The following is a 137,001-nucleotide window of genomic DNA, read 5'->3' on the forward strand; positions in this document are numbered from 1 at the left end:
GGGCTGAGAGCTGAGTTTGTTACGAATATTTGTTATGAAATTCCTTTCATTCAACAGGCCAAGCCTCAGCTCTGAAGAAACGCGGCTGGGAGTTGAGAATTCCTTGCTTTGTTTTTGATCATGTTGAAGCAGCTCTGCCTCTCCGGCCACGCTCTTCTGGAGCTGTGGCCATCGCCGTCCTCTTGAGCTGTCTCACGCTTACAATGCATCCTTGTGCTCCTCCAGTGCAAGCAGCACAATCCCTTGAGACAGGCTAATACGTAGCTCGTGACTGGGGTTCCAGTTCACATAGTTCAATTAAATCCCTGTTAATCTTGTTCAGACCTAATTTACTTTCATTCTCATACACACACTTCCCTCAGCTTCAGAGAGATTCTGGTGAGGTTCCCTACTGACAGGAACTGAAGAGCCCGAGGCCATCTTTGAAGAGGACTGATGTTTGCAGAGCAGCCCCCTTGTCGAGTCAATAAGCTATGATTATTTCCCAGCCTGTCATGAAGAATGTGAAAATATTCCTTGAGCATTTGGATTTCAGGGAGGGTCAAGGCTGCATGTGATGGTGCTCGAGGAGAAAATGAGGAAGCTGTAGGAGGGGAGGACCTGCTCAGTATCTCTGTTTCCCAGGGCACTGCTGAACTGTTCCCCTGTGTATGTGTGTGAATTTTTGGACAGCTGAGAGCTGGGGTGCTGGACTTCTCTCTTGGGAGCCTCTCTTACACACTGATACTTCTTTCAGGCAGAAGTTATGTTGTTCACAGTCTGTGGCCTGCAGGGATCGAGATGACTGTATTGATTTAGTTGTTTGTTTATTAATCTCATGAGGCATCAGAGACTGACTACAGCGAGAAAATGGGATGATGAATGGAGAGTGCTGGAGTACAGAGCATGGCTGCTTGTTTGATGATTAGGTTGATTGCCAGCTTTGGCACTGGGAAGGGATCTGACCCTCCTCCTCTTCCTCATCCAACCAGAAGGGATGATTCGGTTGGGGAGCATACTCTTTCTCTCTGGCAAGAGACATGGGCTGTAATCAATGTTTGTATTTCTTCTTAAATTGGCAGTTGCTGCAGGTCCAAGGTCCTGCTCTTCTCCTCTGGTAGTTTGTGGCTTTTGAGCGGTTGTTTGTGGGGGCATTTTCTGGCTTTTGGTACTCAGGCCAGTGTGCAGTCGCTGGTCTAAATGTCTCTTGCTTGGCAATTGCAGAGCAATGAACTTATCTTCCTAACTCTCCCTTGAAATTCAGCTGATTTTCCCATTTCATGTTGATTCTTACCAATTCACCCACTGTGATTCACCCCCATGCCCCCTCTTGTTGCTTCCACCCTGTCATGTCTGTTGCAGTTCTTCTGTCCTTGCAGCCAGATTTTACCTGTCAGTGAAAGACTGTAGGTATCACCTGCTGTTACAAGGACTGATACAGAAAAAGAATACGGAGAGAACTATCCAGGATGGGTGTCCCCTTGTGATCAGCCCCATCAGCATGTTTCTCTTCCCTGATGATTTTTTCAACCAGCAGATGTAGCTGCTGGGGAAGGACAGCTCTCCACCTTGGGAGCCCCAGGTATACCCAGGAAGCTGTGCCATCCACATCAGCCTACCCCTGAGCCATGAGGAGTTAAAACGATCAAATATTACACTTCTGAGCTCTTGTGATAAATGAGCACTACAGTGCTGTGCATGCTCCACACCACCCGTTCAGATCTTGCTCCTCACCAGCACACACAGATTTGTCTTGTGCAATCCCCAACCTCTCACAGTGCTCGCTTCCCTCCTCCCAGCTTCCTTGGTTTCATTTAGTGCCTGGAGGCGCCGGTGTGGCTTTGATGCTCCGTGCACCCTGCTTTGCTGGAGTCATGAGCAGCCACGCACCGGGAAACCGCAGTCCCACCGAGGACCACAGCGACGCAGAGCGGGTGGTTGGAACAGAGAGGCTGACAGGTTCCTCCGTGGCTCGAGTCCAGCATTTTTGGCTGGTAGGTACAAGGTAAACCTGCTTTGGATCACATCTTTGCTTTTTAAAAACAGCTGTTGCCTGGCTGATGTCTCTCATCGTGCTTGAAGAACTCGGCTCCCAAATGGGGGATGCTGTGGGTGGAGGGGGTTGATTCTTCCTGTCTTCAGTTCTAGACAAGGACCTGTGTCCCTAGCACCATGGAGTCCTAGTCACATGCTAAATGCAGCATTCCTTATTTGTGAAAATGGCACTCTGGATATCCCCATGTTTCTTGCCAGAAGGCTGTCCGAGCATCTGAGGTGCCATCCTTGAAAGCGTCAAGTTCAGCCACTCCCAGTTCATGGACTGGGGCCATGGAAGACATCAGCTCTGGCCTGAGACGTCTTATATTTTCCCCAAGCTGAGGCTACAACCCAGGTGTCCCTGGCTCCAAGGCTAGTTCCTACTGCCTTCCCTTTGGCCACTGCTTCTGCAAAAGCCATCCCAAGCTTGCAAATTGACCTTGTCAGAAGGCAAAGTCCAGAGTACGACAGGCACCCGTGAGCTCTCACACAGCAAAGCCGCTCCCTCCGCTTAGGGAACCAGCTCCAGACGCTTCCTGCTGTTATTTGTGCCTCCGCTCTGGCAGCACAGGCAGGAGCTGTGCTGGAGCCGTGCTGCTGGCATGGGGCTTGTAGGGTTATGTCCCTCTGGCTCCCTGAGGGCAGCTCTTGCACATCGGCGTGTGCTGGGTGGCCCCATGCTGTAGTGGATGGCTGGACCGTGGCTGCTGGGGTCTGTGTGGGAGAGGGTCCTCGTGGCTGTGGTCCCCACGGAGCACTACTTGCGATGCCGCGGTGGCTCCTTGGGGTGGCTGAAGCAGATGTTCCCAAGCGTCGGACCTCTGTGGTGAAGAGAATGGCAGGGGGAGCAGTTTTTGAGAGAAGGGCAGAAGCTGCAACCATTTCTGCTCCCTACCTCCCCCCTTACTTAGCTCACTTCAAACTGAGCATGGATCCAAATGTCATATGGTTTAAATTTTTCAGATTCAGACTTTGGCCTCCTTAGCCCATCCCTCGCTCGAAGGACCAAGACTGGATGATTAAGGGGAAACACCCTTGTGTCTGCTCCGGCTCCACTTGGCGCAGGCTGCAGCCGCTTGCGGGCCGGTAAGCAGCCGGGTGCTGGCAGGGAGGCTGCCTGGGACTCCTCTGCTGCTGAGGGAACGCCACAGCCCCCAGGGCAGGGTTCCCTGGATGTGGCTACCAGAGCTTTGCACTAGCCAGCCATCCCTCTGCTGCTCTGTTAGCAAAGCAGGCCAGAACAAGGGGTATAAATCTCATCTGGACAAGTTTCCTTGGGCTTTTCTGAACCGCTCTTTTCTATTGATACTGGGACTGGCCAAAAAGCAGAATTTCCACCGCTGGGAAATGCTAGCATTTTGCGTGCGGCTTTTCTGCTGAGCTGAGGCAAGAAGCAGAGGTGTCGGATTTTTGCCCGAATGAGCTATTCCAAGATATGTAATTCAGATTGTATCAAAACATCGTATTTTATCAGTCAGAAACCTGACGGAAATGTTGTGCCTCTATTGAACATGCAGATAATTTCCCCCCACAGCTGTTGAACTTGGTGCCTCCTTATCAAACATTAGCACATCACTGACTCAGTGGTTTCCCCCCCTCCAATCTCCCTCCCCCCCTATGGTCCTTTCCCCCAGTGAATTTTGCAGTGACACTTCCTGGCTGGGGCCACCTCGGTACTGGGGTTAAGGGCCCCTTTGGCACAGCAGACTGTCACCGCGCTGAGGGACACGACCGGGGCCTGAGCTGTCCTGAGCCCTCCTGGTGACTTCTCAGCTGGCCCTTTCTATTCTACAACCTGCGGGACGCTGGCGTTTGCCACTCAGCTCCTGCAGCCCTGTTGCCGAGTGAGGGAGCGAATGGCCAGAATTAGCATTTCTGCCATGAAATATGGCCGAATGGCTCGTACTGCAGGAATTATTCTGGTCAATCCCCCTTAGTAAATCAGCTCGTGAGCTCATAACTGCAGCTTCCCTGACGGGGCTGGTGGTGCCAATCATTTGCCATCACACGCTTGCTATTTGTAGGGCTGTAAAGCTCAATGATCGTAAAATCTCAGGGCAAGAGCCATGGCTGCTTCTGCATCTGTCCAGCATCTCAAACACAACCATTATATTATTAATAGTAATAATTTGTGCAAATATATTTGGAATTTGCAGTGAACAAAATGCAACTGGCCTCAGGAACAGAATCCATTAGACAAAACTTATTCACGCTTGCCAAGGGGATGCTTAAAAATAAATCTGGCTGGAGATGAATGGATGTTTTGTTGTAAAACCACAGCTACGTTGGAGAGGTCAGGATTCGGATCAATTACTGGACCCAAAAAGCACCCTTTTACTTTGCAGGAAGATTTCAGGACCCCCTGGAGCAGTTTGATCTGCACACCTGGAGGGGGAAGGAGCCACATACGTACTTACTCATGAGCGTGACAGTGCTCTGGCCGTCATAACTCTCATTCTTCTTTTTCCTGATGAAGCTCATGTAAAGGTCAGCAAGAAAGCACAGAAATACCTGAGCACGTCTTGATTTCTTGTTAGAATATAATTTCAAGATGTGAATAACTGAACTACCATAAATATTCCGTGCTACTTTTTTTTAATTTGAAAGTACCTGGTTTGAAAGTTTCTGTAACCCTCTTCCTCTTCCCAAGGTGGGTTTTATCAGTGCTATTTAAAAGTGAAGAGAAAGAATCATCTCAAGAAAATAAGTTTCAGGGAAGAGACTGAAATCCCTAGTTGGGTAAAAAAAAACAAGTATGTGGATTAGACTGTTTAAAGATAGATACTTGGAGTGGGGCAGGAGTGAAGGGGAAGCGGGCGGCTGGGGGGTGTCCGTCAGGCTCAGGAGCTCACGGCTGAGCCAGGGACGCACTGAGGTGTGCTGGGTTGCTTAAACTTAAATGGTCTTAAATCGCATTATCGCCAGCACTGCATGTTTAATGTCAGAGTCCTGTGAGGGCACATTCCTGAATCTGAGCCCAAAAGATAAGAGGCTGGTTTTAGAGAGTATCTATTTGCCATTTTAAATTTGCACATTGGCATCTTCTTCGAAGAAGAGATTATGTCGTGAAGTTGGTCTGGCGTGTAAAAAGGCACAGTGCCTTTGCTGTTTGCCTTCCAGCAACAGGCCAGCACCGCCAGAGATGAATACGATTGTAGGACAGCCTGTAGAAATGGAGTTGATTGCAAAAGAGGAAAACAAAATTCAAATATTTATAAGTCATAATTGCATCTTAGATTTGGGTCTGGATCCAGTAGAGGCTGAGTCATCCTAACCAGCTCACCCGGGGCTGGGGCCGGGTCCCTGCTCCCCCTGGGCATTCTCCCCTCCAGCAGCTGCTCACGCCTGCTAGGGGACTGCAGGAGCGTGTGCTCCTGGGATCAGGAAGGAAAGGGGAGCGTCCCCGTGTCCCTGTGCAGGCACAGTGGGGTGAAGGCGTGGGGGACCCCAGGCATCGACGTGCCCCACTCTTTGCCCTACAGTATGACCCAAGTATTAACGTGTAAGTGAGCAGAGCGGTACCCCGGGGCTGCCCCACGCCACGCAGTTAATTCCTTAATCCCACATCGAGGTTAGGTCGAGGAATCCCTCCCTACACATCCCCACGCCAGCCGGATAGCGGATAGGGGTGGTGGCTATGAATTAACACCCCAAATAAGCCTCAGTACAAACCGGGCTGAGGTTTGATGCTCCGGCAAGGAGCAAGCAGGGCCCCTACCACCAACCCAGCTGCTCTCCAGCACCAGCCACCCCACTGGTGTGCGGGGAGCCCGGCTACCCTCTCCCAGCCCTGGGAGGGAGCTGAGAGGCAGGAGGGAAAGCCACAGCCCTGCGGGGCTCAGCCCGGCTGCAGGGACCTTATCAGCAGGCGGCTCCTCCCAGGGAAGGGCCCCTCTACGATGTGCTGGCCAGGGGTGATGGATCGGTGTGTGCGTGACTCCTTGTTCCTGGTGACTCATGGATTCGCTGGCCTTTGCCAGTGTCATGGGAAATATTTTTTTAATAACTCAAAAGAACAAGGCGGGGGGGGGTGTTAGGAAACAGAAAGAAAAACTCCACCACATAGTTCTCTGAAACTTCTTAACTTCCCAAATTGTTTCTGAAGTGTCAGGTCTTTCTTAGAGTAATGGAGTTTTCAGAAATTCCTGCGGAGTGGCTGCAAGGGTTGGAGAGAGGGGTGGGCAGGGAATGATGGAGGCAGTGCTGGCTGTGGAAATACAGCCCAGGGGTCACCGGAGCCGGCCAGCAGCTAAGCGTGCCTCATAAACCAGCTAAATGGGGGGTTAAAGGAGCGGGCTGCTTCACTCCAGTTCTTCCTGAGGATAAAGTGACAGGGAACACCGTAGTGGATCGCTAACGGGGGAGGTGGGAGGGCTGCCAGCGCCGCTGAGCTGGTCGGGCAGCCCCGACGGGCCCAGGGCAGGCGTCGGTGTGCCCGGCTGAGCCCTGAGCCCCGGCACTGCTCTGCACCGGGGCAAAGCTGGGCATTTTCCACCTCCTCCCGGCGCTGGAAGGGGAAGGTGCTGAGAAGCAAGGGGAGGGACGGCTGGAACACTCCCCGTGTGCCCACCTGCCCGAGCGGGACTCGGGGGGACCCGCGCCTCACCTGGCCCTGCACAGGGTGATGCTGCCAGCCGGGGACTGGGCACCCCAGGAACACCCACAGCTCCGTGCCGTCTCGTTTCGGAGCCTGGCACCGGCTGCAGGGGCGACCTGGGGGTGTATTAACCCAAAGCCAGGGCAGATGCCCCAGCGGGGCACAGCCACCTTTGCGTGCCAGCGCTGCCTCCAAAGGGCCTCACAGCTACCCCGGGTTCCCCGGGGAGGTCCAGAACGTGGTTTATCTTTCTCTGTTTTTCTCAACGCTGAAGTTTTGCCTCCTTCTGACTTCCGAGATGGGGCAACGTGGATTGCAGCCCCCTGGGACGGCAAGGTGTCCCTCCTGGGGATGGAGATGCACAGATTCAAGTGCAGAATCTGACAAAAGAGCGTTTCTCCCTGCCGTCCGCCGTGTGTTAGAACCGTTCAATAAAGCAAACCCCAACCCAGCCGGGTTTTAACCCTCTGCAAATCACTCCTCGCGTCTGTTCCCAGCTCTGGCTTCCAGGTAAACACAACAACGCAGCCCGCCGGGGCGAGGAGCGCCGGGCTCGGGTGGGAGAACCGCAGCGCCGCGGGGAGCCCAGAGCCCCCCCCCGGCCCCCCAGCCCCTCACTCGCGGGGCCGCGCAGGGCGACGCGCACAGAGGACCCAGGCCGCCGCTCCCACGCGTGTCCCCGGCGCGACCAGGCGGTTCCCTCCGCCGCGGGCCGGGGTGCGGCGGCAGAGCCCGCGGCGAGGGCGGCCCCTCGTCCGCTGCGCGCCCCGCGGAGCCCGGCTGGCCGGAGCCTTCTCCCTTAAAAAAAAAAAAAAAAAAAAATCAACAAACCCCACGGAGGGGAGGGGCTGCTGCTTTTTTCCCCCATCCGCCGTTTCCGGTTTGCTGCCATATTCCTCTTTTTTTTTTTTTTTTTTTTTTTTTTTCTCCTTTTTCCCCTCCCCTGGGTTGCCCCCCCCCCCCCGCCCCGGAGAAGGGGTGAGCGGGGGCGGGCGAGGCAGCAGCGCGCCGGATCCGCGGCGCTGCGCGATGCTGCTGCTGCTGCTGCCGGCGGCGCAGCCCTGAGCGCCCGGCGCGGCTCGGCCCGGTGCGGGCACCCAGCGCGGCGGCGGCGGCGGCGGCGGCGGCGGCGGGGGCGGCGGGGGGCGGCGGCCGCGCCCCCGGCGCGGAGACAAAGCCGGGGCCGAGCGCTGGAGGCGAGCGGCGGGGCCGGCCCCGCTGCGCGCACAGGCGGGAGGTGAGCGGGCGGCGGCGGCTGTGGGGGTCCGGCGGGGGGATGGCCGGGGTCCGGGTGCGGGGGGTCCGGCGGCGGGGGGGGGGGGGGTGGCCGGGATCCGGGTGCGGGGGGTCCGGCGCGGCGATGCCCGCGGTCGGGTAGAGCTGGTTGTGGGTCCGATGGGGGGATGCCGGCAGTTTGGGTCCAGCCGAGGATGCCCGGGCTCCGGTGGGGCGGCTGTGGGTCCGGCAGCGGGAGATGCCCGCAGTCCAGTGAGCTGGCTATGGGTCCCGGCGGGGGATGGTGGCGGTCTGGCTGTGGGTTTCGGTGGGGCGGCTGTGGGTCCAGCGGCGGATGCACATGCTCTCGTGGGTCAGCTGTGGGTCTGGCTGGGGATGCCACTGTCTAGCGGGGAAGATACGGCCCCAGCCGGGGATGCTGAGGGTCCGGCGGGGCGGCCGTGGGGTCCGGCGGGGCGGCAGTGCCTGCCCGCAACTCCCCTTTGTTGTGATCGGGGGCTGTGGGGGACCCCCGGGAGCACAGGGCGGGGAGAGCCGGGCTGTATGTAGGCCAGGACATGAAATATTCATCGCCCCCCTGCTTTGATGTCTCCTGATCCGCTTCCCTCGTCGTGTTTGCTCACCGGTAATTCTGGGGCTTGTGTCCAGCCCCGGTGGGCCTGGGGAGCTGTGGCCGGCCGGGCTTCTTTCTCACTGTGCCCCTCGCCGGGGCTGGCTGGCTCCAGCCTGCCGGGGGGCTGCAGAGCCCCGGGTTGCCTGATGAATGGCTTGATCCAGCCGGGAAGTTCGTTCCCCCGTCGCAGCCTGGGCGATCCAACCCCCGTGTATGGCTGCGAGCGGTGGCACTGGCCTGTCCCCACCGTCCCCGTCACGGCCCCCAGTGCCACGGAAGAGCATCGTGGGTTTCACCCTGAACCACACTGGGGTGGGGATGGTCTTTTATCCCTGCTCGCTGTCCGGGGGACTGTGCGGGAGCTCGGGCAGACTGTGCTGCATCCTGGTGCCGTTTGGGACGGGGACGGGGGGGGCGGCCTGCGGGGATGGGGCCCACCGCACAGGACTGTGTGCGCTGGGGACAGGGGCTGGAGCGGGGGTGGCATCTCGTGGCGCTGAGCCTGGCGCGGTCCAGGCTGGTACCGAGCATCACCTCGGGGAGCTGCGCAGCCTCCTGCGAGACTCGCTGGAAATAAGTGGGGATCTGCTGCATCTCCCCGCGTTTTGCTGGCCCTGCACAGCGCACTCCTCCCCCGGCCCTTCCTCACCCCGGCGGCTGCTGTGGTGTGCCAGGGCTCAGCCCCCTGGACTTGGGGCCAGGAGGTGACTGTGGTCCCGGTTCCAGTCCCAGTCCTGGTCCTGGTCACAGTGCTGGTGAGCAGCAGTAAAGGTCGTAGGTGACCGGCTTGTGCTATCCTGTGTGTGCCACTGGCTCACTCGTCCTCTTGGGTCCCCAGGAGCAATGCAAAGGAAGGGACATGATGTGGCTGCTCAGTGCAGCCGGGGGGCCCCCCAGGACAGGTCCCACTGCCTGTGGCATTAGGAGCTGGGGGCAGTGGAGGGTGCAGAGCCTGGGGGGTTCCTGGGGCGAGCTCCTGCCTGGGGCCGGCACTGCCTGTGCAGCGGGGACAGGGACAGCACAGCACATACCCAGCAGTGCTGTATGCAAACTGAGCTGTGGGAAGGTGGCAACAAAATACTTGATTTTTTTTTTAATTTTTTTTTTCCTTCCCCCTGCCTGGCTGGTGCTCCCCAGAGGAGGAGGTGTATGGCAGAAGGCAGCTGGAGGGCTTTGTCCCTCTCCTCTCAGCCGAGGAGATGCCCGCTGCCAGCAGTGACCAGTGCACGGGTAGGAGAACCGAGTCATGACAAACCCTCCTGAGGTCCAGCCGTTAATGATGGAAGCTGTCCGTCCCTGCCGGACTTGGAGACCCCCCTCAGCACCCGGTGGCTCAACATGCGCCTGGGGCCCCCGTGCATCATGTGTTGGTCAAACAAGGGTGAGGGGCTGGCAGGGCTCTCTGGGGAGGTGTGAGGATGGGGACATGCAGGGGGACATCAGAAATGTTGCACTTTAAAGCAATATCCTTTTTGTTATTTCCACCGTGGGACTGGTCCCAGCGCCTTTGCAGCCGGAGAGGCTGATCCTGGGCTGCCTTGCACTAAGCCAGCTGTTCTGCGCCACTTCGTGCTGGCTCAGGATCTGGCCCATAGCAAAACCTTGGCCATTCGGTGCGTCTGAGAGGAGGCTTGTATGCTGGCTCCCCGGGGAGCCGCATCTCTGTAATCATTAGCCAGTTAATGCTCGTTTGTCAGAGAAGGGCACCTTTGCTTGAAAGATCGAGGGTTGGTTCCCGGTTCCAAGCTTTGACCCGGGAGCAGCAGGGCAGAGGCTCTTCCAAACACCTTGCCTCAGTGGCTTTGCCAAAACGCAACCCAGTGATTTTCTTTTTTTTTTTTTTTTTTTTTTGGAGACGGGGTTATTTATGGGCTGGCGCAGCAGCAGCTAAGGGAAGTCCAATGTTCCCTGTCTCGATCGTTAGTGGCCTTGCAGTGCTCCCTGTGTGATGGAGATGCCCTAACGATAGCTCTGCCCTTTAATGACTTTGTGCCTGAGTGATGGAAAATCATAGAGGTACCGTGGGGAGGCAGAAAGGGCCATCCCAGTCCCCGGCCAGGGAGCTGGGGGGTGAGATGAAGAGAGGGCTGCAGTTCATGGTGACTGACCTACGCAGAGGCTCTGCTGCGGAGACAACAGGCTCCTTTGCTGCCTTGGTGGCACAGAGGGGACATCAGCAGTCCTGAGGCGGGGATGGCCTTTAGCAGTGTGAGCAGCTCCCGGGAAGCAGAGCTGTTTCGCTGGGCTCACCGAGGTGAGGAGGGGGTGAACCATGGGGCTGCTGTGCCTCCAAAATCCTGTCTGCCTCTCCCTGCTACTGGTGCCAGGATCACGCCTGGCCTTTGAAGTCATCACAGAGCTAAAACTCTTATCTAATGAGACCTGAAGGACTTGGTCTGTAACCTCTCTCATTTTAAGGACCAGCAAATGCCTGTAACATCTTTGAAAGAGAAAAGGTAGGAGTGAACAAACAGTCTGCGCCTCCTCCCACCGTGTCTAAGGGGGAAAAAACCCCTGAGCATCGCTGGGACAAAGCGCCGTACTCCTGGCATCGCTGGGGGAAATTTGAAAGCCTATCTGAAGCGCTATTGTTTCCTGTACTGTCTATTTTACAGCTCGGTTTCCAACTTGTTCCTTTATCTCTCGGCACAATTTCCCATCTGAGCTCGCTTCCGCAGCACTCCACATCTCACCCCGGAGTCCGCCTGGAGACACGTCCAGCGTGCATCCCATCAGCCACGGGAAACGGCCTCGGCAGACAGCGGCATGTCCCCGTGGCCCGTGCTGCTCCGTGCAGGAGAGATCCCTTTAATCTGATGCCCAGAGAGCAGCTTGAACCTCTGGATGGAAATAACCATCCTTGCATGGCTGTTACTGGGACAGGAGTGGGGACTGTAGCTGTTTCCAGTCCAAACTCCTCTTTTTGACTGCCTGTAGCTGTGGGTGGTGCAGACTAACTCCCCTGGGCTCGCATCTTGCTGAAGTTTCCGCCCATCAGCAAAAAATGTGCAGTGTATCGTGGGGCTATTTTAAAGTGGGCCTCAGAAAAATAATAATGCCTTTGGTCCTTCATCTTTTAAATGGGTGGCAAGCTTTGAGATAGTCCCGTATATTGTGTGCTTAGGAGGGGGGAAAGAAAAAATAATTAATTGGCTGAGCATGGCTATGTCAGTGTGGGCTGCAGTCGGTGCTCGGGTGCACCCAGGCCCCCGACTTGGCCCCGTGTTGGCACAGGCGACCTCGGCGCCGGCTGCAGCGGGAACCAGTGCTGCTTTGCACATGCCTCTGCACACGCATGCTTTGAAAATAAAGCCCTGAAACAGATTTCAGGAACAAATGTGGTTTGAACCTGGGCCAGGAACCAGGACCTGCAAATCTGCGTCTTGCACTGACTTCCCTGCAGGCTACGGATCTCCTGGCTGCCCTCGCTGCGGAGCGGGGAGGTGTTTGTGAGGGCTGGGGGCTGGCAGGGCTGCCACGGGGTATTGGCCGCTGGGCAGAGGGTGGGCCGGTTGTTGATTTTAATTCAGACCTTAAAGAGATTTGCCCAAGCCCCTTGGCTCCAGGTGGTCTCGGTGGAGATGCAGCATCCGAAATATCTGTAGGCTGGTGTGCGGGATCCGCGGGCTTGTCTGGAGGAATTTGAGGAACAGAAGCCCCTGGTTGTTTAAGGCAAAAATATAAGAAATGGGGCACGTGTGTAGTGAGCCTGCCCTCGCCTCGCAGCCAGGGAACCGGTGGAGGTTTGGACAAGGCGTGCAGCCTGGCACGTGTGGGCCCCCACGCCAGGAGGGCACCAGGATGGCTTTGGGGTCCGCAGCAGAGGGCGAGCAGCCTTGCTGGGTCGGTGCCTCTGCCCACGCGTGACACGGGGACACTTGTGACTCAGGCCGTGCTGCGCTTCCTTCCCCACACTGCAAGTCTCAGAGGCTGCCCCTGAGTTTCCCAGCCCCGTCCCATGCTTGACCTGTTTTGGTCTCGCTCCCGTGACCGTGAGGTTTCAGCTGGCCTTGAGCCTGCTGCGTTAGGGCTGGATGGATGGAGGAAAACCTGACTGCGTGCTGCAAAAATAGCTTCCGCCTGGTGTGGCTGCTCCCATCCTTCCCGACCGTGTTTGGCAATCTCGGCCAGCAAAAACCTGGGCAATGAAGGTAAAAGCCCAGTGCTGCCATTGCCCCCTCCACCTTGAGGTTAACAAGTCCAGCCTATCTGGAGGCATGTGCCCCCTTTCCCACGCAGTGTCCCCCTTCCCAGGCCGTGCCCCAGTTTGGGGGCAGCGTGATGGGGTTGGGTCAGTGCTAAATTGATCCTAAAAACGTCTCACCTTGGGGCACACTTTAGCAGGAGTTTGGGGTTGCAGCACTGTGTCTGGGTTTCAGTGCTTCTGCACCTGGCAAGGAGCATTGTGTGCCTCAGTTTCCCCCAGGAGCGCCTGGGAAGCTGCCGTCGGAGGTTGGTGAGGCTTTACAGCCGGTGCGTGCCTCAGTTTCCCCCTCTCCCGCCCCTCCCTCACCTCAGCTGCACTGCCCTGCACCATGCCTGCACCATGGGCAAATCTCTTCCTTAGGCAGGGCAGATATAATTTGATCTACATGAAGCACCATCACCTTCCTCACCCACTCAGTTACAGCCTCTCAGATAGTGTTTTTGAAGACTTCCTCCCCAGACTGTGGCCCAGCTGGGCACCAACTTCCCCGGCTGAAACCTGCCCTCACAGCTTGGTGGTTTTGGGGTGCCGCCAGGCTGCAGCCGGTGCTGGCGGCAGCGGGATCGGGCAGTGCCATCCTGGGCTCTGGATGCTCCAGGGACGGAAGTGTGCGCTTGGCGACTTCTGCAAAAAATAAAAACCAACACAAAAAGGCTGTCAGAGTTGCTCCCTGCTTGGCCGGGCCCTTTCCTTCCCTCCCCCATCAGGCAAGTGTTGGCGGGGCCCTGCTGTGCCAGGGAAAGGATCGGGAAGCCTTGGCATGGCTGAGGGGGAGCTGCCGGTGAGCACCCTGCTGCGCCGGGCGAGGAGTGTGTCATGGGATGAGGAAGGGTGCGTACGTAGCTGCAAAAGTCACCGCGACCACAATGAGTTTAATGCTCCAACATTACGGGCAGTTGAGTTTGGAAGTGCGTGGGGTGGAAAGGCTTATGGTGCTGGGACCGGCGTGTGTGGCTGGGACCGGGCAAGAAGAGCTGCAGGGAGCTGCCTGCCCACTCCGGCTGCCTGCTCATGTGCACAGCCGTGTGTGGATGTGCATGCATGTGTGTGTACATACACTAATCTGAGCCCTTCTTGGTACTTTGGGGACGGGGATAGCTCTCGTGCCATGGTCTGGGTGGGCTGTGCTGAAGCCACCGTGAGCCACAGGTTATGGAAAGCAGAGGAGATGCACTTCGTCCCTTCATCCCTTCATCCCATCCCCGCAGGCTCTGCCCGAGGGCAGGGAAGGGGGCAGCTCCAGCTCGGGGTGGTTATTTTGGGTAGGAAGAGCAGCACGAGCGAGGGCTGGAGAGATGCCATGGGAGGGTGCAATGTCCACGAGCAGCTCGTCCCACACCACTGGCTGGTGTCGGCAGCTCAGGGCTGGTCCCATCCACCTCGCCTGTAGCCCATCTCAGATCCCCACCACCGCTGCAGTGAGCGGTGCAGGGCCAGGAGGTGTGCGGAGCCCGGCTCTCCCCTCCAGGAGAGGCAGGGATAAAAGACACCAGCTCAGCGTTTTTCTTTGTTTTTCATCTGCTCGGGCTGTTTAGAGCGAGCACCATAGCTGCACCTCCCAGCAAGCTCCTCTCCCGGCAGCTCCAGTGGAGCTGCTGAGCATCGTGCTCACCCCAGGAGCGGCTGGGGAATCTGACGCGGCTTTTTGGCTATGGAAATGCTGTCCGGCGCTGGCTGATCTTCTCCTTTTGCTCCTCGAGACCCTCCCTCGTTGCTTCCTCTGACGCATCCTGAGCGAGTTGCTTTGTTTTGGTGGTGCAGATGGGAGTGGCTGTGGGGACCAGCATCTCTCGGGGCTCTGCCACCAGCAACATCCAGGCTCTCTGGGCACGCTTTCGTGTGGGGTCTGACGGTGCTGAGACCAGAGCCACGGTCCTGGGCTGTGACCATTGCTGCGGGAGCTGCTCCCGGTCCCATCCATGCCCGCGGAGGTGAAAGCAGGAGTTGAGCGCGCATTGCTGGAGGCTGATCCTGATCACCCAGCCTTGACCTGCAGCCGCCCGCTGCGCCTGTAGCATGTGTGCATTAGGGCTGGTGGCCCCGTGGTTCCCCAGAGCACATAGCTTGTGTCAGGTGAATGCCCCAGAGTCCCAAAGTAACCCGGGAAAATAAGCCAATAATCAGCATAAATTCGCTGTGTGAGATCCTGCTTATTTGTTTGGAACTGCTCAGGGGTCTGCAAAGTGGGAAGTGTTGGAAATTGGTGATGGAGGACCCTTGGTCTCTGCTTGGCTTCTCCTTCACACCCTCCTGTTGCCGTGAACCCTGCGTGTGTCCTGCCAAGCCCCTGTGGCTCCCAGCCGGGAGCGGGGCGATGCCTGGCCCCACAGGGTTTGTGTTGAGGGTGCAAATACCCTCCCTGCATTTGCCCGTTTTCACCAGCAAGTGTTTCAGTTCCTATTCCATGTCAGGAGGGTTGCTAGAAGGTTTCCTGCCATGGGGGTCCCGCAGGACCCCTTTGCAGGGCTGGTGGGGCTGCAGCTCCAGCCCCAGAGGGCCAGTGGAGCCCCAGGGAGCTCCTCTCCTCACTGGACTGGATGGGCTGGTTTCTCTGAAAGTGGAAATGTTTTAGCAGTGACGCCAGCCTGGCCAGGGGTGGTTGTAACTTGCTCAGATCCGGAGCTTTTCTGCCTCCTGCGTGTTCCTTGCCCCCTTCCCTCCCCCTGCCCTGGGGATTTGCCGCCTGCCTGCTCTGCCATCCTTGCCCGGGGGTGAAATGGCTGCCGCGCTGTTGGGTGCTGTCGGGTGCGGCAGTCCTCGAGCCCAGGCACGCGCAGGTGGCGGCACCGTTTTGGCCGGATCTGAGCCACCCGTGAGTCACATCAGCCTCTCGCTGCCACCTGCCCCTTCCCCAGGAGCTGGCCAGAGGGTGGGCTGGGTGCTGCGGCACGGCCATCCCCAGAGAGCACCCGGGGCAGATGTCCCCTTCCAGAAAGCAGAAGCAAACTCTTGTTTCCCGAAGCCTGAGGCTGGCCACGCTGGGAGAGGCGCTGCAGAAATGGGGAACAGAAATCTTCCCTCCTCCTCAAGAGGCTAGCTTGTGTCACCGCATCTCCGTCACCCTCTGCAGTGGGGCTGCCCGGTCCCTCGTCCTGGTGCTTCACCTGGAGGAGGATGGGAACGGCGTTGATGTGATGGGGGCATGGGAAACTGGGGAATTAGGTGGCGGGTGGTAGGAGTACGCGGATGCCGGCATGCCTGAGGGCTAATATTTAAAATGTACATTTTGGGGGGCATTGAACCCCCAGTGCTGAGCTAGAGGGCTGTTTTGGGGAAGCATAACCCCATGGCTGCAGAAAGTCCCAGTGGATGGGAGCTCCAGCTCCTAGTGCTGGCCTGGCTTGACATCCGCGCTCCCTGGCCCCACAGGCGCTCCCGCCCTTGGAAGCATTTCCTTTCTGTTTTCTTTTCCTGGTCTTGGCAGGAGAGTGGTGCCCTCATCACCTGCCTCGAAGAAGCCAGCTTCAGGTTAATGTAGGCCAAAGGTTTTGTGTGCCTTTGGAAAGCATTTACTGGGGCTGGTTGGGCAATTCCTGGCTTTGGCTGGTGTCCTGGTGGGAATGCTGGGAAGCACAGGCTGAGTCGGGCTGGGAGGCACCGGTAGGCATCCCTGCTCTGGCCCAGATCAGTGCCAGTGAGGTCAGGCTGCACAGCACCCAGCCAGCTTTGAGCATCTCCTGCTGGAGATCCCACTGCCTCTCCAGCCCCTGTTCCTGTGCTGGACCACCCCTTGTGGTGTGACAGCTTTTTTTTCCCGTCTCTCATTGCCAGGATGCCCTTGCAGAAAGGGACGGGGGATGTGTGCTGGCCAGGAAGCGAGGTGCTCCTCACTCCCCCCGTGGCTCCCCTTTCCTGTGTGTGTGCAAGAGCAGGCTCAGGCTGGGTTTGCAGCACCTGTGTGTTTGTTCTCCGCCTGTCCCAGAGCTCTTCCAGAGCGCTCATGCATGGATAGCAGGAGGCAGTGGGGGCTCCGGGAGCCTTGAATCGACTTTCATTTCGTTCCTGACCCCGAACACTTCCTAGCAGCGCCCTGAACCCAGGGGTTCTCCTTTGGACCAGGGCATGGGGCTGGCAGAGCTGTGGGAGCCCTGATTTTTGGGGTGGCTTTGTTGCTGCACAGAGGTGGAAAGGGGTGGCGGGGCACCGCTGGCTGCTCACACTCCCTTGTCATAGCAGCGGCTTGCCGTGCAGCTCCCAGCACCCACCGCACAGCACGGCTGTGTGTGATGCTGAGGAGTGGTGTGCCAGGAGCTCCCACAAGCTTTGCTCGGTGGCGTGCCAGTCAGGAAAGGCACTCTGCCAGCTCCCTCTGGAGCCCTCCGCGCCACTCCGTGATGGACATTAAAAACCTGCTGCCTTGGAGGAAGCTTTGAGTGTGCACAGCTTTGCCGGCTCCCAGGGACCTGGTGCGTGGGGCCATAGGTGAGCATCGTGGTGGGTCAGCCCAGGCTGCCCGCATCCGCGTGCTGGGGGATCTGAAGACGTGGCCCCATCGGTACCCAGGTCTGCTGCAGTGCAGTGACGGCGATAGCAATGGCCACCTTCTCTTCTCCCACCCGTTGGGGGAGGAAAAGGCTTAAAACCAAGCACTTGGCAGCTCAGCACCAGCAAGCATAACTTGCCACACATCCCGCTCACTCCAGGCAGCTGGTTGCATTATTTCGGGGAGATAAGGCTTGTGACTTTTTCTTGCCAGCCTTACGCAAGATGGTGCTTGCTCTGCCCACTGTCGGGCTGCCCCTGCCCTCGCCCGGTTTAGAGGTGCTGCAGGGGTAGCGAGGGGGCACTGCCTGCAGCTGTGTGCAGCCGCTGGTGTTGGCAGATCCTCTGCCCATCGCCCTGGCAAGCCAAAATCTGCGTGTCGAGGGGCCGGCCCTGTGACCGGGATGAGCTAGTGGGGAGAGCTCGAGCTCCCTGCACGGCTCCCTGTGTGTGTATTTGGTGTTTCCCAGTTTCTTGGCCAGGTAAACATCTAGAACCTGCTTTTGTGCTTCTCAGGGCTTTGTTTTGGTCTTTTAAACTCCCTGTTTTGACATGTCTTTTGGAGGCATTTTGCATTGCTCCTGACTGTGACTCTCACCCATGCTTGAGGGGGGGTGAATTTGGATGGTTGATTTAATTATCCTTTCCCCTTTTGTGACCCACTGGCCCCTGCTAGCTTGGGCTGTGGAGCTTTAATTAAGATGGTTTTAAATTTAACGGGAGTTGACAGGGTCAGATGGGAGGGGCTGGGACTTACATATGTGGGGAGTGTGTAGCTGGGCCCCCGCACAGCAGCCGTGCTGCCCTCCCCTCTCTTCCACCAGCGAGTCCTTTCATCTGGGCGAGTTTTCCATCAGCCAGAGGAAGCAAGGGAGGGCTGGGGTGCCTTAACTCAGCTGCCTTCAACATAAAGTTGCTGGGCAAAGTGGGGGTCCTGGGGGAGCATCGGGGGCACCTGCCCACGGCTTCCCTGGTCCCCAAATTGGGGCCGAGAGATGAAGTGAGCATCTCTGCATCTCTCCTTCTGCTTTAGGAATCAGTGTAGGGGAGAAACAAGTGTCCTTGTGGAGGAGAAGGGCTGGAGGCACAATCCAGGCGTGCCCTCGCTGCGTCAGCCGGGCAGGGAGAGGATCTACAGCATCAAACTCTGTTATGCAGGGCTGGGGGAGCAGCTCCCCCTCTTCACCAGCCCTTCAGACTCATTGCAGCAGGGCTGGTCCCAGCCGGGCAGAGGTGTGCCCCTGTGTTGCCTCTTTGTACCGAGTAAAGCCCAATGGCATGGGACAGGGGACAGGAATTGCTTTTTCTACGGGGGACATGGTGACCTGCTGTATTCAGGTGGCAGGAGGGGATGGTGGGCTGAGCTGGGACAGCAAGGCTTTCCCCAAAGCACTGGGGGCTGTGCTGCTGTTCGCTGGCCCCCAGCCTTGATGCTTGCCATGGGAGAAGGCAAAACTTCAGTAGCATCCCCTGGGACCAAAGGGGAAAACGCTGTGAGAGTGTGTCCGGGGCTGCGTTTCTAACCAAAATGCAGGGAGGGAGCAGGGGGTGATGCAGGGAGGGGAACAGGGTGCCGGGGCGCTGGCTGTTCGGGTACCACCCTCGCAGCGGTTACGGCAGCGCCGGCCAAGCAGCAATTCATTGTCCCTGGCGCAGCGGCCACCGTCTCCCCGCGGCGCGGTGCTGCGGCACTGACCTCCCGTCTGGGTGCCGCGATTGGAGCGGGCAGCCCTGCCGCCTCTTCGTGCTGCCTGCGCAGGGGGACGGCGAAGCGCCCTTTGGCTCTTGGCTGCCTGCCGGCCTCCAACCTGGGATCTGTTTTTAACGGCACGCCTCGTAGGCGGCTTCTGTTTTGGCCTGAGTGGGTCTGGCCCGGCTGGACCCCGGTCCTGCTGGGAGAGGGTCGGTTGTGTACAAAGGGGGGGTGGAGCGGGTCGGGGTGGGTTTGGGATTGCTGCTCTCTGCTCCTTCCCATCCCCGCTGCCTGCTGCCGTGGGCTGGGTGCCGCCAGGCTGCTTTGTCTCGCCCGCCGTCCCGCGTGCTTCATTTTTCAGTCTGGCGTGAGACAGTTGCCATTATTAATCTCGCTGGGGCTTTGCGAGCCGGGGACACGGCTCGGCTTGCTCAGGCAGCGGGTGGGCACTGGTGTCCCTGGCCCCTCGCCCACCTCTCCCCCAGCACCCGCCCCATCCCGTCTGCCAGCGGTGCTGCTCAGCACCCACCCGGCTCCTTAGCAGCCCCAAGGACGGAGCCTGTTTTGCCGGAGATGTCTCCCTCCCCAAGGCTCGGTGTCTGGTGTTGGGCCCCAGCCTGTCGCGGCGTTTCCCAAGGTTTCTGCTTCTGCCTCGCAGAAGCCGTGCTGCTGTGTTTTGTCTGCTCCCAATCAGTGTCTTTTGTTAGTGTCTTTGAAAAGAAGATAAGATCGCTTCCCCCTCCGCCGCCAACCCGCTATCAGCCTGGCGTTACCACGGCCATTGTATCCTTGAGCGATCCGGACACAAGAGAAAACAGCCAGAGCGGGACCTCCGGAGAGCCGTGGTTCCCCTCGCTGTTCTCCTTCCAAGGGCATCTCTGCTGTGGGGAGGTAGGGCAGGGGATCGAGCCTTTTCCTGCATCCCAACTTGCCAGTCAGTTTGGGGGTGGGGGGGAGAGAAGCCCTGGGGATGCGGGTGTCAGAGGAGCGGGGATGCTGGGCAGGTCAGGCGGCATTTCCAGCGCCGGCGGCGGAGGATGGGGACGCCGCTGTCTCGTGTGCCGTGATCTGATCCGAGCTGAGTTGTGCAGCTGAGTGTGCTTCATTTATAATTGCTTTTGGAGAGGGGGGTGGGGGGGTGGCCTCTTGCTGGGGCTCTCTCCTTGCTGCGGCCTCTGCCCCGGGCAGGGTGTGTGGCTGGGCTCAGCCCTGGCACTCTCTCCTCCGGCTGCGGCTCAGCCCAGCTGTGGCCTGGGGGGTGGAATGGGGGGCCGGGAAGACCCTGAATGCAGAACCTGGCAGCACACAGAGACGTGTGGGGATGGCAGTGCTGGCAGGTTGCCTGAGCCTGGCCGTGGTCGGGCCAGCCATACGCTGGTTAGGCACGCAGCCCCACTGCTGAACGGGTGGCAGGGCTGTGCTGGGCCGTGCAGGGCTGCTGCCACGGCAGCTGCTTTCAGCCACCGAATACCCAAACCTGGGAGCGTGAGGGATGCAAGTGCATCCATCCGCCTGGCAGCTGTGCAGGGACCTGCCCCTTCCCCTTCGGAGGACCTTGCACCTCACCACCCCAGCGCGTGGCTGACCCCAGGCTGAGGCGTGTTTGGGTTTCCCTGGTGGCTTTTTTGGTCCTATTTTGCCTAAACACAGCCATGGCCTCCACAGCATGTGCCCGGGAGCCCAAGCAGCACAGCGTGCACGGGCGGCGGGGACACGGGCACCACGTGTGTACGTGGCGCAGCCTTATTTGTATGTGCTGCAGCTTGGAGTTGAGACTGCAGCTTCCCCCACCTTCCATCCCGCTGTGCAATTATTGCTAGTGAATATTAGTCAAGCACAAATTACAAACCATTCAAAGTCTTAAAGAGCTGTCAATCAGCTGCTGCTTATTATCCTAATCAAATGCACTAAAAATAGTGACAAAACTTATTAGCAGGGGGAAGGGGCAGACCATCAAAATAAAGCTGTGGTGTGGCACATCCTCTACCTGACAGCCACTGCCTCAGGCGCCCACCCAGCTAGAGGGACACGGGGTGGCTGCCTGGCACTACGCTGACCCCACGGAGGTTTGCTCAGTGGTTTCCACTATCACGCCGTGGCATTTTCAACGTAACAAGCCTGGTGTGCGTACTCTGGGGCCGCATGCCATAATCCAGGTAATGCACAGGCTGAGTGGATCGGGGCAGCTGGGGCAGCAGAGGCTGTGATGGCAGCCGGCAGTGCTGGGGGAAGAGCAGTGATTTCTTCTTTGCTGCCGTCTCTGTGTGGGCCCTCTCCTCGCTACGCCTTTGTGGCTCATGGTCCTTGCTTAAAGGCAGGAGGCTGCGGCTGGTCTCTCTTCCAGCCTTGCTCCCAGCAACTAGATGGCAGGGCAGCAAAAACCTGCCCGCCCTGTCCCCGTCAGTCTGGGGTGTTCCCCCTGGATGAGATGTGAAACCTGGGCTCCAGCCTTGGAGCAAGACAGGATCTCATTGGGATGCTGCTTAGGGCCATGAAGCTGGGGGTGCTGCGGGGGCTCAATCCCCTCTGCGCTAGGCAAGCCGAAACCCCTCGGGGGTAGCTGAAGCCTCTGCCTGGCACCGGGTGGGCAGGGCTGGCTGGAGAGAGATTTCCTTTTCAGTATGAGAGGGGGGGAGAAGGGGCAATTCCTGCAGGATCTGGGGGCTGGAAGGGGGTGGCAGAGCCAGGTGAGTGACTGCCCCAGCTCTGCGGGGCCTTGCCCTGCCCTGCTTTTGACCTGAAGCTCTGCCTTGAGCCACTGCTGCTGACAAATGTCCCCCCACCACACACACTTGTGACAGGAAACTGTCCCTTTTGAAAAATTTGGCCGAACTCTGCTTTTCTGGCTGAGTCAGGGCTTGAGCAGCACAAGGTGCTCCCAGACCTTGTGCGTGGTTCATGCTGTAGCACATCTGTGCTGTTGGGGATGGAGAAGGTGACTCTCATCCCTGGGGACAAGGTCCCGGGTTGGTGGCCAACCCTCCCTGCCACTGGTCCCAGCTGTCCAGGGATGGAGCGGCAGGGCTGGAAACGCTGGTGTATCCAGAGGAACCAGCTTCACTTCCCCCCTGAAAAATCCCTCAGCAGGCTGGGGGTGCCTTGCACTCCCCTCTCACCCCGGGACATCACTCGGGGTGGCTCCAGCCACCTCCTCTCCCATCCCTGGGTGGGTTTGATGAAGTGGAGCAGAGAATTGTCCCCTCTTCACACATGAGAGATCAGAGCGAGCGAGTGTGAGCTGCCGGCCCTGCGCTGCAGGGATGGCGAGGAGGAGGAGGAAGGCAGCCGCAGCCCTGGGCACCGGACCGTGGCACGGGGGGGAGAGGGTGGCGGGGTGCGGGGACGGCGGCGGCGGCTGCTGCGGGTGCTGACGTCCCTTCTGTCTCGCAGGCTGCGGCGGGAGCTGAGCTGACTTCGCCGGCGGCCCCTCCCCACCCCGCAGCGAGGCCGTAGCCGGAAAGCGCTGGTAAGGCATCTCCGACAACCCTGGATAGGGGGGACCAGACTGCTTTGCTGATTGAACCTGCCTGGGAGAAAGGAAAACCTCCCAGCCCCCTGGGGGGAGCTCAGATCTGGGGTACCGGGTGCTCTGCAACAGCTGGATTTGTTCCTTGAGCATCCGTGGGTGGGTAGGGTGCTGGGTGCAAGAGCAAAAGGCAGAACATTTCCTTCGTCCTTCCCACCCCTTCGTGCTCCCCACGGCGTGGCCGGCCCACGGGGGCAGACCTGAGGCCTCGCAACTCGGAACCGCGGTGGTTTGCGATTTGCCGCCGGCGCTGACCCCCCGAGCGGAAAGCAGGGGAGTTCCTGCAGGCTGCAACGTGCCCGGGGTGCTAATCCCCGCCGCAGGAAAGCTGCCTCCGTACGCCGCCTCGCATCAGTCGGAGGCGAGCACCGGGGATGCTGGCCGCACTCCAGCCTGCCGCTGCCGCACAAGCCTTGAGGGGGGGAAGCCCTGCCAAAAGCTGAGGCACCGGCAGGGACGGGGAGTGGTGCTGAGCCCCCCCCCACCCCATCCCAGTGCTGTCAGCTGGGAAAAGCAGAGGAACGGGGAAATATCTCACCGGACATCAGCTGGGCTGCCCTGGCTGGACGCTGGCAGCTCTGAGCAGAAATACCGTCCATTAGAGATAAATACAGCGTAGCTGCTGGCAGTGGGTATTTTTTGTCATGTGGCCACTGTGATGCTATCCCACAGCTCCCAGCAATGCTGCTGGGGTGTGCTGGGTGCTGTCATGGCCAGGCAGTGGGTTCACCCACTTCCTTCTCTGCCCCTTGCCTCCGGGGGGGTTTTGTTGCCGGCTCTGCCGGAGGCAGGGGGGTCTCTCCGTGTCGGCAGGGCTGGTGCGTGGCCCCTCTTCTCCTGGAGACCCGAGTGCACAGCACATTCCTGCCATCATTAATAACTCCTCTGCCTGGCTCTTGCACAGCCCCCTGCATCCTCCTGGGGGAATCTGCACCCTTTCCTCACCGGCTGCCGAGGCAGTGATGTGGGGTGGCAGGGGATTTCTCGGGCTTCCCTTTCCTCTCTGGGGGCAGGTGGGGAACGTCCCCCCCAGGGTGGCCACAGAGCTAAAGCCACATGGTCATGTTGGCTGAGTTACCTGGGGCTTGGAGTGGGGATAGTGCGAGGCTGCCCGTGCCTCTGGGTGTGTTTTGGGGTTGCCAGCTTACATTTTGCACTAGCCATATCGAAGTAAACGTGTGCAGGTGTTTAGGTGCAAAGCTGTTTGCAACAGGAGAGCTTGGAGTGGGCCTCACTGCTCTGCAGCCCCTTCCTCAGCGGACCATGGGCTTGTGCCTCCTCCTCCTCCTCCTCCTTCTCTCCCATCTTCAGCTTCTGCAGCCAAAGCCCCGATGGCTGGATTGGGCTCCATCAGAGCAGTGCAGACCCAGCAAAGCCCTTGCCAAAGAGGGTTAGTACCCAGGCGCAAGCTGGGAGCTCGTGATGTGTGTTTGGAGTGTTCTCCCTCCCCAAAAGCACCATGCAGGGAGCAGTGAACTCATGGTCCATGGCGTCCCTGGCTGGAACATGCCTGGAAGACACATGTCCTGTGCCCGCGGGCTAACGGGTGTGAAGGCAAGGACCCCTCCTGCTTTGGGGACATCGGGGAAGTGCCTGGGGGTTCCAGCCTCCCCTTTCTATGCTCTGCTCCCGGCTAATCTCTAGGCATATTGACTATTTTACACTCTGATTTTTCTCAGCACACTGATACATCAGTTGCCGACCCGGGCTGGCAGCCCCACAGGGTGCGCTCGGGAGATGCTCGTCTCCCCAAAGTGCTGCTAAATCCACCGCCCCGGCTGGGGTGTTTTCCTGCCTGGGGAAGTGCTGCTTCCAGGGGAAACTCTGAGCGGCTGCGGCCCTGGCTCACGGTCGCGTGGGCAGTCACAAGCTGCGTGGTCACAGCCCTGCCGTGCCCCCACTTTCCTCCCCGCGCTGCCGCTGCCACCCCGGGACCGCCAGCGGGTGCCGGACCCCCGGGCAGAGGTGAGCAAAGGGCTGGCTGAGGGTCGGGGAGGTTCGCTTTCCTTAGCGGTGGGGGCTTTTTCTCATCATTCCTAAGGTCCTCCTTTCCCCTGCAGTTCTGCTTTAGCATCTTCTGCACCAGGCTTTTAGAAGTGCATTTCTTTACGGGACAGACCCCCTCCCCTTTGCTGCGGGATCTGCCTCTGCATCGCCGACGGTGATGATTTGCATGTGCAAAGCTTATATTTGACCTTCCTTTGCGCCAAGGTCCCCAACGTCTGGTGCACACATGTGTGGGCCGAGTCCCATGGCAGATAGAGGCATTGGTCCCTCCTCATCGCCTGCCTATGTAGGAGGAAGGACAGCTCCACTCCCCACCGGAGTGGCTGCTGTAGCCATACCCAGCCTGAAAAATTAGTTTATTCTGACTCCCAAACCCTGGCAGGGTCTGATCCCACCAGCACAGTTGCAGCTGAAGCAAACATGCATGGAAGCGAGACAGGGGATGCTGCTGGTCCTCTGTGCAATTTGGGAGCTGGAAAACAGTAGGTGGAGGCTGGGTCTTCTGGAAAATAAGCTCTGATCGTCAGGCAAAGCCCCCGCCGTGGGGAGGGGAGCTGGGAGGAGAGCAGAGCTTGTGCCTGGCACCCCTAAACGTCCCTGCAGCAGGAGCCAGGGGGCTCTGCCCTACTGACACCGGGGCTGTGCAGGCTGCTGGCGCTGCCCTGTGGCTCTGGCCCTGCTCGTGGAGGCCTGGCCTGAGCCTCTCTCGAAAGGTTTAGAAAAAACACCTGCTGGGTGAGGCTGAGCCTTCGGCAAAGCCTTGTGGGTGGCTGCATCCAGGTCCACGCCCCGCAGGCAGCGGCTGCCTCCTCTGCTCCTTCCCTGCCTGTTTTTTCTTATCAGAGATATTCTCCCTGGTTGTCTCCACCTCCCTTTTCCCTCCTGCCATGCGTGATCTAGCCTAAATATTTCCTTCCATAGCTTCAGGACACTGCGGGGTATCCTGCCATCTTTGGAGACTGCAAATAATTCCCTTCCTTCATTTATATCATTACCTTGAAGGTATTTATAGAGCACGATCTTGAGTGGAAAGGAAGGCATGACTATATATAAAGCGGAGATCCCTTGGTCCTTAGCTGCTAACTGCCTGAAACAGCTCTTGACTGAAACTTTTCTCCTGTTTGCTGCATGTTTTGGACTTCACAGGAACATCCTCAGCATTTAAATCCCCATCCTGAGCACGCAGAGTGATGCAGCTATGAGTTCTCCAAATTTCTGCTGTCAGAGTAATGCAAATTTGTGAATATTTGTCTGGGTCTTGTCTTCTCCTGTCCACGCCCTGGTAGAAACCCTCATGTAGAAGGAAACGTAGCTGTATGGGGTGCTGAGCTACAGCCCACAGCGGGTGCCTGGCCCTGGGGCATCCACAGCCACGCTTCTAAGCACCAGTCCAGGCTCTGCACTCAGCATCCTCACCCTGCAATCCTGCAGCTAAGCGTGCTTCCCTCTGCTCCCAAAGCGTGCCCTAGCAGCTTCGTTCCCGGTGTTCTGCTGGCTGCTGCAGCCATGCGGGAGGTGGCTCGGTGTTAATGAGGGGCAATGCTATCCTAGGGCAAGGGTAAGATGGCCAGACTTTCCAGCAGCTGATGCTTGAACAGACTCCAGAGGTTGTTTCATTTCCTAGTGGGCAGGCATCTGTTGTGCAAGCCTTGGGAATAATAATAATAATATAATAGTAATAATAATAATAATAATAGAAGCCCTCTGCATGTCTCTCTGTCTCCTCCAGCCCAGGACCATGGGGAGCAGCAAGAGCAAGCCCAAAGACCCCAGCCAGCGCCGGCGCAGCCTGGAGCCCACCGACAACGCCCACCACGGGGGCTACCCGGCCTCGCAGACGCCCAGCAAGGCAGCAGCTCCCGATGCCCATCGCACTCCCAGCCGCTCCTTTGGGACCATGGCCGCTGAGTCCAAGCTCTTTGGAGGCTTCAACACCTCCGACACGGTCACCTCGCCACAGCGTGCTGGGGCACTGGCTGGTCAGTGTGGGCTGGGGCTCGGTGGGGCGGGGAGGGTCTCGGTTGGGTCCTTGTGGGTTTGGTTCCAGCTTCTTCTTGTGATGATGGGGGTCTCCTGCTTTTGAGGGACTCTGAGCTGGAGGGGGAGCAGATCTGTGTCTTATCGGTGGGTGGGAGGGTGGTGGGAGAGAAGGGCGAGGGGCACCCAGTGCCGTGCCGCGGCAGCGCCGGTGGCAGTGCCCGACCTGAGTGCTCTCTGTCGCAGGTGGAGTCACCACCTTCGTGGCTCTCTACGACTATGAGTCCCGGACCGAAACAGACTTGTCCTTCAAGAAAGGAGAGCGCCTGCAAATTGTCAACAACACGTGAGTGTCCCTGTCCCTGCAGCCAAGCCCACGTGGGTGAGCTGCCACCTTCAGCTCTCCTGCGGAGCCCCTGAGCCCAGCCCTGGCAGGGCCAGCTCTCCCCAGGGATGGGTGCTCCAAGAGGGATGTGCCAAAACTCACACGGACACAGGGACTTGTCCAAAGACACCGGGGCTGGAGGTGATCATTCGCCCGCTCCCGCGTCCTCCTGGTCCCGCTGCTGGGCACCGTTGCCTTGCAGCCTTGTCACCAAGCCATGTCCTCTGCTTGCCGGCCAGTCCATGCCCTCCAACGCAGGGCTGTGTCCCCTCCGGTCCCCTGTCCCCATGAGTGCTCAGCTCCCTCTTGTTTGCCTGGACACATCTTCTCAACTCCATGGGTGCTTTCCCCTGTGCTTGCACGGTGTCTCTGATCTCAGCTTCTCTCCTGACTCTATTTTTCTCTCCTCTGTGCCACGCTGTCATTTAGGAGAAAAGTGGACGTCAGGTGTGTATTGCAGATTATTACTATTATTATTGTTAACAATCTTAAATGATAAAAGCCCGTCTGCTGCCCACATTAGGGTGAGGTTGCATGGAACGGGGCTGGGAGAAGATGGTTGCCCGATGGTTCTGTGGTCAGTTGGGTTTGTCCACCCTGAGTGACTGGGGCAGAGTGGGGAGCCCCTTCCCATGCTGGGGAACTGTTCCATCCAGAGCTGTGTCTGCACCCAGGAGCTCTGAACCTGGCCCACTTTCCTTGTCTGCGCCTGGCACCCCTCTGTAGTCCCATTTCAGTTGGCTCTCTCCTCCCTCCTGGCCTTTTTTGCATTTATTTTTGCATTTTTAAATTTTATTTTTATTTTTTGTGAGTGGCTCAGGGTACTCAAATACTTCTTTAGGTGTCTGGCTCTGGCTTGTTTGCCCTCCAACCTGGTCATAGCAGCATACCCATCGCTTGCTGCGTAGCGCTGGGCAGTATGACCAGCTGGAAGATGCTTCTAAACATGATCCTGTATTAAACCCACGTGTGTTCTGTCCTGACACATGGCACACACGGTCTGGAGCTTGGCTGGTGAAGCCAATGTCCCTAGCCGTGGGGCTGCCATGGGGTCCCTAGGGTCTACAGCTCCTGCTGACCCCTCTGCTGCTGCCTTCCAACCTGGGCACCCAAAACAGCTTTGCAAAGTCAAAGGGTGGAAAGTCAAGGGAACGTCGCGGGGCTGATATTTCTCCTGCAGTGTTCAGGTGGTGTTGCACAAATGCATTTTCAAATTGATCCTTGTTCTCCTTGTTCCAACACTGTTTATTAACGGTGATTCATTTAATCCATGAAGTCCAGGATGTGCAGGAATTCAATGCTGCAGGAAAAGCCTGAACCTGGGGGTTTTGATGCTTCTTGTTTTCACAGCCTCAGCAGCGTACTAGCCCCAGGCTTGGGTTCTGGTTTGGGCTGTTACAAAGTGAGCTCTGCCCATTGGGGGTCCAGATTGGGCCCATATATGAGAGTTTTTTCTTTATGGCTTCTTTCACTCTGGGGTTTCCATACTTTTTTTCCTCTGCTGCTGTTTATCAAAGGCTTGGTCAGAGGGAAGGGTCAGGTTGTGATGGGCTCTGCAGCACCCAGGGGAGCAAAGGGGCTCTTTTTCCGTGATGCAGCCCATCAGGCTGGACTGTGCAGGATCTAGCTGCTGACCTTCCCGGTGTCTGCTGCGGCTGCATGGGTGGGATGTCCACAGGGAGAGAGGCGGTGGAGAAAGCTGTGCAGTTTGTGCGGTGCTCAGCGGGTAAATCTCTCTTCTCTCTGAGTGCCCAGAGATGCTCAGACGGTCCAGGAGCAGCTCAGGCTGCCACGCTTTGGGGACAGCAAAAGGCAGGTATGCGATGTCCCCTTCCTCTGGGCTCCCTGGGAGGGCACAGTAGTGCCCTGGGGCACCAAGAGGGTGCCTGGGGTCAGCCCAGGAAGGGCTGGCAGGTCCTGGGCACAGCAGGAGCCCACGGCCATGGGGATGACTGGCCACCAGCGGCTTTGCAGGGTGGCTGCAGGTTTTGGCTGCTCTAACAGAGCTGGGGTTGCGCAGGGCGAGAGGAGAAGCCTGCATGTCCCTCGCCTCCCTGCTCCTGTGTCCTTGCAAAGCCCAGGCTGTTTGCAGTGACCCTCAGCCTCCCAGACGGGCCAAATCCATCCACCCCAGTGCCAAAAGGCTCTCGTGGTACCATTTCCAGTGGGAGGAGGTCTCGTCTCAGCCAGCTGGCAGCCAGCAGGGATGTGGTGGGGTATTTTGGGTAAGATTGTGCAGGGAATTGTTGAAATGCTTTGTTTTGATGATGATGATTATTATTATTTTTTTTTTTCCCCACTGAGACATTTTTGGAATAGTTTGTTTTTGCCGAATTCCCAGCTTGCAGCCTTGCAGCCCAAGCTGGAATAAAGCCACAAGTCAAAAGCTGGGCATTTCTCAAGCAGATGTTTTCTCTGGTCCCGTGGGAAAGGAGCCCAACCAGCCTCCTGTCCCCTTCGGACCCACCTCAGTAAAGGTGACTGGGGCAGCAGCTCTGGCTGGGGAGCCCAAGGTACCGGCCATGAGATGTGCTGGGACCAGGAGAAGTTAAAATACTGGCTGGGGCTGCTGTGAGGCTGGAGGTGGGCTCCGGGTGGACAGCAGAGCCTAGCTGTGTGGTTGGGAGGAGATGCCCCGAGGGTCCCCACTTTCCCTGGCCCTGCTGGCACCAGTGTGGGGAGCCAGGGGCCATGTCCGGCTTCTCCTGGCCATTTCAAAGTATCGCTGGTTTAGCTGGGACAAGCAAAAGTCACAAGCTGCTGGTGTGTCTGGAGCGAGGATGGAGGTTTACATGTCTGCAGGGGTCAGGGATGGGTCTGGATATGGTCTGATGGGTCTTTTAGTGGTGATTGAGGTTATAAAGGTTTTTCTGTAAAGTGTTTGTGGAGGTCATCCTGCCAAGTTCTTGCATCCTTGCGGCGCTGTTCCCACGAATCTGCAGTTTTCCCGTAGCCTCATCTCCCTCGTGGTCAGGATAAATTAGGTGTACTCCGTCTTTGATGGGCGAGAAGATGCAGGTGGTGGGAGGAAGCCCTGCTGTCTGTGGGGAAGGGGAAGCCGCCTCCCGCCGTCCTGTTGTTCGTCTCTATTTATTGTCCTTTCCTGCCCCATCCCGTGCAGGAGCCTGCGGGGAGGAGGGCAGAGCAGTGAGAAAGCTCCTGCACCCTGCCAGCTCCTGGGGACGTGCTGAGGGCCACTGTGCCTGGGGCAGGAGGAGCAGCGGGTCAGCCCTGGGTTTTTGGGGACAGCGTGGGGGCAGGGCTCCTGCAGGGCAGAGCCGTGCTCGGGGTGATGGGGCCAGCACCGTGGGGGTGTGTGGCTCTGTGTGAGCTGCATTCGTGGTTGTGCAGGCACAGCTCTTGCTGGGGCTGCGGGGAAGCTTGTGGTCAGGGGCTGCAGCTGTACAGGGTGCCTGTCCTGCGGCTGCAAGCGGGGCACCCGAGCTGGATGGAGCCCGCTGCATCCAGGCTGGGCATCACTGCGGGGCAGGACTCCCCCCCCGCCCCCCCCCTCCCCGCCCAAACCTCAGCTCTGTTCCATTGCTTTTCTGCAGCCTGTGTTTAACAAACTCTCTTGGGTTTTCCTGGTGCTTTTTTTAATCACTGCCATAAATCTGTCGCTTTTTCCCATTTCCCCTCCCTCCCCCTCGCCTGTCGCTCCCCGCTGCCCTGCTGCCTTGGATCCCCAATGCCTCTCAACCTCCAGCCAGACCCCTTTGGCATTCAGGTGGCTCCAATGGTATTTTGGCTCACTGGCTACCCTGCCCGATTTAAGTGTAAAGCATCCCGTACACGGATGGGTGGCCCCAATACCAAGAGTTTGCCCAAAAGGAGCCACAGGCAGGGGCTGGCAGCAGGAGCCCTCCTGGCTGGGGTCTGGCTGCAGGGCTGGGGGCTGCGGGGGCTGCACTCCTTCCCGGCGGGGCTCTGCGCTTCATTGCCCCCCACCCCGGCCCCGGCACCTGCGAGCAGGAGAGGGGCCGACCCGGGGGTTCCTGGCTTCACACTGAGTGTGTTTTGGTTCTCTTGCAGGGAAGGTGACTGGTGGCTGGCTCATTCCCTCACTACAGGACAGACGGGCTACATCCCCAGTAACTATGTCGCGCCCTCAGACTCCATCCAGGCTGAAGAGTAATTGCCATCTTTGAGACAGTTTAAAGACGAGTGATAGCAAATGCACCCTGAGCGCTCCTTCCTCCCCCTGCCCCTCTCCTGGGCAAAGCCTGCAAGGCCTCCGGGTTTTTCCTTTTTGTTATTTTTCCCCTTTGAATTTGCAAACCCCTTAAATATTTTCCAGCCTTTCTTTAAGGCCCATCAAGTGCAGATGTGCGGCGTGCTTGTGTGGTGGAGGGATGAGCGGTGGCATAGCAGGGACAGTGGTGGACCTGATGCTTTTGGTCTGGTTTTTACTTTTCTGCATGGACACGCATCCGTGTGTGAGGATGCTGCCGGCTCTGCCTGTGCCGATCAAGCTGAGTGCAGAGGTGACCATCACACGGGGACAACAGGCAGGGTCAAAGTTGGCCATAAGTCCAAGAGCAGGAGGTGCCAGCTACGTCCCTGCAGCCCGTCCCCAGCCAGTGGCACGGCATCCTCCCCAGTAAGAGCTTAGGGGGCTTCAGGGGTCCCCGGAGCCGCTCATCTGGGGAGGCTTTTGGAGTGAAGGCGTTTCATGGCTCGTGGTGCAGGGTTGCTCCTCAGGTGATGCCCAGCCTGGGCTGCACGCAGGCACAGTACACCCTGACGTGCCTCAGCCCAGAGACGCAGCCCGTGGTCTCTGAAGTCTGCAGCGGGGGGGCCAGGACTGAGCCCACTGCTTGGACAGGCAATGGAGGGGGCAGGTGAATGCTGGGTACTGAGCCACTGCCTTGCTCTTGCAGGTGGTATTTTGGGAAGATCACTCGCCGGGAGTCTGAGCGGCTGCTGCTGAACCCCGAAAACCCCCGAGGGACCTTCTTGGTCCGGGAGAGTGAGACTACGAAAGGTGAGTGGGGCTGGGGGGGGGGGGGGCAGCCTGGGGGATCCCCTCTCTGGGGGGCAGGGGGTCATCCACAGGAGGACCCTAGTCCCCTCGGTCACTCTCTGTGGTCCCGGTTCCCCCAGCTGAGGCTCACGGGGAGGGAGAAGGAGAAAAGAGTTGTACCTTGTAGACAGGAGCCAATGTTCAGGGTTGCTGAGCAATGCCCCTCAGCACAGGCAGCCTCCTGGGGTCTCCCCTGCTGGTGTGGGTCCCCAGGGAGCAGGTGCTGATGTTAAATCACTGGTGACATTTATATGCTGAATGTGCCGTTACACCATCGAGCCTGCAGGGCTGGAGGGACACAGACACTTCTCTCCCACTGCTGCCTGCCCAGTGGTCACCCTTCAAAGAGATGATTCAGCTCATGGCAGGGTAGGAGCTGGTTGCCTCACCAGCTCCGGCAGGACCACCAAGCAGGATGCTCTATTTTTCTGTTGTTTTTTTTTTGTTTTTTTTTTTTTTTTTTTTTTACCACCCAATTAGATGATTATTTTTTTTTCCTGGTCCCTATATAGTGGCAAAATCTTGAATATGTGCTTCCTGGGCAACCAGGCAGAGGCAGTGATGAATTTTTAGGTCCTTCTTTCAAGTCTAACAACTCTTTATACTTGTTTTGTGCCTCCTGAAAGCGCAAGTTGTGATCTTCGAAGTTCGGCTGCCTGAGGATGCTGTTTCTTACCTGGAAACGTTTAGTTTGGCTCCAAATGCACCTTTGGGAAAAGCTCCTTGATGTTGCTTTCTGTTTTGATGCCTTGAACTTGCCACTATTTATTTTATTCTGGTGGAAACAGCTCATTCAAGCAGCAGCATAAATCTTCCTTTCTGTTATTTGTGGCTCCAGCAGCACAGTGTTGCTCTCGTGTGGGTGGACCAGAGACAGGCATCCAGAGCGATGCCCACAGTGGGATTTGTGGAGGAGGGAATCGGGCCCACCAGCCCCTTGGCTCCTCTCTGAGATGCCGAGGTGTTGGGGTTGTGGGTCAGCAGCTCTCCCCAGCCTGCCTCCTGTCCAGTCCTCTCCCCTGCTTCAGCATCCCCCCTTTGCTGCCAGAGCTGGGTTCATCCCTGCACCCCGGGGGGCTACTTGCCCTCCTGCCCACTGGGCCCTCCCACACCCAATGGGGTCTCTTCCTCAGTGCCAGCCTGGGGGGGCACAGTCCATCCCCATGGTGCCAGCTCCTCTGAGCCGTGGTGGCCGCTGTGTCCCCCGGCCAAAAGCGGCATTCGTTGCAGAGGAAGCAGCAGCAGTGCTGCATGCTGCGTGTTGCCAGAGAGAAGGACCTGGTGGGGCTGGGGGGGCTGGAGGGGGTGGTGCCCCTTGTTAGCACATCCTGTGGGGATGCTGAGCCTGCTCTCGGCTGCCGGGGCTGGAGGAGCAGCAGGGATCACCCATGCCCAGATGACAGACCTGACAGCCACCTCCTTTCGCCTCCTCTGCTTTTGGGTGAAAGCAGCAGCCTGCATGCCCAATCCTGCTCCCCCACCACCACCCCTCAGCGGGACCCCATGGGGAGCACCCGTCTGCGGCGCATCTCCCCCCCCAGCCCCTCGGTCCTGCCCACAGGTGCCTACTGCCTCTCCGTCTCTGACTTTGACAACGCCAAGGGGCTCAACGTGAAGCACTACAAGATCCGCAAGCTGGACAGTGGCGGCTTCTACATCACCTCCCGCACCCAGTTCAACAGCCTGCAGCAGCTGGTGGCCTATTACTCCAGTGAGTAGCCACTTGGGGTCCCCTTGGGGTCTGGGTGACACCCTGGGTGCTGTGCCTGCCCTCGCTGCAGGACAGGGGCTGCTGGGAAGCCAGTGCTGTGGGACCCCAAACCAGCTGGGGGGGGAACCCTGGTGAAAAGCTGCTTGGGTTTTGGGGAAGAGCGTGAGGGTCTGGGTGCGGGTCCCCGAGGTGTTTTGCGGGGAAGATGCGGGGTAAAGACATCACATGCCTAAATGCCCAAGCGTCACCCTGGTGTTGTCCCCTCCTGTGCTAGAACACGCCGACGGCTTGTGCCACCGTCTCACCAACGTCTGCCCCACGTCCAAGCCCCAGACCCAAGGCCTCGCCAAGGATGCCTGGGAAATCCCCCGGGAATCGCTGCGGCTGGAGGTCAAGCTGGGACAGGGCTGCTTCGGAGAGGTGTGGATGGGTAAGGACCATTCCCACCCCACTGTCCCCCCCATGTCACCACCTGTCTCCTCTCCCCAGCCGTCTGCAGGTGCCCAGAGCCTGCAGTGGGGTGGGGGAGCAGGCGAGGGACACAGCCCCCTGCCCCGTAAATGTGTCCTGAGCAGCGTGTCCTGTGCCACAGGGACCTGGAACGGCACCACCCGGGTGGCGATCAAGACGCTGAAGCCTGGCACCATGTCCCCGGAGGCCTTCCTGCAGGAAGCCCAGGTCATGAAGAAGCTCCGGCACGAGAAGCTTGTTCAGCTCTACGCGGTGGTTTCGGAGGAGCCCATTTACATTGTCACTGAGTACATGAGCAAGGGTAAGCGTGAGAGGGATGCCAGGGGGCTGGCCAAGGGGCTCTGCTCCTCTGGATTGCTGTGACCATGGTCTTCCTTGCAGGCAGCCTCCTGGACTTCCTGAAGGGTGAGATGGGCAAGTACCTGCGGCTGCCCCAGCTCGTGGATATGGCGGCTCAGGTGGGTTTGTGTATCCCGGGGACTCCCACATCCCCTTCTGAGGGCACTGGCTGCCCAAGCACCTTGCTGGGCTGTTGTGGCTGTCGCCTGTTGGGGTGCTCCGCAGCCTCACTCAGGTGGGTGCCACCAGCCCCGCTGGGTGCGCTTTCCAGAGCTGGGTTGCAGTCAGGGACCGTCATTTTGCCCATTCCCATTGCTGCTGGCTCCCTCTGGCCAGCAAACCTGCGTCTGTGTGGGTTTTCTTGAGCAACCGGCTGTTCCCGCACGCTGGGTAGGATCCTGCTGCAGAGCTGTTCCCCTCGGCAGTGCCAGGCACTCCCTGGGGACCCTCGTGTCACCCCGTCAGCCTCGGTGCCCCATGTGCTGGTCCCCACAGATCGCATCTGGCATGGCCTACGTGGAGAGGATGAACTATGTCCACCGAGACCTCCGGGCGGCCAACATCCTCGTGGGAGAGAACCTGGTGTGCAAAGTGGCCGACTTTGGTTTGGCACGCCTCATCGAGGACAATGAGTACACCGCTCGGCAAGGTGCGTGCCCGGCGCTTCCCGGGGCTGCCGGCACCATGCCCAGGCAGGCGGCACCGGAGCACTGGCCACTGGTCCCTGGTCCCCAGGGGTGTGCATTGCATCTGGAGCTGGCCTGTGGCCCTGCTTGCATGGGGGTCCTGGAGGCACTCACAGCCCCATGCACCCCCTGGATAGCACGAGGCCGGGATCAGCCTCTCATCCTGCCTTTCCATCCAGGTGCAAAGTTCCCCATCAAGTGGACAGCCCCTGAAGCTGCTCTGTACGGCAGGTTTACCATCAAGTCAGACGTCTGGTCCTTTGGCATCCTCTTGACCGAGCTGACCACTAAGGGCAGAGTGCCGTACCCAGGTGAGGGGTGGCACCCGCCAGCAGAAGCCCCGTCCCCCATTGCAGTGCCACAACGCTGGCTGCCTGTGCCCAGCGCTTGCCCCGGCACTCCATGGCCGCCAGAGCCATCTCGTTGCAGAGGAGCAAACTGATGCAAATTTTCTCCTGCAATTTGGGCAGGGAGGGTGAGCTCAGGGATGAGCTACCCTTGCCCAGGTCGGATCCTGCCCCGCCAGGGTAGGGTGAGCAGAGCCCAGCCGGGATGCAGGGTCACAGCCACCCTGTCCTGCTCTAGTCACCAAGCAAGGTGATGGGCTGGCAGGGACAAGCGCTGTTGGGCTTGGGGGGTCCCTCTCTCCCTGGGTCATGGGGGTTGCCCGTAAGGCTCGTCCCAGCATAATGCCCTTGGTGTCCACTCCGGAAAAGGCATGGTGCAGGATCTGGCCCAGCTCTAATCAACGCCATGTCTCCTCTGGCTGCACGCAGGAATGGTGAACCGGGAGGTGCTGGACCAGGTGGAGCGGGGGTACCGCATGCCCTGCCCGCCCGAGTGCCCCGAGTCCCTGCATGACCTCATGTGCCAGTGCTGGCGAAAGGACCCAGAGGAGCGACCCACCTTCGAGTACCTGCAGGCTTTCCTGGAGGACTACTTCACCTCGACAGAGCCCCAGTACCAGCCTGGCGAAAACCTATAGACCCGGAGCTCCTCCTGGCACCAGGGACACTGCCGTCCTCGCCGCGGGGCGCCGAGGGCTGGCCTCCCCACCAAGGGGCCGTTTTTTGTGGAGCAGCCCCAGAGTGGGACGGGGCATCATCTCCGGATGCGGCCAGGGGAGGTGCTGGGTCCCCTCATCACTCATTAAGACTTCTGGCCCATGTTTAATGAAGCGGCGCCGTCCTGCTGGCGAGAGGAGCCTGTGGGCACTGGCGGAGCTGTCTTGGGAGGGTGAGCAGAGCATCTCCCACTGAGAGACTTGGCTTTCAGGAGACCTTTCCCCCCCAGCAGCTCTGGAGTGAGCCTGGAGGAACTGGGGGACAGCATCACCCCATGTCGGACACACGGCCCCGGTCTCCTTCACCCCCTTTCTAAATCAGCACAAATTTCCCTGAGCCTTCACCCTGCCCCCCTTGGCTCCAGTTCTCCTGAGTGTGCTGGCAGAGATGTTTCACCATGGGGAAGGCACAATCACTGGCTGGTTCAGACAGGCTAGCAGGTGCTGGGAGCATGAAATGTGGCTGCTTGTGGCTCCAGTGACCGACACCATCCCATGGGAGCACCGAGGCACGTGTTCGAGTCTTCCAGCTGCATCCGTCCCCCCACAAGGGACCCATCTCGTCTCTCCTGGGAGCAGCACCCGGGGATTGCCGGCAGAGCCCTCCTCCTGCCTGCAGCCAGCCCTGCCACCCTGGCTGTGCTTTCTCCCACTGAGGACTCCTGGTCTTCCAGCTGGCCCCCTGGGAAGTGCACTACAGCCCCCGCAGCCGCCTTCCCTGGCTCCACTGCCAGCTCTCCCACTGGCAGATTCCCCCAGGCTGCCCCACCACCAAACCCGGTGCCACCACAGGGCTTGAGTGCATAGCACATGCTGCTGTTCAGGGTGTGGGAGTATTTTGGGGGAAATACTAATCTTTCACAGATGCTTTTGTCCACCCAGTACGTTTTATCTGTCTTCCCCACACCACTCACGTCTCGACTGCTAGGCTGCCGTCTCCATGCAGTGGGAGCATCCCCGGCCATGGGCCACCATCCTGGAGAATAGTCCTGGGAAGCGCTGTGCTGCAGAGGAGACATTCGCATCCTCCTCTCCCCCGCTGCTTGCTCCCAAATGCCTCAGCCATGTTTTGGCAGTGGGTGGCTATCCATGCCCAGTTTTGCCCCCGCACACATCCCATGGGGCTGAACGGTGGGGTGGCACCCAGCCCCTGCGCTCTCCCGCCCAGCATCTGCTTGTACATAGCCCTCAAGTGGTCCTTTCACCTTCCCAAACATTGACTTAGTTGCATGTGTTGGTTTTCCCCCCCTCCTGCAGCTGTACCCAGCTGGAAACCCTTTGCTGTGGTGGCTTGCGAGGTTTTGCTCCCTCACCTCTTGGGTCCCGGGCACCCTTACTCAGAAAGACCTGGAGGCTCTTTGGATGCTTTCCTGGAGGAGGGGTGGGATGGGGGCTCGAGGGGGTGCTGTGGGGCAGGGGTGCTGGCATGCACCAGTGGGAAGGACCTGGAGAGGGGAGCCAGTAGCTTTGCCCACCTCTTGGTCCTCGGGCGGTGGGCTTGCTTTGCTTCCCCGCACTTGTGGGATGCGATTTCCCTCCAGCACAGCCTCTGTGCAGCCAGCAGACCCAAACCACCTCTTCCAGCCCCTGCTGTGGTGCCAGTGTCCCATGAAAGCCAGGTGGGAGCTGAGCATGGGCGGGGGGGGTGGCCAAAACCCCCTACCCAAACCTCTGCCAGAGCAGGGCCTGGGCACGCCGCTGCTTTCTGCTTGCTCTTGCAGCTCCCTGGCCGCTTATTTATGAACCAAGTGCTCGCTTGGTTGGCTGGTGGCTCCTTTTTAATGAGTAAAACCTTCAAAATCAGCTTGAAAACCTTCAAAATCGGCTCTTCAGTACAGAGGGATCCTGCTGGCTTGGAGAACAGTGACTGGTTTAATGGATTTTTTTTTAAAATCTTTTTGGGACTTGGAGCCTTTGATCCCCCTTCCTAGCAGATTTGCTGTGCCTGCATTTCTGTGTTTGGCCAGGGACCCTCCAAAGCAAAATGTTCTGGGTCTTTCTCTGTTTGCATCCCTGGGACAGGTGGCTGCTGCATCCCCATCGGCCCTGCCAGAGAAGCCCCGTCCCGCAGCAGCCGGTCCAAGGGGTGGCCTGTGCCATAGCTCTGCCTAAATTATACAAAATCCCCATCCCCAGGAGAAACCTCTTAAAACTGTAATGTGCGGAAGCCAGATTTGATCTGAAAGCTGGGGAGAGAGAAGGCAAGCACACATGTTAAGGTTTGGCCTTCGGTTGTCTGCAGCACGTAGAGGGTCTTGAGCGAGCGCAGCGGCATGGGAAGCGCTTTCATTTTCTGGCTCTTTCTGGCAAGCAGCAGAGCGGGAACACAGCTTTGGCGCAAGGAACGCCCCGGGCTGGCTTAATTCCCCATGGCTTTTGGCAAGCTCTGACGAAGGAGATGTGCTGGGGACATTTCAGGGCAGAAGACAGTAGAGCAATCCCGGAGGAGCCCTCCTGCACGGGGCTGGGGCTGTGTGTCTGCATGTCCGTGTGTCCATCCGTGTTCCTGTGCAGCAGTTTTGGTTGGACTCAGCATCTCCAGACTCGCCATTGCAGCCAGCACGACCCAGAGGCCCTGCAGATCGAGAGCCTCTCGTCCATCACCACTGTTGTCTGCCACTTTATTTTTTAAGCCAATAAACTCTAGAGGGGAAGCCCCACCTAAGGATGCTCTTTGGCTTCCCAAGGTCAATAATGCCCTACAAGTTATGCTCCTCTGCTGTCATCATTTTTTTAAACAGTGTTTTGTAAGATCTCCAACCAACTATGCAGAGAACATGTGGATCTGTGTCTCTCTCTCCCCAGCTCCCCTCTCCCCCCACCTGCCTTTTTCAGTGTTGAAGTAAAATATTTAGCTTTTTTTTTTTTTTTTGGATAATAATAAAACTTTGGAAAAAAAAACCTGAAAAGGTCCAGCTTTGTGGGTGGTGGGGGGTGGAGATGCTTTGAAACTCTAATGTTGATGTAAATACTTTGCAATTTGATAATTAAATACAAACAGACCTCACAAAAAAAAAAAAAAAAAAAAGTGTAGCTCATGTATGAGAGGACTCCTTTGCATCCCTATTACAGGAGTTGGTGGTTCCTGGAGCATGTGCAATGCTCATGGGTGGCTCCAGGTGCTTCAGACGCTTTTTCTGGCCAATGCTTCTGGGATCTTGGGCTACTTCTGTGCTGCTGAAGCTATTCCTGTGTCCCCATGTGGGCTTGTGGTCCAGCACAGCCCCAGCGCCTGCTCCTGCAAGAGGAGCCTCATCCACCGTGTCCCTCCTGCTCCGAGGGCCAGGGACAGCCTTCTGGCGGTGGCAGGCAATCTCCCCATGCCCGGATCGCTCTGGTAGGGAAGCACTGCCATGGTGGGTGCAGAATCCGGCCAGCGTGCTCTGAGCTGAGCTGGGATGCAGCCTGCATCGCTGGTGGGATCCCAGCTGCAGCAGCTGATGCCGAGCAGAGGGCTGTGACACTTGCCACCGGCACACGGTGTTAGCCACGAGGGACCCCACGGGCTCCTCCGCTGCGTCCATCACTGCTTCCCAGCCTTTGTGTGCGGAGACACCGGGGTCTCTGCCCACACACAGGGAGCACTAGCCCCCACGGGGCTGCAAGCGACACAGTGACCCTCGTGCACATGATCTTGCCAAAGCCAGGGCCAGCAGAGCTGCCCCAAGCCCAGCAGGCAGGAGACCTGACTGCCAACCCCCATGTGCTGGGCTGGGGGGGACAGGGTGGGGGGCAGCCCTCGCTTCAGCAGAATCTGCTTCATCAGCAAGCTGACAAGAAGCAGGCCTGCTTTGTTGGGATAATCAGTGGGTGCTGATTGGGATCCCTCACTCAGTGATTAAGTAATTGATATATAGCACAGCACTGGGGGGAGCAGGCCGTCTGAAAGCAGGGTGGCTGCTGCTGGTGGTCCTTCACCACTGCTATGGTCTGGGGTGGCTTTAGTGCTCCTGAGCCCCCTGGGTCTGGCTGCTCCGTGCTGACGTGTGGCTGCTCCTTCCTCCTCAGGGTGGCAAGTGACTCGGTCTTATCACCTTAAATGTTTAATGCTTTATGTTTTGCTTCTCTTTAAAGCAATTAAGTGATTGAGGGATTATCTCTCGGCAAGTCCGTTGGTCTGTGTGCAATGTGTGGGTTGGGGGTAGGTCAGTGGGGTCATCCCTGGGAGGGGGGATCTGGGGCCAGGGCTCTTCCAGCCCTCAGCTTTGCCCCTTCGGCATCGCTACTCCAGAGCAGGGTGGCCAAGGGGATGGCATACAGAGAAAGAGGTGCTGCAGGGTGCTGCACTCCAGCCTGAGCCCTGGGACGGTGAGGGTGTCTGCAGTGGATTGTGCCCAGGGGATAAGGGGGCTAGATTCGGTACTTCCAAGCACTGCCTATGGCACTGCTCGCTTCCTCCTCTGCCTGTCCGCTTCACTCTGTGTATGGTCATCAGCTTTGGAGGCAGCTGAAGCATCTTAAAAAGATGGTTGGGGGACTCGGCAGTACCCACAGCCCTCCCTGGCTGTGCTCCGTGCCTGTTTTGCCACGGAGTCACTCCCCTCAGTTCACTCAGACCAGCAGGAGCCCCTGCCAGCCAGGCGTCCCCAGCCTGAGCTGGGCAGATGTGCCTGGGGATTACACCACATGCCTCCTTTACTGGACTTAATCTTGCTGTTTGCTTCACACTCATGTTTTGTCCTGTAAGCCCGAGAGAGGATTTGGTTGTTAGGGTGGGGGCTGTGGCTGCCCCCACAGCAGGTCTGGTGAGGAGGTGGGAGTCCTGTGCTGGGCAGTTTGTGTTGGTAATGGGTTTCTAAAACAGCAAGGATGAGTTGTTTGGCCTGAACACACCCTTCACTGTCCCCAAAACTCAGTGGTAGCACCCCCAAAGCACATCAATTCCTGGCTCTTGATGCAGGCTCCCAAGGGATAAAGGGGAAAAACACTTGCGAGCAGGTGGGGGGCAGCCCTGAACTGCTCCGTGTGCTGAGGATCCCCCGGAGCAAATCCTGGACTGTGCTGCGGGTCTGGGGTCTCTCCTATAGCCCAGATGCAGCAGAAGGGCTCTTGGGGCAGGAGCAGGGTGTTTGTTAAAGGACTGGCTCATGGCGGGGCTGTGCCCCAGTGCTAGGTGCTTGGGTCTCACTGGCTGTGCCATTCCAGCCCCCACTGTGCCTGCTGCTCACTGGTAGCAAGATGTGAATGGGAAGCTGCTGGCACATGTCAAGTCAGATGACAAAGCCTGTCTCTGTCCTCTGTGGACTCTGCCACTCAGCTCTCATCCCTTCCAGCAGCAGGTCTGGGTGGCACCTGAGCCATCTGTCCTCCCTTGCCCTGCTACCAGCAGATTTGCCTTTGCTTGGAGGAGTAGTAAAACTCTCTTGCCACAGGTTAATCTCCAGGCTCCCGAGGGAAGGGCTAAAGTCCTTACCTGAGGAGCAGCTTGCCTCCGTCAGTGGCTGAGGGCTAGGAAACTGCTCTGGTGCAAGGAGCAAGAGACAGGAGAGACCAAAGAGCACTAGCAGGGCAGGGCTTTCTGGCCCTGAGTGATGTTTGTGGCTTCCCTGGCTCAGGGGGTTTGGCTGGACCAGCCCCAGGGTAACACCATGAGGGGACAAGGTTGGAAGCTGTGGGAGCCCGGTGCTATCAGCAGTGGGGCTGCACTTCTGGACTTAGCTGCCTCTCTGAGCTGGCCAGTGGGTGCTTTCAGCCCAAACAGCTCCTCAGTGGGATCAACCTCTCTCCTCTGCCTGCTGCTAAGTTAGTAAGGCCATGTTACAGGCTTGTCTCTGGGTAAGCAGGGAGAGCATTCAGGCAGGAGGCACTAATTACTGGGCAAGATCTAGGGATGGACAGGCAGATGCTGGGAGAGAGGGCTGGTAGCCATGGTGGCCCCAGAGAGCTGGTTCCCTATCTGCACTGCAAGTGGTGCCAGGAAGCTCAACTGCCAAACATCAGCCCTGGAGATGAGATGCACCAACATGGATGTCCAGCAGATCTAGGGTTCAAAAAGCCATACCAGCCTGATAGTCACGGCCAAACCTTCTCCATGGGAAATCTTGTGGTGTCCCAGTTGCTCTTCCTGGGAATGCTGCCTCTCCCTGATGAGTGGTGAGGAGGGGAGTGATAAGTCCCCAGACCCTGAGGCTGCAATGAGGAGCCTGAGGACTGCCTGAGCTAAGCTGCATCTCTGTTTCTAGGGTTCTGAGCCTGGGTTTGGGTTGTGGGTTTTTTTCTTTCCTGACCCTGCTGTGTCACTGATCTGTTACGTGACCTAGAAAACAAAATGATCTCTCCTTCAAATGGAAAGACAAAGGAACAGCTTAAGGCTCCTGCTCCCTGTATCTAGGGAGCACCAGGCAGATGGACACTTTATAATACAGCAAGGTGATGAGACTCACTCTGTGCCAAAGCCCTTGCGGGCAGTGTCCAGGCTCAACGGGACCTGGCACAACACAGTGGTTGTGTTTTAAACCCTACTGCTTTCAGAGTCACTAGTGTAGCTACCCCCTGCAGTGCCTGCCATTGGTGTGGTCCCCGTGCAGAGACCCCCTTCGGTGCCTCCAGGATACCAGGGGACAGAGCCACCCCACTGCTTTTCTGGCAGAGAAGCTCCTTGAGACCAGGGCAAAACACCTCCTCTGAGCTTTCTTCCACGTAGGCAGCAAATGCCTGCCCAAGAGCACAGGTGCTTTGTCTGTACGGGCTCAGTCCAATTTGCGGTGCACAAACAGGGAAGCTGTGATGATGCTTTTCAAAAGCCATCGGGTTCGACTTGTTCTGCAGTCACAGGCTGGTTTTTCATGGTCTCTTTATAGAGAAGGATGAGCAGGGCATTAACATGGGATGTGAGACCTAGTTGGGTTCCTCACTCTGCCTGAGGCTTTGTGTCTGACCATGATAAAGTTGCTTTAATTTTCTATCTTTAAAATGAAGATAGTATCTTAGTGCCCTAAAGAGGGTAAGACAATGTGCTGAGGAGGGCTGCGTATATATCAAAGAGTGCTCTTTATCTACATTTGGGGTGGGAGTGCTGCAAAAAGTAGGTTTCATCCCCATCAGTCTGCTGAGAACTCTCCTGTCGCTACAGTGGCAGCCTCCCTCTTTTGAAGTGCTTTTTTCTCCAAATTGGGTCTCGCAGAAGTGAAAGCCTGCAGCTGCACCTTGTCTTGGACCCCATGTACAAAGCTAGGGCTTGCTCTTGTCCAAAGGACTGTCTGGCTTTGTGGCTAGGATTCATTTAAATTGCTGTAGAGTGCAACTTGGCTCGTTAGCAACAAAAATGTACTCTTAAAAGAACTGACTGCATTAGCTTAAATAGATTTAAACTCTAAAAGGTGCTCAGAGCGCAGACAACAGTCTTGCCACAGCTTGCAAATGAGATGCCCTCCCCTCTCCTTTCTGTTTTGTTATTTATGTTGTGGCTGATATGACAGCTATTGGGATTTCCCTCGGCTTGACAGGTGACAGAGCTGTCACATCTATTCTTGGTGATGCAGCACATGCTTTTTTTTTAAAAAAAAAACCATGTAAACACTGATATGCCCTGAAGCCTTTCCAACTTGGACTTGGTCTTCAGGGCTTGGAGCAAGGATAGAGGAAGCTGATTTCAGCTCCAGCAGCATGCAGCTCCTGCACCCTTTAACTCTCAGAGGGGTTCCTGGGTGCTGTCGGAATCAATAGTCCTATGTCTGGCTGCACCGTGTGTGGCCCCCCCCCCGCCGAGTACTACACAGCATCATGCCCAAAGCTGCAGAAGGGCCAACACAACCAAAACCTCTGCCTGGATGGCTCATGGCAGCTGAGTTGCAGCCTGGTCTCTGCCCGCAGCAGGGGTACAGGGGACAGGTTAGGCAGATGTGGTGTCGTGGGATGGGCTTGCATGGCGTAGGTGCCCAGCAGATAACACTTTTACTGCTGGCATTGGGGATTACCAGCTTTCAGGACACCACTCTGTGGTTTAATTTCGTAAGTGGTAAGGAAAGGGGGAATCTGTCATGTGAGTGCAGAGATATGACCAGAAGTAACTTCCTGTGTTGTGTGTAAAACGAGTCTGTTTAGGAATCACCAGTATGGTTCTCAGTCTGCTCATGGTCAAGCTAAACAGTTAATGAGAAGAGTGAGTACAGGGCAAACAGGCTCTGCCTCTTGCTGGAGACTCTCTCGGGTTACTGTGCTGAGAACAGAACAATACAGAGACACATGATTGCTGGGCTAAGGCATCTGCAATGAGCAGCCAATGCATCATGCTGGGCAGGAGGCCATAGACCAAAGTTTATAAAGCTTTATTAAACATTTTGAACAGCTGTGCAATGAACAAACAATACTCTGGAAGTTTCACAACCTCATAGCTTGAACTTCCTTGGGACAGCAACAGCCACTTCTGCTGCTCTCCACTATGAGACTGAAGTAAAGACAATCTGACGGCAAAGGGAAGGGAAACCTTTAAAGTTTAGAGACGGTATTTTGTGTTAACCTCTAAGGCTTCTCACAAACAAACCTCTGCCCCAGGTTGGGGGCCTCAAGAGCCATGGCTGCACAGAGTAATGTATGCAGCATGGTGCTCTGCACAGCTGTGGCTGTAGGACTGAACCACCACCACCACGGCTTCTTGACATCCTTCTGCCAGGGGAGGTGGAGACACCAGGCACTCCTCTAGCCTTGTCCCTTCTCCAGTCAGTAGCACCAGCACCTTCTGTCACCCCTGGCCCAAAAACATTATCACTGAAAATGGCTGAAGCATTTACTGCTTCAAGACATGCCTCCACCTCAGGATCCTCTCCTGTGCTGCCTGCACCTGGCTTTTTGGGCTAGCATGAGTTTTATAGGGTGAGGTTCACAGTGGCTTTCGAAACCCCACATCTTGCAGCATACTGGTTCTTTATCCCAACAGTCAATACCTTCATAAGCCCTGGAAATCTAGGAGGAGGGGAAAAGACAGTCTCCACTACCTGTGAGGCTTTATAAAAGCAGCAGCATAACTGAGGCTTTCAGTCTATGATCTCGGAGCATAAGTAGTTCAGAAAGCACTTCGGCAGTGCACGCATCTCTTTGGCAGGCTGAGCAGGTGGAGGTGACTCAACTGCCTCTGGCTCCAGCAGCTTTTGGCCAAGTCCATCTGTGAGCTGTTGAGCTTGCCCCTGATCAGCAAGGTGGGAAGGCTGGCTCCCCACAAAGAGAAAGACGGAGAGAATCTTGTAGCTACTTGAGCAGAATCAGTGGGCCAAGAGCCCTGAGTTAGACCACCGTGGCCTAATGCAAACAAGTGAGTGACATACAACTCCACCACTGTGCAACAGCTGGGCAGAGGCCAGCAGCTCGGTCCTCCACCAGTTCTCAGTTAGGAGGGCTGGTGTCCATTCCCAGTGATACGGGAAGGAAAAGAGATTTCTGCTTCTAAAAAAGCAGGTGGTGCTGCCAGAGTTCACACAGTAAACAAGTCGAATTTCACAGGCAGAGTGGGAGAAATTAACCACTCTAGTCCACACACAGTTACAGGAAACAGGCTGGTTTTACTCCAGTCACATGCCTAACACACCCTCCCTCCTCCCTAGCCCACCCCCTTTTTAAAAGCAAAACAAGAGCCCTCAGCAGACTGGAAGATTATTGTTTTCTAGGTGCCCACTATGCTGGGATCGTGAGCTGATTCTGGTAACTGGGATCCTGTGCAGTGATACAAGAAGCAGTTCCCCCAGCAGCTGTAGCAGATGAGGAACAGAGCTGCCAGGAAGACCAAGGCACAGATCGTGCAAGGTTTCCGTTCCAGGAGGAAACTGAGCAGGTAGAAGCCCATGAACATTGAGTGACTGAACCATAACGCTGGGTTGAGGGGCTTGGGTATGAGCAGGACGGGTAGCAACCACTGAAGGCAGTACATTGTGGCTGGCTGGCTGGGGCCTTGTGGCAGCAGCAATCAGATGTACTCCGGAACAGTCTCCAGCAACTCCTCCGGCAGGAAAGCTGTTCTGTAGGGAGGGGTAAAATGTCAGACTGTCAGAAACAGCAAAAAATCAACATTCTTCTCATATAGCTTCATTTGCTCCCAAGCATCGTATGCTGATGCTTGAATTCCCAGTACTAAATCCCGGTGTGTCTCAGAGCTGGTGGGAAGTTTGCTGCCTTCTGAACCACTCAGCTGGGAACATGATTATCTATTGCTGATGTAGAAGTGTATCCCTTCTGTGCTCTGTTTCTCAGGCTTTTACCCAGGCTAACAGTTGTGAGACCCTTGTCTTTAGCATAGTGCAGGAACGGAAAGGGAGAGGGGGAAACAGAAAGGAATACAAGCTGCCACAGCCTTCCCTACACATGTATTTATCCAAGACTGTCCAAAGACTTGAGTGATGGTACAAAGAAACGCAACTGAGAGGTAAACTATTAGGTGCTACAAAGAAGTGTTAAGGAAGCATAAGTATAAGAAGTGTCTAGGAAGTGTGAAGTGCACAAACTGCTTCCTCCTCAGGCACAGACCCATTATAAAGTCTTCCAGCAGGACAACATAACATTCAAGCTATATATACATGTAGCTACTCAAGAAAGCCCCAACAGTGTCCAGGCTGCAAAACAAAGGTGAGGACAGTCCCTGCTTAAAGGATTTATAATCCTTGCCAATCAGCTAAAGTCAGATAAGACAAAGTATGTGAATAGATCAAAGAGGGGACAGTCTCAAAATGGCAATTTTCGTAAGTGCTGTAAACACAGGATTTCCTCACTTGGATTATTATAAAACCCTGTGGAAACAGTGAGATTTAAGGGCTTCTCCGACCAGGGATGGCAGCACACTACAAGTCCAGAAAAGATGCTTCTACCTTTAGCAACCACATCAACTGTACTGTGTAGGGTTTTTTTTCCTTTCTAAGCAGTACAAACATCTTCATCCAAGAATTTCAGATGGCTTTAAAAATAATAAATTCCTCACAGGTGTTTTTACAGAGCCCGAACTGTTGAAAGGGGGCAGAAGAGTGGAGTTTAGCAGCCTAGGATAGCAATAGCAGGTCAGGCTAGAAGATACCAGTACTGTTGGGAGGGAATAACTGGAAGTTTTCCTTCAGCTCATGCAGTAAAGAAACCATGAGAAGAGGGTACTCCTAGCTTATTACCCCAAAAAGGCAAAACCATGCAGGGGAATGCTGGAAAAGGGAAGAGCTTGGGAAGCATGCTCTTCCCTACTATCCTGCAGCACATCGTGATGACATGCAGCAACACTGAACAAAGCAGCTGCCAGCCAGGGTACAGAAAGATAGGCGAGAGGACAGCCCCAGCCTTGCAGAATGCCACAGCCTCACCCCCACTAAGCAGAGCCTGGTCAGAACAGCTTCTTGCAGCAATCCTTTTATCTGAAAATACTCAACGGAGTAGTGCTCTGTCAGAAGGATGAAGGACTGAGCCGAGCCTGTTAGGATTACAACTGGGGGGGGTTGGAAGGTTAGTAGGATGAAGGAGTGAGAAGGTAAACAAACAGCGCATTCCGCTGGCTCCTGTTGGCAGGAGAAGGGATTTCCTGGTGAAGGGAGGGAGAATGAGGGATTGCACAGAAAAGCCAAGAGAAAACCACACATGGTTCTCTTCCAAAAAAACACTGAGGTCAGACTTGTCTTACAGCTCTGTAAGCTTGTAGGTACCGACCAGCTCTGTTGTCAAAAGCAGGAAGCATGCTGCCATCCACTGTGTTCTTAGCAGCAGCATCTATTTTAATGTTAGTGAGAGAGAATTCAGGCCAAAATCTCCACCAGGGCAAAGAGATTAAGAAAATTTGGGGTAAGTATGTTGTGCTGGTGCTCCTGCAAGACAGTGTTCTCCAGCACAGAGAGGGCAGCTGGGGTTCAATTAGTAAAACAAGCTGCAGTTAGGCAGGCAAAGAATAAGGAAGAAGTTATTTTACATTGCAATATGGATAAAGTAAAGTTAAAGGAATAAAACTCCCAGTGTTAGTCCTGTTTTATGCAGGTCACTCACTCGTATCTGTAAGGGCAAGTCTAGTCCCAAGCCTGTTTCCCTCATCTATAAACTGGAAATAAGGATTACTTATTTCATAACAAAACATGCTGTCTGCTAGCCTTTGTGAATTGCTTAGATGTTTCTGGAGTAAAAGTACTGCAGAAGTATTAGATAACTTTTTTCCAAGGGGAAGAATGGAGAGAAAAGATTTAGCAGCAAATATATGAACAGAAAGGTAATTCAACCCCACCACCCAACTATTTAGTTCAGATTGCACTGAATACAACAAAGTTGTACCAAATCAATGATCTGCAGCCACCTTAATCCTCCTGAAATGTTCCTTCCTTGAATTTTCCTACAGTTTTCCCTAAGTGTTCCAAACACTGAGTTGTACAAATCACTGCATAAGCATCATGTCATGCTTTTGCTAGATCCAGCAGTCACATCAACCTGACTTCTGTAGCTGGATGTGTGTGGCAGTCTTTGGGTCACCTGTTCTTGAAGCTTTAGTTTGAAGTGCCTACAGACAATAACTTTGGGCTTTCTGTCTCTAGAGTAAAGAAATGAATAAAAACCAACCTCAGATGATGTGTCTGTCAGAAGAGCACAAGGCTGGAACAAAGCTTTAGAATCTTCCAGGACTAACATCATCAATCTCTCAGCTTTAATAAGGCCACGGGTCACTATTGAGCCTTTAGCCTCCAAACTTTACAACTGACTGCAGTTTAAGAGTATAATTGTAATTTGTGATGTAGCTGCATTTCACTCCGTGGTCTGGCCTCCTCACCACAGCAAAGACTTAAGCAATAATGCTCTAAACAGCAAGTTGATTCTAAGCGTGTAAGCATTACCTAAATGCTTCCTACAAACACAAATCCATCTCAGAACAAGTTGCCCACTTTTAAACATTGGTATTTCCTGCAAAAGCCAGTTGCTTATAGCAATCAATGCAACCACTCTGCAGAATAAAGAACCATTTAATAGTGGTTATTTTTACTATGAAGTTTCAGTGTCAATCCTCTTCAATCTGCAAACCTCTTGGACTTCTAACAAATGCAGACTTTCAAACAGTCTTGTATCTGTAGTCAGTTTGCTTGTATTTTCACGTGCCCATTTGCTATCCACCAGTTAAAGTTTAAAGACCCTTTGTCTGCTGTATCCCACAGCTGATCCTAGATTAAGTCCCTAATACTTGAGACTTCTGCAGCTCTATCTTCCTCAAGGAACTTTCACTAGTAAGATACATACTCTTCCTAGCTCTTCACTGGAGATTCCTTTATACAGCTGGCAATGAGACCAAGCTCTCTTTCCACGCTATCGATCAAAGAGAAACAGCATCTCCTGCTATCAACTCTTTAATGAGCAGGGAACTACCACTCACCTTGGTGCCCAGGATAGGCAGTCCCTTCTTGAAGCCATAGCAATATTGAGTTTTGCCTAGATTCTCAAGCAAGGTGAAACTTGCAAATGAAAAATTCCTACCTTGTTGTCTTTGTCCCCTCCTCATGATCCAAGCTAAAGATTACCACGTCCCAGAGCAAATAAGAACCTGTCACCCAACAGTATTTCTACCAGCTCCCTGTTTCACAACCGCATCCTGCTTTTCCTCAACCAGTTGCTCTTGTTCTCCCCTGCCTGACTCATCTGTTTCCTTAGCCAGCCCGGTGTCTTGCTATCCTCAAGACTGCTTTCATGCTCCTGCCCCAGTCATCTGACTTGGCGGCCACTCGTGTTTACCAGACAGCTCCTTTTTATTGCACCACCACTGCCTCCTCTCGCTCCTCTGCAGCTCTTAGCCACTTGAACTTGCTTCAGACACCTCCTTAGCATAGCACAGGCCATGCTCCCGCTGTTCTCCCTGCAGTCAGCGCTTGGCAGCTCCATCTGATCTCCACGTGCTACCAGAGCCTCCTCCTTGCCAGTTCCTGCAGGCAGAGGAGCAGCCTGGGGAGGTTCCCCACACACCTCATTAGTGAGCAAACACCAATACTTCTCCACATGCTTATTAATTGGCTTCCATCGTGTTCACAGCCCTTCCTTCTGTCATCTTTCCTCCCAAGACCATTCAAAACCAGCAGGTCCTACTGGCATATGTTTGTAGGGAGGATTTTCAAATTCCAGTGTGAGGGCAGCGGCACACCTTTCCCAGCCAGAAACAAAACTTTAATTACGACAAGTCAAAAGTGAGTAGCACAGTGCAAGTCCGTAGTACTTTGCAATGGATCAGTCATTTTAGAATAAGTCCATCTGAGGAGCCAGCAAGCTCTTCCTTGATATTCTAGAAGCTAATTCAGCAATTGAGCAGCTGAGACATGTTCCTACACCATAGGTTCTATACATCAGTATGCCAACACCAAGCCTGTACCTTTCTCAAGAATGTCTTAATTCCTTAATAGTCCATCTACCCTAACAGGGGAGAATAATCAGCCTGCTTTCACTAAGCACTTAAAAGGTAAGCTTGTTCAGACCTTATTAAGGCAGCTATTAAGCCAGTACTGTCCGCAAGGAACTTCCCCAGCAGGTGCTCCAGAAACAGTCACCCAGGCTGGCAGCCGAACAGTCCGCAATAAAAGACCAAGTATCCTTTTTATTGGGTGGTGCTGGTGGTGCCAATCTCCCCCTTTTCCAGAAGCCAAAGTTTCTGCTTGGGAATGAAAAGCCACATTGTCTAGATAAAAATCTCTCAAGTTACACAGTGCACATAAACTCACGAGTAAGCCTCAGGGACTTGCACTGATTTTCTTACCGATAAGGCTCACCTGTAGTACGGTTTGCTTAAAATTGTTTAAATCAAAAACCCTGTCACAGCCACGTAACTTGAACTGATGTGTGTGGGCAGTGCTTCAAGTTGCCAGCATGTGTTCAAAACCAGCTCCCAAATACCATGTAGTACCCAAAACAGCTGCTAAAAAATACACAGTATCCAAAGCACTGGGAGGGGGGGAAAGAGGCAAAAGAGCTACCAAGTGATGAGTTTGAGGAGTTCAGCTAAGAAAAGCAACAATAGACCAGCTTTCTAGATGCCAACCCTCCCTCTTAAAAAAAAAAAAAATAAATAAAAAAACAAACCAAGAACCATTAGCTGTTCAAACTTTTAAGACCTATTTGCAGTATCAGTGATTTAACTTCTTCAGGGTTTTTTTTGGCCTTGCTGCTGTCTTTTCTATTTTTTTTAAAGCTTTATCTGCTGGTATGACTCAGCTGGAAAAAGTGAGCCTTCAATTTTTGCAAAGGCCTTACCCCAGTCTTTGATAAGTTGATGCCTTGAACACTTGATGTAGACTCAGAAACGGTGCAATATAATTGCAAACACTTTCCAAAAGAGCAGCAAATCCTTGACTAAACAAGCCTTGGGTTACAAAGTGTTCTGATTTCTCAAGCTAGAGACAAGCCAAAGCAACTCATTTCATGAAAAGCGGAGGTTTTCTGTTGAGCCACTCTTTTCAACACTTCCATAGCAGCTCTCCAAGCTTTGTTACCGATTGGGGGATTGATTAGCCTGTGTCCAGAGGCACAGCAGTGCCCGCTCCATTTGGACTGCAGTGCACTCACAGCACCAGGGTGAATAAACCTCCACCTGTGAGCACAAAGGCAGCAGTATGATCCTTGTTTCTCTGAACAGGGAATCACAGGAGCAGAACCTTAAGTCAGCCAGCTCTGTGGTGGGAAGAGATGTCAACATCAACAGCTGTCATCTGAAGTATCACTACTTTCATTTGTACTAACTTATTAATTCTCAGTGGTCCTTATTCTCACCCTCTGCCTTTAATTGCCAAAGGTCATGAATTCCAAGCCCATTCCAAGTTCCCTGAAAAACATTATTATTTTGAGTTTTAATTTGGGTCTCTTCTCTACCTTTTGTGCCTTCCACAGGCTTCAGAATTCTGAATACAGCTTGATTAAGGCCAGTTTTCTGTGTCTCAGGTAAAAAGAGGCAAAAATGCAGTATTGGCAAGGAGTTCTGGGGAGTTATGACATATAGGTTGTGAAGGCAAAGGTTACTCTGCTATGACAGCATTTGCAAGATCAATTGTAACGTTTCAGTACAGGGGTAATGAAGTATAGAAGGGTGCAGCGTGTTGTGGACTGCATCTAAGAGCTTAGTTTTTCGTCTTCTCTTGCACGTTTGGTATGTAATGACCAATGTTCGTACAGCAGAACAGCTTGTAAACTTGCTTTGCAACTGGCTCAATGGGTCCACGGGGTCGCAGGGAGAGTGCCTGGCCAGGCACAGCAGCACTGCGGAGTGCCATGTTCTCTGCTGGACAAAAGGATGTTAGGGAGTTGCCTTGCTCTGGGGAGAAACGGGCCCCAGTTTGCTTTTGGAAGGTGCTAGAGCGAGCTGCGAGACGTTGCTGACTGAGAACAGAGGCACAGCGGGGTGGAAAGAGAGCCTTGGCGATGTGGGGGGAAGCATACGGTGGTGGTGTTTTGATGTTAGGTCGGCAATACTCTGAGCATGCTCGCGGGCGGCGGAAACCGGCTCTTTTATAACGCGCGCACGCTTGGCCACGGGAGCGCGGCTCTCCCGCCGCCACGGCACCGGGAACCCCCCCGAGCGCTTCGTCCCGGTCCCCGAAGTTAGCCAATTGTCACCCCCGGCTCCGGCAGACACCCGCCGATTGCCCGCTGACAGGGCGAACGCCGCGCCGAGGCCGGGCGGGACGCGGATGGCCTCGGGGCGGTGGGGGGGGTGGTGGGGTGTCCTCTTCCCCTCCGGCCCGCAGGCAGGTTGGGCCCCGGCGGCGGCCCCCCGCCCGCTCCCCTCCTCCCGCCGTTCCCCCCCCCCCCCCCGCGGCCCGTACTCACGGCGCGGTGCCGCCGCCTCACGCCGCCATCGCGGGCCCGCCCGCCTCGCGCCCTGAGGAGGGAAGGGAGAGGCCGCCCGCGGAGCCGGCCGCGCCGCCCGGGGGACGCCCCCCGCCTGCGCGCCCCGACACGGCGCCGCCGTCCCACCGGGGCCCCGCCGCGGCTGCCCGCCGCCCGCCTGTCCGCGGGGCCTGCACCGGACCGGCCCCTCCGCGGAGCAGCTCCGCCGCGGGCCCGCGCGCCGCCGCCGGTGGGGATGGGGAGGGGGGGGCGCGAGTGGGGCAGCGCCGCTCCGTCAGGCGGCGGCGCGGGCAGCCCCGGAGGGCGGGCAGTGCGCCTGCGCGGCGGGTGGTGCGCCTGCGCGGGGCGGGGCGGCGCGAGGGCAGGCGGCGCGCGCCTCGTGTGGTGTTTCGTGAGCGCTTTCTTGCTCTTTTAAAAACTGTATGGGCTTTTTTGTTGTTGTTTTTTTAACGTAAAGTACCGCTCGCGCGCTTCTTTGCACCGCGTGGCATGATTCTTGCAGGCTTGTCTTGCGTGGGCGTGCAGCCGGCGCGGTGCAGCCTCCTTCTGGCTTGCCTTGCTCCGTGGCACGCTCTTCACGCAGATTTCTTGCGTGCTGCTTCGCGCTTTGTGGCGTCCTGTTTGCCTGCTTTCTAGCGTGTTGCAGGGCGCCGCAGTTTTGCATGCAGCTTGCACGATTCTCTGCAGGGTGGCCGGCTTTTGGCGTGCTTTCTTACACGTCGTTGCGTGCCGTTTGCAGGGTTTTCTTTTCGTGCGGTTGGCATTTGTCCTTGTACGCCGTTGCATGTCGTTTACGTGCTCACGGAGCTTGCACTGTGTGGCACGCCGAGTCCGTGCTTTCTTGCGTTCCATCGCATACTATTTTTAGGCTTGCTTGCATGCTGCTTTTCATACGCGGCAGTGCGCTTTTGTTGCTGACTTGGCCCTGTCGAGCCCCAAGGGGCCCCAGTTTTCTGTGGGCACCTGCAGCCCTGTCCCTGCCTGGCGCGCTACCTCTGGGACGTAGAGCACAGACAGCTCCGTGGCCTCTCCCCTTAAACACTTATTTTTGATGTCACTTGCTGGCAGCCCTCTGGCCAAGCGTCACTGGGCTGGCAGCAAAGCCTGGGCTGCTGCAAGCAGCCCAGCTCCAGCCCTTCTCTCTGTAGACACCCAGCAGCGGGTTACCAAGCACAGCTCAGCCATGCTCAGCTCCAGCTGGGTTCCCAAGGAGGCCGTGCAGGGAAGAGAGGGAAATAGTCTAGGAAAAAAAACCCTAAACACTTAAGATTTGGGGTTTTCCCAGCAATTTAAAACCCACCCAGCTGTGATTGCAGGGGCTGCCCGCTTTTCCCCACAGGACTTTCCACTTGGCTGACCCATGCGTTTGATGGATGCGATAAGACTGACTACCTCAATGGCCCGGCAGGCATGAATCCAGCCAGGGACAGTTTCCCTCCTGCTCTGCCATTATTCTGGGCTGACCTCTTTATGGGCTGTTTAAATTCCTGGTTTATGGCACTGCATGGGAATGGCCCCAAAGCCTTTGGCTGATGCCAGCTCTGGCACCCTTTGCCCGTGGCAGTTCCCAGCTGGCCCTGGCATAGGCTGCCCTTGTCATCCTCAGCATGGGGACCTTTTTTCCTGCAGAATGGACAGCTGGGTTTGCAGCAGTGCCATGTTTCTTGTGCTATTTTTGGCTGGTTTGGCTTGCGGTGCCAGCTGTGTCCGTGGGCGCTGGCCTTGGCGCTTGGGGGGGGCTTTTCTGGATCCCACATAACCCCCGTGGCACACAGGCTTCACCTGGGGATCCAGGCTGGGGGGACACCTTGGCTGCTCTGGCACGTGCTGATGGTTGCAGTCTGCAGAATTTATCCTGGACCCAGCCTGAAACAACTTGAGGTCTCCAAATCCTTTTGCAAACTGCAATGTGGACCCTCATACCTGAGACTCCTGGCCACGTCCCCCTGCCCCTGCACTGCTGTGGGAGCTGCGCACTCGCTTGTGTTTTGTTTGGTTGTAGTTCTAGCGTTCTATAAAGAAATTCTGTTTTGCACTTGAAGCCTGGCTGGCAGAGCTGCAGCAGCAGTCCTGTGGCTGGAAGCAGCATGAGCTCCCAGCAAGCATCCTTCTCAGCAAGCAGGGATAGAGAGGGATCGTCCCAAACTCATGTCAGCAGTTCTGCAGGCTGCATGGAGCCATCCAGTGGAGTGGATCCATAAGGAGTTGCAGAGAGAAGGGCACCTCCAGTAGGGAAAGGAAAGGTAATCCGAGGCCAGTGGGAACAGACTGTTCTATGCAGGACAGGAGGCAATGGGGTTTTTATGGTCTTCCTGTTCAGGCGGAAGCTTTTAAAGGATCTTGGGCTGGGCTTTGCTTTGATTGTGGGGAAGACTTCTTCTAAAGATTTCCTTGAGCTTTGTTTAGCTGCTTGTAGCCGGTTCGCCATTCCTGTCACAAAAGCCACATCTGAGATGCAAAGGACGTACCCCTGAAAACAGCACCATCGGAGGTCGAGCAGCACCACCAGGGTCCTCTCGCTGCTCTCTGTGAACCACAGCAGAGGCGGTACCTTGTATGTTATGAAAATAACTGAAGAGCGCAGTGGTGCCAGCGTTCCTGCATTCCCACTCCAGGGAAAACTAAGACTGCTGCCCACCAGCAGAGCCCGTGTGGCCACAGCTCAGCACTTGGCGTCTGCTGAGCCCAGAGGCTCCCTGAAGCTTTTGGGACACCGTGGGTGCAGGGGAGCCATCGGGCAGATATGCAGAAATGATACTGAGGAGGCAGAGGAGAATCTTGTGCTGCAGCATAGGGGTAAGCAGGTGGAGGGGTTTCAAAACGCTGCAAATAGAAGCTGGAAGCAAGAGAAGCTTTTTACTGAAAAAGAAAATAAACCCTTGCCATGGCTGAGGGGACAGACATACACTATGGCCAACAATTAATTTGCAAACTGGCTCAAATGTGGTGAAGTGTGGCAGGAGGGAGCTGTGGAAGGTGAGATGGTAGAGCAGATGAACCCATCTCTTCGCTGCACATCACACCCCTTCCCCTTACCATGCCTGCATCTCCTCCCAGCTGACTCGGGTAGCATGCTAGAGACTTAGCAGCTCACAGAGTCTTACACGGTCAACTCTGCCTCTGAGGTTGAGAAAGTAAAACCAACCAGCAGGAGCACAAATGTACAAAACAGGTCACGTTTACTGCTAGCATCATTCCCAGCACATAAGTTACCCCTCTCCCAAACAGAAGTCTTACACCTTTCCCAATCCCGTAGCACTGAGTTCAGTAGTCATCGGGCTTAGAGCCGTTTCCCATCTTAATGATGGAAGCAACCCCTCAGCCTGTTGGATCCCAAAGAGAGATGCAGGCAGCAAAACGGAGCAGGCTGCTTCCAGCAAAGACAAGAGGCAGCAGCGCTCTGCTCCCTGGGTCTCCCCACAGAGCCCTGTGGCCAGCACTGGCTGCCCTGGTTTCTCTCAGAGGGGAGGCACCCCCCTGAATTTGCGGATGATGTTGGCCAGCCGCTTGGCCAGCCCTCCCCGGCTCGGCTCTTCCACGTGAAACGTTCTGGTCAGCAGGTTGTAGAAGGAGCCGTAGCACACTGCCACCACGGTGCAGGTCAGGCAGATGACATTATAAGGCATGCTGAAGTCTGGCGTCGGCAAGTTCACCAGCAGCGGCTCCGTGTACAGGCGCACAAAATAGCTGGAGCCATCAGAGGAAGGAAACCTGGAGAGTGGAAGCAGGGAAGGGTGTGTCAGCCCACACAGGACCACCGCTTCGTGCTCACCAGACAGGATAGCCGTTGCCAGCAGCCCGCTGACACTGCGGTATAGCCCCACTCCCCAGCACAGGCACACTCACAGTGAGGTGAAGAGAGGGCTCTGCTCCACATCCACATCCTTCATTGCAATGACGCTGGGCACCAGGGCACTAAGCACAGATGAACTAAGGAGACAAAGGACATGCTAGTGTCAGTCCTGCCAGCAAAGAGATGGCAAGAGTTTTTCCTGTCCCCAGAGACCTGGGCAGCAAGTCCTACACAAGGCCCAGGAGGGGATGAGGAGCTGAGGTATGTTGTTACCTGACGTAAAAGCCATGATTGGGGTCAGGCGTGTACTCTGTCCACTTCAATAAGGCCCTCTCAAACTGGATTGTGATCTTGGTGACAGAGTTGGCTGGCAGCTGGATCAGCATTTCTAAGAGGTGAGGCCGTCTCCGGTCCTGGGCTGGCTGGTAGTGGATATAACCTAACCCCAAAGAGATGCGTCACTGACACGGGGGCAACCCGTGTCTAATCTCACGTTGCCCGGACATCTCCCATGGGGTGGGTGCTCCTGCTTCCACTGTCCTGGGAGAGGTTTTCTGGGCAAGTAAAGATGCACAGGTAACAAAGATCATATGTTAAAGCTAAATCTGGTTGGTCTTTAGAGCTGATGACCTGTGACACTTGGGTGTTCATAAGGAAAGGTACAAATCCAAAATAAGACCCAGTCATCAGTTTTACATTGAGCCTCCTTTACTACAAAAATCAATTCACTTTGGTTAGACCCTTGTTGGATTATGAAACACCATCCATGTGCCTCTTACAAAAGAGACTTAATAAAGTCTCATCTGCTGCGAGCACTGAACTGAAGGCTAGGAAAACATCCCAAGATGTTTTATTTCCAGTCCAGTTTCCCACTGATCACTGAGGCCCAAGGGAGGGACCAAGCCATCTCTGGAACGAGCTGCTTGAGCCAAGGGAATCGTGTGGCATGTGCTCCCAGGAGAGTTTACTTACTTGGCTTGTTTTCCTTCCCCTTCGTGATGATAGTCAGAGTGTGCACATAGAGTCGCAGATACCACGGCACAGTCTCCAGCAGGATCACGGGGAATGCCCGGTACGGGTGAGTGTTGTAGATGAGAGTGCTGATCTCTCCAGTCTGCAGACCATAGCCACTCACATAGCGCTGAGCATGGAGTATGGGTGTCGGCAGCTCCGCTGTGAAAGAGAAAAGGACATAGGAATGGAGGGTCATGCCAGGTGATTTTTAGGCCTGGAGCACTGACCAGTGGTGCAGGGGGAGTGAAGTTCTGGTCACTCACAGCTGTCTTGGGGCCGCTTCCACTTCAGCTGCACATTGAGGCTGCGAGATGTATTGAAGAGCGAGGGGCTCAGCAGGTCATAGACAGCATAGGTTCTCTTGTCTCCCTGGACAATAGCTTCGTGTACAGATGTCGGAGGGGGAGTCACTTCCAGTAACTCCTTTTCCTGAGAAAGCAAATGGACCACGAAAGGAAAAGTGCGCCTTGAAGTAACTGGCAGTGCTGGGCAAAGCCCCTCTGGCTGGCTCGCAGCTTTCCCACCCAACAGCCAGCTCAGCACTTTTATTAACACCACCACACTCATCCCTGCACACCTGCTCACGGGAAGGAAACCACCTCCCTTTGTTAGCCGTGGAGGGTTCCTGGGGGGCCCAGCCATGCAGGGGGTAGAGGCGAGGATGTTTCAGAGTCACATGAAGTGGCTGAACTGAGGGAGCAGGATGTTCTCTGGTCCGTGAGAATTACCTTGTTCTTAGGGGAGATGTCAACGTAGACTTTGCTCTGCGATGCCAGAGGACATGCATCAGTAAGTGTGCGAGAGAACATCTTAAAGAGGGACCAGTCTGTGGGAAGCAAAGTCAGTGGCAGGTGAAGTGCTGCAGGCTGGGGGCACTCGAGGACCACAGCGCACTGCTGCTGAGCTTACCTTTCTTTCCTTGGCCGCTGGAAAAGGTGTCGAAGACCACAGTGAGGGTCTGTCTGAGCTCCCAGGACACAGCCAGGCAGGAGGCATCCTGGATAAGAGAGAGACAGGTGGCTCTGATCACACCTTGTGGAGGGGAAGGACACGAGGATGGAGCTGGAATTCCACTGGGACTGCAAGAATCCCATCGGGATGTAGGTGAGACCAGAGAAGCAGGGCGACAGCTGTTAGACACAGTGAACCCACTGCAGGGGAGCTGAGCAAACCGGTGTGTCACCTTGCAATGTCACAAGAAGGCTTTGGATTTTCTCTTGGGGGTGTTAAAGGAGGGAGCTCTGAGCCTCGCACTTACCCTGCAGATGGGGCGGATGTGCACTGCTTGCGAGTGGTAGCTGCTGTGGAACAAGCGCTCGGCCTTCAGCAGCACAGCAAGCCCAGCCTGCAGGGAGAAAAGGAGAAACTCAGCACCATGTCTGTTCTCTGCTCCCACTGAGAGAAAGGCCCTGCTAAGACTTCCCTGTACACGCTCCCGGATTGCTGTCGGGAGCCCAGCTCTATCGGGAGTGGCCCAACAAGGCAACAGGACTTGCCGTTACCTTTGAGCCACATGGCAGCAGCTTCTTCCAAGGCGTGAGGTTCTCTGTGCAGACAACCTCCCGGGGCAGGACAGCATATCGTAGGAGATGGTGATCTGTCCCTGGGCAGAGAGGTGGAGGGTCAACAGGCTGGTACTGCTACAGGCATGAGAACAGAAGCAGACCTGTTCCACCCCCCAACGTACCCCACAGCCCACCACCCTCTCAATATGCCTGAAATGCCACGAGCTCAATCAGGAATAGATCCCATTCTGTTCAGAGTGATTTGGAAAGAGTAAGTAAGGATATATTCTAGCAGATTTTTTTCACGAGTGCCTTAAATCCTCTAGCCGTCACTGCTTCATAAAATACTTTTCAGAGAGACAGACGATGGCCTGGGAGCATCTGCCATGTACTCCTTGTGGGTTTCCTCTGTTCAAATCTAAGCCTCATTTGTAGGGAGAAGTGCTTCCAGGAGGAGGTTAAAAGACCCTGTTGTACACACCCAGACCCAGGACCTGCGCCCAGACTCCCTGTAGTGGCATGGGGCAGAACTAAAGCTAGAGGCAAGAGTGAGAGGGCAGAGCTGGGCAGCCAAGTGCAGGCCGGGCTCACCATTGGCTAAGCCCAGGGGTTTGAAGGATGCTGTTGGAGTAACTGTGTTGGTCGAGTCAATGAAGTTGAGAGAAGCACAGAAAATTCCTGAGAGGATGTTACTCAGTTCTTTCCAGGCTTTGTCAACACTGTGTGAGAACAGATACCAGGGATTACTCAGCAGCTCAAATCCTCAGACAACAAGCATTAAGTCAGTAACATTCAATAAATACACCGGGGTGACCATGCTGCTTTCAGAAGCTGCAAGGAGTGTGTAGGCAGAGGCTGCTGGTCATGCACTGTTCAGCTCTCCTGGTGTATTATTCTAACGCGTGAGATCTGGGGCACATTCGCTGCAGGGGCAGCCCGCCGGGGTGTCAACGCTTCACACAGCTGGGGATCTGGTGATAGGTGCAGCTGGTATGCAAGGAGAGGGGCTGGCAGAGCAGGGAGCATGTGGGAGGTGACATGTAGTTCATGGGGAAGAGGCTGTGAGACCTAAAGCAACACCTTGGTGCAGCTCTGAAGGCTGACCCAACCGGCAGATGTGGAACAGGCCATTTGTAGGGAGGAGGGAGCTCTGCAAGTCCATACAGAGCTGCTGTGGCTCAGCCGGGGGCTGTGTGCTAAGGGAGATGGTGACAGGTATCGGACAGGAGCCAAGGGAAGCGAGTCACGGATGAGAGGTCAAGGTACAGCCCTGTAGTATTAGTGCAGCGAGGGGTTTGTCATCGCAGAGCCCGTAAGGGAACTACTCGCTCCTTTAGCGAACGAGGGTTTGCCCTCAGCACCGCATCCTGCCCTGCCCGCTGAGCGGGGCTACGTTCTGCTTTCCCTTAGAGCTGCTCCTGGGGTCGCGGGCCCTTTATTCCAGCAGACGTTTTCCAACCCAGGAGGCCCCCCACGCACGCCACGGCTGCCTCGCGCAAGAAGGGTGACGGCTCCCCGGAGCGGTGGCCGCGAAGGGGACGCCCCGGGCCGGACCCCGGGCCGGGGTACCTACTCGGTGACGGTGGGCTGGAACCAGACCCACAGCTCGGCGCCGGCGGGTGCCTGGAGGGGCGGCTGCCCCCAGGCCCGGGTACGCCAGAAGCCCTGCGTGAGGGCCAGGTGGAGCTCCCGCACGCCCAGCGCCGCCACCAGCCGCCCCAGCGCCTTCGGGAAGAGCCTGTAGTGAGAGACTGCAGGCGGCGTTAGCTCCCGCCCCCGCGGCCCCTTCTCCTGACCTCACGCCAGGGCCCGGCCAAACGTGACGTCAGGCCCCGGCGCTACCCCTGCTCGCGTCGCTGCGCCGAGCCCCCTCGTGCTGACGTCACCGCAACCCTCAACCCCCCCCGTCGTCTCGCCCCGCCCGGCTCCTCAGCGCCCCGCACCGCGACGGCCCGGCGCCGCCCCTCCCCTGGCGTCACCCCAGTGCGTGCCATCACGTCGCCCCGCGAAACGGCTCCGCCCCCTGCGCCGCGCCCCAGCCAATAGCGGCCCGCCCTGCCCCCGGCCCCGCCCCACCCTACCCGCGCCCCGCGGCAGGTCGGCGTCCCATCGCGTGCGGAACTGGAAGGTGGCGGCCACGTCGCCGGCGGGCAGCGGGCTCAGCAGCAGCTCCTCCCGCAGCGCGTCCCGCCGCGCCCGCCCGGGCCCCGCCGCCGCCAGCAGCAGCAGCAGCGGCGGCAGCAGCAGCGGCAGCACCGCCGCCATCCCGGCGCCCGCCCGCCCCTCCGCCGGCTTCCGCTTCCGGCCGATGGCGGCCGCTTCCGGCGTCGCCATGGAGACGCGGCGCCGCAGCCCTGGCCCGGCCCGCGGCCGGAGGGTCTTCCTCTGGCGGGGTCTGCGAGCTGAGGAGCGGCTGCGAGGCGCAGGTCTGGAGCCTGCCCCGCGGCGGGAGCGCGGGTAAGCGCCTGCCTGGCCGTGCCCGCGCCTGGCCGAGGGAGAGCACCTGGCAGCGGCTGCCCCCAGCCTGGGAGCGAGGGCGTCCATTTTGTGGAGGGCTCCCCGAAGGCTCCTCGTGGTTTCTGCGCTGCCTGCTCCAGCAACCGCGTTCTCCTTGCGCCGGCTGGGCCAAGAGCGGCAAGAGAGGGAATCGGGAACGGCTGGGGTCAAACACCAGCCTGCGAACAGCTGGGGCCACCAGCCACAGCCCCTCTCGGGGGGTTCCCTGCAAGGCTTTGCCGTGCACCAGGACTCTGCAAGGATTGTGCCCGTCCCCGGCGTGACTTCCTCTCTCAGCTCTTCCTGCTGTTGTCTGCTCTCCCTCTCTCCTTGGCGTCTCCTTTCCGGAGGGCAGCATCTATCTCTGGGCGCAGAGCCGTCCGGAAGCGCCCTGCTTCCACCGGCTGCCAGCCCAGGCCAGCCTGGGGCCACCCCAGGAGGAAGCAAACTGCAGCCGCAGCAAGGCAGCACTAGGGGTGGCACTCCGACGGAGCTCACGACGCCTCCCGCTACCGGCCGGTCGTTCCCGGATAACTGTGGTGCTCCAGCCAGTCTCACAAAGGGTTGGCTGACGCCAGAGAGTGTGCAGTAAGGTCCGAATGCCCCCTGGGATGCAGCCAGGATGAGGAGCATTCCTTGGCTCCTGTTGCTTATCTCCCAGGCTCCTTTCCTTGTGGGGGTGACCATGGTTGTGCTGACACAACCCGAGCAGGGACAGCGCTTTCCTGGCCTGCAGCCACTGATAGCGGCAGCAGAGCTCTGGCTGGCTTTGTGCCTGACTCCTCTTGACCTGTCGTGCAGGGAGCAAGCGTAGCGGGCTGCAAAGTGGCTTCATTCTGATGGCTCTTCCTTTGCTCCTCTAAAGCAGCCTCCAGCCAGGGCTGCTGCCGTCATGCTGTGCTGGGGGAGCCGTGGCTGCTGGTGCTGCCTGTGCTGATGTTCTTCACTCAGCCGATTTGCCTGAGAAATCCCTCAGTGTACTCATGGAGGGTAGTTACAGGTCACCAGCAGCTCTGCTTAGGTCAGCTATATCTGTACTGCAGCTGCTGGCTCTGTCCCTCCTGGAGGCAGCACCCAAGTTGCTCAGTATGGTGACCTGCTCCGCTAACAGCCACCCTTCTCTGCTGAGGTCTGTGCTGTCTGCCCCCACCCTGGGCGCAGGAACCGTCCCTGCACTGGAGGTGGGCTGTGCAACAGGAGCTTTTGTTTGCACCCTTAGCACATGGGCTTTACCCCACTCTCGCTCCTGCAATCCCCACCTAACCCTCACCCCCAGTGCTGTTTTCTCCCAATAACACACACACCCACTGCTTGTTTAGACTGGAGTGTTATTTCTTTGTATGCCATCGTTAAATGCTTGTCTGGACAGGACCTTTGTCAGTAGGACGGGGGGAACTGGGATCCCAAGGGATGGCTTTCTGGGAATGGTGGGGCAGTGGGATGCTGAGCGTTTTGGGGAATGAAGCAGGGAGTGTTAGCAGCAAAGCCTGAAGAGTTAATTTTGGGAGCCTACAATACCCCCTTCCTTTTCCTTTGGCTGCCAGTAGAACCTGTGGAGGGAGAGGAGGGGAAAACCATCTCTCCCCTACTGCAGGGCAGCAGTCCAGGATGGGGTTTACTGAGTGCCAGCGGCTTTCCTTCCTCTGGGCTGGTAGGTCTGTATGGAGGAGGCTGGGAGCAGGTCTGAGCTGGCTGCTAGCTTCTTGCCACCTGCTCTTTGGGACTGTCCTCCTGCAGGTCCTCCTCATCTGACTGCACCACGGGGGTCTCAGCCCCCTCCTCGCTGGTGTCCAGGCTGTTCAGATCCGTGGAGACAGAAGATGTGGAGGAAATGCGTGACTTGCTCTCGGCTGCATTGGGCACTTGCAGGGTGATTTCCTCTGGGCACTGGTGGGTATCTGCTCCTGGAAGAGAGAGCGGTAAGAGAAAAAAAAAAAAAAAAGGTTTCTGGAGGTTTATTGCTCCCTAAGCTCCAACACACATATCCTATTCCTTGGCCGGCTATGCTTTCCTGGCTGCTCCCCATGCGGCTGCTGTGGCTGTTCCCTACCTCACACCCCCAGCTTGGCTCTGGGCAGTGCCGCACATTCCTTCCCCGTTTTTGGCAGTGGAGCCTTTTCCATCTTGCGTGAAACATGGCTTGGAGCCATGCTGTGTGAGGCCATTGGCTGTAGCAGGCAAGGAGACATTTGGCTTGGCCTCAGTGAATCACTACAGCGTGTGTGGATGGGGAGGAAGGTGCTGGTGCTCTGGGCTTTCCCTGCAGGACCCAAGGCCAGGTCTCTGGGGTCTGGCTGGGAGGTGGAGGGGTCCTGCAGCCTTCCTGCTCAGCACAGTGAGCTCTGCAGCGCAGTGGGGACCTGGGAAATCGTGACAAGACACTGGCCACTCCAGAGGAGCTTCAGGACAAGAGGATTTGCCCCACGGACTCTGGAAAGTGCCTGGGCTCTCCTGTCTTCTGCAGCATAAAGTATTTACAGGGGTCTGCACCTCTGGGCTGTGGAGGTGGATGCTGACATGGACCAGCTCAGGGTGAAGTCCCTCCAACCTCACCGACCCCAGCACCACGTGTCTGGCTTTGTATGGGTGCATGTAGATCTGCACACAGGGTGGCCAGGGCTGAGGAACAAGCCAGTGTGGGCACTGGGGGCAGGAAGGCCTCCCAGCGTGGCCCGCAAAAGGCTTGGGACAGCACATACCTGGCAGGGGCCCAGCAACACTGCTTTCCTCTGTCCCACAGCCCAGAAACACGTCCACGGTGTCCTGGTCTGACAGGTCCATCATGTCCATCTGCTCCAGCATGTCCACGTTCACCTCCATGGAGGAAATGCTGCCTAAGGGGGCTGCAGAGACAGAGGTCAGCGAAAAGGTGAGTGCTAGTGCCAGGCAAAGGGCACTGTGAGCCCTGTGCAGGCAGGATCCCAAGCAGGGAGGCCAGCCTTGCCATGGGGAACTGAATTCTACCTGCTGGTAAGAGGTCCCCAGGAAAATCGTGTTTCCTTAAAACATCCCTCTGGAAGCCCCTGCCGTCTCCTTGCAGTCCTTGTCCCTGCCCCAAACTGCTGTCTGGAGGAGCCTGCCTGAAGCCAGTGACTATGCAGGGCGCCAGCCTGTGTACCCGTGTGCAGTGACTTCAGTTAAGTGATGTGAGTAATCCACAGCACACCCACAAGCAGCGTGTGTGGTCCTGCCTCAGTGCAGGACATGCATGTCCCTGGCTGCCTTTAGACTGTGGATGTCCCACTGATCTCTAACGCCTGTGTCACTGTTCCCTGAAATGCCCCCAGCCCCATGTTGGTGCCTGCAGCACTTACGTCTCCGATGCTCTATCTGCAGGTGAGACATAGGGAAGAAGAAATCCACGTCATGCTGGAAAACCTCCTCAAAGAACTTCTGCCGGTCACGTAGTTTCAGCTGCTGCTGCTGCATCTGCTCTGTGTCCAGGCTCCTCTGTGCCTGCTCCATGTCACCTGGGGAGAAAGGTGAGGAGGGTCGGACCAGGCAGGGCTGTCCAAGCCCTTCAAGCCTACCCAGCTCATGTGGTATGGCTGTGCTGGAGGGTAGGCAATTCCCTTCTGCTCCGCTTTACCAGCACACATTGATTTAGTCACTATGAATAGATGTTAAATGCTGGAACGGCAGCGTCACCAGCACTTGCTGTGCTGGAGCCTCAGATCTCACTTCCGAAATGCAGGCCAGCCAGGAGTGGGGAGCTCATATGCTGCGTTCACTACTGCTGAACTGAACTATTGAGGGGGGAAAGGGTGTTGTTATGAGATCTGCCACGGTTCAAGTGTTCAAGTTTCAGTTTCCGTGCTACAAAACAGAGGGCTGTCTCTGAATGCTAACAAACAGGGGAAACTCCCAGGGACAAGAACTGGCATTAGTGCTCCAGGCCTTCTGGGCTGACGGATGCATAAGGTATAAAAGGCATCAGCAACCCTGTCACCCCTGCACATGCGCACCCCTGCCACCACGGTTGCTATAAATACAGCCGCACCCACGCTCGCAGGCTCCCTCATTCGCATCCCCCGCTTGTGCAGCCAGCTTGGCTTCTGCCTGCATAAACATTTTCATTCTTCTAATTCCTTCCCGCAGTCCAGTGCCAGTGCCTGTGTCCTTGGCTCACACGAGAGGGAGCGATGGGAGCCCTCAGGCTGTTGTTGAAGGAGCTTGTTGCTGCATCCCTGGGCCTGGTACCTCCCTTTCAGGCTGGGTACCCACAACAGCAAGGACCCAAATGGCACAGAGAGGCTGTGGCCTCAGCTGCTCCCAGGCTGGTGTTCGACCTCAGCCATTCCAGATTTCATCTCTTGCTGCTCTTGGCCCAGTCAGCACGAGGAAAATGTGATTACTGGAGCAGGCAGTGCAGTAACCAGGGAAACCAAACAAACATCCTCTGCCTGCCCAAACCCTCCACTCCTCCAGGCTGGGGAGGAGGGAACAGAGTGAGCAGCATCCCCACCCTGTCTGGCAGGAGTGGGGGCGAGGACAGCAGGGGGGGGGCTGGCTGTCAGCAATATGTAGCAGCATAGGACCCAAATGGGAGAGAGGCTGTGGGCCTGATGAGATGTCCTGGAGATCAGTGTCACATCTTCCTGAGAGCTCTTCCAGGACTCCTCTGCACTCCACTTCTGGGGCATCCTTCAGCTAAACCCCATCGTCTGCAGGCGCCTGCCCCAGGAGGCTGGGTGGTGCCTGCAGCACAGCGCAGGGATGCACCGTGACTCAGGGCCAGTCACCATGCACTTTCTGGAAGAGGCTCTGGACCTCTTCTGGCTGCTCAGCGTCTTTCTGCGATGCCCGGGGTGGCAATCCTGGCTGCCTGAAGGGGCCTTTGCCTTGGTATGTCTGACCTAAGCACTGGGTGCCTGCTCTGGTGCAGAGGCTCGGTGTGCTGTGCAGTGACCAGGCTAACAGTTGTGGTGGTGGACGCACTGTGCCAGTGAAGCTTTCCTCGCAAGGCTGACCAGTGGCTGCAGCACAGCGCTGCTGGGGTAAGGCAAAAACCTCCTGGCTCCCCTGTGCTATCTGCAAAAGAGAATGGAGCCAGGGACAAGGAGGGGGTGAGCAGGGCACTGATTATGGAGCTGGCTCCCTTCAGGAGCTGGAGCCAGCTCTGTCCTGTCTGTCCCACCCAGAGCTCTGCCACCCAGCTCAGCTGTGCCAAATCCATGGCAAACTGCCGCAGTCCACCACACCGAGGAGAGCCCATCAGGCTGTAGCTGCAGGGAGTCTGGGCTCAGGGCAGAGGCTGTGCTGGCTCCCAGATTCAGGGTGACAGAGTGGCTCTCTGTGCGGCATCTTGCCAAAGGGACCCCAGTGTGGAGGTAAGGAGGAGAGTTTGCAGTGCAAATACAAAATAAACCAAAATGCTAGTGGGTGCTACCCTGAGTGTGGCTGATCTGTGCCATTAATGTTCTCGCTGCTCATCTCTCCCTGGCACGTGACCGATACTCGGGGTAAGGGTGCTTGGGGAGAGTCAGGACGAGTGCTGGTGGCAGCATTCCTGTGGGTGCTGGGATTTCTCTTGTGGGAGAAATTAGCAGGACCTGTTTATGAACTTGTTTTTGAGCTCTCGCTGGCGAGTCAGGCACGAGCACTGAGATCCCATTATGTAAGGAATGCCGGCAGCGGGAGATGGCAGCTGGGCTGTGCTTGGCCCTGCCTGACCCGTGACCGCGGTGAGAGTCGGGGATGGAGCCTTCCCCCCTCCCGGGGCTCTTCCGGGCCCAGGGGGAACGAACAGCCCTGCTAGTGTAGCCGCTCCTCAGCAACTCTCGACAGGGAAATAAAGGAGAGCGGCATTCCCTGCCGCGGCCCTTCCCCATGTGACGGCCGGTCACGCTCCCCGGCTGTCAGTTGTGGGGATTGTCTCATCCGGCTGGCATGTTCCCACCGCGGGACACGTTCGCACACACAATGCAGCCCCTGTGCACCGTGGGGGATCTGTCGGTACCTGCTGGTGGCCTGGCTTTTATTACAATTGTCATGGTTATTACTACAGCCCACTCAGCCAAGGGGCTGGAGGCTTATCAGCATTCAGAGCCAGGCTCTTCCCCACTGGCTGAACCGCCCAGCACGGCTGCGATGGCACCAGGCACCCCGCTGCCTTCAAATCCTTCCGGCTCTCACAGCTTATTAGTCAGCATGGCTTGAGGAGGAACTGGGGCCAAACACTGGTACAGAGGTTGCTTTTCCCCACCTAGCAGGTGCAGGCAGGGATTTCCTACTCACCTGCTCCTGGGCAGCTGCCCATAGGGTGGGCTGTGGGCGAGGATGCTGCCAGGGCATGCCAAAGAGCCACCTTGTACAGTGTGGGCTCGTGGCCACTGCCGTGGTGGGGAAAGGTGCAGGAGGGCTGGCTGCGAAGCAAACCGCTGCGAGCTCTCCCGTCTGCGCCCTCACCAAAGTGGGCTGGGAGAGGAGCAATTCCTGGGGTGCAGTTAGCATCGGGGGAGGGCCAGACAGGGCTCAAGCCCTGGGAGCACCAGCTTAGGGTGTTCTCTGACCCAACGTCCAGGCCAGGAGAGGAGCAGAGTTCAATTCTCTGGCTGTGTTTCTGCTGGGAGCGGATGCGTTTTTCATTCCTCCTTGGCCCATGGGATGCCGGTACAACCCCTGCTCTGTGCTGGTGAATAGGAGGGGTGTATTTGAGAGTGGGAGAAGGCTTGTTTAGTGGAGGCACAAGGCCAAGAGAGGATGGGAATGGCCTTTTCTTGAGGCCATGGCTCTGCGATACCTTGCAGAGATTTTGAGGGACTTAAAGAAGGCCCTGAAAAATAATCTGGGCTGTGGAAGGGGACAGAGTCTGATGTGGAGATGAGCAGAGTTTAAGCGAGGTGTCATTCCAAGCGTGGGCCAGTTCCCTGGTGAATGAAAGAGCTGGAGCAGGCTGGCCCAGACAGATTTTGCTCTCCTCCCTGCACTTCCCCAGAGCCCAATCCCCTGACCCTGTTCCTCCAGAGAGGCTCGGGGCATCCCACCACTGCCCGGCTTGCTGGACTGCAGCTTGTGCTCCCAGTCCCTGCGAGCAGTGCTGCGAGGAGATCGGGTGGGGGGAAGATACAGCTCCTCAGCTGCCACAGCTTCTTCCAGGAGGCTCTGCAGAGATCGCAAGCCTTTCCCTATCACCCTGCCCCAGAAAAACTGCTGCGGGACAAGGGTAAATCCCAAGGGCTTTCTGCTCCTTTAGCCTTGGGAGAAGCAGCTGGTGTGGAGAGCTGGGAACGCTCTGGAGAATCGTGCAGGGGCAGGCCACGCGGAGACAGGATGCCTGGACACGCCGGCTGCCTGAGTGTTAATTCCCTGCGCGGTCTTTTCTCGATTGGTACATCTGACCTCGTGTTGCAGCACAGCAAAAAATAACCATAGCCCCGGTGAGAGGAAATGCACCAGGCGAGTGCGAGGGAGGCAGTGGTTTTGGCAGAGCCGCTTGCTGGGAAAAGCGGGGGGATGGAACTAGAAAGGGAGGACATGGCACCTTGTAACCCCTGTCTGTGCTGCGGTTTCATTGCCTGCACTCCTCCGAGCAATCTCCAAATCCCTTGCGTCTCGGCTCTAAAAATATCCCTGCCGCCCAGAGCTCCTTCCCCAGTAGAGGCTGTGTCATAAGACCCTGCTATTTACAGGGCCCTGTTTCGGTTCGTGCAGGAAGAAGCGTGAGGACAAGAAAGCCAGGAGGGCAGCGCGGTGCCCCGGGCACGGATCCGTGGCAGGCTGTCCCCTTGCAATCCCCCAGTCACCCCGGCTGCCGCTCACCCTGCCACGCTCGCTGATGTGTTTGCTCTGCTCAGCCTCCTCTTCCCCTAAACCCCGAGGGTGCAGGGCGATCCGCTCCTCCCGGGGGCCTCAGGGCTCCGAGGGCTACCGGTGCCACTCCACAGCGAGCCCGTGGCTCAACAGGTCCCCGAGCTTAGCCGCTTGCCAGGCAGGTGCCTCCCCCCCCGCTCCGGCCCCGGCCCCGGCCCCGAGCATCCTTATCCCAGGCACGGAGCTTCCCGGGCAGCCCCTGCCCAAAGCAGCCCGGGAGCGGTGCCGGCGTAGCAGGTTGTTGCAGCGGGAGCTCGGGGGTGGAAGCTGGGGGGGCACGGCTGCTTTGCAAGGGGCATCGGGTGGGTGCTGCGGGGGAGAAGGGACGCGGGCAGCGCCGAGCCCTGCCCGCCCGCCCGCCCGCCCGGTGCCGGTGCCCCGCTCCCCTCCCACTAAGCGCACCCCGCGGCCGGCACTTACCGGGCAGCCGCCGGCTGCGGCTCTGAGCCCCGGGCCCGGACATGCGGCGGAGCGGCTGCTGCGACCGGGGTCGGGATGGGGTCGGGGCGGCCGGGCTCAGCGCGGGGCGGCCGCCCCCGCCGCCGCCGCCGCCGCCGCCGGCCGCCGTTCGCCCATGCTGCGCGCTGCGGGGCGGTGCTCGGCGCTGCGCGGGGCGGTGCCAGCGCGCCCAGCCCCGCGGCATCGCGGCGGCGCCTGCCGGCCGCTGCCCCTGCCGGGGTCCCGGCCCCACGGCTGCTCGCCGCTGCTTGGGGGGACGACCTGGGGTGGGCCGGGCCGCGGGAGTCCTGGGGAGGGGGTCTCCGGTCCCCAGGGAGGGTCCTTGCGGAGGATCCCCCTGCAGGCTCCCCGTGCACGGTACCCGGTCCTCAGGGAGGGTCTCTGCGTCCCCGGGACACATAGAGAGTCCCCACGCAGGGTCCGTGGTCCCCAGGGAGCGTCCCTGCAGAGGGTCCCCCCCGCCATCCACGGCCGCCCCAGGCAGAGCCCTGTGCCCCGCAGTGCCTGGCTGCAGGTGCTCTGCTCTGGCAGGAGCTCTGCCACGGGTGGCGGTGGGCAGGGCTGGAGGCGGGGGTCTCTGTGCCTGTGCAAGGAGCGCAGTTACCATTCATGCTTGCTTTTTGGTTTTTTTTTTTTTTGCTTTTCTTCTCTAAATGCCCTGCGCACACCATCACAACAGCAAGCTGTGTGGATGGGCCGTGGGCTCCCTCCCCAGCTCACCCCCGGCCTTCTGAGACCCTCATTCCCCAGCAGATCCCGCTCTGGAGTGTTTTCTCCCACGTTCAGCCCTGCACATCAGGGCTGCTCCTTGGCAGAGAAGCGGACTTGGCCGCCCGCCTCCTTCCTCTATCTCAGCAGAGTGAGTCAGTGCCTCGTCGTGCCCAGCGCCAGCTCTGCCCGCAGCCTGGTCACTGCCAAGCCGGGACGGGGGGGGGGGGGGCATCCACTCTGCCCTTTTCTCTGGCTGAGAGGGAGTTTCCAGTGTCTGTGGCGTGTCCTGCCTGCCCCGTTCTCACTGTGTTTCTCTCACTGTCTGGGTGACTAAAGATAACTGGGTATTGTTTGTGTCCAAGCTCTGTTTTGGCTACTGTTGCTTTGCTGTCCCCTCCATGTCTCCTGGGAGCTCCTGCTGCCAAAAACTGGCTTTGTGCTGGGGACCCAGTGCCCACATCCTGTGCACTTTGCCTGTAGCTGCTGGCTTCAGCTCACACGGTGGTTACGAGGGATGAACTTTGTCCACGTGAAGGTTTATCCGTATCCAAAAAGCACCCTCAGTCCTGCCTGATGGTTTCCACTTGAGTGTGGGATGCCAGCCCTGTGGCTTGGCCCTGGAGGGGCTGGGGGGCAGGCTGGTGTAGCAAGACGGCGGGGCTTATGTTCTCCAAGGAGCCACAGGAGTAAATCTCTGCTGGGTACCTGCCGATTCTGGCTTGCTCACAGCTCTGTGTGGTCTGGCACGCCATCTGGGCAGCATCAGTATTCATCACTGTCCCTGCTGACCCCCTGCCCTGCCCTGCTAGCGGGGAGGCGAGGAGGCAGGGATGGGGAATTAGCTCAGGTCTCTGCTATGTGACATGTCTGTGTCGATTGGCACCAGTTACTACTGAGAGGCGTGGAGACTGTTTCTGTGTGCATGAGTCCCCCCAAGCACCTCGAGTTCCTTAGGGCTCACTGCAGCCCAAGTCCCTTGCTGTGAGGATGGCACATGGGGGTGCTGCCTGAGCAGAGTGACACTCACCCAGGCCCCCCACTGCTGTGGCCCCTCCGTCCTGCCTCATTGGGAGGGGGTTGAAAAAGCAATGATATCATCAGCACGGAGCCTGACTCATCCCAGCTCTTCAGCACAAGCAGTGCTGCTCAGCAGGGCACACATTTTATTTCAATTAAACCAACGCAGGCAAGCCAGCTCCACATAATGATTTTTTTTTGCTCGTAGCCAAGTGTGCCTGCCCCTGGCCAAAAGGTGAGAGGGGACAGAGGTGACACTGAAGTCAGTGGAGAGTCTCCGCTTCTGGTAGGGAGCCCTAAGAATAAGTCTTGCCATATACCTGCAGGGTCTGCCTCAGCCGCCGCAGCATGCCTGCCTCCCTTGTGCCTCCAGCACAAGCTGATGGAACTGTCTTGTGTCAACAGCCCTCACCCTAACTGCAAATGCCCAGGTCCTTCAGAGTTGTTCCCTGGAGATCCGGGTCACAAGCCCAGGTAGGAATGACGCCTCTTTTCTCCACCACGCAGAGTTCAGGTCCTGCCAAAAGTCCTCAGGGAAGCCAGCATCAAAGTGCACCGGTCATCAGGAGAAAATGTAACATGACTTGTTCCTCCTGCCCTTCCCGCTCAGGTTTCTCCCCTCTATTAGAGGTTTGGGAGGTGAGTCAGGGAGCTGCGGGGCAAGGATGGAGCTGGGAAGGAGTCAGCTGCTAAGGGAAAGGTGATCCAGTGCCAGGCAGGTGAATCACTTGCTGGTGAAAATAGATCTCATTCTCTAGAAGGCATGCGTGAATGGGGCTGGGAGCGAGCCGCAGCTTGACTCGATCAGTAAACTGTGGAGTCAAGAGAAACACAAGGCAAGGCTGCTTTCCCAGTAAATGAGGCGATACACTGCAAGGGAGCAGCCTGCAGCCGGCAAGGCTCCAGCAACCCGTGGTCCTGCGGCTCCCTTAAAAGGGGCGATTTTAGCTTGGGACAGTGGGGAGACAGAAAAGCCATAAACACCCTCGAAGGAATGTGGCTGCTGAGAAACGAGCATCTCTGCAGGGCCGAGGAGGCGAGGCGCGGGGAGCCGGGCTGTGCCAAGGAGCTGCCTGGCCGGGGTTTGCAGCATCGCTCTGTGCCAGGACCTGGCTCCTTGGCCACGTCCTGCCCCGAGGGAGGGGAGCCCAGTCCTGGTGCTAGCAGTCCCTGTGTGGTGCTGGGGGAGGCTCCTGCCAAGCCCCAGGGATGTCATGTCCCCACATCCTCGGGCTCCACTCTATGCAGACGTCCCCGATGGCCAACTGCTGGCATGGGAGCTGGTAGAGCTGGAAGGTCGTGTGCGGGCAGCAGGACACCCGGCCCAGGGTGAAGAAGGGGTGGAGCACCTCAGCAGACACCTGAGCAGAGCAAGGAGAGGTCCCGCATCAGGCTGGAGCAGGGGCAGCCCCCTGGCCATCCACTCTCACCTGCTTGCCCTGCAGTTTGGGCAGGCTGTCTCCTTCCCAGCTGCACCGGCATCTGTGCTCAGCTGTGGTGTGTTTGCCCCCAGTAAACCCACCAGTCTCACTGGGTCCCACAGCTCCTTTTTATCCTCCTGCATTAAAAGAGGTGATCGAGGCCATGCAGCACACCAGTGGCAGAGCTGGGGTTCACCCTCTCCAGCCCTCCCCGACCATTGACGCCCTCCACTGAAGGCACGGGGCCAGCCTGGCCTTGAGAAATGGTACTTATCCAGCCATCAGGAAGCCAGGAGCCACTCAGGGCTGGCCAGTCCTATCCTACAATAACACTTGCAGAGCCCATGGAGTTGATTTGGGTAACAAGAGCTGCAGGAGTGCAAAGGATGGTTGCTTGTGTTGGTGACTGCCACGTACCCTGTGTGTTTGGGCAGGGTGAACAGGGAGTGCCCAGCTTCCCTAGTGTTCCCTTCTTTCTGTAGGATGATACCTTACACACCTGCCTGTCCTGGTCCCCGAGGTAGACCTGCAGGCAGGCAAAGCCGGCATGTGGGCTCTTCCAGATGCCCTGCACCAGACAGAGGCTGAGGCGCAGCTCCGTACTTGCTGTGCACCCCAGGAAATCCTCTGCCTGCAGCTCTTCTACCCTCTTCTGCTGGCCCCCGGGCAGCACCGTCAGGGAGCCCCACTGGAAATGGGGCAGCGTGAAGGCCATGCTTGCTGTTGGCAGCAGCAGGGACCAGAGCCCACCAGCACAGGACGGGCTTGATGCTGCCAGTACGTGACCGTGGGGCAGAGTGGCAGGGAATAGACCAATGCGTAGGATGGTCCCATGGGAGACAGCATGATGGAGGCAGAAAAGTGGGTAGGGACGGGTGTGGGCACCGTGGGGACGTCCCTTGTGTTGACAGGTGGCTTCTCCTCTCCCTTCTCGTGTAGGGAAGCAGCCCTGGGACGTGGCTGCAGAGGGGCAGTGCCACCTGAAGGCTGAGGTGTGGGGCTGGGGGGCTCTGAGGGGCTGGGGAGGGGGGGAAACCTGGCTGCCAAGCAGGGCACAGGCAGCGTGGCTGGGGCAGTCCCAGCATCCTGCAAGCTGGCCCCCTCCCTGCCCAGCTCGTTTGTAGCCACTGCCAAATTGGGGGCAGGCAGTCCATAATACACCTGTGCCTGCATAATACAGGCTGTGGGCAGTGGTGTGGCCAGGGGGAGCCCCCCATCCGGCTCTGTGTGTCCCCCCCCCGGCTTAGCCCCTGCTGGTGCAACAGGGCTTGCTGGAGACCAGTGCCCTGGCAGGGCCACCACTGTCCCCAGCCCTCTGGCTTGCCTGCCTGTATGCTGCCTGCTGAGTGATGTCCAGGTGACGGTGTGCAGGCAGCTCCTGTCTCTGTGATAGTTTTGGGGGGAGCCCTCAGGGTCGGAGGTGTGCCAGCCCATTCTGCAAGCAGCCGCTGTGCCTGGAGACTGCCCGCAACCCAGTGCTGCCCCATCAGCAGTGCCCACCATGCCGTCAGCATCCCTCATGTGCCCTGGCAGAGTGGATCTCACCTGTGGCTGCCGGATCCCCACAGGAGCCACTGGCTTTGCCCAGCTGGACAAGAGGCAGGCAGCCCTGGGCAGCACCCGGGCAGCTGCCTGCTGCCTCCTGGGCAGGCAGGGCTGGCAGAGGGTGGCTGGCATGGCACTGCCAGAGCCCGGCTGCTCAGGGCTGCCCTCGGCTGGGAGGACTTCCCTCTCCATCAGCTCCCATTTCTTTGGGGGCAGGCTGAGCTGTCCTGTGGCGGGTCTACTCTTGCTGCTGTCAGGCAGCCCTGTGTCCTGAGGCATTGCACGGGCTGTGAGCAGGTCCCAGAAATGCTGCTTCACCCGTCCAGCCCCAAGAGCAGCAACATCTAGGAGAGCACTGAGCAGAGAGTTACAGGGGATGGGGAACACCGGGTGCTCAGTGGCTGCGATGGTGGCAGGGATCCTGGGCTGGCATCATCATTCCCCATGACAGGAGAGCATTAGGCACATATAGCATTGGGGGGAAGCACCCTTGGGGCTGGCTTGTCCCTGCAGCCTTTAAGGGTTGCAGATGCTGTGGGGATGCAGTGGCACCTCCGGGTCAGGCTGGTGCCCATCCACAGGGGAAGGGGAGCAGGGCCAGGCTGGGCTGGCTCCTGCCCCCATCTCACTGGGACAGATCGAGGCCACTGTGGGGAATGTGGGGAGGGGTAATGAGGGGTAAGAAAAACCTCTTATAGGGGTTGGGGCTTATGTGACCCATGGCCAGGTCAGGCCAGAGCACCAGGAGGAAGAACAAATGCAAGGACAAGGGGTCGAACCCCCTTGTACAGGGGTACAGCAAGGAGGGGACAGAGGAGAGAGGAGAGGAGAGGCTGAGGCTGCTCCTCCAGCTGTGGGAGGGGGGGTGAAGCCATGGTGTCGCAGGCAGGCCCTGGCTGTTGCAGAGGTTTGCTGGGTGCTGCATTACCCATCTGGCTTTCTGAGCTTTGGCTGCAGTTCCCACCACCCCTGCGGGTTTTGCCTCCCGTCTCTTCTCAATGAGGTCCTGGCCCTGGCTGCCCTATGGATGGTCCCCACACTGGGGAAATCCCACCAGCTCTTTTTACTGCCACAAGCGCTACAAATGCAGTGAGGGTTAGTGCCAGAGTCCTGTCATGCAGGATGCTCTTTTCTGCCATGCCTTTTTCCCCCCATCAGTTTTAAAACTCCGTTGGCTTTAACGGAAAGGCAGTGTGAGCCAGCGCCAAGCAGGGCTGTGCCACAACCCTGCTCTGCAGCACCATCCTGGGTGTGCAGAATCAGCCCTTGAACGGGGTCTGCAACCTCCCTGCTTGTCTGGGGGGGTCTCTGAAGGCAGGACACCCCTTCCCTGTGGGATGGGAGCTCTGTGTGCCTGGCCCTGGCAAAGCCTGGAGCAGGGATTGCCACCCTGGGCACTCAAATGGGTGCAAAGCCACACAGCCAAGCCCGCTGCATGGGTAGTGGCATTGCCTCTCCCTCCTGCTCACCCCTGGAACAGTCCTGCTGAGCTCTGGGCTTTCCCCAAATGCTCATTATTCCCTCCCACAGAGGATGGACACCCCATTGCCTCCCAACTCTGTGAGCAAGCAGCCGAGCCATGTGCTCCCTGCACCCTGCCCCACACCTGGAGTCCCTTACCAGCATGGCCAGACACTTCCCGCCTGGGCAAGGGGATGGTGCAGTCCTTATCTCCTCGCCAGGCTGAGCCGGAGGGTGTGGAATCTCGCCCTGTCTCCTGCGCTGTGCTGCAGGCACTGAGCACCGGCAGAAAAGGTCACCCCGTGGGGCGGCGTGGGAGGCTGCTCGCACACGTGTTCCCGATCTCCCCACTGCCACGCTGCAGCCCCCCGTCCCCCAGGAAACCTGAGCCTGCAGGGTGGGAAGAGGGTCTGAGGTCGGAGGTGAATGGGGACACAAGGGCTAGTGGGCGGCAGCCCTCACCGGGGTGACCCCACCAGCACTACCATGCAGGGAACTGGCGGGGCAGAGGGTGGCACTGGGAAATTGCCCATGGAGCCGGTGACACTCGAGTGCTGGGCATCCTGGCATGGCCTTGGCCGTGCAGCAGTCCTGGCAGCCTGGGGTCCTGAGACCCCCCGTGGGCCCTGCTCACCCTTGGGGGAGGTGGGAGGAGGAGCAGAGCCAAAACCACCTCCTCCAGCCCCTGAAATTTAAGGCACATGCTCTGCCTCTGTTTTGTGGTTAAACACTGCTGTGTGAAAACACTTTCCATGTCTTGGCAAAGTGCTGCTCACAGTCATCTCAGTACATCGAGAAGGGGATGGTGGCAGGGAAGCACACCGAGACAGTGACGTAGGATAGGCTGCCAGAATGGGGTGAAGCATGGCTGGCAGCGAGCACTCATCCTCAGCTCAGAGGCGAGGAGAGATGCCCAGAGACAGGGGAGTGCCGGGAACTCGGGAGAAGGGGAAGCCAGAGCTGCCCCCTCGGGACTGCAGGGCTGGGTGCTGGGCTCCGGAGGGGGAACCCCACTCCCAGCTGAGCCTCGAGCTGCGTCACCCTCCCAGGCTGATCCCTGAAGGGGCAATTCAGATTGCAACCGAATCTCAGCGGTGGGCATTTGTGAGCGAGGAATGACCTGGCATGGAGGACAAGACGGCGCAGCTGCAGAAGGGTGTGAGAGACTGAAAGAGTTAACGTCTCCAACATTGCGGTGGGGCGAGTTCAGCTTAAAGACAAACCCTGCAGAGCAAGGAACCAAGGTGGGTAACCCATCCGCTCAGACATCAGCAGCTGAGGCAGGAGCGGGAGGGCGTGCTGGTGGTGCTGGAGGGTGCCCAGCTCCCTGTTCTGATAAGCTCTTCTGATACAAAGGTCAAACAATGGCCACGTCTGCAGGGAAGGAGAAGTTACTCCACAAAGGACGCCCGAGCCCAAAGGCTCACAAACTGCTCATGAGCCCCACGAGTTCGGGTGCCCGCCCGAAGGAGGGGCAAGGATGATAAAAGGACGCAAACTAAAGCCCCGGTCGCGCAAACCCGCTGGAGCTGGACCCCTCGGCTGACTGAACCAACGCTGGACCCAGGGCCGGTGAAATCGCTCTCTCTTCCTTTCTCCATCTCTCTGTCTTCTTCTCCCTTTCCTTTTCCACAATCCCTACACCTCATCCGTTTTGAGACATAAACCGTTGACCAAGTCTGAGACTAAGAGTGGATCCAGTCATTCCTGGGCCCTTCTCTGAGGAGGGAGTCTAGAAAGCAAGGGGGTCTGCTCTGAACCTCGTGGCTCAACGGGAGGGATCTCCTTATTCCCTGAATCGATGTGCATGGTTACCCTGGGTTACCCGGTTTACAGAAGTAGTCTCATGCCAATTGCTGTTGTGAGAAACCTTGCCACCTACTACCACGCCTCCCCAGTTCAGTTTGCTTCTGTCATGAATAAAATCTTTAACTGATCGTTTGGTGTCGTTTCACCGTAATTTAGCCCGAGGGAATTTCAAATTAAACACGACTCCCCGGTCTGTCCAGTCTGGGTCGTGACAAAGGGCTTGAGCTGGCTGGCGGCAGGGAGGCCAGGACCAGCAGGACTCCCCGCGAGGGAAGGGGGTTGCCCTTGGGGAGGAGAGCAGAAGCAGCCACGGCGTTGTCCTGCAGCCATCCCGGGATGGGAGCGCTCAGGGGCCGCCTTTGGGCAGCGGAGCTGGGCTGGGGGATGGACCCCCAGCCGGGCTGAGGTGCCCCGTGCGACTGCTCAGGGCTGGGTGCTGGGGCAAGTGGCTACGAGGGATCTCCTCGTGACGCATCTCTGCAGACTCCTTGGAGAACCGCTGGCGGCAGCAGGACTCTGCCCAGCGCGGCGTTCCTTCGTTTTAGGTTCTACCGAAGCGCAAAAGCGTGCTTCGTTCATCTCGAGGGGCAACACAAAAAGTCCCCGGCGTTCCCCGTGAGGCTGCAGCCCCTCAAGGGCTTGTCCCCAGTCCCCCGCTGCGCAGCCGGCACCGGAGCTCCCGTGTCACAGAGGTGTGATGTCACGGCCCGTGTTCCAGCTGCAACTGCCAGCGCCCGGCGACGAGCACAAGGCAGACGACCTTCTTCTCCCCTGCTCCCGACGCAGCCCTTCTGCCCTGCTCCCAGCCCAGCCTGTCTCCTGTGCTCCCGGTGCCTCGGCGTCATGAGTCAGCCCTTCTCGCCTCTCCCAGCGCCTCGCTCCCCATCTTGGTGCTGCCATCTCGGTGGCACGGTGAAGGCTTGGAGGAAGAGGACGCTTGTGCCGCTGGAGGTACAGCCCCGCTCCGCGGAGGCGGGCAGCCCCGCACTGCCTGGGCAGGCTGGAGCAGGCACTGCGGGGGTGGCGTGGGCTGGGGACCCCGCTGTGGGAAGCTCGGGGGGCCAGGAGCTTGGCTTGCCCTTGCCACCCATCCCTGCAAGGCCAAGGGCTGGGAGAAGTCCTTCTGGGCTGCTCGTCCCCAGCTGAAATCATCGAGCATCCCTGCCTGGGGGGACATGTCAGCAGGGGAAGCCCGAGCGAGCACCCTGGGCTCCTGCCGGAGGGAGAGATGCTGGCCAGGAGCAGCCGGGTCCTGCCCGGAGCCTGAGCCGGTGCCTCCTCTGCCCCTTTCCAGGCTGGAGCCAAGGGAGCTCAGCCCTGCCAATGGAGCGGCACGGAGCCGAAAAGCCACCTGCGCAGAGTAAGGAGCTTCTGGGTGCCGAGGCAGGCACGGGGCCGGGGTCTGCGCCTGGCGGGGCCGGGCTCTGTGCCCGGGGCCCCGCGGGGCAGGGAGCAGGGAGCAGGGAGCAGGGAGCAGGGAGCAGGGCCGCTCACCCCTGCCCTCTCTGCTCCGGCAGATCCGGAGGACGTTGCCGCTTCCCAAGCTGCTGAAGGGCGTGAAGCGCAGGATGGTCCGGCTGCAGGCGCTGGCCCGTCAGTGCTGGTGGGTGCTGGTGGCGAAGGAGCTGCCCAGCCTCCAGCCAGCTCCCGCTGGGGACGTGCCCAGGGGCCCCATCGCCCCACGGCTCTCCCCAGGCGGTGAGAGGGGGCAGGGGTGCCGAGGGCCCCGTCCCGCAGGTCCGCTCGGCTGGCCAGGGCAGGACCAACGCACTGTTCTGCTTGGCTTTTGCCTTAGGCTTTTCCGCCTCGCGCTGGAGGCTCTGGAGCCGGCTGCCAGCAGCGTGGAAGCGGAGGCAGAGACGGAGGAGGAGATGGAGTGGGAGGCAGCGACGGACCCACCAGCAGCAGGACAGGCACCTGCTCCCCACCCACTGCCCGCAGTCACCGTGGGCTGCCTGCCGCCGGGCTGGGGCTGGGGCTGGGGCTGGGGCTGGGGCTGGGGGGCCCCGCTGCAGGGACTCGGCGCCTGCTCCCCTTGTCCCGGCGGCACAACCGCCACCACCGCGCTGCCCTGCGCTTTCTTTGGGCCGGGCAACCCAAGCCTCACCGGGTAGTGCCCGGCCCCCAGCCCCAGCCAGGGCTTAACCCCGGCGGCAGAGTCCTGCTCTCCCCGACGGAGATGTGGGGCTTGGCGGGGCTGGAGGGCAGCTTGCAAGAGAAAGATTCATAGTTTGTTGTAGCGAGCCGCTGTTTTGTGAATAAAGAGTTTTACTTAGGTCTTTCAGACGCCAGCTCTCTTTGCCTTTCTTTGCTTTGGGCACAGGTGGCATCTGCAGAGCTGTAGTTGCCGCTTGCTCTGGGTTCCCAGGGCTGGAGGCGGCTGGGGCTGCTGGCACGGCCGCCCCGGGGGCAGGGGGTACCTGTGTAGAGAGGGGGTCCCTCCCACTCACGGGGGTCACGGCACTGGGCACCAGGGAGGTTCTGGGGCTGGTGGAGAGCGGTGTCCCCAGCAAGCAGCACAGCTGTCCCCAGCACAGAGTGAGCTCGGAGGTGACCGACCCCTGCAGCGATGCCACCAAAGCAGGCGGGAGCTCTTCTGCTCCCCTTCCTGCCGGAGGAAAAGAAAAGGGAATCCCGGGCTAAGAGCCAGGGTCAGGCCGTAAAGCGCAAGATCTCGGAGGCTTTGAACGAACCTACACCCGCTCAGGGCTTTGTTTGGTGTCCCGCTTCGCTCTGCCCCACGCCATCGGGAGCGTGGAAAGCGTGGGAGCACGGAGAGAGACAAGATGGAAAGCAAAGCAATCCTTGCCCTGCCCGGATTGCTACCGCCGTGTGATAGGGTGACCCTGGCCAGATGCCAGGTGCCCACCAAAGCCGTTCTATCACTCCCTATCCTCAAGCGGACAGGGGAGAGAAAATATAACAAACAGCTTGAGGGTCGAGATAAGGACAGGAGAGATCACTCACCAATTACCGTCACGGGCAAAACAGACTCAGCTTGGGGAAAATTAACTCAATTTATTACAAATCAGCCGGAGTAGGGTAATGAGAAATAAACCCAAATCTCAGAACACCTTCCTTCCACCCCTCCCTTCTTCCCAGGCACAACTTCACTCCCGGATTCTCTACCAAGCCCCCCCAGCGTCACAGGGGGACGGGGAATGGGGTTTACGGTCATCACACGTTATTTTCTGCTGCTTCATCCTCCTCAGGGGGAGGGCTCAGCACACTCTTCTCCTGCTCCAGCGTGGGGTCCCACCCACGGGAGAGAGTCCTCCACGAACTTCTCCAATGTGGGTCCCACCCACGGGCTGCAGTTCTTCATAAACTGCTCCAGCGTGGGTCCTTTCCATGGCGTGCAGTCCTTCAGGAGCACACTGCTCCAGCATGGGTTGCCCACGGGGTCCCAAGTCCTGCCAGGAAACCTGATCCGTGGGCTCCTGTCTCCACAGATCCACAGGTCCTGCCAGGAGCCTGCTCCAGCATGGGGTTCCCACGGGGTCACAGCCTCCTTCGGGAACCCCCCTGCTCTGGCAAGGGGTCCTCCACGGGCTGCAGGATATCTGCTCCACCATGTACTTCCATGGACTGCAGGGGGACAGCCTGCCTCACCATGGTCTTCCCCACGGGATGCAGGGGGATCTCCGCTCCGGCGCCTGGAGCATCTCCTCCCCCTCCTTCTTCACTGACCTTGGTGTCCGCAGGGTTGTTTCTCTTACATGTTCTCACTCCTCTCCCCAGCAGCCGTTTCTGTCTGTCCCAACTTTTTTTTTTCTTTCTTAAAAATGTTATCACAGAGGCATTACCACTATCGCTGATTGGCTCGGCCTTGGCCGGCAGCGGGTCCGTCTTAGAGCCGGCTGGTATGGGCTCTCTCTCGAACACAGGGGAAGCTTCCAGCAGCTTCTTACAGAAGCCACCCCTGCAACCCCCCCACTACCAAAACCTTGCCACACAAAGCCAATACAGCAGGCATGGGAACTGTTTTTGGTCACCCTCTGCAGCCTCTTATTGGACTCAGTCTTTGTCACCTCGTCAGCCAGGGCGTTAATGGGAGATGGTGTCAAAATGCTGACTAAACCCCAAGTAAACAACATCCTTTGGTCTCCCCTGTTCCCAGCATGTTCTGCTCCATCCTCTTCCCAAGGACCAAAGCAAGGCCGACCAGCCTGTGCTGCCTCCGATCTCCTTCCGGCCCTTCCCGAAGACAGGAGCCACCTTTGCTTTCTCCCAGTCCTCGGGAACCTTTCCCAATTGCTGCAACACTTCCAAGATCATTGAGAGCAGCCTCATGGTCACGTCAGCCAGCTCCCTCAGCACCCGTGGGTGGATGCCCTCAGGCCTTGGCATGGCCCCATCCCGGCCCCCCCTGTCTCTAGGAAAGAAAGATCAACTCTCCATCGGTGTGACCATGAAAGGAAATTTATTGCCACCAGAACCCCGTGCCCATCGTGGTCCACAGTCGCAGAAGATGCTGTCTGCCCCTGGCCGCAGGCGATGATGGAAAGCTGCAGTGACACAGGAGGGGTGATGAGGAGCTGGCCTTGCTGCGTGCTCCCCTTCTGCTCCAAGCCAGGCTTTTGGCTGCCAAGCCTCTGACCTCCTCCCTGACCTGCAGAGCCAGAGCTCAGCTCCGCTCAAACCTACCTGAAGAGAGGAGCCTCATTCCTGCTGCTGCTGCTGCCAAGAGCTGCCAAGGCCTCTTGTTTTTTCCAGGATGTCTCCTAAGGCAAAGAGGCAAATGTCAGAGCGTTGCCCTCCAGCCCTGTCTCGCGGCCCTCCCCTACGCCTGGGACATGCTCGGCGAGCTGGAGGGGAAGGCTGGAAAGATCAGAACTTTACAGTCGGGACGTAGCAGCAGGCAGAGCCGAGCATCGCGTCGTGCGGGGCCCGGCCACCCCACCAGCGACGGCTCTTGCACGCTGTCGCCTTCTCCTCCGCTCGCGCCAAGCCCTGAGCGAACCCTGCTGCGGCTGCCCTGCCAAGGCTGGCCCTGGTCTCCCTGGGCGGACGGGGAGAGCGCAGTCCCCTGCGGCTGTCTCTGTGGGGAGCGCAGCTTCGGGCTCCAGCCCTGACTCTCACCTAGGACTGCGCTGGCGGCGGAGTGCAGCGCTTGGCCGTTCTCCAGGCGGCGGCTCCTGGCGATGCCGTGGAGCCTCTCCAACATAGCAGGGGCATCTCTGACCTTGGGGGAAGCAAAGAGGCACGATTTCTTCGCTGGCCAAAAAGGTCGCTCCGCTGACCCACGGCCGGTCGAGCTGGCTCAGCCACGAGGGAAGGAGAAAGAGCGAGCAGGTAGCCAGGAGGGCAGGCCGTGTCTCAGCACCAGCTGCCCGGCTCCCATCCCGCCCGGCTCCCATCCTGCCCACCCTTGGCGTGTCACCTCACGCTCCCTTCTCGTTTCGGGGGAACAGCCCTGCGGCTGCGACGTCTCCCCCCCGGGACACAGCTCACTCACCAGGCAATGGCCAACCTCGTACTGCAGCTGGGTTGCGCGCAGCCCGATGGAGGTGACGACGGTCTCCTGCACCCGCTCCGGCCCCAGGAACGCAGCGCAGAGGTACAGGGCGGTCCTGCACACCTGAAAAAAGAGAGTCGTGCCACGTTGTTCCTCCCCCGTTGGAGTGGCCGGGGTCCTTCCCAGGAAGCTCATCCAGCCGAGCTCTGCTGAGCTCTCCCTAGCAGAGGGGGCTGCCCCAGGCGCAGTCTCCAGGCGGGGAGGGCGCTGCCTGCAGCAGTTCACCAGGCAGCTTTCTGTGGCTTTTGACAGTTTTGCAAATAAGAGCTGGGGGCTCTTACATTGGCAACTTCAGGGACGGGATCCCGGAGGTGCAAGAGAAGGCTGACCCAGGTTTCCCACACTTCTCTGGTGAAGAAGGACCTTTTCCCGGAGGCGGAGGCGGCGGCGGCCAGGGCAGCGTAGAGGCTGAAGGCTGAGAAGCGAAGGACATCGGGCTCCTGCAATTCACAGACCTAATCTTTCAGCTGGGTAACGAGGGCACCTCCTACCACGTCAACAATCGCGCGCTGCCCGTGGAGGATGTCAGCCCAAGAAATAGCTGTCGTCCGCTCATTCCCACCCTCAAGAAGCCAGTATGTAAAGAACCGAAACAAGAATCACTGATCAGTAAGTCAGTGTGCTTGAATACAGTTCTTTGGAAAACTATGTTTCGGGACCCAGGTTTGGAAAGAAGGTTGCCTCATCCAGATTCCTTCCCTGCCACATAGGTCGTGAGTCCGAGTGTGACTCCCAATCTACGGGGAGTCTCGGAGCACGGGAGCATCCTTTCTGGCAGGGGGGCTGTCTAAAGCCCGAGAAACCACAGGGGCACGGGAGAGACCCTGTTGTCCTGGGGGAAGGAAACACGGGCACTTGGCAGCACAACCCACCCTACCCGCGCAACAGTGGGGAAAAAGGCTCAAAACAGACATTCCGCCAGCAGAGACCCTCCCTGCAGCATGGGGAGGTCCCAGCCCACCCCACTACCTCTCAGACAAGCAGGAGAAAGTTATTTCACTCACCGCCTCAAAGAACATCTTGGTGGACCTGGCAATATCTTTGAAGGCAGACCCCAAGCCCTCTGCCTTCAGCTTCCTCACCACCTCCGCCAGCGCCAGCATGCTCTCGGCAGCCACCACAGGGCACGTGGTGTTCTCCAGGCCCCTCTGCAGCACCTCCAGGATGGCCGCCTTGTGCTTCTGCACCTGCAAAGCCAAAGACACCCGCAAGCTTCTCGCTAGTCCTGACCCGAATGGCTTCTCTTTACCATGGCTGATGTTTTGCACCGCGAGGTGCTGTCCCGTCATGATCCCCTCAGAAAGGCACTCAGACTCTGTGAAATACCTCTTAACATGCTGTTTATCAGAGCTAGCGCTAGAAAGACAGACTAATATAGATAGTCCCTTCCTATGCTAGGAACCCTGCAAAACAGCACCGAATGCACCTCCAATCCCGATGCAGGGTGCTGTGCAGACACCGCCTATGGGAAGGGTAAGGCCATTTTGGCCATTTGAGGCCTGTTACAGGATTTTCCTACGAGGCCATGCAGGCGGCATAGTCGCTGGTGCATGGGGGAGCTGCCCGCAGGCTCCTCGGTCGCAGCGAGCTCGCTAAGCTCCTCCTGAGGCCAAGGGACGGGATGTGCACGGAGCAGCACAGGCTTGGGTCTCCTCAGGTTAACTGTTAGGTGGCTCTCTAAACTCCTTGGCGGGCAATGGGCTTTGGTCAGGATCCCTTCAGCTGCCAAGGGCTGAAGTTGCTAGAAACCTGCTCAGAGGCCATCTCAGCCCAGGAAGCCTCGTTTGGCACCAGGTTTCCCCCTTGCCACCCTGTTGACATCAGGCGAAGGAGTGTGGTCTCAGGAAAGAGCCCCGTTTGCCTTTACTAGCCTGCCCAAGCTGCCGAAGCCCCTTGCCGCTCTTCACCAGGCTCTTGCCAGTGAGGGGCTGCAGTCAGAAAGGGCAAAAGTTGGTCTCACCTCCTTGGGTGCTCCCCTGACGGCGTTGCCCAGGCCTCTCACTGCCATCTGCCGCACGGCGCCGATTCCGTGCTGGGATTTCTCCACCAAGACACCTAGGACCCTTTCCAGGGACTTCTTCTCCATGACTGGCGGATCCTTCACCAGCTGCAATAAAGCAATATGCCCGTGAGTGCCACCTAAGTCGAGGCACACCACGCGAACGGGCTTCGTAGAAACGAGGATCCGTTGGGTCCCTTGGAGGGTGACGCTCTCTTCTGGCACCTTCTTCCTTCAGAAAGAGGCGTCCCAAGCAGCAGTTTTCTCAGAGAAGCCCTCTGCACCCTTCCTTCCCCTCCTGTTGCCTCACCTCAGCAAAGAAAGCTGTCGCTGTGAGCTGCAGGTTTTCCGAGGGGGAGTTCAGCCACTGGGAGAGGGCCCATATCACACCTCTTGTGACCAGCTGGTTGCGAAGCAGGACACTGCACACAGAGAAGGCAACTCACGGTCACGCGGCAAGGATGCCGGCCACCACCCAAAACTTCCCCAGCTCCCTGCACACATGGGAATGGCCCTGGCAGCCATTTCCCCGGGCACAGCCACCCACAAGAAGGTGAGACGCAAGAAGAGGATCTCACCTCGTCAGGAGACACACGCCATCAGCGTGAGCCTGTGGCTTTCTGAGGGATGCCCACGCTCCCTGCCTCCATAGCAGCAGCAGCCATCTCTTCTCCATGCATCTGCTCAGCACCAGCTCTAGAGCCTCACAGTAAGGGCTGGGAAAAAGAAAGCCCAAAGACATCTCAGGTCGCAGCACGTCCAGGGAAGATTTCTCTGTAGCAGAGCTAAAAGGCTCCGCTGCCTCGGGAGGTGTTGGTTCACTCATCCCAAACTCCACGCCCATGAAAATGGACATTTTCATCCTTTGCCATGCCTCAGGCCACTGACAGCAGGAGGAAACCCAGGGTCCCCGTGCTCCCTCGAAGCCAGATGCCCAAGGTGCTCCCTAAGGGCTCTTCTCACCAGCATTTTATGAGACAGCCCCAGGTTCCCCCAACCCTTGAGGACCAGGAGCAGGGGCAGAGCCTGGCGCTACGAGGACGCGACACAACGGCTCCGTCCGCCTAGAAATTGTAAAGGCAGGAACACCACTGCTGCAGCCAAGCCCTGCGGCCACACGCTGCCAGGCCACAGATTACAGGAGCTAAGTCTCCACCACGCCAAACCACAGATGGCCATGGCCAGAGCTGGAAAGGGTCTCCCCCATCCGCAGGGTGCTCGGCCGGACCATTCCCACGCAGGGTCTCTCCCCAGTCCGTGGAGGGACAAGAAGGACGCCCTGCCACCGGGGTTGCACACCAGGCAGGACGAGAGCAGCCGGTGATGCCAACCCCGTGACTCCTTCCTCTCTGGGAACGAACATTTCTCCAGGAAAGAAGAGAAGCCGAGCCAGCCCTGGCAACCTGCTGCCACGCGTAGGAAACAGGGCAGGCCCAAGCGCTCCCTCAGCGCCACAAATGAACACAGCTGGCTGCGGAAGTAAAGCTCCCCAACTTCTCTGCCCCTCCTGCTCCTTACCTGCGTGGCTTGTCTTCCCTCCTTGATGCACTGAAGAAGAGCCCTCTCTGGTATCTGAGAGGGGCAGGCAGCATCACCTCACCCAGCGCCTTGCTGATCTCACCCAGGAGGCCAGGAAGGAGACGGGGAAGCAGGCGCTGGACCCGTTCCTTGGCTGGCAGCACGAACACCACCTCGGAGATGGCACAGGGGAGCTGCAGGGAAATTCGGCCAAGAAACGCCCATTAAACAAGGGCTTTGCCCACCAGTGCACTCCCGCTGCCTCCCTTGGGGAGCTTTTGCTGCCTGCAGGTCTCATGCCAGGGACAGCCTTGCGGTCCAGGACCAGAAAAATGTATCCCGGCCCCTCACAGCCCCAGTGCTGAGATGCCCCAGCACGTTACCCCTGTGCAGTCTCCCCAGGCGTTTGCTAGAAAGCAGACACGAAGCTGCAGGAACGCCTCTGCCATCGAGCATACCATGAGGGGCTCCAGAGCAGCCTGGCTGTGGTCCGGTTCGTGAGCGGAGGAGTGGGGCCCAGGGCTGTTCTCTCCCGCTGCCTCCAACTTCTGTGTTAAGTACTTCAGGACCTGAACCCCAAGGCTGCTTCTCCCCAGGATCCTCCACAGCTCCATCGTGTCCCTGCAGGGCAAGAGACATTCACCCTTGAGCTCCTACCCTTGGTACCTGCGGTGCCCTCACCAGAGCCCAAACTCTCTCCATGTCGGCAGTGGGGCTTATGAGGCCTGGTTTTTTCCGGAGATGGGAGCACATGGCCTTGCAATGCTCAGACCTTTTGGGAGACGAGCGACCTTGTTCTTCTTTGGGTTCCTCTTAACACAGGCAAGCCACGTTTAATCACAGAGGGGCAAGATGGGAGTGCACGGACCTGTCCATGGGCAGACGTTTCTGGAGGAGGCTCTCGACCACAGGCTCGTGGTGAAAGCAGGCCAGGATATACACTGAGTGGAGCAGGAGGCGCCTGTGGGTGTCCTTTTTCACGGTCTGCATGCGGCTGTAAAGGACGTGCAGGACTTCTGGCACCTGAAAGGAAGAAGACGAGAAAGAATGCCACAACGCGTCCTTTCCCCGTACTTCTACAGAACACAAACACGGTCAGTTAGTTCACGAGCAATGCCTGCTCCCTTGACACGCTGTCAGGGTCTAGTCCTAAACTTCCTAAACTTCACCGTGCCGCTCTGCCCAAGCCCTGGCTCACAGGTCGAGGCGAGCGTGCCCTTGGCACGCAAACACGCACGTGCCCTCGGTTGCTGCACTTGCCTGGGCAGCGGTGCCAGGGGCTGAGCACTTTGCGTACACCCAAGAGATGGACAAGTTTCTCACCGAACAGCCTGGGTAACCCTGACCACCCACCCGGCTGTGGCAATGCAAGATCAAAACCAAAACCACGCTCCAAGCCCATAAAGAAGCCTCACAGTGAAAGGACAGGAACGGGAAGGTCGGTGCATCCCAGGGGTAACTGTCTCACGGCAAGGACCTGCTCCAGCAGGAGACTTTGGACTGCCCGTGCCCAAGCGCCCCCGCTCCACAGAGCAGAATGTGGCAGGAGGTGCTAACACGCAGCTCGGACCGGTGACACCCTTCGTCTCGGCACACAGGCTGCGTTTCTTTAGCTTGTGTCAACTGCGCGAGGTGTAGTGCAACAGCCAACAGAGAAAAGTCAAAGCCAAGCTGCAAAAAATGTCCCTCTTACCTCCTGATATATTCGCTGTCCACATTTTTCCAGAAAGTTTATCATCCACATCTCAGCCGCCCATCCACGCTCGTCTCTGGTACACTTCAGGCTTTCTGTGATGGTACTCATGAAGTCGGCGGCCTGTGCTGGGGGGAAATACTTGAAGACAGTCTGGAGTGAAATCAGAAAGAGGAGAGACCCGGTCACAACTCTGCATCTCTGCAGAACGGGAAGGAGCCTTGAAGGGACTCTTAAGTTCAGCGGGTCGCCTGTCATGGAAGGGGCAATCACAGTACACTCCTGCCATTGAAGTTTTATGGAGCCAAGAGATTTAGAAGTGCCTCCCCTCACGTTTGCTTATCTGCAAAGCTCGTCTTCCGACAACAGCACTCTCTCGTGCACACACACACACACAAACACACACGACGTGGTATCCGCTCCTTTGACAGCGTGCCTGAAGGCCAGGCACGTCTCGGAACCTCCTGCCACTTGCCAACAATGGAGGCGCTGGCATGACAGCTCCCTCTGGAAATGGCGTGGGAGCCTGGAGGGAGCAGGGGCATGTGCAGGAGCCCAGTCGCCAAGCCCCGTACCGGGGCCGGTTACCTTTGCTATTTTGTAAGAGGTCTCAAGCAGAGGCACGTCGTCGGTGGTGTCCAGCCCATTACGCAGGCACGCAATGTCACCCGCCTCGGGTGCCACCTTCCTGGTCTCGGCTGGGAGAAGCACCAGGTAAAAAGGAGAGTCACATTTACAGGAACCCAACCATCAGCCCCAGCTATCGAAAAAGGAGGACCCGGGGTTGGGGCAGCAAAGGCCAGGAATTCGGTGCAGCGGGATGTGACAGGGATGGCTCTGGGAGGGAGGAAACGCCCTCAGCACAGAGGGATGCTGCTCCCTGAAGCACAGGCAAGAACTCACTTCCAACCAGTTTCTTTTTGGGGACAGTGATTTAGTATGGGCACAGAACACCCCGTCTACAACCTTCCTCCCTTGCGGAGAGCATTTCTTGGCTGGCTGGAGAGGGGGTTTAACCAGAACTCCCTCCCCAACCTCACGCTCTGGGCCAGCAGCTGAAGTCCCTGCTCCAAAACTCTGGGCAGCTAACTGATTTCCCCTCTGGTCCTGGGCAGATTTTCCTGACCAAGCCTGGCAAGCCCCCTCTGTCCTCACCTTGCATTTGCAGAAGGTGACCCAGGCAGACCCCTGCCCAGCGGCGGGACGTGGCCAGGGATTCGGTAGTCAGAGGTGCCAGCAGCCCCACCAAGAAGCCAAACTGCTTGCAAGCGCATCCTCTCTGCAGGGGCAAGAGGTGGCCAAAGGGTCGCAGGGAGACCCGGTGCCCGCTCACCTCTCCCGGCCATGCTGCCCGGAGCAGGGATCGGGCAGAGGAGAGGGCAGAGGTGCCGCCCTGCCACTCCGCAAGACCTGAAACCCAGCACCCAGCCAAGCAGGGCTCCCTTCTGGGAGAGGCACGGGGCACACAGGAGCTCCCTACTCACCGCGACCTCGAATCGCTCCTCGCAGTCACCCAGCAGCTGGGCGCAGACCTGCAAGGCCCTCTCCCGCTCCCACGCTTTGGCCGAGGTGAGCCAGCACTGCAGGACCTGGCACAGGGGGTTATCCTGTCTCACAACGGGCATCTTTCTCTCCCCGACATCCCTCTGTCTCCCTCCTCTGGACCCTTCCTCGACGGCCTGCCCTGCGGCTCGGCAGGGCCCCCAGACCCACCGAGCACTGGCAGTGCTGCCTTCGCAGCCCCGCTCTCTAAGCCCCCCCAAATCTCCGCCCCAGCTTCGCAGCGACTCTTTCCCCATCACCCCACGGCTGCTCACATGGACCACATCCTCGAAGGAGGTAGAGGTCACCTCCGCCTCGAAAAGGACTGCTAAAATCCGGCCCAGACCTTCCAAGCACAGCGTGTGCAGGGTCTGAAAGCAAGAAAAGGAGGACTGAGGTTTGGCATCACGGGGGGCTGCCAGGGCACGCTGAGGGGGAATCCTGGCCAAGAGGCGGGCAGCGTCAGGATGGCGGGTACCTGTATGTTCCGAGTTTGCCTCACTATCTTCTCTCTCCCTTCCATCTCCTCCTTGGACGGAAAGGACAAGATGGTGTGGCAGCACTCAGCCAGCAGGCTGCAACTTTTCTTCCTGCTCAAAGATGGCTTCAGCCTCCTGGCCAGAGAAAAAAAAGGAAGAGAAAAACAACACGGGGACTCACTAGCTGTCTCCAGAGCGGCTCAAATGACAACTGGGTTTGTCCTCATGGAGAGACATCAGAAACGGGAAACGCCGTCCCACCCCGCAGACCCTGCTACTCCCAGAACTACGGTTAAGGTCACAGGGCTCCGGGTGGGGAAACAGAGTGAGTCCGAGGGTCTGGGCCGTGGACCTTACCTCAACTGCACCAGACCGAGAAACACTTGGGATGCCGTGGAGTCCCAGGACTCCTCCATTGTCTCGTCCTGCAAGTTCAAGAGACACACACAAAGTGGGTGGTGGGGACAGGCTTTTTGCGGGGGACAGGCTCTGCTGCCAGACCTGCGTAGAAACACTTGCACGCTTCTACTGGCGGGGCTGGTCGTGTTTTGTGGGGCCAGAGCAGACAGGCAGCACATGTATATCCCATGCTGAACGGCCGCGGGCGCTGGCGCTGAGCAGCTCCTTGAGGAAATCCAGAACTGCTCTCATCACCTGCCATGGCTTCCCACCCGTGAGACCTCTCCCCGTGTCTGACAGGGCTGGACATGGCCCTGGGCACCAGGGCAGAGCTCCTCAGGCACACCAGAGCCCCAGGGAGATGGCAGAGCATCCCCTCCACAGGAGAGAAGCCCCAGTGCCTCTTGGCTCCCTCCTGGGTTGCTCTTCTCTTGCCTGAAAGAAGCCTCAGGGCTCCTTGGCTCTCCCTGTTCCTTCAGTAAAGGCTCCCTAGCTCCTCTGGCACCCAGCATCTCCCCGACACCTTGTGGTACTGGCACAGACCCCACGGCCACGCCTGACCTTGGTCGCCCAGAAAGTGTCTTGGTACAGGAGGAGCTGATCCCAGGCGTATTCCCGGTGCTGCTCCTCGCGCAGGAGGACGCCAGTCATGGCAGCCACCGCCCCGAGGACAGCTTGCTTGTCCTGGAGAGGGAAGGGAGGGCTGAAGATCTGCCGAGCGATCAGCAACCCCTGCCCACGAGTCCCACCCCTCCCAGAGAGAGGTATCCCGCAGAAGAAGGGCTCGCTCCGGAGGACGAAAAGCAATTCCCCGTGCTGGCACCCAGCGCCCCGCTGCTAACAGGTCCCAGGATTTGGCTGCTTCTTGTCAGCCAAATACTACCAGCCCTGGGCGTGGTACTGGCAGACTCCTGGCCTGGGCGGGGGGCTTTCTCAGTCCCTGGGCTGGAAAGGCAGCTGCCCTCACCTCTTCCTCCTCGCAGCCCAGCCAGTTTTGCACCACGTAGCAATAGAGGGGGTAAACGTGTCTGCAGAGCTGCGCTTCCCCGACGCGAGGGAAGGGACATTTGTCCCAGGAGCAGAAGTAAGTCTTCACCCCTTCCGACCATTGCTCCAGAACTGCACCAAAAGAAGGGAAAAAGGGGCACGTGGGCGCCTGTGGCAGGAAGGGTACCTCGCACTCTCAGCCAAGCCTGCTTTCAGCACAGCCCCCAGCTTGCCAGCTTTTGGCTTGAGGCCACATCTGGATTCAGGCGCGCAAACCGTGCGCTCGAGGTGTCTGCGCTCTTTCTCTTCTCCTCCCCACCACAGCTTCTCCTCCTCACGTGCCTGTTCCCCTCCAGCCTATACCCGCTGCACCTCTCGCCCTTCCCTGCCTAAACATTTGCCCTCCAGCACCGGCACGTGAAGCCAGTCGAAAGGCTCAGGACCAGGCAGCCCAAAGGCACCCTCTGTTGAGCTCTTGAACTCTGCTGAGTTCCTCTGTGCAGGTACCCAGCGTCTCCATGTCCTGCCCACCAGAAACCTCTGACACTTCACCCACCGTTCCTACACGCTCACGACAGTTTGGCATTGCCGAAATAGCGAGGTCGGGCTCGGACGCACTGAGACCGGAGCGAGCCAGCCCGTACCCTTCCCCTGCCTTCAGGGCCACAGCTGAGAGTCCGACACTCACCACCACAGACGGCACGCCGGACCCGTCTGCTCCCCACTCGGCTCAGGACAGCGCGGAGGGCGAGCAGCGTCATTCCAGCAAAAGGGATGCATCGCAGGGCTGCAGAGAGGGCAGGGCAGAGGGATAGAGCATGGACGCAGTCAGCCAGAGCCGTGGGGGGGGGCTGGGGTCCAGCCCTCAACGGCACTGCCCAGCAGAAGGGCCAGGAGTGTTGGGATGGGGGGGACGTGCTGCAGGGCCAGGCGGACATGAGTGATATCTGAGGGATGGGGGAGGCCCCCGACAATGGGGAGGGCTCCTGCTTTCCTGAGAGGGAGCAGGGAAGGGCTTTGGCGGGCATGGTGATGATGGTGTGGGGCAGAGCCCCTGAAGGTTTAGTCCCTGACACGTTCCTGCCCTCAGAGCACCATGACTGAGGCTGTGAGGCAGAGCTCCCGCTCAGCCCCAGCCCTGGCAATGGAGCCTGGCAAGGAGGCGCCGCAAGCCCATAGCCCTCCAGTTCAGGACAGAGCATCTGGGAGAGGAAGGATGCCCTCTCCCGGTTATCACGGACCATCCCTCAAAGCAGGAGGCCAGGGTTCCATACCGTAGCTGCTGGCCAGTTTGCCCAGGGTGACAAAGACAAATTCCTCGGAGGTTCCCCCCATGGCTTTCAGGTGTCCCTGGAGCTCGGACATGACGAAATGGAAGTGGGAGCCAGCCAGCGCCACCAGGATGTCACTAGCGGCTGTCCTCACGTCATCGGTCACACCCTAAAAAAGCACCATAGGTGAAACGCTGCGCGGGAAAAAGGCTGAGGCGCTTGGATGGGGATAAACTGGCCAGCAATGACCTCAGGGCTAGCCGAGAGACAGTCCCGTCTCCCCAGCAAGACCCCATGGGGACGTCTGCACCCTAGGCCAGGCATCTGCCGCTTCTTGTGCCCCGGGGAAGGCGAGCAGGACGGGCAACAGAGACTTGAACACAACTCTCCCCAGGCAGACCACGTCCGCCCCTCTCCGGAGCTCTCGACAGGCCCTCACCGAGTGCCCCACAAGAACGAGTCCCCAGAGCCTCTCCCTAAGCCAAGGCTTGCCAGCAGCTGGAATTGGGAGCCTGTGTGTCCCAGCTCCATCCTCCAAGCATGGCTCATCAGTCGCCTCGCACAGAGGGGCTCGCTGGCTCTATACGCACCCTAGCGCGGAACTGGATACGGTCCCTCCTCTACGGGGAGGGCCCCCCAGGAGAAGGAGCTCTCACAGGGGCATTGGGGAACGTCCGTCTTCAAAGAGAACAAGCTCACCTGGGCGGCTCTTATGTCACCAGACGCTTCAGCTATCAGGCGGTTCAAGAGACCGCTCGGCAAACGGCCGTCACCTCCCTGCAAGGCGCTCTCCAGCTGGCGGTAATTCTGCACTCGGTCACCCTGAGGACAGACCACGGAAGGGAGAAATTAGGACTTACTTTGCCCTCGTTCCCGGGGAGCTGCGAGCTGCCAGCCCTTGCTCTCCAGAGAGCCTGCGAACGGCACCATCGCCTCGTGCCCCCAGCTCGTGTCTGCAACAGAAAGGAGCGGAGGGAGCAGCTGCCCTGCAGACAGTGTCCGAGCACCAGCCACCGACCCGAGGTCATACTGACGCCAGGCCAGGTCCTCCCCAAACCCACCACTCCTGTGGACACAGCCCAGCGCCAGAGGGAACGTTCGGACACGGGACGTGCGGCACTTGCCCTCTCCTGGGCAGGGAAGGCAGGGCTGGGGGGGGGAAGCCCTCAAGCCTCTGGCAGCACAGTGGAATGCCCTCGTCTCACCTTGTTGTCTTGTAGACGCTCCAACAGAGAAGTCGCAACGGCAGCAACGGTGGGGCCAGCCGCAGGGACGGAACCCATCGCCCTGCTTCTGCCCCCGGGATGCGTAGGTCTTGACGGGGGACCTACACACGGGCAGCAACCTGGAAGGGAAGAATCCAACAGCTTTTGGAGGGGCCCGGCGATGGCGTGGATGGAGACAAGCTGGAGGTCAATCCCCATTAGACATCCAGGGCGGACATTTGCAGCAAGAGTCACGAGAGGCCAGCGAGGCCACCGGTGGGCTCTCCGTCCTTGGAGATGCTCAAACCTCGAGGGGACTCGGTCCACCGCGGACGACCGCGATGGGTCCTGCCTCCAGCGTGCTTTAGCCCCCTGCCAGCCCCTCACCTTCAAGCACTCTCAGCCTCCTCATCGCAGCAGGATTCCCTGGATGGACAGACTGGTCTCTCCAGGTCTTCCTCCTGTGAAAGCTGGGAGCAACTGGCCCAGGGAGGGACGCTGGAGCCGCAACATCAGAATGGAACATCAGAACCGAACATTGTGACATCATCACGTAACCCGGCTGTCCCTCAGGCAACACTTCACCTTGGGTCCCTGCAGGGGGGAACAGCACGGACCCGGGGCGAGGATGGGCCTTTCGAGAAAGCTATTGCTAAAAACCATTTGCGGGCTACAGGCAAATTCAAGCCGTAGGGAACGGGGAAACCCTGCGCTGCAGGGCCCCGCAGCATGGCCCCTGGCCCCGTGTCACTGCAGCCCTTTGTGGGCTCGGGGGAAAGAGTAGCTGCCACTTCCCACCGAGTTTAGCTGGAGTTGTGGTTACTCATCAATACTTTAAATCCCTGCTTGTTCCTTTCTGATAGCGGCTGGGTTCGCTCCAGGAGCTGCTATTCTTCCGTGTCACCTGCGGGAGACCTCCCCCTTTTCCCTGCAGACACCTTTCCGTTGATAATCACCGATGTAATTTTGGTCCGGGCAAGTGACTCCGTCTCTCTCTCTCTCCCTAAAGGTGTCTTTTCCCTCTACATTAAGATAGAAAATGGTAGGCTGAGACAAAGCTGATCAGCAGAGAGAACATCGAGCGCCACTCTCCCCTGTCTAGAACAGAATGAGGACAGTCTAGAACAGAACGCCAACTCGGAGCTGGGAAAACCGCCAAAACAGAAGGATATATTGGTCACAACCTTGCCAGTGCCACTGCTAACCTGCATGTTTCCAACCACAGCACATTATAGCAGCCAGCATGTCATTGCCTTTACCCACACAGGCCTGGGTGCGAGAGCATAATCATGGACTCAACGACAGATCAATATGATCATAGTTGAAGACCCTTTACTAGAGCATCAGACATCATTTTATACATTGTTTACATCCATACACGCGTTTAGCCATTTTACGATTGGTTACACACGTTCTTCACGCGCTGTCCACGCGCCTAGTTACACTTAATGATTGGTTATATCAACACTGTACACGCGCATAAACATAAGACATAATTGGTTATGCTTACTAAAACATGCGAAACTTGTCTCAGTCTAATTGGTCAAGATAAACTGCCGAATTGAGGTTCTTTGTGCCAAGTTCCCTTTATCGTGGAATGCGCACCTGTGTTCTTCTAATTGGCATCTCTCTTTTTTTGTCTTCTTGTTTATTCTGTTCAAGGCCTTCTAAAGGCGTGTGGAATGCTCTTGTGACCGTTAGCTAAATATGTGTCCACACCTGGGCATGGAGAGAAGGGCTTAGACAGCGAGGACCGTTGGCTGTCGTGAGCCGAGGTGGGTTTGGTAATTCTGCTATGCCCGGACTTCTGCAACACTAAGGAAGCCTTTCCTAAAGCTGAGCAGAGCGCTGATGTCATGGCAGTGCCTTGGCCAGGAGAAGCCCAGCCATACTTGAGCAAAATCAAGGTGCAAGCACTGGTTTTATCTCGGGATGTTTTTCCCCTTTTTCCAGACTATTTTTCACCTTTTCAGATGATAAAGTTACCGTCACAGATCCTTGGTTTTGTGCTTATTGATAGTAGAGAATCATAGAATCATTTAGGTTGGAAAAGACCTTCAAGATCATCGAGTCCAACCATCAGCCATGCCCCCTAAACCATGCCCTGAAGTACCCTGTCCGCTCGCTTTTTGAATATCTTCAGGGATGGTGACTCAACCACTTCCCTGGGCAGCCCATGCCAACGTTTGACAGCCCCCTCAGTAAAAAATTTTTTCCTCATATCTAACCTGAATCTCCCTTGCCTCAACTTGAGGCCATTTCCTCTCGTCCTATCTCCAGCCACCTGACAGAAGAGACCAACACCCACCTCACTACAACCCCCCTTCAGGTAGTTGTAGGGAGCGATAAGGTCTCCCCTCAGCCTCCTTTTCTCCAGACTCAACAGCCCCAGTTCCCTCAGCCGCTCCTCATAAGACTCGTGCTCCAGGCCCCTCACCAACTCGTTTGCCCTTCTCTGAACACGCTCCAGCACCTCCATGTCTTTCCTGTAGTGAGGGGCCCAAACCTGAACACAGGACTCGAGGTGCGGCCTCACCAGTGCCCAGTACAGGGGAACAACCACCTCCCTGCTCCTGCTGGCCACACCATTTCTGATGCAGGCCAGGATGCCGTTGGCCTTCTTGGCCACCTGGGCACACTGCTGGCTCATATTCAGCCGGCTGCCGACCAGCACCCCCAGGTCTTTCTCTGCCGGGCAGCTTTCCGGCCACTCTTCCCCAAGCCTGTAGCGCTGCACGGGGTTGCCGTGACCCAAGTGCAGGACCCGGCACTTGGCCTTGTTGAACCTCATACGATCGGCCTCAGCCCACCGATCCAGCCTGTCCAGATCTCTCTGTAGGGCCTCGCTACCCTCAAGCAGATCGACCCTGCCTCCCAACTTGGTGTCGCCTGCAAACTTGCTGAGGGTGCCCTCGATCCCCTCGTCCAAATCATCGATAAAGGTATTAAACAGAACGGGGCCTAACACCGAGCCCTGAGGATCGTCACTTGTGACCGGCCGCCAGCTGGATTTCACCCCATTCACCACAACCCTCTGGGCCCGGCCAGCCAGCCAGCTTTTCACCCAGTGAAGGGTGCACTTATCCAGGCCACGAGACGCCAGCTTCTCAAGGAGTGTGCCATGAGAGACAGTGTCAAAGGCCTTGCTGAAGTCGAGGTAGACAACATCCACAGCCTTTCCCTCATCCACTAGGCGGGTCACCTGGTCACAGAAGGAGATCAGGCTGGTCGAGCAGGACCTGCCTTTCGTAAACCCATGCTGACTGGGCCCGATCCCCTTCTTGTCCTGGGCTTGCCAGGTGAGCGCTCTCAAGACAAACCGTTCCATAATCTTCCCCGGAACCGAGGTCAGGCTGACAGGCCTGTAGTTCCCCGGATCCTGCCTCCGACCCTTCTTATAAATGGGAGTCACGCTGGCAAGCCTCCAGTCCTCTGGGACCTCCCCCGTTGACCAGGATCGCTGATAGATGACAGAGAGTGGCTTGGCAAGGACCTCCGCCAGTTCCCTCGGTACTCTTGGATGGATCCCATCAGGTCCCATAGATTTGTGAGTGTCCAGATGGCGTAGCAGGTCCCTAACTATTTCCTCCTGGATTAAGGGGGTATATTCTGCTCTTCATCCTCGCCTTCCAGCTCAAGGGGCGGAGTACCCTGAGGATAACTGCTCTCCCTTTTAAAGACTGAGGCAAAGAAGGCATTACATACCTCAGCCTTTTCCTCATCTCTGGTGGCAGCGTTCCCTTCTGTATCCATTAAAGGACAGATATTCTCCTTGGGATTCCGTTTACTGTTAACATATTTGTAAAAACATTTTTTCTTGTCCCTTACAATAGTGGCCAGATTTAGTTCTAGCTGAGCTTTTGCCTTTCTAATTTTCTTTCTGTATGATCTAACAAGATCCCTGGACTCCTCCCAAGTTGCCTGCCCGTTCTTCCACAGATGATAAACTCTCCTTTTTTTCCTGGCTCCTAGCAAAAGCTCCCCGTTCAGCCAGGCTGCTTGTTTTCCTCGGTGGTTTGACTTGCGGCACGTGGGAATAGCCTGGTCTTGAGCCGTTAAGATTTCCTTCTTAAAGGACGTCCATCCCTCCTGAGTCCTTTGCCCTTCGGGACTGTCTCCCAAGGGACTCTCTCAACCAGTGCCCCGAAGAGGCCAAAGTTTGCCCTCCGGAAGTCCATAGCGGTGGTTTTGCTAACCGCCTTCCTTGCCTCACCCCAAATTGAGAATGCTGTCATTTCACGGTCGCTAAGCCCAAGACGGCCTCCGACCATCACACCTCCCATCAGTCCTTCCTTGTTTGTAAACAGTAGATGTAGCAAGGCTCCTCCCCTGGTTGGCTCGCCTACCAGCTGTGTCAGGAAGTTATCATCTTCCACACACTCCAGGAACCTCCGAGATTGTTTACTCTCTGCTGTGTCGTATTTCCAGCACACATCCGGAAAGTTGAAGTCCCTCACAAGAACAAGGGCAAGCGATTCTGAGACTACTGCCAGCCGCTTGTAGAACGATTCATCCGTCTCCTCAACCCGGTCGGGCGGTCTATAACAGACTCCCAGCACGATATCTGCCTTATCGGCCTTCCCTCTCATCCTCACCCAGAAGCACTCCACCTGGTCCTCACAATCGTGTAGCTCTGTACAGTCCAAACACTCCCTAACATAGAGAGCCACCCCACCACCTCTTCTACCTTGCCTGTCCCTTCCCAAGAGCTTATAGGCATCCATTGCAGCACTCCAGTCATGGGAGCCGTCCCACCATGTTTCCGCGATGGCCACTAAATCATATCTATCCCACTGCACGACGGCTTCCAGCTCCTCCCGTTTATTGCCCATGCTGCATGCGTTGGCATAGGTGCATTTGAGCTGGCCTATCCAATCCAGCCCTAACACTGGCACGCTGCCCCCAGGCTCATCCCTGGTGCACCTAGTTTTATCCCTTACCCCCTTCAAACCTAGTTTAAAGCCCTCTCTATGAGCCCCACCATCTCCCGAGCGAGGATTCTCTTACTCCTTTGGGCTCGCTGGATACCATCTGTCGCTAGCAAGCCCGGTGCTGTGTAAACCTCCCCATGATCAAAAAAGCCCAAATTCCACCGACGGTACCGGCCTCTGAGCCACAAATTAACCAGGTGTGTTTTCCTGTTCCTTTCAGTTCCCTGCTAGGCGGGGTTTGCTGCTGTGCAGAGTTAGTCCTTAAGCAGAACTTGCCCCACCACGACGTCTGAGGCATTAACTCCTTCGGTCTCTCACAACAATAATGATAATATTAACAACGATAACGTGACACTACTACTGATAAAGGAATTGGAGTCTACAAAAAAAGCGATGCACAAGGCAATGGCTCACCACTTGCCGACAGATGCCCAGTGAGTCCCTGAGCAGAGATCCACCCCCCAGCCCCGCTCCCCCCCAGTTTATATACCGGGCATGACATCATGTGCTATGGAATACCCCTTTGGCCGGTTGGGGTCAGCTGCCCTGGCTCTGTCCCCTCCCAGCTCCTTGTGCCCCTCCAGCCTTCCTGCCGGCTGGGCGCGGGAAGCTGAAAAGCCCTCGACTTGCTCAAAACACTACTTAGCAACAGCTGAAAACATCAGCGTGTTATCAGCGTTCTTCTCGTCCTCAATCCAAAGCATAATGCTGTACCAGCCACTAGGAAGAAAACTGTCTCCCAGCCAAAACCAGGACACCGTGCCGGAGGACATCGGCAGCGCTCAAGTGATACCGAAAAGCCGGTTGAAGAAACTCTCTAAGACTCGTTTTGGAGTTTTAGAAAGCAGGCATTCTTTATTGCGGCGCTGGGTGCACGGGGGATAGTTCCACCTAGCGTGCATACCACAGCTTTAGCACTAACAGGTTACATAGAATAACTAATTGCATATTAATCAGATTAGTATACATATACATAAAAATAATTGCAACTGATTATCGCAGTACTACCTACATCCGATCATGCGCAATGAAGGATCCATTTGAGTCGAAGGGCTGCTTTTGCGACCACCGACCCATTGGAAGTTCTTGTTGGCTGTCCATGAAGTCTTTATTCTTGTCCTTGTTCTCTGATCTTGAAGCTTAACGCAGCTCCAATCCCATGTGGTCAGTTTCAACATTGTTCTCATCTAGCGTACAGGAACATCTAGTCCTAAGAGCAAAGAACTGCAAAACTTAGGAGTAACTACCTCTGCTGGTTAATTGCTTGGCTATACTTTTGTCTCTTGTTTCAATCATAGTGTTGGTATAAGATTTCTAATAATTATTTACAAAATCTCACTTTTACAGTCACCTACCAGCAAACCAGTTTCCACGGCTGGTACCTGTCGTGGTTTAACCCCAGCCAGCAACTAAGCACCACGCAGCCGCTCACTCACTCCCCCCCATCCAGTGGGATGGGGGAGAAAATCGGGAAAAAAGAAGTAAAACTCCTGGGTTGAGATAAGAACGGTTTAATAGAACAGAAAAGAAGAAACTAATAATGATAATGATAACACTAATAAAACGACAACAGTAGTAATAAAAGGATTGGAATGTACAAATGATGCGCAGGGCAATTGCTCACCACCCGCCGACCGACACCCCGCCAGTCCCCGAGCGGCGATTCCCCGCCCCCCCTTCCCAGTTCCTAAACTAGGTGGGACGTCCCATGGTATGGAATACACCGTTGGCCAGTTTGGGTCAGGTGCCCTGGTTGTGTCCTGTGCCAACTGCTTGTGCCCTGGCTGGGCATGAGAAGCTGAAAAATCCTTGACTTTAGTCTAAACACTACTGAGCAACAACTGACAACATCAGTGTTATCAACATTCTTCGCATACTGAACTCAAAACACAGCACTGTACCAGCTACTAGGAAGACAGTTAACTCTATCCCAGCTGAAACCAGGACAGTACCAAATATTAAACCCATCAAAATATTTAGACATACCATACAGAATGTATGGAAATATGCTATCAAAGCGGGCTTGCGGGCTGCCATTGGGACAACGAAAGAGCCAAGGAGATGGTCCCCAGCCCATGGAGCTGGCCCTACGCCCCGGCCCGTCTGCAGGTGAGACCTGCTGGGTCCAGCTGCGCTGCCCTCAAGACGAGCTGGTGGGGAGCGGATGGCGGGCTGGCAGGTCCCCTCTGCAGACCCCGGTGTCCTGGGCTGCCCTCTGCCCCCCTCCCTGGGCCCGGCCAGGCACAGAGGGGTGCCGGGAGCTCGGGAGAAGGGGAAGCCAGAGCTGCCCCCTCGGGACTGCAGGGCTGGGTGCTGGGCTCCGGAGGGGGAACCCCACTCCCAGCTGAGCCTCGAGCTGCGTCACCCTCCCAGGCTGATCCCTGAAGGGGCAATTCAGATTGCAACCGAATCTCAGCGGTGGGCATTTGTGAGCGAGGAATGACCTGGCATGGAGGACAAGACGGCGCAGCTGCAGAAGGGTGTGAGAGACTGAAAGAGTTAACGTCTCCAACATTGCGGTGGGGCGAGTTCAGCTTAAAGACAAACCCTGCAGAGCAAGGAACCAAGGTGGGTAACCCATCCGCTCAGACATCAGCAGCTCAGGCAGGAGCGGGAGGGCGTGCTGGTGGTGCTGGAGGGTGCCCAGCTCCCTGTTCTGATAAGCTCTTCTGATGCAAAGGTCAAACAATGGCCACGTCTGCAGGGAAGGAGAAGTTACTCCACAAAGGACGCCCGAGCCCAAAGGCTCACAAACTGCTCATGAGCCCCACGAGTTCGGGTGCCCGCCCGAAGGAGGGGCAAGGATGATAAAAGGACGCAAACTAAAGCCCCGGTCGCGCAAACCCGCTGGAGCTGGACCCCTCGGCTGACTGAACCAATGCTGGACCCAGGGCCGGTGAAATCGCTCACTCTTCCTTTCTCCATCTCTCTGTCTTCTTCTCCCTTTCCTTTTCCACAATCCCTACACCTCATCCGTTTTGAGACATAAACCGTTGACCAAGTCTGAGACTAAGAGTGGATCCAGTCATTCCTGGGCCCTTCTCTGAGGAGGGAGTCTAGAAAGCAAGGGGGTCTGCTCTGAACCTCGTGGCTCAACGGGAGGGATCTCCTTATTCCCTGAATCGATGTGCATGGTTACCCTGGGTTACCCGGTTTACAGAAGTAGTCTCATGCCAATTGCTGTTGTGAGAAACCTTGCCACCTACTACCACGCCTCCCCAGTTCAGTTTGCTTCTGTCATGAATAAAATCTTTAACTGATCGTTTGGTGTCGTTTCACCGTAATTTAGCCCGAGGGAATTTCAAATTAAACACGACTCCCCGGTCTGTCCAGTCTGGGTCGTGACAAAGGGCTTGAGCTGGCTGGCGGCAGGGAGGCCAGGACCAGCAGGACTCCCCGCGAGGGAAGGGGGTTGCCCTTGGGGAGGAGAGCAGAAGCAGCCACGGCGTTGTCCTGCAGCCATCCCGGGATGGGAGCGCTCAGGGGCCGCCTTTGGGCAGCGGAGCTGGGCTGGGGGATGGACCCCCAGCCGGGCTGAGGTGCCCCGTGCGACTGCTCAGGGCTGGGTGCTGGGGCAAGTGGCTACGAGGGATCTCCTCGTGACGCATCTCTGCAGACTCCTTGGAGAACCGCTGGCGGCAGCAGGACTCTGCCCAGCGCGGCGTTCCTTCGTTTTAGGTTCTACCGAAGCGCAAAAGCGTGCTTCGTTCATCTCGGGGGGCAACACAAAAAGTCCCCGGCGTTCCCCGTGAGGCTGCAGCCCCTCAAGGGCTTGTCCCCAGTCCCCCGCTGCGCAGCCGGCACCGGAGCTCCCGTGTCACAGAGGTGTGATGTCACGGCCCGTGTTCCAGCTGCAACTGCCAGCGCCCGGCGACGAGCACAAGGCAGACGACCTTCTTCTCCCCTGCTCCCGACGCAGCCCTTCTGCCCTGCTCCCAGCCCAGCCCGTCTCCTGTGCTCCCGGTGCCTCGGCGTCATGAGTCAGCCCTTCTCGCCTCTCCCAGCGCCTCGCTCCCCATCTTGGTGCTGCCATCTCGGTGGCACGGTGAAGGCTTGGAGGAAGAGGACGCTTGTGCCGCTGGAGGTACAGCCCCGCTCCGCGGAGGCGGGCAGCCCCGCACTGCCTGGGCAGGCTGGAGCAGGCACTGCGGGGGTGGCGTGGGCTGGGGACCCCGCTGTGGGAAGCTCGGGGGGCCGGGAGCTTGGCTTGCCCTTGCCACCCATCCCTGCAAGGCCAAGGGCTGGGAGAAGTCCTTCTGGGCTGCTCGTCCCCAGCTGAAATCATCGAGCATCCCTGCCTGGGGGGACATGTCAGCAGGGGAAGCCCGAGCGAGCACCCTGGGCTCCTGCCGGAGGGAGAGATGCTGGCCAGGAGCAGCCGGGTCCTGCCCGGAGCCTGAGCCGGTGCCTCCTCTGCCCCTTTCCAGGCTGGAGCCAAGGGAGCTCAGCCCTGCCAATGGAGCGGCACGGAGCCGAAAAGCCACCTGCGCAGAGTAAGGAGCTTCTGGGTGCCGAGGCAGGCACGGGGCCGGGGTCTGCGCCTGGCGGGGCCGGGCTCTGTGCCCGGGGCCCCGCGGGGCAGGGAGCAGGGAGCAGGGAGCAGGGCCGCTCACCCCTGCCCTCTCTGCTCCGGCAGATCCGGAGGACGTTGCCGCTTCCCAAGCTGCTGAAGGGCGTGAAGCGCAGGATGGTCCGGCTGCAGGCGCTGGCCCGTCAGTGCTGGTGGGTGCTGGTGGCGAAGGAGCTGCCCAGCCTCCAGCCAGCTCCCGCTGGGGACGTGCCCGGGGGCCCCATCGCCCCACGGCTCTCCCCAGGCGGTGAGAGGGGGCAGGGGTGCCGAGAGCCCCGTCCCACAGGTCCGCTCGGCTGGCCAGGGCAGGACCAACGCACTGTTCTGCTTGGCTTTTGCCTTAGGCTTTTCCGCCTCGCGCTGGAGGCTCTGGAGCCGGCTGCCAGCAGCGTGGAAGCGGAGGCAGAGACGGAGGAGGAGATGGAGTGGGAGGCAGCGACGGACCCACCAGCAGCAGGACAGGCACCTGCTCCCCACCCACTGCCCGCAGTCACCGTGGGCTGCCTGCCGCCGGGCTGGGGCTGGGGCTGGGGCTGGGGCTGGGGGGCCCCGCTGCAGGGACTCGGCGCCTGCTCCCCTTGTCCCGGCGGCACAACCGCCACCACCGCGCTGCCCTGCGCTTTCTTTGGGCCGGGCAACCCAAGCCTCACCGGGTAGTGCCCGGCCCCCAGCCCCAGCCAGGGCTTAACCCCGGCGGCAGAGTCCTGCTCTCCCCGACGGAGATGTGGGGCTTGGCGGGGCTGGAGGGCAGCTTGCAAGAGAAAGATTCATAGTTTGTTGTAGCGAGCCGCTGTTTTGTGAATAAAGAGTTTTACTTAGGTCTTTCAGACGCCAGCTCTCTTTGCCTTTCTTTGCTTTGGGCACAGGTGGCATCTGCAGAGCTGTAGTTGCCGCTTGCTCTGGGTTCCCAGGGCTGGAGGCGGCTGGGGCTGCTGGCACGGCCGCCCCGGGGGCAGGGGGTACCTGTGTAGAGAGGGGGTCCCTCCCACTCACGGGGGTCACGGCACTGGGCACCAGGGAGGTTCTGGGGCTGGTGGAGAGCGGTGTCCCCAGCAAGCAGCACAGCTGTCCCCAGCACAGAGTGAGCTCGGAGGTGACCGACCCCTGCAGCGATGCCACCAAAGCAGGCGGGAGCTCTTCTGCTCCCCTTCCTGCCGGAGGAAAAGAAAAGGGAATCCCGGGCTAAGAGCCAGGGTCAGGCCGTAAAGCGCAAGATCTCGGAGGCTTTGAACGAACCTACACCCGCTCAGGGCTTTGTTTGGTGTCCCGCTTCGCTCTGCCCCACGCCATCGGGAGCGTGGAAAGCGTGGGAGCACGGAGAGAGACAAGATGGAAAGCAAAGCAATCCTTGCCCTGCCCGGATTGCTACCGCCGTGTGATAGGGTGACCCTGGCCAGATGCCAGGTGCCCACCAAAGCCGTTCTATCACTCCCTATCCTCAAGCGGACAGGGGAGAGAAAATATAACAAACAGCTTGAGGGTCGAGATAAGGACAGGAGAGATCACTCACCAATTACCGTCACGGGCAAAACAGACTCAGCTTGGGGAAAATTAACTCAATTTATTACAAATCAGCCGGAGTAGGGTAATGAGAAATAAACCCAAATCTCAGAACACCTTCCTTCCACCCCTCCCTTCTTCCCAGGCACAACTTCACTCCCGGATTCTCTACCAAGCCCCCCCAGCGTCACAGGGGGACGGGGAATGGGGTTTACGGTCATCACACGTTATTTTCTGCTGCTTCATCCTCCTCAGGGGGAGGGCTCAGCACACTCTTCTCCTGCTCCAGCGTGGGGTCCCACCCACGGGAGAGAGTCCTCCACGAACTTCTCCAACGTGGGTCCCACCCACGGGCTGCAGTTCTTCATAAACTGCTCCAGCGTGGGTCCTTTCCATGGCGTGCAGTCCTTCAGGAGCACACTGCTCCAGCATGGGTTGCCCACGGGGTCCCAAGTCCTGCCAGGAAACCTGATCCGTGGGCTCCTCTCTCCACAGATCCACAGGTCCTGCCAGGAGCCTGCTCCGGCATGGGGTTCCCACGGGGTCACAGCCTCCTTCGGGAACCCCCCTGCTCTGGCAAGGGGTCCTCCACGGGCTGCAGGATATCTGCTCCACCATGTACTTCCATGGACTGCAGGGGGACAGCCTGCCTCACCATGGTCTTCCCCACGGGATGCAGGGGGATCTCCGCTCCGGCGCCTGGAGCATCTCCTCCCCCTCCTTCTTCACTGACCTTGGTGTCCGCAGGGTTGTTTCTCTTACATGTTCTCACTCCTCTCCCCAGCTGCCGTTTCTGTCTGTCCCAACTTTTTTTTTTCTTTCTTAAAAATGTTATCACAGAGGCATTACCACTATCGCTGATTGGCTCGGCCTTGGCCGGCAGCGGGTCCGTCTTAGAGCCGGCTGGTATGGGCTCTCTCTCGAACACAGGGGAAGCTTCCAGCAGCTTCTTACAGAAGCCACCCCTGCAACCCCCCCACTACCAAAACCTTGCCACACAAAGCCAATACAGCAGGCATGGGAACTGTTTTTGGTCACCCTCTGCAGCCTCTTATTGGACTCAGTCTTTGTCACCTCGTCAGCCAGGGCGTTAATGGGAGATGGTGTCAAAATGCTGACTAAACCCCAAGTAAACAACATCCTTTGGTCTCCCCTGTTCCCAGCATGTTCTGCTCCATCCTCTTCCCAAGGACCAAAGCAAGGCCGACCAGCCTGTGCTGCCTCCGATCTCCTTCCGGCCCTTCCCGAAGACAGGAGCCACCTTTGCTTTCTCCCAGTCCTCGGGAACCTTTCCCAATTGCTGCAACACTTCCAAGATCATTGAGAGCAGCCTCATGGTCACGTCAGCCAGCTCCCTCAGCACCCGTGGGTGGATGCCCTCAGGCCTTGGCATGGCCCCATCCCGGCCCCCCCTGTCTCTAGGAAAGAAAGATCAACTCTCCATCGGTGTGACCATGAAAGGAAATTTATTGCCACCAGAACCCCGTGCCCATCGTGGTCCACAGTCGCAGAAGATGCTGTCTGCCCCTGGCCGCAGGCGATGATGGAAAGCTGCAGTGACACAGGAGGGGTGATGAGGAGCTGGCCTTGCTGCGTGCTCCCCTTCTGCTCCAAGCCAGGCTTTTGGCTGCCAAGCCTCTGACCTCCTCCCTGACCTGCAGAGCCAGAGCTCAGCTCTGCTCAAACCTACCTGAAGAGAGGAGCCTCATTCCTGCTGCTGCTGCTGCCAAGAGCTGCCAAGGCCTCTTGTTTTTTCCAGGATGTCTCCTAAGGCAAAGAGGCAAATGTCAGAGCGTTGCCCTCCAGCCCTGTCTCGCGGCCCTCCCCTACGCCTGGGACATGCTCGGCGAGCTGGAGGGGAAGGCTGGAAAGATCAGAACTTTACAGTCGGGACGTAGCAGCAGGCAGAGCCGAGCATCGCGTCGTGCGGGGCCCGGCCACCCCACCAGCGACGGCTCTTGCACGCTGTCGCCTTCTCCTCCGCTCGCGCCAAGCCCTGAGCGAACCCTGCTGCGGCTGCCCTGCCAAGGCTGGCCCTGGTCTCCCTGGGCGGACGGGGAGAGCGCAGTCCCCTGCGGCTGTCTCTGTGGGGAGCGCAGCTTCGGGCTCCAGCCCTGACTCTCACCTAGGACTGCGCTGGCGGCGGAGTGCAGCGCTTGGCCGTTCTCCAGGCGGCAGCTCCTGGCGATGCCGTGGAGCCTCTCCAACATAGCAGGGGCATCTCTGACCTTGGGGGAAGCAAAGAGGCACGATTTCTTCGCTGGCCAAAAAGGTCGCTCCGCTGACCCACGGCCGGTCGAGCTGGCTCAGCCACGAGGGAAGGAGAAAGAGCGAGCAGGTAGCCAGGAGGGCAGGCCGTGTCTCAGCACCAGCTGCCCGGCTCCCATCCCGCCCGGCTCCCATCCTGCCCACCCTTGGCGTGTCACCTCACGCTCCCTTCTCGTTTCGGGGGAACAGCCCTGCGGCTGCGACGTCTCCCCCCCGGGACACAGCTCACTCACCAGGCAATGGCCAACCTCGTACTGCAGCTGGGTTGCGCGCAGCCCGATGGAGGTGACGACGGTCTCCTGCACCCGCTCCGGCCCCAGGAACGCAGCGCAGAGGTACAGGGCGGTCCTGCACACCTGAAAAAAGAGAGTCGTGCCACGTTGTTCCTCCCCCGTTGGAGTGGCCGGGGTCCTTCCCAGGAAGCTCATCCAGCTGAGCTCTGCTGAGCTCTCCCTAGCAGAGGGGGCTGCCCCAGGCGCAGTCTCCAGGCGGGGAGGGCGCTGCCTGCAGCAGTTCACCAGGCAGCTTTCTGTGGCTTTTGACAGTTTTGCAAATAAGAGCTGGGGGCTCTTACATTGGCAACTTCAGGGACGGGATCCCGGAGGTGCAAGAGAAGGCTGACCCAGGTTTCCCACACTTCTCTGGTGAAGAAGGACCTTTTCCCGGAGGCGGAGGCGGCGGCGGCCAGGGCAGCGTAGAGGCTGAAGGCTGAGAAGCGAAGGACATCGGGCTCCTGCAATTCACAGACCTAATCTTTCAGCTGGGTAACGAGGGCACCTCCTACCACGTCAACAATCGCGCGCTGCCCGTGGAGGATGTCAGCCCAAGAAATAGCTGTCGTCCGCTCATTCCCACCCTCAAGAAGCCAGTATGTAAAGAACCGAAACAAGAATCACTGATCAGTAAGTCAGTGTGCTTGAATACAGTTCTTTGGAAAACTATGTTTCGGGACCCAGGTTTGGAAAGAAGGTTGCCTCATCCAGATTCCTTCCCTGCCACATAGGTCGTGAGTCCGAGTGTGACTCCCAATCTACGGGGAGTCTCGGAGCACGGGAGCATCCTTTCTGGCAGGGGGGCTGTCTAAAGCCCGAGAAACCACAGGGGCACGGGAGAGACCCTGTTGTCCTGGGGGAAGGAAACACGGGCACTTGGCAGCACAACCCACCCTACCCGCGCAACAGTGGGGAAAAAGGCTCAAAACAGACATTCCGCCAGCAGAGACCCTCCCTGCAGCATGGGGAGGTCCCAGCCCACCCCACTACCTCTCAGACAAGCAGGAGAAAGTTATTTCACTCACCGCCTCAAAGAACATCTTGGTGGACCTGGCAATATCTTTGAAGGCAGACCCCAAGCCCTCTGCCTTCAGCTTCCTCACCACCTCCGCCAGCGCCAGCATGCTCTCGGCAGCCACCACAGGGCACGTGGTGTTCTCCAGGCCCCTCTGCAGCACCTCCAGGATGGCCGCCTTGTGCTTCTGCACCTGCAAAGCCAAAGACACCCGCAAGCTTCTCGCTAGTCCTGACCCGAATGGCTTCTCTTTACCATGGCTGATGTTTTGCACCGCGAGGTGCTGTCCCGTCATGATCCCCTCAGAAAGGCACTCAGACTCTGTGAAATACCTCTTAACATGCTGTTTATCAGAGCTAGCGCTAGAAAGACAGACTAATATAGATAGTCCCTTCCTATGCTAGGAACCCTGCAAAACAGCACCGAATGCACCTCCAATCCCGATGCAGGGTGCTGTGCAGACACCGCCTATGGGAAGGGTAAGGCCATTTTGGCCATTTGAGGCCTGTTACAGGATTTTCCTACGAGGCCATGCAGGCGGCATAGTCGCTGGTGCATGGGGGAGCTGCCCGCAGGCTCCTCGGTCGCAGCGAGCTCGCTAAGCTCCTCCTGAGGCCAAGGGACGGGATGTGCACGGAGCAGCACAGGCTTGGGCCTCCTCAGGTTAACTGTTAGGTGGCTCTCTAAACTCCTTGGCGGGCAATGGGCTTTGGTCAGGATCCCTTCAGCTGCCAAGGGCTGAAGTTGCTAGAAACCTGCTCAGAGGCCATCTCAGCCCAGGAAGCCTCGTTTGGCACCAGGTTTCCCCCTTGCCACCCTGTTGACATCAGGCGAAGGAGTGTGGTCTCAGGAAAGAGCCCCGTTTGCCTTTACTAGCCTGCCCAAGCTGCCGAAGCCCCTTGCCGCTCTTCACCAGGCTCTTGCCAGTGAGGGGCTGCAGTCAGAAAGGGCAAAAGTTGGTCTCACCTCCTTGGGTGCTCCCCTGACGGCGTTGCCCAGGCCTCTCACTGCCATCTGCCGCACGGCGCCGATTCCGTGCTGGGATTTCTCCACCAAGACACCTAGGACCCTTTCCAGGGACTTCTTCTCCATGACTGGCGGATCCTTCACCAGCTGCAATAAAGCAATATGCCCGTGAGTGCCACCTAAGTCGAGGCACACCACGCGAACGGGCTTCGTAGAAACGAGGATCCGTTGGGTCCCTTGGAGGGTGACGCTCTCTTCTGGCACCTTCTTCCTTCAGAAAGAGGCGTCCCAAGCAGCAGTTTTCTCAGAGAAGCCCTCTGCACCCTTCCTTCCCCTCCTGTTGCCTCACCTCAGCAAAGAAAGCTGTCGCTGTGAGCTGCAGGTTTTCCGAGGGGGAGTTCAGCCACTGGGAGAGGGCCCATATCACACCTCTTGTGACCAGCTGGTTGCGAAGCAGGACACTGCACACAGAGAAGGCAACTCACGGTCACGCGGCAAGGATGCCGGCCACCACCCAAAACTTCCCCAGCTCCCTGCACACATGGGAATGGCCCTGGCAGCCATTTCCCCGGGCACAGCCACCCACAAGAAGGTGAGACGCAAGAAGAGGATCTCACCTCGTCAGGAGACACACGCCATCAGCGTGAGCCTGTGGCTTTCTGAGGGATGCCCACGCTCCCTGCCTCCATAGCAGCAGCAGCCATCTCTTCTCCATGCATCTGCTCAGCACCAGCTCTAGAGCCTCACAGTAAGGGCTGGGAAAAAGAAAGCCCAAAGACATCTCAGGTCGCAGCACGTCCAGGGAAGATTTCTCTGTAGCAGAGCTAAAAGGCTCCGCTGCCTCGGGAGGTGTTGGTTCACTCATCCCAAACTCCACGCCCATGAAAATGGACATTTTCATCCTTTGCCATGCCTCAGGCCACTGACAGCAGGAGGAAACCCAGGGTCCCCGTGCTCCCTCGAAGCCAGATGCCCAAGGTGCTCCCTAAGGGCTCTTCTCACCAGCATTTTATGAGACAGCCCCAGGTTCCCCCAACCCTTGAGGACCAGGAGCAGGGGCAGAGCCTGGCGCTACGAGGACGCGACACAACGGCTCCGTCCGCCTAGAAATTGTAAAGGCAGGAACACCACTGCTGCAGCCAAGCCCTGCGGCCACACGCTGCCAGGCCACAGATTACAGGAGCTAAGTCTCCACCACGCCAAACCACAGATGGCCATGGCCAGAGCTGGAAAGGGTCTCCCCCATCCGCAGGGTGCTCGGCCGGACCATTCCCACGCAGGGTCTCTCCCCAGTCCGCGGAGGGACAAGAAGGACGCCCTGCCACCGGGGTTGCACACCAGGCAGGACGAGAGCAGCCGGTGATGCCAACCCCGTGACTCCTTCCTCTCTGGGAACGAACATTTCTCCAGGAAAGAAGAGAAGCCGAGCCAGCCCTGGCAACCTGCTGCCACGCGTAGGAAACAGGGCAGGCCCAAGCGCTCCCTCAGCGCCACAAATGAACACAGCTGGCTGCGGAAGTAAAGCTCCCCAACTTCTCTGCCCCTCCTGCTCCTTACCTGCGTGGCTTGTCTTCCCTCCTTGATGCACTGAAGAAGAGCCCTCTCTGGTATCTGAGAGGGGCAGGCAGCATCACCTCACCCAGCGCCTTGCTGATCTCACCCAGGAGGCCAGGAAGGAGACGGGGAAGCAGGCGCTGGACCCGTTCCTTGGCTGGCAGCACGAACACCACCTCGGAGATGGCACAGGGGAGCTGCAGGGAAATTCGGCCAAGAAACGCCCATTAAACAAGGGCTTTGCCCACCAGTGCACTCCCGCTGCCTCCCTTGGGGAGCTTTTGCTGCCTGCAGGTCTCATGCCAGGGACAGCCTTGCGGTCCAGGACCAGAAAAATGTGTCCCGGCCCCTCACAGCCCCAGTGCTGAGATGCCCCAGCACGTTACCCCTGTGCAGTCTCCCCAGGCGTTTGCTAGAAAGCAGACACGAAGCTGCAGGAACGCCTCTGCCATCGAGCATACCATGAGGGGCTCCAGAGCAGCCTGGCTGTGGTCCGGTTCGTGAGCGGAGGAGTGGGGCCCAGGGCTGTTCTCTCCCGCTGCCTCCAACTTCTGTGTTAAGTACTTCAGGACCTGAACCCCAAGGCTGCTTCTCCCCAGGATCCTCCACAGCTCCATCGTGTCCCTGCAGGGCAAGAGACATTCACCCTTGAGCTCCTACCCTTGGTACCTGCGGTGCCCTCACCAGAGCCCAAACTCTCTCCATGTCGGCAGTGGGGCTTATGAGGCCTGGTTTTTTCCGGAGATGGGAGCACATGGCCTTGCAATGCTCAGACCTTTTGGGAGACGAGCGACCTTGTTCTTCTTTGGGTTCCTCTTAACACAGGCAAGCCACGTTTAATCACAGAGGGGCAAGATGGGAATGCACGGACCTGTCCATGGGCAGACGTTTCTGGAGGAGGCTCTCGACCACAGGCTCGTGGTGAAAGCAGGCCAGGATATACACTGAGTGGAGCAGGAGGCGCCTGTGGGTGTCCTTTTTCACGGTCTGCATGCGGCTGTAAAGGACGTGCAGGACTTCTGGCACCTGAAAGGAAGAAGACGAGAAAGAATGCCACAACGCGTCCTTTCCCCGTACTTCTACAGAACACAAACACGGTCAGTTAGTTCACGAGCAATGCCTGCTCCCTTGACACGCTGTCAGGGTCTAGTCCTAAACTTCCTAAACTTCACCGTGCCACTCTGCCCAAGCCCTGGCTCACAGGTCGGGGCGAGCGTGCCCTTGGCACGCAAACACGCACGTGCCCTCGGTTGCTGCACTTGCCTGGGCCCAGCGGTGCCAGGGGCTGAGCACTTTGCGTACACCCAAGAGATGGACAAGTTTCTCACCGAACAGCCTGGGTAACCCTGACCACCCACCCGGCTGTGGCAATGCAAGATCAAAACCAAAACCACGCTCCAAGCCCATAAAGAAGCCTCACAGTGAAAGGACAGGAACGGGAAGGTCGGTGCATCCCAGGGGTAACTGTCTCACGGCAAGGACCTGCTCCAGCAGGAGACTTTGGACTGCCCGTGCCCAAGCCCCCCCGCTCCACAGAGCAGAATGTGGCAGGAGGTGCTAACACGCAGCTCGGACCGGTGACACCCTTCGTCTCGGCACACAGGCTGCGTTTCTTTAGCTTGTGTCAACTGCGCGAGGTGTAGTGCAACAGCCAACAGAGAAAAGTCAAAGCCAAGCTGCAAAAAATGTCCCTCTTACCTCCTGATATATTCGCTGTCCACATTTTTCCAGAAAGTTTATCATCCACATCTCAGCCGCCCATCCACGCTCGTCTCTGGTACACTTCAGGCTTTCTGTGATGGTACTCATGAAGTCGGCGGCCTGTGCTGGGGGGAAATACTTGAAGACAGTCTGGAGTGAAATCAGAAAGAGGAGAGACCCGGTCACAACTCTGCATCTCTGCAGAACGGGAAGGAGCCTTGAAGGGACTCTTAAGTTCAGCGGGTCGCCTGTCATGGAAGGGGCAATCACAGTACACTCCTGCCATTGAAGTTTTATGGAGCCAAGAGATTTAGAAGTGCCTCCCCTCACGTTTGCTTATCTGCAAAGCTCGTCTTCCGACAACAGCACTCTCTCGTGCACACACACACACACAAACACACACGACGTGGTATCCGCTCCTTTGACAGCGTGCCTGAAGGCCAGGCACGTCTCGGAACCTCCTGCCACTTGCCAACAATGGAGGCGCTGGCATGACAGCTCCCTCTGGAAATGGCGTGGGAGCCTGGAGGGAGCAGGGGCATGTGCAGGAGCCCAGTCGCCAAGCCCCGTACCGGGGCCGGTTACCTTTGCTATTTTGTAAGAGGTCTCAAGCAGAGGCACGTCGTCGGTGGTGTCCAGCCCATTACGCAGGCACGCAATGTCACCCGCCTCGGGTGCCACCTTCCTGGTCTCGGCTGGGAGAAGCACCAGGTAAAAAGGAGAGTCACATTTACAGGAACCCAACCATCAGCCCCAGCTATCGAAAAAGGAGGACCCGGGGTTGGGGCAGCAAAGGCCAGGAATTCGGTGCAGCGGGATGTGACAGGGATGGCTCTGGGAGGGAGGAAACGCCCTCAGCACAGAGGGATGCTGCTCCCTGAAGCACAGGCAAGAACTCACTTCCAACCAGTTTCTTTTTGGGGACAGTGATTTAGTATGGGCACAGAACACCCCGTCTACAACCTTCCTCCCTTGCGGAGAGCATTTCTTGGCTGGCTGGAGAGGGGGTTTAACCAGAACTCCCTCCCCAACCTCACGCTCTGGGCCAGCAGCTGAAGTCCCTGCTCCAAAACTCTGGGCAGCTAACTGATTTCCCCTCTGGTCCTGGGCAGATTTTCCTGACCAAGCCTGGCAAGCCCCCTCTGTCCTCACCTTGCATTTGCAGAAGGTGACCCAGGCAGACCCCTGCCCAGCGGCGGGACGTGGCCAGGGATTCGGTAGTCAGAGGTGCCAGCAGCCCCACCAAGAAGCCAAACTGCTTGCAAGCGCATCCTCTCTGCAGGGGCAAGAGGTGGCCAAAGGGTCACAGGGAGACCCGGTGCCCGCTCACCTCTCCCGGCCATGCTGCCCGGAGCAGGGATCGGGCAGAGGAGAGGGCAGAGGTGCCGCCCTGCCACTCCGCAAGACCTGAAACCCAGCACCCAGCCAAGCAGGGCTCCCTTCTGGGAGAGGCATGGGGCACACAGGAGCTCCCTACTCACCGCGACCTCGAATCGCTCCTCGCAGTCACCCAGCAGCTGGGCGCAGACCTGCAAGGCCCTCTCCCGCTCCCACGCTTTGGCCGAGGTGAGCCAGCACTGCAGGACCTGGCACAGGGGGTTATCCTGTCTCACAACGGGCATCTTTCTCTCCCCGACATCCCTCTGTCTCCCTCCTCTGGACCCTTCCTCGACGGCCTGCCCTGCGGCTCGGCAGGGCCCCCAGACCCACCGAGCACTGGCAGTGCTGCCTTCGCAGCCCCGCTCTCTAAGCCCCCCCAAATCTCCGCCCCAGCTTCGCAGCGACTCTTTCCCCATCACCCCACGGCTGCTCACATGGACCACATCCTCGAAGGAGGTAGAGGTCACCTCCGCCTCGAGAAGGACTGCTAAAATCCGGCCCAGACCTTCCAAGCACAGCGTGTGCAGGGTCTGAAAGCAAGAAAAGGAGGACTGAGGTTTGGCATCACGGGGGGCTGCCAGGGCACGCTGAGGGGGAATCCTGGCCAAGAGGCGGGCAGCGTCAGGATGGCGGGTACCTGTATGTTCCGAGTTTGCCTCACTATCTTCTCTCTCCCTTCCATCTCCTCCTTGGACGGAAAGGACAAGATGGTGTGGCAGCACTCAGCCAGCAGGCTGCAACTTTTCTTCCTGCTCAAAGATGGCTTCAGCCTCCTGGCCAGAGAAAAAAAAGGAAGAGAAAAACAACACGGGGACTCACTAGCTGTCTCCAGAGCGGCTCAAATGACAACTGGGTTTGTCCTCATGGAGAGACATCAGAAACGGGAAACGCCGTCCCACCCCGCAGACCCTGCTACTCCCAGAACTACGGTTAAGGTCACAGGGCTCCGGGTGGGGAAACAGAGTGAGTCCGAGGGTCTGGGCCGTGGACCTTACCTCAACTGCACCAGACCGAGAAACACTTGGGATGCCGTGGAGTCCCAGGACTCCTCCATTGTCTCGTCCTGCAAGTTCAAGAGACACACACAAAGTGGGTGGTGGGGACAGGCTTTTTGCGGGGGACAGGCTCTGCTGCCAGACCTGCGTAGAAACACTTGCACGCTTCTACTGGCGGGGCTGGTCGTGTTTTGTGGGGCCAGAGCAGACAGGCAGCACATGTATATCCCATGCTGAACGGCCGCGGGCGCTGGCGCTGAGCAGCTCCTTGAGGAAATCCAGAACTGCTCTCATCACCTGCCATGGCTTCCCACCCGTGAGACCTCTCCCCGTGTCTGACAGGGCTGGACATGGCCCTGGGCACCAGGGCAGAGCTCCTCAGGCACACCAGAGCCCCAGGGAGATGGCAGAGCATCCCCTCCACAGGAGAGAAGCCCCAGTGCCTCTTGGCTCCCTCCTGGGTTGCTCTTCTCTTGCCTGAAAGAAGCCTCAGGGCTCCTTGGCTCTCCCTGTTCCTTCAGTAAAGGCTCCCTAGCTCCTCTGGCACCCAGCATCTCCCCGACACCTTGTGGTACTGGCACAGACCCCACGGCCACGCCTGACCTTGGTCGCCCAGAAAGTGTCTTGGTACAGGAGGAGCTGATCCCAGGCGTATTCCCGGTGCTGCTCCTCGCGCAGGAGGACGCCAGTCATGGCAGCCACCGCCCCGAGGACAGCTTGCTTGTCCTGGAGAGGGAAGGGAGGGCTGAAGATCTGCCGAGCGATCAGCAACCCCTGCCCACGAGTCCCACCCCTCCCAGAGAGAGGTATCCCGCAGAAGAAGGGCTCGCTCCGGAGGACGAAAAGCAATTCCCCGTGCTGGCACCCAGCGCCCCGCTGCTAACAGGTCCCAGGATTTGGCTGCTTCTTGTCAGCCAAATACTACCAGCCCTGGGCGTGGTACTGGCAGACTCCTGGCCTGGGCGGGGGGCTTTCTCAGTCCCTGGGCTGGAAAGGCAGCTGCCCTCACCTCTTCCTCCTCGCAGCCCAGCCAGTTTTGCACCACGTAGCAATAGAGGGGGTAAACGTGTCTGCAGAGCTGCGCTTCCCCGACGCGAGGGAAGGGACATTTGTCCCAGGAGCAGAAGTAAGTCTTCACCCCTTCCGACCATTGCTCCAGAACTGCACCAAAAGAAGGGAAAAAGGGGCACGTGGGTGCCTGTGGTGGGAAGGGTACCTCGCACTCTCACCCAAGCCTGCTTTCAGCACAGCCCCCAGCTTGCCAGCTTTTGGCTTGAGGCCACATCTGGATTCAGGCGCGCAAACCGTGCGCTCGAGGTGTCTGCGCTCTTTCTCTTCTCCTCCCCACCACAGCTTCTCCTCCTCACGTGCCTGTTCCCCTCCAGCCTATACCCGCTGCACCTCTCGCCCTTCCCTGCCTAAACATTTGCCCTCCAGCACCGGCACGTGAAGCCAGTCGAAAGGCTCAGGACCAGGCAGCCCAAAGGCACCCTCTGTTGAGCTCTTGAACTCTGCTGAGTTCCTCTGTGCAGGTACCCAGCGTCTCCATGTCCTGCCCACCAGAAACCTCTGACACTTCACCCACCGTTCCTACACGTTCACGACAGTTTGGCATTGCCGAAATAGCGAGGTCGGGCTCGGACGCACTGAGACCGGAGCGAGCCAGCCCGTACCCTTCCCCTGCCTTCAGGGCCACAGCTGAGAGTCCGACACTCACCACCACAGACGGCACGCCGGACCCGTCCGCTCCCCACTCGGCTCAGGACAGCGCGGAGGGCGAGCAGCGTCATTCCAGCAAAAGGGATGCATCGCAGGGCTGCAGAGAGGGCAGGGCAGAGGGATAGAGCATGGACGCAGTCAGCCAGAGCCGTGGGGGGGGGCTGGGGTCCAGCCCTCAACGGCACTGCCCAGCAGAAGGGCCAGGAGTGTTGGGATGGGGGGGACGTGCTGCAGGGCCAGGCGGACATGAGTGATATCTGAGGGATGGGGGAGGCCCCCGACAATGGGGAGGGCTCCTGCTTTCCTGAGAGGGAGCAGGGAAGGGCTTTGGCGGGCATGGTGATGATGGTGTGGGGCAGAGCCCCTGAAGGTTTAGTCCCTGACACGTTCCTGCCCTCAGAGCACCACGACTGAGGCTGTGAGGCAGAGCTCCCGCTCAGCCCCAGCCCTGGCAATGGAGCCTGGCAAGGAGGCGCCGCAAGCCCATAGCCCTCCAGTTCGGGACAGAGCATCTGGGAGAGGAAGGATGCCCTCTCCCGGTTATCACGGACCATCCCTCAAAGCAGGAGGCCAGGGTTCCATACCGTAGCTGCTGGCCAGTTTGCCCAGGGTGACAAAGACAAATTCCTCGGAGGTTCCCCCCATGGCTTTCAGGTGTCCCTGGAGCTCGGACATGACGAAATGGAAGTGGGAGCCAGCCAGCGCCACCAGGATGTCACTAGCGGCTGTCCTCACGTCATCGGTCACACCCTAAAAAAGCACCATAGGTGAAACGCTGCGCGGGAAAAAGGCTGAGGCGCTTGGATGGGGATAAACTGGCCAGCAATGACCTCAGGGCTAGCCGAGAGACAGTCCCGTCTCCCCAGCAAGACCCCATGGGGACGTCTGCACCCTAGGCCAGGCATCTGCCGCTTCTTGTGCCCCGGGGAAGGCGAGCAGGACGGGCAACAGAGACTTGAACACAACTCTCCCCAGGCAGACCACGTCCGCCCCTCTCCGGAGCTCTCGACAGGCCCTCACCGAGTGCCCCACAAGAACGAGTCCCCAGAGCCTCTCCCTAAGCCAAGGCTTGCCAGCAGCTGGAATTGGGAGCCTGTGTGTCCCAGCTCCATCCTCCAAGCATGGCTCATCAGTCGCCTCGCACAGAGGGGCTCGCTGGCTCTATACGCACCCTAGCGCGGAACTGGATACGGTCCCTCCTCTACGGGGAGGGCCCCCCAGGAGAAGGAGCTCTCACAGGGGCATTGGGGAACGTCCGTCTTCAAAGAGAACAAGCTCACCTGGGCGGCTCTTATGTCACCAGACGCTTCAGCTATCAGGCGGTTCAAGAGACCGCTCGGCAAACGGCCGTCACCTCCCTGCAAGGCGCTCTCCAGCTGGCGGTAATTCTGCACTCGGTCACCCTGAGGACAGACCACGGAAGGGAGAAATTAGGACTTACTTTGCCCTCGTTCCCGGGGAGCTGCGAGCTGCCAGCCCTTGCTCTCCGGAGAGCCTGCGAACGGCACCATCGCCTCGTGCCCCCAGCTCGTGTCTGCAACAGAAAGGAGCGGAGGGAGCAGCTGCCCTGCAGACAGTGTCCGAGCACCAGCCACCGACCCGAGGTCATACTGACGCCAGGCCAGGTCCTCCCCAAACCCACCACTCCTGTGGACACAGCCCAGCGCCAGAGGGAACGTTCGGACACGGGACGTGCGGCACTTGCCCTCTCCTGGGCAGGGAAGGCAGGGCTGGGGGGGGGAAGCCCTCAAGCCTCTGGCAGCACAGTGGAATGCCCTCGTCTCACCTCGTTGTCTTGTAGACGCTCCAACAGAGAAGTCGCAACGGCAGCAACGGTGGGGCCAGCCGCAGGGACGGAACCCATCGCCCTGCTTCTGCCCCCGGGATGCGTAGGTCTTGACGGGGGACCTACACACGGGCAGCAACCTGGAAGGGAAGAATCCAACAGCTTTTGGAGGGGCCCGGCGATGGCGTGGATGGAGACAAGCTGGAGGTCAATCCCCATTAGACATCCAGGGCGGACATTTGCAGCAAGAGTCACGAGAGGCCAGCGAGGCCACCGGTGGGCTCTCCATCCTTGGAGATGCTCAAACCTCGAGGGGACTCGGTCCACCGCGGACGACCGCGATGGGTCCTGCCTCCAGCGTGCTTTAGCCCCCTGCCAGCCCCTCACCTTCAAGCACTCTCAGCCTCCTCATCGCAGCAGGATTCCCTGGATGGACAGACTGGTCTCTCCAGGTCTTCCTCCTGTGAAAGCTGGGAGCAACTGGCCCAGGGAGGGACGCTGGAGCCGCAACATCAGAATGGAACATCAGAACCGAACATTGTGACATCATCACGTAACCCGGCTGTCCCTCAGGCAACACTTCACCTTGGGTCCCTGCAGGGGGGAACAGCACGGACCCGGGGCGAGGATGGGCCTTTCGAGAAAGCTATTGCTAAAAACCATTTGCGGGCTACAGGCAAATTCAAGCCGTAGGGAACGGGGAAACCCTGCGCTGCAGGGCCCCGCAGCATGGCCCCTGGCCCCGTGTCACTGCAGCCCTTTGTGGGCTCGGGGGAAAGAGTAGCTGCCACTTCCCACCGAGTTTAGCTGGAGTTGTGGTTACTCATCAATACTTTAAATCCCTGCTTGTTCCTTTCTGATAGCGGCTGGGTTCGCTCCAGGAGCTGCTATTCTTCCGTGTCACCTGCGGGAGACCTCCCCCTTTTCCCTGCAGACACCTTTCCGTTGATAATCACCGATGTAATTTTGGTCCGGGCAAGTGACTCCGTCTCTCTCTCTCTCCCTAAAGGTGTCTTTTCCCTCTACATTAAGATAGAAAATGGTAGGCTGAGACAAAGCTGATCAGCAGAGAGAACATCGAGCGCCACTCTCCCCTGTCTAGAACAGAATGAGGACAGTCTAGAACAGAACGCCAACTCGGAGCTGGGAAAACCGCCAAAACAGAAGGATATATTGGTCACAACCTTGCCAGTGCCACTGCTAACCTGCATGTTTCCAACCACAGCACATTATAGCAGCCAGCATGTCATTGCCTTTACCCACACAGGCCTGGGTGCGAGAGCATAATCATGGACTCAACGACAGATCAATATGATCATAGTTGAAGACCCTTTACTAGAGCATCAGACATCATTTTATACATTGTTTACATCCGTACACGCGTTTAGCCATTTTACGATTGGTTACACACGTTCTTCACGCGCTGTCCACGCGCCTAGTTACACTTAATGATTGGTTATATCAACACTGTACACGCGCATAAACATAAGACATAATTGGTTATGCTTACTAAAACATGCGAAACTTGTCTCAGTCTAATTGGTCAAGATAAACTGCCGAATTGAGGTTCTTTGTGCCAAGTTCCCTTTATCGTGGAATGCGCACCTGTGTTCTTCTAATTGGCATCTCTCTTTTTTTGTCTTCTTGTTTATTCTGTTCAAGGCCTTCTAAAGGCGTGTGGAATGCTCTTGTGACCGTTAGCTAAATATGTGTCCACACCTGGGCATGGAGAGAAGGGCTTAGACAGCGAGGACCGTTGGCTGTCGTGAGCCGAGGTGGGTTTGGTAATTCTGCTATGCCCGGACTTCTGCAACACTAAGCAAGCCTTTCCTAAAGCTGAGCAGAGCGCTGATGTCATGGCAGTGCCTTGGCCAGGAGAAGCCCAGCCATACTTGAGCAAAATCAAGGTGCAAGCACTGGTTTTATCTCGGGATGTTTTTCCCCTTTTTCCAGACTATTTTTCACCTTTTCAGATGATAAAGTTACCGTCACAGATCCTTGGTTTTGTGCTTATTGATAGTAGAGAATCATAGAATCATTTAGGTTGGAAAAGACCTTCAAGATCATCGAGTCCAACCATCAGCCATGCCCCCTAAACCATGCCCTGAAGTACCCTGTCCGCTCGCTTTTTGAATATCTTCAGGGATGGTGACTCAACCACTTCCCTGGGCAGCCCATGCCAACGTTTGACAGCCCCCTCAGTAAAAAATTTTTTCCTCATATCTAACCTGAATCTCCCTTGCCTCAACTTGAGGCCATTTCCTCTCGTCCTATCTCCAGCCACCTGACAGAAGAGACCAACACCCACCTCACTACAACCCCCCTTCAGGTAGTTGTAGGGAGCGATAAGGTCTCCCCTCAGCCTCCTTTTCTCCAGACTCAACAGCCCCAGTTCCCTCAGCCGCTCCTCATAAGACTCGTGCTCCAGGCCCCTCACCAACTCGTTTGCCCTTCTCTGAACACGCTCCAGCACCTCCATGTCTTTCCTGTAGTGAGGGGCCCAAACCTGAACACAGGACTCGAGGTGCGGCCTCACCAGTGCCCAGTACAGGGGAACAACCACCTCCCTGCTCCTGCTGGCCACACCATTTCTGATGCAGGCCAGGATGCCGTTGGCCTTCTTGGCCACCTGGGCACACTGCTGGCTCATATTCAGCCGGCTGCCGACCAGCACCCCCAGGTCTTTCTCTGCCGGGCAGCTTTCCGGCCACTCTTCCCCAAGCCTGTAGCGCTGCACGGGGTTGCCGTGACCCAAGTGCAGGACCCGGCACTTGGCCTTGTTGAACCTCATACGATCGGCCTCAGCCCACCGATCCAGCCTGTCCAGATCTCTCTGTAGGGCCTCGCTACCCTCAAGCAGATCGACCCTGCCTCCCAACTTGGTGTCGCCTGCAAACTTGCTGAGGGTGCCCTCGATCCCCTCGTCCAAATCATCGATAAAGGTATTAAACAGAACGGGGCCTAACACCGAGCCCTGAGGATCGTCACTTGTGACCGGCCGCCAGCTGGATTTCACCCCATTCACCACAACCCTCTGGGCCCGGCCAGCCAGCCAGCTTTTCACCCAGTGAAGGGTGCACTTATCCAGGCCACGAGACGCCAGCTTCTCAAGGAGTGTGCCATGAGAGACAGTGTCAAAGGCCTTGCTGAAGTCGAGGTAGACAACATCCACAGCCTTTCCCTCATCCACTAGGCGGGTCACCTGGTCACAGAAGGAGATCAGGCTGGTCGAGCAGGACCTGCCTTTCGTAAACCCATGCTGACTGGGCCCGATCCCCTTCTTGTCCTGGGCTTGCCAGGTGAGCGCTCTCAAGACAAACCGTTCCATAATCTTCCCCGGAACCGAGGTCAGGCTGACAGGCCTGTAGTTCCCCGGATCCTGCCTCCGACCCTTCTTATAAATGGGAGTCACGCTGGCAAGCCTCCAGTCCTCTGGGACCTCCCCCGTTGACCAGGATCGCTGATAGATGACAGAGAGTGGCTTGGCAAGGACCTCCGCCAGTTCCCTCGGTACTCTTGGATGGATCCCATCAGGTCCCATAGATTTGTGAGTGTCCAGATGGCGTAGCAGGTCCCTAACTATTTCCTCCTGGATTAAGGGGGTATATTCTGCTCTTCATCCTCGCCTTCCAGCTCAGGGGGCGGAGTACCCTGAGGATAACTGCTCTCCCTTTTAAAGACTGAGGCAAAGAAGGCATTACATACCTCAGCCTTTTCCTCATCTCTGGTGGCAGCGTTCCCTTCTGTATCCATTAAAGGACAGATATTCTCCTTGGGATTCCGTTTACTGTTAACATATTTGTAAAAACATTTTTTCTTGTCCCTTACAATAGTGGCCAGATTTAGTTCTAGCTGAGCTTTTGCCTTTCTAATTTTCTTTCTGTATGATCTAACAAGATCCCTGGACTCCTCCCAAGTTGCCTGCCCGTTCTTCCACAGATGATAAACTCTCCTTTTTTTCCTGGCTCCTAGCAAAAGCTCCCCGTTCAGCCAGGCTGCTTGTTTTCCTCGGTGGTTTGACTTGCGGCACGTGGGAATAGCCTGGTCTTGAGCCGTTAAGATTTCCTTCTTAAAGGACGTCCATCCCTCCTGAGTCCTTTGCCCTTCGGGACTGTCTCCCAAGGGACTCTCTCAACCAGTGCCCCGAAGAGGCCAAAGTTTGCCCTCCGGAAGTCCATAGCGGTGGTTTTGCTAACCGCCTTCCTTGCCTCACCCCAAATTGAGAATGCTGTCATTTCACGGTCGCTAAGCCCAAGACGGCCTCCGACCATCACACCTCCCATCAGTCCTTCCTTGTTTGTAAACAGTAGATGTAGCAAGGCTCCTCCCCTGGTTGGCTCGCCTACCAGCTGTGTCAGGAAGTTATCATCTTCCACACACTCCAGGAACCTCCGAGATTGTTTACTCTCTGCTGTGTCGTATTTCCAGCACACATCCGGAAAGTTGAAGTCCCTCACAAGAACAAGGGCAAGCGATTCTGAGACTACTGCCAGCCGCTTGTAGAACGATTCATCCGTCTCCTCAACCCGGTCGGGCGGTCTATAACAGACTCCCAGCACGATATCTGCCTTATCGGCCTTCCCTCTCATCCTCACCCAGAAGCACTCCACCTGGTCCTCACAATCGTGTAGCTCTGTACAGTCCAAACACTCCCTAACATAGAGAGCCACCCCACCACCTCTTCTACCTTGCCTGTCCCTTCCCAAGAGCTTATAGGCATCCATTGCAGCACTCCAGTCATGGGAGCCGTCCCACCATGTTTCCGCGATGGCCACTAAATCATATCTATCCCACTGCACGACGGCTTCCAGCTCCTCCCGTTTATTGCCCATGCTGCGTGCGTTGGCATAGGTGCATTTGAGCTGGCCTATCCAATCCAGCCCTAACACTGGCACGCTGCCCCCAGGCTCATCCCTGGTGCACCTCGTTTTATCCCTTACCCCCTTCAAACCTAGTTTAAAGCCCTCTCTATGAGCCCCACCATCTCCCGAGCGAGGATTCTCTTACTCCTTTGGGCTCGCTGGATACCATCTGTCGCTAGCAAGCCCGGTGCTGTGTAAACCTCCCCATGATCAAAAAAGCCCAAATTCCACCGACGGTACCGGCCTCTGAGCCACAAATTAACCAGGTGTGTTTTCCTGTTCCTTTCAGTTCCCTGCTAGGCGGGGTTTGCTGCTGTGCAGAGTTAGTCCTTAAGCAGAACTTGCCCCACCACGACGTCTGAGGCATTAACTCCTTCGGTCTCTCACAACAATAATGATAATATTAACAACGATAACGTGACACTACTACTGATAAAGGAATTGGAGTCTACAAAAAAAGCGATGCACAAGGCAATGGCTCACCACTTGCCGACAGATGCCCAGTGAGTCCCTGAGCAGAGATCCACCCCCCAGCCCCGCTCCCCCCCAGTTTATATACCGGGCATGACATCATGTGCTATGGAATACCCCTTTGGCCGGTTGGGGTCAGCTGCCCTGGCTCTGTCCCCTCCCAGCTCCTTGTGCCCCTCCAGCCTTCCTGCCGGCTGGGCGCGGGAAGCTGAAAAGCCCTCGACTTGCTCAAAACACTACTTAGCAACAGCTGAAAACATCAGCGTGTTATCAGCGTTCTTCTCGTCCTCAATCCAAAGCATAATGCTGTACCAGCCACTAGGAAGAAAACTGTCTCCCAGCCAAAACCAGGACACCGTGCCGGAGGACATCGGCAGCGCTCAAGTGATACCGAAAAGCCGGTTGAAGAAACTCTCTAAGACTCGTTTTGGAGTTTTAGAAAGCAGGCATTCTTTATTGCGGCGCTGGGTGCACGGGGGATAGTTCCACCTAGCGTGCATACCACAGCTTTAGCACTAACAGGTTACATAGAATAACTAATTGCATATTAATCAGATTAGTATACATATACATAAAAATAATTGCAACTGATTATCGCAGTACTACCTACATCCGATCATGCGCAATGAAGGATCCATTTGAGTCGAAGGGCTGCTTTTGCGACCACCGACCCATTGGAAGTTCTTGTTGGCTGTCCATGAAGTCTTTATTCTTGTCCTTGTTCTCTGATCTTGAAGCTTAACGCAGCTCCAATCCCATGTGGTCAGTTTCAACATTGTTCTCATCTAGCGTACAGGAACATCTAGTCCTAAGAGCAAAGAACTGCAAAACTTAGGAGTAACTACCTCTGCTGGTTAATTGCTTGGCTATACTTTTGTCTCTTGTTTCAATCATAGTGTTGGTATAAGATTTCTAATAATTATTTACAAAATCTCACTTTTACAGTCACCTACCAGCAAACCAGTTTCCACGGCTGGTACCTGTCGTGGTTTAACCCCAGCCAGCAACTAAGCACCACGCAGCCGCTCACTCACTCCCCCCCATCCAGTGGGATGGGGGAGAAAATCGGGAAAAAAGAAGTAAAACTCCTGGGTTGAGATAAGAACGGTTTAATAGAACAGAAAAGAAGAAACTAATAATGATAATGATAACACTAATAAAACGACAACAGTAGTAATAAAAGGATTGGAATGTACAAATGATGCGCAGGGCAATTGCTCACCACCCGCCGACCGACACCCCGCCAGTCCCCGAGCGGCGATTCCCCGCCCCCCCTTCCCAGTTCCTAAACTAGGTGGGACGTCCCATGGTATGGAATACACCGTTGGCCAGTTTGGGTCAGGTGCCCTGGTTGTGTCCTGTGCCAACTGCTTGTGCCCTGGCTGGGCATGAGAAGCTGAAAAATCCTTGACTTTAGTCTAAACACTACTGAGCAACAACTGACAACATCAGTGTTATCAACATTCTTCGCATACTGAACTCAAAACACAGCACTGTACCAGCTACTAGGAAGACAGTTAACTCTATCCCAGCTGAAACCAGGACAGTACCAAATATTAAACCCATCAAAATATTTAGACATACCATACAGAATGTATGGAAATATGCTATCAAAGCGGGCTTGCGGGCTGCCATTGGGACAACGAAAGAGCCAAGGAGATGGTCCCCAGCCCATGGAGCTGGCCCTACGCCCCGGCCCGTCTGCAGGTGAGACCTGCTGGGTCCAGCTGCGCTGCCCTCAAGACGAGCTGGTGGGGAGCGGATGGCGGGCTGGCAGGTCCCCTCTGCAGACCCCGGTGTCCTGGGCTGCCCTCTGCCCCCCTCCCTGGGCCCGGCCAGGCACAGAGGGGTGCCGGGAGCTCGGGAGAAGGGGAAGCCAGAGCTGCCCCCTCGGGACTGCAGGGCTGGGTGCTGGGCTCCGGAGGGGGAACCCCACTCCCAGCTGAGCCTCGAGCTGCGTCACCCTCCCAGGCTGATCCCTGAAGGGGCAATTCAGATTGCAACCGAATCTCAGCGGTGGGCATTTGTGAGCGAGGAATGACCTGGCATGGAGGACAAGACGGCGCAGCTGCAGAAGGGTGTGAGAGACTGAAAGAGTTAACGTCTCCAACATTGCGGTGGGGCGAGTTCAGCTTAAAGACAAACCCTGCAGAGCAAGGAACCAAGGTGGGTAACCCATCCGCTCAGACATCAGCAGCTCAGGCAGGAGCGGGAGGGCGTGCTGGTGGTGCTGGAGGGTGCCCAGCTCCCTGTTCTGATAAGCTCTTCTGATGCAAAGGTCAAACAATGGCCACGTCTGCAGGGAAGGAGAAGTTACTCCACAAAGGACGCCCGAGCCCAAAGGCTCACAAACTGCTCATGAGCCCCACGAGTTCGGGTGCCCGCCCGAAGGAGGGGCAAGGATGATAAAAGGACGCAAACTAAAGCCCCGGTCGCGCAAACCCGCTGGAGCTGGACCCCTCGGCTGACTGAACCAATGCTGGACCCAGGGCCGGTGAAATCGCTCACTCTTCCTTTCTCCATCTCTCTGTCTTCTTCTCCCTTTCCTTTTCCACAATCCCTACACCTCATCCGTTTTGAGACATAAACCGTTGACCAAGTCTGAGACTAAGAGTGGATCCAGTCATTCCTGGGCCCTTCTCTGAGGAGGGAGTCTAGAAAGCAAGGGGGTCTGCTCTGAACCTCGTGGCTCAACGGGAGGGATCTCCTTATTCCCTGAATCGATGTGCATGGTTACCCTGGGTTACCCGGTTTACAGAAGTAGTCTCATGCCAATTGCTGTTGTGAGAAACCTTGCCACCTACTACCACGCCTCCCCAGTTCAGTTTGCTTCTGTCATGAATAAAATCTTTAACTGATCGTTAGGTGTCGTTTCACCGTAATTTAGCCCGAGGGAATTTCAAATTAAACAGGACTCCCCGGTCTGTCCAGTCTGGGTCGTGACAAAGGGCTTGAGCTGGCTGGCGGCAGGGAGGCCAGGACCAGCAGGACTCCCCGCGAGGGAAGGGGGTTGCCCTTGGGGAGGAGAGCAGAAGCAGCCACGGCGTTGTCCTGCAGCCATCCCGGGATGGGAGCGCTCAGGGGCCGCCTTTGGGCAGCGGAGCTGGGCTGGGGGATGGACCCCCAGCCGGGCTGAGGTGCCCCGTGCGACTGCTCAGGGCTGGGTGCTGGGGCAAGTGGCTACGAGGGATCTCCTCGTGACGCATCTCTGCAGACTCCTTGGAGAACCGCTGGCGGCAGCAGGACTCTGCCCAGCGCGGCGTTCCTTCGTTTTAGGTTCTACCGAAGCGCAAAAGCGTGCTTCGTTCATCTCGGGGGGCAACACAAAAAGTCCCCGGCGTTCCCCGTGAGGCTGCAGCCCCTCAAGGGCTTGTCCCCAGTCCCCCGCTGCGCAGCCGGCACCGGAGCTCCCGTGTCACAGAGGTGTGATGTCACGGCCCGTGTTCCAGCTGCAACTGCCAGCGCCCGGCGACGAGCACAAGGCAGACGACCTTCTTCTCCCCTGCTCCCGACGCAGCCCTTCTGCCCTGCTCCCAGCCCAGCCCGTCTCCTGTGCTCCCGGTGCCTCGGCGTCATGAGTCAGCCCTTCTCGCCTCTCCCAGCGCCTCGCTCCCCATCTTGGTGCTGCCATCTCGGTGGCACGGTGAAGGCTTGGAGGAAGAGGACGCTTGTGCCGCTGGAGGTACAGCCCCGCTCCGCGGAGGCGGGCAGCCCCGCACTGCCTGGGCAGGCTGGAGCAGGCACTGCGGGGGTGGCGTGGGCTGGGGACCCCGCTGTGGGAAGCTCGGGGGGCCGGGAGCTTGGCTTGCCCTTGCCACCCATCCCTGCAAGGCCAAGGGCTGGGAGAAGTCCTTCTGGGCTGCTCGTCCCCAGCTGAAATCATCGAGCATCCCTGCCTGGGGGGACATGTCAGCAGGGGAAGCCCAAGCGAGCACCCTGGGCTCCTGCCGGAGGGAGAGATGCTGGCCAGGAGCAGCCGGGTCCTGCCCGGAGCCTGAGCCGGTGCCTCCTCTGCCCCTTTCCAGGCTGGAGCCAAGGGAGCTCAGCCCTGCCAATGGAGCGGCACGGAGCCGAAAAACCACCTGCGCAGAGTAAGGAGCTTCTGGGTGCCGAGGCAGGCACGGGGCCGGGGTCTGCGCCTGGCGGGTCCGGGCTCTGTGCCCGGGGCCCTGCGGGGCAGGGAGCAGGGAGCAGGGAGCAGGGAGCAGGGCCGCTCACCCCTGCCCTCTCTGCTCCGGCAGATCCGGAGGACGTTGCCGCTTCCCAAGCTGCTGAAGGGCGTGAAGCGCAGGATGGTCCGGCTGCAGGCGCTGGCCCGTCAGTGCTGGTGGGTGCTGGTGGCGAAGGAGCTGCCCAGCCTCCAGCCAGCTCCCGCTGGGGACATGCCCGGGGGCCCCATCGCCCCACGGCTCTCCCCAGGCGGTGAGAGGGGGCAGGGGTGCCGAGAGCCCCATCCCACAGGTCCGCTCGGCTGGCCAGGGCAGGACCAACGCACTGTTCTGCTTGGCTTTTGCCTTAGGCTTTTCCGCCTCGCGCTGGAGGCTCTGGAGCCGGCTGCCAGCAGCGTGGAAGCGGAGGCAGAGACGGAGGAGGAGATGGAGTGGGAGGCAGCGACGGACCCACCAGCAGCAGGACAGGCACCTGCTCCCCACCCACTGCCCGCAGTCACCGTGGGCTGCCTGCCGCCGGGCTGGGGCTGGGGCTGGGGCTGGGGCTGGGGGGCCCCGCTGCAGGGACTCGGCGCCTGCTCCCCTTGTCCCGGCGGCACAACCGCCACCACCGCGCTGCCCTGCGCTTTCTTTGGGCCGGGCAACCCAAGCCTCACCGGGTAGTGCCCGGCCCCCAGCCCCAGCCAGGGCTTAACCCCGGCGGCAGAGTCCTGCTCTCCCCGACGGAGATGTGGGGCTTGGCGGGGCTGGAGGGCAGCTTGCAAGAGAAAGATTCATAGTTTGTTGTAGCGAGCCGCTGTTTTGTGAATAAAGAGTTTTACTTAGGTCTTTCAGACGCCAGCTCTCTTTGCCTTTCTTTGCTTTGGGCACAGGTGGCATCTGCAGAGCTGTAGTTGCCGCTTGCTCTGGGTTCCCAGGGCTGGAGGCGGCTGGGGCTGCTGGCACGGCCGCCCCGGGGGCAGGGGGTACCTGTGTAGAGAGGGGGTCCCTCCCACTCACGGGGGTCACGGCACTGGGCACCAGGGAGGTTCTGGGGCTGGTGGAGAGCGGTGTCCCCAGCAAGCAGCACAGCTGTCCCCAGCACAGAGTGAGCTCGGAGGTGACCGACCCCTGCAGCGATGCCACCAAAGCAGGCGGGAGCTCTTCTGCTCCCCTTCCTGCCGGAGGAAAAGAAAAGGGAATCCCGGGCTAAGAGCCAGGGTCAGGCCGTAAAGCGCAAGATCTCGGAGGCTTTGAACGAACCTACACCCGCTCAGGGCTTTGTTTGGTGTCCCGCTTCGCTCTGCCCCACGCCATCGGGAGCGTGGAAAGCGTGGGAGCACGGAGAGAGACAAGATGGAAAGCAAAGCAATCCTTGCCCTGCCCGGATTGCTACCGCCGTGTGATAGGGTGACCCTGGCCAGATGCCAGGTGCCCACCAAAGCCGTTCTATCACTCCCTATCCTCAAGCGGACAGGGGAGAGAAAATATAACAAACAGCTTGAGGGTCGAGATAAGGACAGGAGAGATCACTCACCAATTACCGTCACGGGCAAAACAGACTCAGCTTGGGGAAAATTAACTCAATTTATTACAAATCAGCCGGAGTAGGGTAATGAGAAATAAACCCAAATCTCAGAACACCTTCCTTCCACCCCTCCCTTCTTCCCAGGCACAACTTCACTCCCGGATTCTCTACCAAGCCCCCCCAGCGTCACAGGGGGACGGGGAATGGGGTTTACGGTCATCACACGTTATTTTCTGCTGCTTCATCCTCCTCAGGGGGAGGGCTCAGCACACTCTTCTCCTGCTCCAGCGTGGGGTCCCACCCACGGGAGAGAGTCCTCCACGAACTTCTCCAATGTGGGTCCCACCCACGGGCTGCAGTTCTTCATAAACTGCTCCAGCGTGGGTCCTTTCCATGGCGTGCAGTCCTTCAGGAGCACACTGCTCCAGCATGGGTTGCCCACGGGGTCCCAAGTCCTGCCAGGAAACCTGATCCGTGGGCTCCTCTCTCCACAGATCCACAGGTCCTGCCAGGAGCCTGCTCCAGCATGGGGTTCCCACGGGGTCACAGCCTCCTTCGGGAACCCCCCTGCTCTGGCAAGGGGTCCTCCACGGGCTGCAGGATATCTGCTCCACCATGTACTTCCATGGACTGCAGGGGGACAGCCTGCCTCACCATGGTCTTCCCCACGGGATGCAGGGGGATCTCCGCTCCGGCGCCTGGAGCATCTCCTCCCCCTCCTTCTTCACTGACCTTGGTGTCCGCAGGGTTGTTTCTCTTACATGTTCTCACTCCTCTCCCCAGCTGCCGTTTCTGTCTGTCCCAACTTTTTTTTTTCTTTCTTAAAAATGTTATCACAGAGGCATTACCACTATCGCTGATTGGCTCGGCCTTGGCCGGCAGCGGGTCCGTCTTAGAGCCGGCTGGTATGGGCTCTCTCTCGAACACAGGGGAAGCTTCCAGCAGCTTCTTACAGAAGCCACCCCTGCAACCCCCCCACTACCAAAACCTTGCCACACAAAGCCAATACAGCAGGCATGGGAACTGTTTTTGGTCACCCTCTGCAGCCTCTTATTGGACTCAGTCTTTGTCACCTCGTCAGCCAGGGCGTTAATGGGAGATGGTGTCAAAATGCTGACTAAACCCCAAGTAAACAACATCCTTTGGTCTCCCCTGTTCCCAGCATGTTCTGCTCCATCCTCTTCCCAAGGACCAAAGCAAGGCCGACCAGCCTGTGCTGCCTCCGATCTCCTTCCGGCCCTTCCCGAAGACAGGAGCCACCTTTGCTTTCTCCCAGTCCTCGGGAACCTTTCCCAATTGCTGCAACACTTCCAAGATCATTGAGAGCAGCCTCATGGTCACGTCAGCCAGCTCCCTCAGCACCTGTGGGTGGATGCCCTCAGGCCTTGGCATGGCCCCATCCCGGCCCCCCCTGTCTCTAGGAAAGAAAGATCAACTCTCCATCGGTGTGACCATGAAAGGAAATTTATTGCCACCAGAACCCCGTGCCCATCGTGGTCCACAGTCGTAGAAGATGCTGTCTGCCCCTGGCCGCAGGCGATGATGGAAAGCTGCAGTGACACAGGAGGGGTGATGAGGAGCTGGCCTTGCTGCGTGCTCCCCTTCTGCTCCAAGCCAGGCTTTTGGCTGCCAAGCCTCTGACCTCCTCCCTGACCTGCAGAGCCAGAGCTCAGCTCCGCTCAAACCTACTTGAAGAGAGGAGCCTCATTCCTGCTGCTGCTGCTGCCAAGAGCCGCCAAGGCCTCTTGTTTTTTTCAGGATGTCTCCTAAGGCAAAGAGGCAAATGTCAGAGCGTTGCCCTCCAGCCCTGTCTCGCGGCCCTCCCCTACGCCTGGGACATGCTCGGCGAGCTGGAGGGGAAGGCTGGAAAGATCAGAACTTTACAGTCGGGACGTAGCAGCAGGCAGAGCCGAGCATCGCGTCGTGCGGGGCCCGGCCACCCCACCAGCGACGGCTCTTGCACGCTGTCGCCTTCTCCTCCGCTCGTGCCAAGCCCTGAGCGAACCCTGCTGCGGCTGCCCTGCCAAGGCTGGCCCTGGTCTCCCTGGGCGGACGGGGAGAGCGCAGTCCCCTGCGGCTGTCTCTGTGGGGAGCGCAGCTTCGGGCTCCAGCCCTGACTCTCACCTAGGACTGCGCTGGCGGCGGAGTGCAGCGCTTGGCCGTTCTCCAGGCGGCAGCTCCTGGCGATGCCGTGGAGCCTCTCCAACATAGCAGGGGCATCTCTGACCTTGGGGGAAGCAAAGAGGCACGATTTCTTCGCTGGCCAAAAAGGTCGCTCCGCTGACCCACGGCCGGTCGAGCTGGCTCAGCCACGAGGGAAGGAGAAAGAGCGAGCAGGTAGCCAGGAGGGCAGGCCGTGTCTCAGCACCAGCTGCCCGGCTCCCATCCCGCCCAGCTCCCATCCTGCCCACCCTTGGCGTGTCACCTCACGCTCCCTTCTCGTTTCGGGGGAACAGCCCTGCGGCTGCGACGTCTCCCCCCCGGGACACAGCTCACTCACCAGGCAATGGCCAACCTCGTACTGCAGCTGGGTTGCGCGCAGCCCGATGGAGGTGACGACGGTCTCCTGCACCCGCTCCGGCCCCAGGAACGCAGCGCAGAGGTACAGGGCGGTCCTGCACACCTGAAAAAAGAGAGTCGTGCCACGTTGTTCCTCCCCCGTTGGAGTGGCCGGGGTCCTTCCCAGGAAGCTCATCCAGCCGAGCTCTGCTGAGCTCTCCCTAGCAGAGGGGGCTGCCCCAGGCGCAGTCTCCAGGCGGGGAGGGCGCTGCCTGCAGCAGTTCACCAGGCAGCTTTCTGTGGCTTTTGACAGTTTTGCAAATAAGAGCTGGGGGCTCTTACATTGGCAACTTCAGGGACGGGATCCCGGAGGTGCAAGAGAAGGCTGACCCAGGTTTCCCACACTTCTCTGGTGAAGAAGGACCTTTTCCCGGAGGCGGAGGCGGCGGCGGCCAGGGCAGCGTAGAGGCTGAAGGCTGAGAAGCGAAGGACATCGGGCTCCTGCAATTCACAGACCTAATCTTTCAGCTGGGTAACGAGGGCACCTCCTACCACGTCAACAATCGCGCGCTGCCCGTGGAGGATGTCAGCCCAAGAAATAGCTGTCGTCCGCTCATTCCCACCCTCAAGAAGCCAGTATGTAAAGAACCGAAACAAGAATCACTGATCAGTAAGTCAGTGTGCTTGAATACAGTTCTTTGGAAAACTATGTTTCGGGACCCAGGTTTGGAAAGAAGGTTGCCTCATCCAGATTCCTTCCCTGCCACATAGGTCGTGAGTCCGAGTGTGACTCCCAATCTACGGGGAGTCTCGGAGCACGGGAGCATCCTTTCTGGCAGGGGGGCTGTCTAAAGCCCGAGAAACCACAGGGGCACGGGAGAGACCCTGTTGTCCTGGGGGAAGGAAACACGGGCACTTGGCAGCACAACCCACCCTACCCGCGCAACAGTGGGGAAAAAGGCTCAAAACAGACATTCCGCCAGCAGAGACCCTCCCTGCAGCATGGGGAGGTCCCAGCCCACCCCACTACCTCTCAGACAAGCAGGAGAAAGTTATTTCACTCACCGCCTCAAAGAACATCTTGGTGGACCTGGCAATATCTTTGAAGGCAGACCCCAAGCCCTCTGCCTTCAGCTTCCTCACCACCTCCGCCAGCGCCAGCATGCTCTCGGCAGCCACCACAGGGCACGTGGTGTTCTCCAGGCCCCTCTGCAGCACCTCCAGGATGGCCGCCTTGTGCTTCTGCACCTGCAAAGCCAAAGACACCCGCAAGCTTCTCGCTAGTCCTGACCCGAATGGCTTCTCTTTACCATGGCTGATGTTTTGCACCGCGAGGTGCTGTCCCGTCATGATCCCCTCAGAAAGGCACTCAGACTCTGTGAAATACCTCTTAACATGCTGTTTATCAGAGCTAGCGCTAGAAAGACAGACTAATATAGATAGTCCCTTCCTATGCTAGGAACCCTGCAAAACAGCACCGAATGCACCTCCAATCCCGATGCAGGGTGCTGTGCAGACACCGCCTATGGGAAGGGTAAGGCCATTTTGGCCATTTGAGGCCTGTTACAGGATTTTCCTACGAGGCCATGCAGGCGGCATAGTCGCTGGTGCATGGGGGAGCTGCCCGCAGGCTCCTCGGTCGCAGCGAGCTCGCTAAGCTCCTCCTGAGGCCAAGGGACGGGATGTGCACGGAGCAGCACAGGCTTGGGTCTCCTCAGGTTAACTGTTAGGTGGCTCTCTAAACTCCTTGGCGGGCAATGGGCTTTGGTCAGGATCCCTTCAGCTGCCAAGGGCTGAAGTTGCTAGAAACCTGCTCAGAGGCCATCTCAGCCCAGGAAGCCTCGTTTGGCACCAGGTTTCCCCCTTGCCACCCTGTTGACATCAGGCGAAGGAGTGTGGTCTCAGGAAAGAGCCCCGTTTGCCTTTACTAGCCTGCCCAAGCTGCCGAAGCCCCTTGCCGCTCTTCACCAGGCTCTTGCCAGTGAGGGGCTGCAGTCAGAAAGGGCAAAAGTTGGTCTCACCTCCTTGGGTGCTCCCCTGACGGCGTTGCCCAGGCCTCTCACTGCCATCTGCCGCACGGCGCCGATTCCGTGCTGGGATTTCTCCACCAAGACACCTAGGACCCTTTCCAGGGACTTCTTCTCCATGACTGGCGGATCCTTCACCAGCTGCAATAAAGCAATATGCCCGTGAGTGCCACCTAAGTCGAGGCACACCACGCGAACGGGCTTCGTAGAAACGAGGATCCGTTGGGTCCCTTGGAGGGTGACGCTCTCTTCTGGCACCTTCTTCCTTCAGAAAGAGGCGTCCCAAGCAGCAGTTTTCTCAGAGAAGCCCTCTGCACCCTTCCTTCCCCTCCTGTTGCCTCACCTCAGCAAAGAAAGCTGTCGCTGTGAGCTGCAGGTTTTCCGAGGGGGAGTTCAGCCACTGGGAGAGGGCCCATATCACACCTCTTGTGACCAGCTGGTTGCGAAGCAGGACACTGCACACAGAGAAGGCAACTCACGGTCACGCGGCAAGGATGCCGGCCACCACCCAAAACTTCCCCAGCTCCCTGCACACATGGGAATGGCCCTGGCAGCCATTTCCCCGGGCACAGCCACCCACAAGAAGGTGAGACGCAAGAAGAGGATCTCACCTCGTCAGGAGACACACGCCATCAGCGTGAGCCTGTGGCTTTCTGAGGGATGCCCACGCTCCCTGCCTCCATAGCAGCAGCAGCCATCTCTTCTCCATGCATCTGCTCAGCACCAGCTCTAGAGCCTCACAGTAAGGGCTGGGAAAAAGAAAGCCCAAAGACATCTCAGGTCGCAGCACGTCCAGGGAAGATTTCTCTGTAGCAGAGCTAAAAGGCTCCGCTGCCTCGGGAGGTGTTGGTTCACTCATCCCAAACTCCACGCCCATGAAAATGGACATTTTCATCCTTTGCCATGCCTCAGGCCACTGACAGCAGGAGGAAACCCAGGGTCCCCGTGCTCCCTCGAAGCCAGATGCCCAAGGTGCTCCCTAAGGGCTCTTCTCACCAGCATTTTATGAGACAGCCCCAGGTTCCCCCAACCCTTGAGGACCAGGAGCAGGGGCAGAGCCTGGCGCTACGAGGACGCGACACAACGGCTCCGTCCGCCTAGAAATTGTAAAGGCAGGAACACCACTGCTGCAGCCAAGCCCTGCGGCCACACGCTGCCAGGCCACAGATTACAGGAGCTAAGTCTCCACCACGCCAAACCACAGATGGCCATGGCCAGAGCTGGAAAGGGTCTCCCCCATCCGCAGGGTGCTCGGCCGGACCATTCCCACGCAGGGTCTCTCCCCAGTCCGCGGAGGGACAAGAAGGACGCCCTGCCACCGGGGTTGCACACCAGGCAGGACGAGAGCAGCCGGTGATGCCAACCCCGTGACTCCTTCCTCTCTGGGAACGAACATTTCTCCAGGAAAGAAGAGAAGTCGAGCCAGCCCTGGCAACCTGCTGCCACGCGTAGGAAACAGGGCAGGCCCAAGCGCTCCCTCAGCGCCACAAATGAACACAGCTGGCTGCGGAAGTAAAGCTCCCCAACTTCTCTGCCCCTCCTGCTCCTTACCTGCGTGGCTTGTCTTCCCTCCTTGATGCACTGAAGAAGAGCCCTCTCTGGTATCTGAGAGGGGCAGGCAGCATCACCTCACCCAGCGCCTTGCTGATCTCACCCAGGAGGCCAGGAAGGAGACGGGGAAGCAGGCGCTGGACCCGTTCCTTGGCTGGCAGCACGAACACCACCTCAGAGATGGCACAGGGGAGCTGCAGGGAAATTCGGCCAAGAAACGCCCATTAAACAAGGGCTTTGCCCACCAGTGCACTCCCGCTGCCTCCCTTGGGGAGCTTTTGCTGCCTGCAGGTCTCATGCCAGGGACAGCCTTGCGGTCCAGGACCAGAAAAATGTGTCCCGGCCCCTCACAGCCCCAGTGCTGAGATGCCCCAGCACGTTACCCCTGTGCAGTCTCCCCAGGCGTTTGCTAGAAAGCAGACACGAAGCTGCAGGAACGCCTCTGCCATCGAGCATACCATGAGGGGCTCCAGAGCAGCCTGGCTGTGGTCCGGTTCGTGAGCGGAGGAGTGGGGCCCAGGGCTGTTCTCTCCCGCTGCCTCCAACTTCTGTGTTAAGTACTTCAGGACCTGAACCCCAAGGCTGCTTCTCCCCAGGATCCTCCACAGCTCCATCGTGTCCCTGCAGGGCAAGAGACATTCACCCTTGAGCTCCTACCCTTGGTACCTGCGGTGCCCTCACCAGAGCCCAAACTCTCTCCATGTCAGCAGTGGGGCTTATGAGGCCTGTTTCTTTCCGGAGATGGGAGCACATGGCCTTGCAATGCTCAGACCTTTTGGGAGACGAGCGACCTTGTTCTTCTTTGGGTTCCTCTTAACACAGG

At 57.9% G+C, this 137,001-nt stretch overlaps 4 protein-coding genes and 1 long non-coding RNA gene across 11 annotated transcripts; 2 read left to right on the forward strand and 3 right to left on the reverse strand.

The window, feature by feature from the left end:
• The first annotated feature begins 7,737 nt into the window (after positions 1 to 7,737).
• SRC (SRC proto-oncogene, non-receptor tyrosine kinase) lies at positions 7,738 to 39,035 on the forward strand. Of its 4 annotated transcripts, XM_049816165.1 has the most exons (13): positions 7,738 to 7,850; positions 22,235 to 22,310; positions 26,107 to 26,356; positions 26,601 to 26,700; positions 30,772 to 30,870; positions 31,620 to 31,723; positions 33,324 to 33,473; positions 33,748 to 33,903; positions 34,066 to 34,245; positions 34,326 to 34,402; positions 34,779 to 34,932; positions 35,149 to 35,280; positions 35,746 to 39,035. In XM_049816165.1, exons 3-13 carry the CDS (start codon positions 26,116 to 26,118, stop codon positions 35,952 to 35,954), a joined length of 1,602 nt encoding a protein of 533 aa, XP_049672122.1. In that variant the 5' UTR covers positions 7,738 to 7,850; positions 22,235 to 22,310; positions 26,107 to 26,115; the 3' UTR covers positions 35,955 to 39,035. The 4 variants fall into 4 exon arrangements, with proteins under 4 accessions (XP_049672122.1, XP_049672120.1, XP_049672121.1 ...); XM_049816163.1 differs by lacking the exons at positions 7,738 to 7,850; positions 22,235 to 22,310 and adding an exon at positions 22,330 to 24,335; XM_049816164.1 differs by lacking the exons at positions 7,738 to 7,850; positions 22,235 to 22,310 and adding an exon at positions 24,342 to 25,603.
• Positions 39,036 to 44,280: 5,245 nt separating this feature from the next.
• Positions 44,281 to 53,061, reverse strand: BLCAP (BLCAP apoptosis inducing factor). 2 transcript variants are annotated; one of them, XM_049816836.1, is made up of 2 exons: positions 52,761 to 53,061; positions 44,281 to 45,979 (listed from the first exon to the last, which is right to left on the reverse strand). In XM_049816836.1, exon 2 carries the CDS (start codon positions 45,889 to 45,891, stop codon positions 45,628 to 45,630), a length of 264 nt encoding a protein of 87 aa, XP_049672793.1. In that variant the 5' UTR covers positions 45,892 to 45,979; positions 52,761 to 53,061; the 3' UTR covers positions 44,281 to 45,627. The 2 variants fall into 2 exon arrangements, with proteins under 2 accessions (XP_049672793.1, XP_049672794.1); XM_049816837.1 differs by lacking the exon at positions 52,761 to 53,061 and adding an exon at positions 50,420 to 52,622.
• A 2,880-nt stretch (positions 53,062 to 55,941) lies between these two features.
• On the reverse strand, positions 55,942 to 61,739 carry PIGT (phosphatidylinositol glycan anchor biosynthesis class T). The gene is made up of 12 exons (XM_049816437.1): positions 61,175 to 61,739; positions 60,667 to 60,844; positions 59,685 to 59,812; positions 59,091 to 59,191; positions 58,847 to 58,933; positions 58,498 to 58,585; positions 58,317 to 58,414; positions 57,852 to 58,017; positions 57,547 to 57,747; positions 56,848 to 57,013; positions 56,628 to 56,711; positions 55,942 to 56,492 (listed from the first exon to the last, which is right to left on the reverse strand). The coding sequence occupies exons 1-12, from the start codon at positions 61,635 to 61,637 to the stop codon at positions 56,240 to 56,242; spliced, it is 2,013 nt and encodes a 670-aa protein (XP_049672394.1). The 5' UTR covers positions 61,638 to 61,739; the 3' UTR covers positions 55,942 to 56,239.
• Positions 61,740 to 62,900: 1,161 nt separating this feature from the next.
• On the reverse strand, positions 62,901 to 69,962 carry DBNDD2 (dysbindin domain containing 2). The gene is made up of 4 exons (XM_049816438.1): positions 69,822 to 69,962; positions 64,904 to 65,059; positions 64,289 to 64,432; positions 62,901 to 63,493 (listed from the first exon to the last, which is right to left on the reverse strand). Exons 1-4 carry the CDS (start codon positions 69,862 to 69,864, stop codon positions 63,285 to 63,287), a joined length of 552 nt encoding a protein of 183 aa, XP_049672395.1. The 5' UTR covers positions 69,865 to 69,962; the 3' UTR covers positions 62,901 to 63,284.
• On the forward strand, positions 63,419 to 102,627 carry LOC126045381 (uncharacterized). 3 transcript variants are annotated; one of them, XR_007508073.1, is made up of 9 exons: positions 63,427 to 63,508; positions 63,938 to 64,059; positions 64,330 to 64,458; positions 64,630 to 64,735; positions 64,926 to 65,071; positions 65,688 to 66,586; positions 71,915 to 72,062; positions 101,740 to 101,934; positions 102,047 to 102,627. It is a non-coding gene; the product is annotated as an uncharacterized LOC126045381 (long non-coding RNA). The 3 variants fall into 3 exon arrangements; XR_007508075.1 differs by lacking the exons at positions 71,915 to 72,062; positions 101,740 to 101,934; positions 102,047 to 102,627 and adding an exon at positions 65,284 to 65,510 and having other exon boundaries at positions 65,688 to 69,722; XR_007508074.1 differs by lacking the exons at positions 63,938 to 64,059; positions 71,915 to 72,062; positions 101,740 to 101,934; positions 102,047 to 102,627 and having other exon boundaries at positions 63,419 to 63,508; positions 65,688 to 69,722.
• The last annotated feature ends 34,374 nt before the right edge of the window (positions 102,628 to 137,001 follow it).

Source organism: Accipiter gentilis, chromosome 14 (genome assembly GCF_929443795.1).
Source record: "Accipiter gentilis chromosome 14, bAccGen1.1, whole genome shotgun sequence".
Classification (NCBI taxonomy): domain Eukaryota; kingdom Metazoa; phylum Chordata; class Aves; order Accipitriformes; family Accipitridae; genus Astur; species Astur gentilis.

What these genes read in the sequence shown, in the direction of transcription:
- PIGT (XM_049816437.1), bottom strand. Translation starts at nt 61,637, where the DNA reads ATGGACGCCCTCGCTCCCAGGCTGGGGGCAGCCGCTGCCAGGTGCTCT. An exon ending in TTCCAGCCCACCGTCACCGA is followed by an intron (nt 59,813 to 60,666) that starts GTAGGTACCCCG and finishes GTTCTCACACAG; the next exon opens with TGTTGACAAAGCCTGGAAAG. An exon ending in ACATCTCCCCTAAGAACAAG is followed by an intron (nt 58,018 to 58,316) that starts GTAATTCTCACG and finishes TTGCTTTCTCAG; the next exon opens with GAAAAGGAGTTACTGGAAGT.
- SRC (XM_049816165.1), top strand. Translation starts at nt 26,116, where the DNA reads ATGGGGAGCAGCAAGAGCAAGCCCAAAGACCCCAGCCAGCGCCGGCGC. An exon ending in CTGCAAATTGTCAACAACAC is followed by an intron (nt 26,701 to 30,771) that starts GTGAGTGTCCCT and finishes GTTCTCTTGCAG; the next exon opens with GGAAGGTGACTGGTGGCTGG. An exon ending in GCTGGTGGCCTATTACTCCA is followed by an intron (nt 33,474 to 33,747) that starts GTGAGTAGCCAC and finishes CTCCTGTGCTAG; the next exon opens with AACACGCCGACGGCTTGTGC.
- BLCAP (XM_049816836.1), bottom strand. Translation starts at nt 45,891, where the DNA reads ATGTACTGCCTTCAGTGGTTGCTACCCGTCCTGCTCATACCCAAGCCC.
- DBNDD2 (XM_049816438.1), bottom strand. Translation starts at nt 69,864, where the DNA reads ATGTCCGGGCCCGGGGCTCAGAGCCGCAGCCGGCGGCTGCCCG. An exon ending in CCGCAGCCGGCGGCTGCCCG is followed by an intron (nt 65,060 to 69,821) that starts GTAAGTGCCGGC and finishes CTTTCTCCCCAG; the next exon opens with GTGACATGGAGCAGGCACAG. An exon ending in GCAGATAGAGCATCGGAGAC is followed by an intron (nt 64,433 to 64,903) that starts GTAAGTGCTGCA and finishes CTGTCTCTGCAG; the next exon opens with CCCCCTTAGGCAGCATTTCC.